The sequence below is a fragment of the Papio anubis genome, chromosome 6, assembly GCF_008728515.1.
Source record: "Papio anubis isolate 15944 chromosome 6, Panubis1.0, whole genome shotgun sequence".
Classification (NCBI taxonomy): Eukaryota; Metazoa; Chordata; class Mammalia; order Primates; family Cercopithecidae; genus Papio; species Papio anubis.
The window spans coordinates 124807730-124951908 of record NC_044981.1 but is presented as its reverse complement, the minus strand read 5'-3'; the positions used below and the strand labels follow the sequence as shown (position 1 = coordinate 124951908).

Here is a 144179-nt window from a genome sequence, read left to right as displayed (position 1 = left end):
GACTGACTGCCAGAAGTCCTCCATACACTGGAACTGGGCCCTGGACCCTGGAATCTATGGATGTTGGGAAACAGGAACCCTAATAGCAAATTAGCTAAACACAAATCATCATTGCTGTGGTTCCTTCCAGACATCTGAAGAACATCTTGCATCGAGGCCTCATTTCAGTGAATTAAGCATATCTTAAGAAACTTGAGTCGTGCTATGGAATAGTTGCAAATTAATGTTTCCAATTCAGGGTGCATCTATAGATATGTACTTTGAGCTCAATTTTTTTAAAACTAGAAGCAGATGACCTCTGGTACACTTTATTTTTTATTTTTTATTATTTTGTTTTACTTTTCCATAAGTTATTGGGGTACAGTGGATATTTAGTTACATGAGTAAGTTCTTTAGTGGTGATTTGTGAGATTTTGGTGCACCCGTTACCCGAGCAGTAAACACTGCACCATATTTTATCCCTCGCCTGCCTCCCACTCTTCCCCTCAAGTCCCCAAAGTCCATTGTAACATTCTTATGTCTTTGCATCCTCATAGCTTAGCTCCCACATATCAGTGAGAACATATAATATTTGGTTTTCCATTCTTGAGTTACTTCACTTAGAATAATAGTCTCTAATCTCACCCAGGTCACTGCAAATGCTGTTAATTCATTCCTTTTTATAGTTGAGTAGTATTCTATTATACATATATACCACAGTTTCTTTTTCCACTCATTGACTGATGGGCATTTGGGTTGGTTCCACGATTTTGCAATTGTGAATTGTACTGCCATAAACGTGTGTGCAAGTATTTTTTTTTTTGAATGATGACTTATTTTCCTCTGGGTAGAGACCCAGTAGTGGGATTGCTGGATCAAATGGTAGTTCTACTTTTAGTTCTTAAATTTTATTTAAGAACTTAAATTATTCATGAGGAATTTCCACACTGTTTTCCATAATGGTTGTACTAGTTTACATTCCCACCAGCAGTGTAGAAGTGTTCCCTGATCACTGCATCCACACCAACATCTACTGTTTTTTTATTTTTTGATTATGGCCATTCTTGCAGGAGTAAGGTGCTATCGCATTGTGGTTTTGATTTGCATTTCCCTGATCATTAGTGATGTTGAGCATGTTTTCATATGTTTCTGGGCCATTTGTATTTCTTCTTTGGAGAATTGTCTGTTCATGTCCTTAGCCCATTTTTTGATAGGGTTGTTTGTTTGTTTTTTCTTGCTGATTTGTTTGACTGTTGTAATTTCTGGATATTAGTCCTTTGTCAGAGGTATAGATTGTGATGATTTTCTCCCACTCTGTGGGTTATCTGTTTAATCTGCTGATTGCTCCTTTTGCAGTGCAAAAGCTCTTTACTTTAATTAGGTCCCAGCTATTTATCTTTGCTTTTATTGTATTTGCTTTTACGTTCTTGGTCATGAAATCTGTGCCTAAGCCAATGTCTAGAAGGGTTTTTCCAATGTTATATTCTAGAATTTTTACAGTTTTAGGTCTTAGGTTTAAGCTCTTAATCCATCTCAAGTTGATTTTTGTATAAGGTGAGAGATGAGGATCCAGTTTCATTCTTCTACATGTGGGTAGCCAATTATCCCAGCACCATTTGTTGAAAAGGGTGTCCTTTCCCCACTTTATGTTTTTGTTTGCTTTGTCAAAGATCAGTTGGCTGTAAGTATTTGGGTTTATTTCTGGGTTCTCTATTCTGTTCCATTGGTCTATGTGCCTATTTTTATACCAGTGCCACACTATTTTGGTGACTATGGCTTTATAGTATAGTTTGAGATTAGGTAGTGTGATGCCTTCAGGTTTGTTCTTTTTGCTTAGTCTTGCTTTGGCTATGCGGGCTTTTTTTTTTTTTTTTTTTTTTTTGGTTCCATATGAATTTTAAAACTCTTTTTTTCTAACTGTGAAGAATAATGGTGGTATTTTGATGGGGATTGCATTGAATTTGTAGATTGATTTTGGCACTATGGTCATTTTCACAACATTGATTCTACTCATCCATGAGCGTGGGATGTGTTTCCATTTGCTGATGTTGTCTATGATTTCTTTCAGCAGTGTTTTGTAGTATTCCTTGTAGAGGTCTTTCAACTCCTTTGTTAGGTATATTCATGAGTATTTATTTTTGGCAGTTATTGTAAAAGGGGTTGAGTTTTTTATTTGATTCCCCACTTGGTAGCTATTGGTGTATAGAAGAGCTACTGATTTGTGTACATTAATCTTTTATCTGGAAACTTTGATGAATTATTTTATCAGTTCTAGGAGCTCTCTGGAGGAGTCCTTACGGTTTTCAAGGTAAATGATCATATCATCAGCAAACAAAGACAGTTTGACTTCCTTTTTACCATTTGGATGCCCTTTATTTCTTTCTCTTGTCTGATTGTTCTGGCTGGGACTTCCAGTACTATGTTGAAGAAGAGTAGTGAGAGTGAGCATCCTTTTCTTGTTCCAGATCTCAGAGAAGATGCTTTCAACTTTTCCCCATTCAGTATTATGTTGGCTGTGGGTTTGTCATAGATGGCTTTTATTACATTAAGATATGTCCCATGTATGCCGATTTTGTTGAGGGTTTTAATCATAAAGGGAGGCTGGATTTTGTTGAATGCTTTCTCTGCACCTACTGAGATGATCATGTGATTTTTGTTTTGAATTCTGTTTATGTGGTGTATCACATTTATTGACCTGTGTGTGTTAAACCATCCCTGAATCCTTCGTATGAAACCCACTTGATCATGGTGGATTATCTTTTTGATACGTTGTTGGATTCTGTTAGCTAGTATTTTGTTAAGGATTTTCACATCTATTTCTATTTTAGCATCTATTTTAACATCTATTAGCATCTATGTTCATCAAGGATATCAGTCTGTAGTTTTCTTTTTTGGTTGTGTCCTTTCCTGGTTTTGGTATTAGGGTGACATGGGTTCATAGAATTAATTGAGGGGAGTTCCTTCTTTCTCTGTCTTGTGGAATCATTTCAAAAGGATTAGTACTCGTTATTTGAATGTCTGGAATGTCTGGTAGAATTCTGCAATGAATCTTTCTGGTCGTGGACTTTTTATTGTTGGTGATTTTTTAATTACCATTGCAATCTCACTGCTTATTATTGGTCTGTTCAGGATATCTAATGCTTCCTGACTTAAGCTAAGGGATTGTATTTTCCCAGGAATTTATGCATCTCTTTTAGGTTTTCTAGCTTATGTGCATAAAGGTGTTCATAGTAGCCTTGAATGATCTTTTGTATTTCAGTGGTGTCAGTTGTAATATCTCCTGTTTCATTTCTTAGTGAGGTTATTTGGATTTTCTCTCTTCTTTTCTTGGTTAATCTTGCTCATGGTCTATCAATATTACATATCTTTTCAAAGAGCCCGTTTTTGTTTCATTTATCTTTTATATATTTTTGTTTGTTTGTTTCTATTTCATTTAGTTTTGCTCTGATCTTGGTTACTTCCTTTTTTATACTGGGTTTGGATTTGGTTTGTTCTTGTTTCTGTAGTTCCTTGAGGTGTGACCTTAGATTGTCTGTTTGTGCTCTTTCTTACTCTTTGATGTAGGTGTTTATGGCTATGAATGTTCCTCTTAGCACCGCCTTAGCTGTATCCCAGAGTTTTGATAGGTTGTGTCATTATTGTCATTCAGTTAAAAGAATTTTTTAATTTCCATCTTGATTTCATTTTTGACCCAATGTTCATTCAGGAGCAGGTTATTCAATTTCCATGTATTTACATGGTTTTGAAAGTTCCTTTTGGAGTTGACTTCTAGTCTTATTCCACTGTGGTCTGAGAGAGTGTTTGATATAATTTCAATTTTTTAAAATTTATTGAGGCTCATTTTATGGCCTGTCATATGGTCTATCTTGGAGAAAATTCCATGCACTGTTGAATACAATGTGTATTCTGTGGTTGTTGGATGAAATGTTCTGTATACATCTGCTAAGCCCATTTGTTCCGAGGTATAGTTGAAATCCAGTGTTTCTTTGTTGATTTTCTGTCTTAATGAGTTGTCTAGTGCTGTCAGTGGAGTATTGAAGTCCCCAGTGTTACTTTGTTACTGTCTATCTCATTTCTTAAGTCTATTAGTAATTGTTTTATGAATTCGGGATCTCCAGTGTTAGGTGCATATATGTTCAGGATTGTGATAGTTTCCTGGACAATGACTTTTACCACTTTATAATGCCCCTCTTTTTCTCTTTTAACCATTGTTGCCTTAAAGTTTTTATTGTCTGATATCAGAATAGATACCCCTGCTCGCTTTTGCACGAAATGCCTTTTCCCACCCCTTTACTTTAAGTTTATGTGAGTACTTATGTGTTAGGTGAGTCTCCTGAAGGAAGCAGATAGTTGGTTGGTGAGTTCTCATTCATTCTGCGGTTATGTATCTTTTAAGTGGAGCATTTAAGCCACTTGCATTCAATGTTAGTATTGAAATGTGAGGTACCATTACATTCATCATGCTCTTTGTTGCCTGTGTACTTTGTTGTTTTTTAGTTTTGCTTTTTAACTTGTGTTTTTGTTTTATAGGTTCTGTGCAATTTATACTTTAAAATGGTTCTGTTTTGATGTGTTTCCAGGATTTGTTTCAATATTTAGAGCTCCTTTTAGCAGTTCTTGTAGTGGTGGCTTAGTAATGGTGAATTCTCTAAGAATTTGTTTGTCTGAAAAAGACTGTATCTTTCCTTCATATATAATGCTTAGTTTCACTAGATACAAAATTCTTGGCTGATAATTGTTTTGTTTGAGGAGGCTGAAGATAGGGTCCCAATCCCTTCTAGCTTGTAGAGTTTCTGCTGAGAAATATGCTGTTAATCTGATAGGTTTTCCTTTATAGGTTACCTAGTGCTTCTGTTTCATAGCTCCTAAGATTCTTTCCTTCGTCTTAACTTTGGATAACCTGATGAAAATGTGCCTAGGTGAAGATCTTTTTGTGATGAATTTCCCAGGTGTTTGTTGTGCTTCCTGTATTTACAGGTCTAGGTCTCTAGCAAGGCTGGGGAAGTTTTCCTCAATTATTCCCCCAAATATGTTTTCCAAGCTTTTAGCACTGTGTTCTTCCTCAGGAACACTGATTATTCTTATGTTTGGTCATTTAACATAATGCCAGACTTCTTAGAGGCTTTGTTCATATTTTCTTATTCTTTTTTCTTTCTCTTTGTTGGGTTGGGTTAATTTGAAGACCTTGTCTTCAAGCTTTGAAATTCTTTCTTTCTACTTGTTCAATTCTACTGCTGAGACTTTCCAGAGCATTTTGCATTTCTAAAAGTGTATCCACAGTTTCCTGAAGTTTTCATTGTTTTTTTATTTAAGCTGTCTATTTCCTTGAATATTTCTCCCTTCACTTCTTGTATCATTTTTTGGATTTCCTTGCACTGGACTTTGCCTTTCTCTGGTCTCTTCCTGAGTAGCTTAATAACTAGCCTCCTGGGTTCTTTTTCAGGTAAATCAGGGATTTCTTCTTTGTTCGGATCCATTGTTGGTGAATTAGTGTGATTTCTGGGGAGTGTTGACAAGCCTTGTTTTCTCATATTACCAGGGTTGGTTTTCTGGTTCCTTCTTGTTTGGGTAGGCTCTGTCAGAGGGAAGGTCTAGGGCTGAAGGCTGTTGTTCAGATTTTTTTGTCCCACAGGGTGCTCCCTTGATGTAGTACTCTCCCACTTTTTCTGTGGATGTGGCTTCCTGTGAACTGAGCTGCAATGATTGTTGTCTGTCTTCTGGGTCTAACCACTCAGGGAGTCTACCCAGCTCTGAGCTGGTACTGAGGGTTGTCTGCACAGAGTCCTGTGATGTGAACTGTATGTAGGTCTCTCAGCCATATCCATGCCTGTTCTGGTAGAGGTGGTGAAAGGTGCAATGGACTCCATAAGGGTCCTTATGAACTCAATTTTCTGAGCTATACATGTGCAAATAAACTTCATTGAAGACCAATGCTTTATGATAATTACATTAAAAGGCATCTTTTTTTTCTACCTGTTTACTCCTATACTAGTTTAACCATGAATAAAAAAAAAAAAAAAGGGAGCATATATAATAAATAATGTATTTGGCTAGAGCATGGAGTAAGTGAAAACTAATGGTGGAAAGTTAGGTTGGGATCATCATATTGTGGATGGAAAAATGATTTAGTGGAGAAGTTTATAAATTTGGCAGGCAATAAAAGGATTTTCAAATTAGACTCTTATAAAATTATAATACTAAGTCACGATTATGGTACAAAATTCAAATTGTACATTCTTATCAATCCTTCCAAAAGTTTTCTATGCAATCACGGTTTTTTGAACAGAGGCTTGGGGTGTTCAGAATTGGTATCTCAGGAAGGTTGCTTTAGAGATTATATGAAGGCTGAATTCCAATGGAAAAGAAAGGATGGCAATTAAAGTCAGAGATCTTGCAGTACAATCATTGACAGGACTTGGTGACTGATAAGTGGGAAGTGCCAGAGAGATGATCAGAGTCAGGATGTAAGTCTACGTGAGTGGGAGGAGGATGTTGTCATTGGCTGAAATATGGAACCCAGGAAGAGGGAAGTTTGTAGATTTGTTTTGGAGTTGTGGTGAGTTTGGGGTTACTGGCATTTGGAAATATACACAAGGCCAACATGGAGCTCAGAAAGAGGCTAATGATAGAGGTGCAGGTTTGTAGTTCATTCACTTGGAGATCACAGTTGAAGTATCTGGGATAGGTGAGGTAACTGAGTTGCATAGTGTTAGAATAGACAAGTTCCCAGAAAACAGTTAAGAAATTGAGTGGAAGAAGAGGAGTCAGTGAAAGTGACAGGAATGATCAGAAGTGTGAGAGAAGAACCATGTCATTGTATTGTCTCAGAAACCAGTAACAGAAAATTTCAAGGAAGGTTTATCAAACAGCACAGAAATGGCAAGGCCACCGGGTTTGGTAACAAAGGAGTCACTGGGAAACACTGAACAATTTCAGTGGAGCATTGAGCTAGAAGCCAGATGGGCTGGAAAGAGCATTACAAGTGCAGATTTCAAGGGGGTTTGAATAGAAGATAGATAGATTTATTTATTCATTCACTTATTCACTCATGCATTTATTTATCCAACAGGTAAATTGAATAAATAAAGTCTCTGCATAAGGCAATTTGCTAGACATTGGGGATAGGTGCCAGCCCTCATGGAACTTACATTCTAGTGGGGACAAAAAATGAGTTAACAGAAAATTAAGGAATTATGTTGTGATAACTACAATTAAGAAAGTAATTATGTAAATGAGCAAGCAGGCACAGGGATAGAGGTGGAGGGGGAAATTTCTGTAGACAGGATGATCAAGGAAAAGTTAGGAAAGGAGATTTATTTTACCTTAATAGGAAAGAAAGAGCCTATTTGTAGGCAAGAAAGAAAAGACAAAGTAGAAGAAGAAACAAAAGCTGGAAGACAGGCGCAATACTTACGGAGTGAAGCACAGGAGAAATGGGAGCCTGCTGGATCCTGGCCACGGGGGTTGCAGTGGACCTTGGAGAGGTTCATGGACATTTCTTCCTTGAAACAAGATTGAAGAAAGAGAGGAGGCATACAGACCTTCCTCTGGAAAAGAAGTGGAGGAAAGAGATAGAAGGGTCCCACATGAGGAGGAGTTCATCTCAGTAAGGTAGACCATGAGATCATTCACCAAGCCAGAGATTGTCCTTTGGTCTGGTGACATCTTTGAGTGACTGCTGCAGGCCAGGAGCTGTGCTAGGCACCAAGCGTGCAAAGTCAAGTAACACAGAAACCCATTTTCAAAGAGTACATAATGGCTTTAAAGAAGAAAGACTTGCAAACAAATTCTTACAACTAAGTACAATAAGTGCTCTAATAGAAATATCCACTGGGTGAACTGGAGTACAGAGGAAGGAGTGATCAGGACTACCTAAGGAGGAGGGAGAGAAGGTGGCTCAGAAGAGGTTTCTTGTAACTTGTGTACTGGATTGCAAAGATTTCAAGTATGTAAAGAGTAACCTGGGTGGGAACACTCTGGCCAGAGGGAGCACCATGTCCAGAGGCAGCCAGTAGCACAGTGAGTTAGAGGAAGGGCAAGTTTAAACCGCTAGTGTGTAAGGTTCAAGGAGAGAATGGGGTAGGAGAAGGAGGTGGCATGCCTGGGCAAAAAAAAAAAAAAAAATGGAGAGGTGAGTGAGGGCCAGGCTACTGTTTTCTGTATAAGGAGGCTGGATTTTCCTCCTACAGGAATGGAAGTCATTGATGAGTTTAAAACAAAGATTTCACATCTGAGGCCATGTGGAGGAAGAATTGGAAGAATTCCTGATGAGAAGCAAGAAAAGCAGTGACAGTTTGAGTTTGGGAAACAACTATTGGATAGAGAAAAGGAAACTGAAAAGAGAGGGCCTTAATAGATACAATTAATGAGATTCGGCTTCCATCTGAATATAAGGATGAGGAAGGAGGAGTCCAGAGAACTACCAGGTTCCTGGCATGGGGAAATCAAGGATGGAGTGCCCATCCCTGAGATAGAAAACAAATGTAGAGGGGGATCCGGGTGGGGAGTTAGGATAAAAAAGTTTGAAATCTAAAAGTGGTTAAGAGGAATGAAATAAACAATCAATCATAAGTGGTTATCAAATGGTAGGAGGGTCAAGTTGAAGTTAGCCACATGAATCAGTAGTAACATCACCAGGCGGTGACCTAAGCTTCCCAGAAGAGCTTAGGAGTGAAGCTGAGAAAACAGGTTCATCTTTCCTCTAGAGCAAAGTGTGGGAATGTGAGAGTGGTAGAAGGTCAAGCAGAAAGAGAACTATCAGGCACCAATGACGGTGCAGTTCAATGTGACTCATCTTGAGCTCTGTGCCAGGATAGATGAGGGGCTGGAGGAAAGCGTAGTAAAGAGTTCCGGGACAGTGAAGGGAACAGGTGTTTCTGAGGTCAAACAGAAGCTCAGTGGGAGACATAGGGATAAGTGGCTATGGTCAGGGTAGAGAATTTCAACAGGTAGGATGCCAGAGGGAGAGCACTTTCAGTTGACTTTGAGTTGTAAGATGTGGCTGTGCTCCAAGGGGGCTACTTGCACTGATATGGCTCGGGTAGTGTCTGAAGTTAGATTTGAGAATTTGATCAGAGAGGACGGTAAGCATGGATGAGGAAGTCACTGTGACTCATGCAGGGGAGGGTAGAGGGCACCATCTGAGGAAGATGGAGATGCATCCTGAAAGCCCTTCCTGCGGTCTATGAGGATGGGTGCCATCTGCCTCCTGCCAGCCTCTCTTCCTGCGGCCCTGGCCCAGCCTCCCCACTCCAGCCCAGCGGGCCTTCTTTCAGTTCCTTGAATGCCCTGGACTTTATTTCACCCCAGGGCCCTCACAAATGCAATTTCCTCTTCTCAGAATTTCTAACACCCTTCGGCTTCTGCTCAACCTTCTTCCACTCCAATCAGATCTCATTTTGAATATCACTTCCCCAAGAAGACTTTCCCCAAATCCTCGGGCCTTAAGTCTGTGTTAGAACTCTCTGTCAAACTTCCCCCTATTACCTAGTACTTCTTAGCATTTGCCACAATTGTAACTCAGTATTTTGTAATGATTTGCTTATGGCCAATCTCAGTGGATAAGCTTTTTGAGGGCAGACACCCTGCCTGCCTTGTCTATCAATACAACTCAGTACCTAATAGAGGACCCACTGACGCATTTTTACCTACCCTTGGTCTGTGAGGATTACAAGTGGCACAATGCAATGTATGCAGTATTTTGATATAAAATATTGAACTAATATTCCAGAAATACATTAAAAATATTAAATTTATTTTGATATTTAAAATGAATTTAAAATATTAGATTAAATGTGTAAGTAAATGTGAAAGTAAATGGTTCGCTGGACGGTGAAACAGTTAATCTCCCAAATTAAGACTCTACAGCATATACATTTATAGGCTGCTGCTATATATTTTTCTGTGTGGGTGAACTCAGAAAGAGAACTATCAGGCACCAATGACGGTGTAGCTCAATGTGACTGAGCTTGAGCTCTGTGCCAGGATAGATGAGGAGCTGGAGGAAAGCCTAGTAAAGAGTTCCAGGACAGTGAGGGAAACAGAAGGTGTTTCTGAGGTCAAACAGAAGTTCAGTGGGAGACATAGTCTCTCCCAGAGTACCTCGCTGCCAGATCAATCTTCTTTAAACACCATTTTTATCACAGGACTCATGCTTAAAATTTTCAGAGGCTCCATTTCCCTTCCCTACCACAACTGAAGTCCTTCCACAGACTTGCAGTGGCCTCTAGAATGCGTCTGGGCCCCGGCTCGCTTCTGCTCATGGAAGCCTAGTTCTTTCATGCTTCCACTAACCTGTCGGCCTCATTTTCCCACCTCCATGACTTGGCCCACATTGCCTCCCTTTCTTGGAAGGCCCTCACCTTTCTCCAGAACACATTGGGCATTGTCCCTGTCATTTAAGACCGGCCTCAACTATCAGTTTCTCCATGGAGCTTCAGCCTCTGGCCCTTTCTTGTCTATTGTTTTAGGCTCCTTTGAATTCCTATAGCCCCAGAGAACCACAACATAGCTCTCAATGTATACTGTCCTGGGTTGTTCAGTATAGATTCTTGGGAGTTATACATGTCTCATAGTAGATAATAAATTCCTCATCAAACCAAGGGGAACCTAAATAACATAGTTCACACTTGCCTTCCCCAGACTATGATGCTGGTCAGGTTATCTGTTTACTGAATATCCAAACACCTTGAGAAATCATTTTGCCTTAAGGATTTCTTTTCAAATTCAATAGATTTTATCTCTATTTATTTATTTTATTTTCATTAATTTACTTTTTTTGAGACAGAGTCTGGCTCTTTCTCCCAGGCTGCAGTGCAGTGGCACGATCTCGGCTCACTGCAACCTCTGCCTCCCAGGTTCAAGCAATTCTCCTGCCTCAGCTTCCCCAGTAGCTAGGATTACAGGCGCCCACCACCATGCCTGGCTAATTTTTATATTTTTAGTGGAGATGGGGTTTTGCCACGTTGGACAGGCTGGTCTCGAACTCCCGACCCCAAGTGATCCACCCGCCTCTGCCTCCCCAAATGCTGGGATTACAGATGTGAGCCACCAGGCCCGGCTGAAATTTAACGTATTTTGGAAAATATATTTTAGCATTGCTTTTCTTGTTTTTCCCCTAGTCTCCTGTGAGTATATAGTTAACGGGATGTGTTTGGATGAATTACAAACAATCCCTTTCTAGAATACAAAATCAACATTTACTACCATAAGGATCTGTCCCAAGTCAGTTATTTAAGGTCATATGATATTTACAAGTGAGGCTGGACTGGGGATAGGAATTCCTGGTATTCTGTGTATTTTTATAATTGACTGCAGTGACTCTCATAACATACGAAGACATTATTACAAAGTATGTTTAAGGCAATTCAGGACTTTTTTTGTGTGACTCTTATTTAAATAACTATTTCCAGTGATTTTCTTGGCTGTGTATCCCACAGAAATTAAGCAAGCTCAGTCTTTGAATCGCTGAAGGCACATTTCTTATAAAATGAAAACAGTTTTCATTAAAAAAAAAAACTCACCTCTACGTACTAAATCCATAAAAACGAAAACAGAAAGAAAATCTACATAACAAATGCCAGTTAGTTATGTATGTGTGGTTAAGGGCTCACTATCATTATATTCATAAAATTATTAATTATGTGCAGGGCTAGAATCCAAGACATATCTATAACTCCTTAGGAATTAATGTAGAGGTTCATAGCCACTAATCAGCTGAAAAAAAGTCCTTGGAAAATTTAGAGAATGTAAGATTATTTTGCTTAACCAAGAGACATGACACTGGATGGTGGTCAAAGCTTATGAACACAGTTTGTATATGAAGATCGGCAGTTCATATATCATTCTTTATCCTTTGAGAAAAGGTAACATAACATTTCTAGGTTCAGTGTCCCTTTTGCAAGTAAAACAACAACAACAACAACAAAAAACGTGGTGGAGGCAATTCTGGAATATCCAGGAAATCTGATCTCACAAATGAGGAAGCTCCCAAATATGGGCATAGAGTGAGACCAATTTTCCAGTGCAAATCCTCTGAGGCATATGCAGTTGGGAATACCCTTATTGAAAATTCCTTTTCCAAATCCAGTTTTGGAAGATCTGTTTAATTACTAGATAAAACAGAAAAAAAATTCTAAAACTCTTTTAGATTACTGATGGGAAAAAACAACAGTCATGATGTGGGGAATCACCCAAAGTTTTCTATAGACTCATAGGATCCAAGTAATCAGAGGCACTAATTTCAGGAGCCCTGGTTCAAGTGACATTTCCTTCTGATCCATAACGGGCACCTTTCTGTTTCATATTGTCTGTGCATAGTTCACATATGAGGCCAGGGTCATCACCCACACAGAAAAAAGACAAAAATATGTGTGCCACCCCGACCCGCTTCTGAAAATGAATCTACATCAAAATGCAGGATACAGTCTGAACTTGTACAGTATGCTGTGTGACTAGACCAGAGCTCCAGCTTGAGAGGTTAGTAAATGTGAAATACAAAGGCAAAATCTGTTATTTCCATTTGCACATGAATCATATTTGCTATCTGTCATAACCTAGTGACATAAAAGTATTGCAAATCCCCAGAGCCCCATTTGCTCCCTGGAAGGAAACCCCTGATCCCCCCGTCCCCAAGTCTGGCCAAGCTAATTTTATCCAGAGGACTAGAGAGCCTGGGGTAAAGACTCTCAGCCTGGAGACTAAGAACAAGGATGCAGCAGCCAGATTGTGCTGCCACTTAAAGAAAGCATGACTTTGGGCGTGTTACTTACCCTCTCTTGGTCTCAGTTGCCTCATCTATTAAATGGGTTTAATAATAGTGCTTACTTTACAAAGTGATCATGGGAGTAAACTAGACCTACATATTTTCTGCTTAGAAAACACTAGACCATTGCCAAGCAGAGGATATTAATAAATGTTATATAACTGTCAGCTATATTCATTGTTCTGATTACTTTAATGCCAACCGTGTCCTTGTGTCTTGCCAACAGTCCTCCTGAGGGTTTCTGCTGCCTGCCCTATAAAGGCATCTTCATAAGAACTCTGTGCTGACCTCACCTGCACTTTATAGAACTGAACTTAGTTCTGAATTCCTCAAAGAATTTTCCTTAAAATTGTATGATTGTTGACAACTGCAGTGTAGCGATCAGCAAATTCTCTCTCAGGTCATCTTTGAGTGGGTTGACTCTGAGGTCCAGCCAGGTTCTGAGGGACTCTTGTCCTCACAGCCTGTTTCAGTCAGTGATGCTAAGATTGTAGGTCTAACCTTGCAATTCATCTCTGTCAGGCATCACAAACACTTTCCCTGCATTAACTAATTTCTTTTTCTTGTCACAATCACCCTGTTTTTAGCCTCACTTTGGACATGAGGAAATTAAGGTACTAAGACATTAAAAACTTTGCCGTGTCATCCTGCTGGAAGTGACAAAGGCTGTCACAGGCAAATCTGACCCCACATTCTAGATGAGGCGCTCCCTCATCGTAGTCACCTGCCTGCCACCTGTTATAGTTGGTGGTGACTTCACAAAATCTCAGAACCTGGGCTATCCTCTTTGGGAAGCTCTTCAACCCTTTGGGATCAAGGCCACTGAATTTTCTAGACTGGGATCAGGGAACTATAGCCCATGAATTAACTTTTCTACATTTTCAATGGTTGAAAAAACTTAAAAAATACTTTGTGCCATATGAAAATTATGTGAAACTCAATTTTCAGTGTCCACAAATAAAGTTCTCTTGGAACACAGCCACACTCATTTATCCATGTATTATCTATGACTGCCTTCAAACTTCAATGGCAGAGTTGAAGAAATGTGACAGAGATCATATGGCCCACAAAGCTGGAAATATTTACTATCTGGCCAACCCTGCTGTAGATTCTTGCTACCCCACATGTGGTGCAGATACCACCACCAGCAGCAGCAGCTGGGACTTTACAAGCAAAGTAGTACCTCTAAAGATTACTGGGAGGAATAGAGATATTGACTATACTGAACTCATCACAGTACCAGCCACAGAGCAAGCAAATAAATGGAAACTAAATGGTAGCTCATAAAATTGTGAACCCTGGACATTTGGGACGCGTGACTTCCTTAGTAAGAAGTTCCATGGAAAGTGAGGAAACTGGAGAAACATTTTCATTATATTTGATCAAAAGTGAAGACCAATAATGTGTAAAGCTGTCATCGAATAAGTAAGGAGCTTCCTGCCTACTCCTCATCCTCCTAATTTCCCCCAACTATGCCCTGCACCCAGCCACTGCACATGCCACCTGCAGCTTCAGCCCCACCCGAGGCTCTGCAATAACCATGTCCTTAGTCATTGCTCAGGTGAGTTGGCATCATGTCAACCCCACTCAGAGACCTGCTTTCACCACATGCCCTACATTCTGAAACTGGGTGTCTGCCCTATGCCTCATTTATTCACTCAACAAACACTTAATTGCCTCCCATGTGCCAAGCAGAGGGCCTCCTCTTGGAAACAATATAGCAATAAGCAAAACAGAATCAAAACAGACACAGTTCCTAGAAACAAGTCTTCCCCTTACACCCCAGTAGTCAGTTTTTTTGTCCAAGTGTCTGCCTTCCTAAAACCCTAAATATTCCACTTCCTCCAAGAATAAGTTCCAGGTTTGCTCTCCCAGTTCTTGTAGAAATGAGGTCCTTTGACATCTAGTCCAGCCACCATCTCCTGCCAGCTCTGTAACTATGCGTGTCTCCACATACTTCTGTTCCCGGCCTCCAGGCCTTTTCCCCCATTCAACCATCGATGTGATTCTGACCTTCCAAATACCTTTCCCACCCACCCAGTTCTGCTTCCCATGCCCTAGGCCCTCCATTCCTACTTGTAGCATGCTCTCTGACAGAGCATCCTTTTGGGTACTTTAGTGACAAAGCCTCACTCTTTACAAGACAGACCTCACCAGCCTGTGTGGGAACAATCCCATGCTGACTGCATCGATGGAAACTATAAAAGGAATCCTGGCTTTGTTCATTCACCTTTTTTGATCATGGGGTAGTCCTTATGTTTGGTGACTCATATTGAAATGCCTTGAGTGTTCTCTTCCCTGGGCAATCAGTTTCCCCTGATTCATTGGCCACATGCTTTTCCCTTGGGGAATAAGTAATTTGCTGGCCATTTTTCCTACTTGCTGATGTGTTTCTCAGAGGTTGAATAGGTTACCTGGGAAAGGCCAAATGGAAGTGTGACATAAATAAGTTTTCTGCCAAATGAAGGCATTAAAAAATTAAGACCATTAAACAGATTACTCCTTGGATATTGATAGGATGGCATTTTCTGTTCACATAAAAATGAAAACCTTATCCTCCTGCAAATGCAACCGAAAAGATAGTTGAATTTCCTAGGATATTCAGACTGATTTTCAAGATAGACCAGGAACTATAGCCCTCAGTCATGGTGCAATTTTATTAACAAAAACAAGGTATACGCTAATAATACCTAGCATGACAATGCTTCTGTTCCAGATGAAGGAGCATGCTCTGACATGCAGTCAAATCATATTTCAATTTATTTTACAGTTGGTTTTATTTAGCTTCTTCAAAATCAGCTAAATTAAGCATTGTGGTTAATAGCAGAGACTTTGAAGACAAGCAAATTTCCAGCTGCAGTTTTACCAGTTTCTAGAGCTGTGACATTAACCCTCAGTTATTTTGTCTGTACCATGGGATAATGATACCTACTTCAGAAAATTAAATATGATAAAGCAAATAAAACAGCTCAATACCTACTATACAGTGAGTGTGCCATAAGGTGTATTACATATACGGATATGGGGTGCTGAGTGTCAGGAGACAATAAATCCAGACTCCGTGTGATTGACAACTGAGCAATCTTATCAACCCCCCCGTTATCCTATGGAGGGAGATCCTCTACCTTCAAAACAAAAATAAAGTAGCTTTGAAAGCTATAATGTATCTTTAATATTTTCTTCATCCTCTCCAGAGTTGTCAAGAGAGATGTGAAATGTGACTCTTATACAGTCACCTCTTTCTGGATCCTGATACTTCCCTTGATCAGCAGGGCAGCCATACCCTGAATGTCTCCTATCCAAGGATGGCCACAGTTACCCCTGGTGGGACTTCTGGTTGTCTCAATTCACCTTTCACAGAGGTGAGCTGGACACAGTGAGTGCGACATAAGTAGAAAAAGAGTTCCTATTTCAAGGGTAGAGCCAAGTGTGAGTCACAACCATGGAAATTTGAGATTATTGAAAGACCGATTTATCTTATTAGATTAGTCACACATAGTCCAGGATATGGCGATAAGTGTGTATTTGTCATGCTTTAATTTTTTAAGTGTGTGTTATGACCAGGCACTGACTATTATCTTCATTTAATCTTTATAATAAGTCTTTGCAGGAAGTACCATTATTATCCTCTCTTCATATTTAAACACTCTATGACATCCATACATAGAAACTTCAAAATACTACTGAGGGACACAAAAAGTTAAATAGAAAGGCATATCATAATCTTCAGTAAAAAGGTCCAATATCATAAATATGTAAAGTCATCCTAAATTAATTCATAAGTTTAATGCACTACCCCTCACAAAATAGTAATTAATTTTGTTGGGAGTTGGGGGAAGACTAGATTAATGGATACTAAAGTTCATATGAAGAAACAAGTAACATTAGCCAGGCAAATTCTAGAAAAAAGTTAGAAGATAATCTATTAGATAGTAAAGCATGTTACAAAATTCCAATTTAAACAATGCTTTCTTTGCCTAAGAACAGACAAAAAATTAATGGAACAGACTAGAAAGTCAATACATCAAAATATACACAGAAGGGTTGGGTGCAGTGGCTCACACCTGTAATCCCAGCACTTTGGGAGGCTGAGGCAGGAGGATCACTTGAGGTCAGGAGTTCAAGACCAACCTGACAACATGGCAAAACCCTGTCTCTACTAAAAATACAAAAATTAGCAAGCTGTGGTGGCAGGCACCTGTAGTACTAGCTACTTGGGAGGCCGAGGCAAAAGAATCACTTGAACGCGAGAGGCAGAGAGGTTGCAGTCAGCCCAGATCCCACCACTGCACGCCAGCCTAGGTGACAGAGTGAGACTGTCTCAAAAACAAACAAACAAACAAACAAAACACACACGGAAATTTAGTATATGCTAAATTCAGTTGGCAATGAATGTATTATTTAGTAAATGGTATTGTAACAACTGGGTGGCCATCTGGAGAAATAAAATAAAATTAGGTCTCTACTTACAGCTTAAAATAAAATAAATTCCAGATGGAACAAATATTTAAATATGAAAAACAAAGCCATAATTTTTTTTAATTGTTAGACTTTATTTATTTTTTAAATTTCAGAGTGGGAAAGATCTTTCTAAATATGACTTTAAAAACCCAGAAGCCATAAAACAACTCTTAAAAAACTCTGCTTGGTCCTTTGGAAAGACATGCAAGATGAAAAATAAAATAAAATAAAACTCTGCTTGGAAAACTATCCCATATACAAAGTTAAAAGACAAACTTTGCATATACAAATGAAAATACATGTATATTTGCAATTCGTACAACAGACTAAGGATTAATCCCTATACATAAATAGTTCTTAAACTTTGGTAAGAAGGCCAATACCCAAGGAAAAATGCATAAAAGACTTGAGCAGTTACAGAAAGGGAAATAAAAATAGTTATTTAAGGCTGGGAATAGTGGTGCATTCCTGTAATCCCAGCACTTTGGGAGGCCCAGGTGGGAGGATTTCTTGAGGCCAGAAGTTCAAGACCAGCTTGGTCAACATAGCAAGACCCCGTCTCTACAAAAAAAATTTAAAAAGTTAGTCGGGCATGGTGGCACACACCTGTACTCCCAGTCGCTCTGGAGGCTGAGGCAGGAGAATTGTTTGAGTCCAGGAGTTCAAGGCTGCAGTGAGCTGTGATCATGCCACTGCACTCCAGCCTGCATGAAATAGTGAGACCACATTTGAAAAAAAGAAAAAGTTATGACCCACGACATTGCAGCATTGGCTCCTCTAGAAAGAGACTGGAAACTGCCTAAATGTCCATCAATAGTTAAATAATGGTACAGTCATATCATGGAATGCTGTGCAGCCATTAAAAAAAATAATAATGTAGACTGCCCGTGTTGATATGGACATCTCCAAGATCTTTTAAGTTAAAAACTATGTAAGCCTGAGAAAAGAACCTTCCAGAAGTTGAGAAACTTGCCTAAAATAACACTGCTATAAGGAGGGTAGTTGGTACTAGGACTCAGCTCTGTCTCAGTGCAGACCCCTGCTTATATCGGGATCTGGGCACTGCTGTCGTTATACTGTGAGAAAGTCACATTGCTGGTAAGATGGGGAGGGCCACTGGATGCCCTGTTTTTGTGACTCCGTGGATCCATTGTTTCTTTGGGCAGTTTTTCAAGGAGTAGGGGACACAGCATGGAATGAAGTATTGACTATAAGACTGACCTATTGAACAATTGTTTCTTGAGCATTTTATTAATGCTTTTCCCTTAACATGTGTCAGAGACATCCAGGACAAGCAGGGAGGTAGAGTGTCCTTGATCCTCTTAGGATCACTGGAGCCAACTTGAAGCTGAGGGATCTAGCATTGGTGATATGGTTTGGCTCTGTCCCCACCCAAATCTCAACTTGAATTGTAGCTCCCATAATTCTCACATTTTGCAGGAGGGACCCAGTGGGAGATAACTGAATCATGGGGGCTGTTCCCCTGTACTGTTGTCGTGGTAGTGAATAAGTCTCATGAGATCTGATGATTTTATAAGGGGTTTCCTCTTTCCCTTGGCTTTTATTCTCTTTTTGCTGGCTGCGATGTAAGACATCCCTTTGCTCTTCCTTCATCTTCCACCATGATTGTGAGACCTCCCCAGTCATGTGGAACTGTGAGTTAGTAAAACCTTTTTCCTTTATAAATTACCCAGTCTTGGGTATGTCTTTATTAGCAACATGAGAACAGACTAATGCAATTGGGAAACATGAAAGTTTGTTCCCTCTGTCCTCTGCTCCTTGGAAAACATTTTGTACCTTGAAGAAAGCTAGATATTTATGGCAAAACCTTTTCCATTCTGAAGGGAAAAGCACTCAGCAAACTGAGCATTGACAGTAGTTGAAGGGCATGTGGCAACATCCCAAGTCAGTTCACAAAAGGAAATGAAGGCAGAGTTCTTATCTAGTTAAAACAGCTTGGGGAAAGAAAATGGGCAAGGGTTATTACCTAACTTGGCATTGGGCCCAGAAAAGAAAGGTTGGCATTTCTTTTCTTACAAAAACTGTCAGGAAACCTCAAATTATAATCCTTGCTTTAGAGTTATAGGGAATTTTTCTTTCCTGAATCCCAGGGTACTTGACATATATGAATTATTTGGCCCTTGGAATGCTTCCTTAAAAAGCAATTACTGCATTAATTTTTGTATGGGTGGGGAAGTTAAATAAGATTAAGGTTTGAAGAATTTACAAAACAATGTAAAGGCCCAACCTCTGGCATCTTTTCTGGAACTCCTGACTTTAAGTGATTCGTCCACTTAGCCTCCCAAAGTACTGAGATTACAGGCAGGAGTCCAGCGCCCCAGTAAATCTCTGTCATCTTGTCTTTTCTTTTTTTTTTTTTTTTTTTTTTTTTTTTTGGAGACGAAATTTCAATCTTGTTGCCCGGGCTGGAGTACAATGGTGCCATCTCAGCTCACTGCAACCTCCACCTCTCTGGTTCAAGTGATTCTCCTGCCTCAGCCTCCCTAGTAGTTGGGATTACAGGTGCACGCCACCATGCCCAGCTAATTTTTGTATTTTTAGACATAGGGTTTCACTATGTTGGCCAGGCTGACCTCAGGCAATCCACTCACCTCAGCCTTCTACAGAGCTGGGATTACAGGAATGAGCCCCGTGCCTGGCCAAATCTCTGGTTATCTTTTCTAACCTTTAAATTTGCCTTCCCTTGGTTTAGTGTTTACTGCTGTTATGAAGTGAGAGAAACCCTACTTGGCAAAAGCACATTGGTATTTCCTAGAGAGGCTCTGGGTTGTTTTTTTTTTTTTTAAGTTGTTGTTTGTTTGTTTTTACTTTCATCTATTTTAAAGTTTCCATGGTAGCATGGTAGAATGTGGTCTATTGAGCAGTCAGAAAGCCTGGGTTTGATTTCTGGTCTGCACTAACCGGCTATGTGTTCCTGTCATTCCGATTTACCTCACTGGGGCCCAGTTTCTTCATGAGGAGAAACTCAATGAGGAAATTTGTGTTAAATCAGATTAATTATCAAGAATTACAGTATTATATAAAGCCAGTGGAAGCAAGACTGTTTTGGTTGAATTTGAAGAGGAACCATGGAGGCACATCCTTTCTTGCCCATCCATCTGCATGGCTTGAGAATAACCTTCATATCCTCTCCAAGGAACTCTAGGATTCCTATGTAGAAAGTAGCTTGAAAATCATCAGTCTTGATGGTTTCTAAGATCTCAAACTCTACCATTCAATAGTTCTATACCTGTAAAAATAAGTAAATGTGTAAAGGAATTCTTGAACTCCCTTGCAAAAAAACCCTTTACCCCCAAGATATGGAAAGCAACCATAAAGTGCCTTATTGTAGCTTTTAGTTTTATTAATTCCAAGCAAACCTTAGAATAAAAAGACTTCTCCTGTCAATAAAGTCAGCAAATAACAACTAACATTTATTGAGTGCTTACTATGTGCCAGTCACTGTTCTAAGCACATCCCATGTATTAACTTATTTAATCCTCCTAATAACCCTAAGTCCTATTATTATCTCCAATTTTTCAAATTCAAAACCAAAGCAGAGAAGCAAGTAATTTGCCCAAGGTTGTTTAAGTAGTAAGTGGCAGAAGAAGCTTTGAACCCAGCAGTGTGATTCAGACCCTATACTCAGATTCCTATATTAAATGTTATCCACTGTAATATCAAATCATATACAATTTTCTTGATGGAATCATAGAAAGATAAAATAGTGGAATTGGAATGACTTAGGGACCAATGAATCCAGATCCTTCATTTTATAAATGAACAAAATGAGGCCAATTTAAGGAGGGAAAAAAAATAATCTCTTAATCTCTTGGCTCAGCAGAAAGTTCCACCGTTTTTTCTAAAGTTTCTCAAAATGATTTCTATAAGACTTTGTACCTTAAAGACATAAAAACAAACAAACAAACAAACAAACAAACAAAAAAACAGTTATTGGCCAGGCACATTGGCTCATGCCTATAATTCCAGCACTTCAGGAGGCCGAGGAAAGAGGATTTCTTGAGGCCAGGAGCTCAAGACCAGCTTGAGCAACAAAGCAAGACCCCAACTCTACAATAAATTACAAATTAGCTGAGTATGGTGGCGCAAGCCTGCAGTCCCAGCTACTTGGGAGGCTGAAGCAGAAGGGTCGGTGAAGGCTACAGTAAGCCATGATCACACCACCATACTCCAGCCTGGGTGACAGAGTGAGACCTTGTCTCTAAAAATAAATAATAAAAATTTTAAGAATTTGAAAATTAAAAAAAAAAAAACAGGTATCAACTCAGACAAACAGAAGCTTTAAGGCTTAGAGTAAATGATCATTAGTTTAGAAAGTTATTAATGTTTTGTTGTGGCGAATTTTTTATTTAAATTATCCAATTTAGCACTAGAAAGGCACTTTGAAAACAGCAGCATCCAGAGTTCTGCATTGTTCGCTCAGTTATCACAAAGTAAACGGCTGTAGCAAGGGAATAAGACGTAGCAGGCTGTGCGATTCTGAACAATTATAGTTAAAATGCCTAAGGCCAAGAATTTTTCAGCCACCCAAGAAGTACAATAATTTTCTCGAAGTTCAAAGCCAGGGATGTATATATGAATTAAGTTATTTCATAAAAAAAATCTTTTTCAAAAATCTCAAATCCCATACTTGCTCGAGTTAGGATGTTTGACACCACTGAGAACCAACCAAACAATGACTGTTTGGTTCAACCAGAGAACCTAAGAACCAACCATGAAAGCCTCAAGAATCAAGGCATTTCTTACAGGTTTATTTCACACCTGAATTGTAACAAGTTGAGTGTTCCCAGGGGTACTTCTTAAGATGCCATAAAAGTAACTTATTTCAAGAGAAAATCACATTTCGTTGTAGAGATGAAGCATAACGCTTCTCCAGTTGTTTTCTGTAGAGAGCTGAACATATCTCAAGATAGATTTGGTAGATTTATTTCAAGTATGAAAAATTCAGCAACCCTTTCCCAACCCTCTCCTCCTCCCTGCAAAGCATATACTAAAAATATGGCAACTGCAACATTTTCTCCTAATTTTCTAAATGCTCTCTAATAAAAACCAGAAATCAACAAGGCTAAATTCTAGGGATTTTATGAGAGCAGAACTAATTAAGAAAAATAAGAACATTCCCATTAACATAAAACAAAAGATTAACACTTTTGCATGTAAGTTCATTTACAAATAAATTTTAAAAAATTAAAGTGCATGAAAAAACATTTTAAAACGTCTAGACATTAATCTGGGAAAACAGCCAACTTACTGTAATCAAAAGAATAATAAATATTCTAAACAAAAATAAAATTCGAAACCCCCAAACCACTGAATGGACCCCTACTCTCAGCCAAGGGGATTTCAAAGAAACCTAAAAAAACTAGTTCAGGCCATGATGGGAAGGGAGGGTCGGACATGCCTCCTTATACTCTCCTCTCTTTGGAATTCAGGCACAACTGACCAGCATTAACATTAAAACAGAGATCTTAAGACTGACAAAACAGACTTTTTGTAGCAATAAGATAGCAATATGACAGGAGGCCCTGAAAGAAATCGAAGTATTTTACTTCCAAATATACTTATTTGATACATTTTGCAATGACCTGGCAAAGCTGTCTCTTGTGAGGAAACTCTCCATTCAGTAGATAATTATCTCTCCTTTCCAGGTCTTTTCCTGATCCAGGAGAGATTGAACTAAGAGTCTGGCACCTTTTAAGGTCTGATAGGAGATATTTACCACCTATTACTCTTTCTGAAGCCTGCTACCAGAAGACTTCATCTTCATAACAATAACCTTGGCCTCCACAACCCCCCCTCTTATCTTAACCCTAGGCATTTCTGTCTCAATTCTTTAGAAAGAAACTTAACTTTTTCAACCAACTGCCAACCAGAAAACCTTTGAATTCAACTATCACCTATAAGCCCAACACCCTCCTTGAAGTTGTCCCACCTTTCTGGACCAAACCAATGTATACGTTATATACATTGATGTCTGCCTATAAATTCTGCCCCCTAAACTGTGTAAAATCAAGTTGTAACCCAAACGCCTTGTTTGTATACATGTTCTCAGGACCTCCTGAGGCTATGTCATGGGTCATGGTCCTCACATTTGGCTCAGAATAAATCTCTTTAAATATTTTACAGAGATTGGCTTTTTTTTTTTTTTTTTTTTTTTGTCAACAGCATATAAACATCCATACTAAACATACCTGGCAGAGGGTCAGTGCATCTCTCCCTTGCTGATGGTTATTCATTCAAACATGAAAGGGAAAAATAACTGGTCTAGTCTTTCTCAGGAACACACACTCTTTTTAGAGTCAGACTATTTTCTTCTTCAATGAGTTAAGTTTTATTAGAGACACTTAGTAGTATATTTGGAAACTTAAAATGTAATAGCAGTACCTCTTCTTTTCTGATCTTCTGTTTATTCCCTTACCTACCTAAAAAGATAAATCACTAGGATTAACCCAACACTTAGGCTCAGTAAACTGCATTAACGTGTTTGGACTCTCAAAATACTATATTTCCTCTATTTTACAACATACTATTTTTTAACATTTTAGTATTTCTAATATAGTGATTAGTTTAAATTTTTACATAGAAAGCCTCAAATGCCAGAGAGTGAAGAGAGGTGGTTCTCATTGCCTGTGCATTTGCAAGCTTAAAAATGTCCAAAGGAAAGGTATCTTTTCATTCATCCACCCAATCGTTTCATTCATCTAACAAACTGTTATTCACTGAGTGCCTGTTTTGTACCACGTACATTTCTGGGCACAGGGAGTACAGAGTACAATGATAGGCAAACATCAGTGACAGACTCTCAAAGAGTCTCATTCTAGTAGGGAAAGGTAGATGATAAACAATTAAACCAATAAATAAAGAATTTTCCATTGTGATAAACGCTTCAAAGAAAACAAGACAGAAAGATCAGGAAGTGGGGTAAGTCAGGGAGGTTTCTCTGATTAAATAACATGTAAGCAGAAAGCTGAGTGCTGAGCAGTTGAGAGGGCAGTCCCTGTAGAGAAAACAGTAAGTGCAGGACCCTGAGGCGAGCTGGCCTGAGCTCAGCATAATCAGGGAACATGGAGACTCACCCTGTTGACTCATTTACATGGCTAGCTGAACAAGAAGTTCCATTTAACTTAAATTTGGATTTCTATCTCTTGTACAAAATATCTTTCAAAAGATACATTATGATGCTGGACTAAAGCTACAAGAGAAAAACGCAGAACTAAAGTCCATTGTTTCTAGTAAAGCAATGGCCCGTTTGGTCCCTATATAGAGATAAAGCTGTTTAAATGTGTCATGGAAGAATAGACCCAATCGCACGATGAAAGGCTTAAAGGGAGCCAAATTCCTTTCCAAAGCTGTTATTGAACAGAGCATCTTCAAGGACTATCTCTGTTTCCAGCAGACCTTCAAGAGAAGTTTAAAGGAATATGTAATGTTATGGTCAATTCTAAATTACGAAAAAGGCCAGAAGAGGCAGATTACTGCAAACAGCCTATCTGAGCACTGCAGTACACAATTGTCAAAGATCAAAATCAGCTCAGAGGAATCACAAAACTCCAAGAAGCCTTCAAATCAAACATGAATGGTGACAGTGAAGAAGAAAAAGAAATGTCATCGCATCAACAAACGTAGGCTAAGTGAGTAAAGGAAGAAACGTGTATACATTTCATACAATGAGGTTGTCCCCCTCCCAATCTTGTTATTAAATCCATAGTGTGTCTTATAAACATGGACTCTAAGAATCATAGAAATACCACAGCTCTTTCTCCAGCCTGCTAAAGTGCTTGGAATTTCCACCGTTAAGCTCTAGGAAGTTCTATAAGAACATTTTTTTCAAGAAATATAACACAGTAACACATCGCAATCTGTTTGAAAAACGAGCATGATTTATCTTACCAGCCAGTCCCGGAAAACAGGTCTCCGAAAGAATGGAAGCCTTTAAAATTTCTTTTTTATGGAGATGGCTCACAGCCAAAGGAGCAGGATTATAGAGACCCTAAACTAGATTGAAGGGATTGAGGGACAAATGAAGAGAAAGGGGAATGTCAAGGCAAATTTTCACAATGGCTTGCACTATTCCAAGTAACAAGAACTAATTTATCTCAGAAACACATGGCTTGTTGCTAAAACCAACACTGCATTCTAGCTAGTTCCTAGTAACACTCATTTCTGGGCTTTCTGTCATCCTATTTGGTCATTAATAGCAGCATTCGCAGAAACAGAAATGAAACTAAGAATTGAATATTTATATTTATGATGTAAAATAAAAATTACTTTGCCAAGTGTTTCAGCCAAGTGTTGACAGGAAATAAAACAGAATTCACAGGGATAGTGGATTTTCGGACAAGTTTGAGATGTCAGCATCCCATGCTTTCAGGCAAAGTGGAACAGAAGGAACTGTACTTGTCATTACACCAACTGCCTCCCTCCCAGCGGAGGGTCTTTGTTCCTGGCACTATGACTCATTGGGGTCACTAAGGACATCAGTTGTCCCTCCGCCATGGTGGGTCTTGGGTTTCTCCATTCGGTCCAGATAACACCTGTAAAGGATCTGAGGTCCCTAGATAAGAAGCAACATTCAGTAGAATTTGGCATTCGTAAGATGATGAAATCTATGACATCATTATCCCAGTTCTCACGCTTATAATCCACAGAGAGCTGCTCTTTATTCTCAGAACTAGCCTTTGTAGTGATCTTGAATGTGCAAACATCACTCTTTAGTAATGTTTGAAGCAGAATTTGAAAATCTGAACCATGATTCAAAGCTATCCTGTAATAACTAAGCTGCCATAGTTATCTAAGGGTGCTTCCCAATATGTTTTGTATGATCTGCCTTTCCAATAGAGTATAGTGCAGGGAAAAGGGGTGGAGGCAATTGTATAAAAGACACAAAAGGTCCAATTTTAGTTTGGCCCATGACTGCCATGCCCTGGAATTCTGTACACTCTCAGAAAGAGAGTGTCACTGATTATTAAAAATATATAATTTCTTCTTTTTTATTTATTTTTTTTTTTAGAGACATGGGTCTTACTGTGTTGCCCAGGATAGACTCAAACTCCTGGACTCAAAGGACCCTTTCCTCTCAGCCTCCCGAGTAGCTGGGACTGCAGGTGCATGCTAATTAAGAATCAACAACCAGGGCTCACATGTGTAATCCCAGCACTTTGGGAGGCTGAGGCGGGCAGATCACGAGGTCAGGAGATCGAGACCATCCTGGCTAACACGGTGAAACCACGTCTCTACTAAAAATACAAAAATGGGGCCATGCGGGTGGTGGCGTGATGCCCTGTAACCCCAGCTACGAGGGAGACTCGAGGCAGGAGGCGTGAACCCGGGAGGCGGAGCTTGCAGTGAGCCGAGATCGCTCTACTGCACTTCCAGCCTGGGCGACAGAGCAAGACTCCATCTCAATAAAAAGAATCAACAACCACTAAACTGTTGCTGATTCTTGATTAAGAAAGGCTTATGAACTATGTTTGAGCTCAGCAGGGTCGCCTCTCACTTGTCACAGGTAGTGCTCTCTTTCATCAGGTTCTTCCTGCTCCCCAATTTCCATCTTGGCAAGCACATCTGTTTTACTGCATAGTACAGGGATACAGGCTGCAAGCACAGTCTCACAGAAACCGTTTAATTACAAGAGGTCATGTGTGCTCATTTTACACAGTTCATGACCCATAAACCCCGCATTGGTGTCAAAATGGCACGTAACTTAGGAACTCTCCAAAAATATTTCACATAATCAGAATTCGTTTTTCATCTAATAAGGAGACATATTTTTTCTCCTAAGTGTCTACTAGATTTTAATAATTATTCTCTTCTTTAAAGAGTTCTGTCCATCTTGACAAGGCCTATAGCTCAAATTAAAGTCTCCTTCAAGGCTTTTCGGCATTCTATATCTCTTTGGTTTCAACTTATTCAACAAATCTCCCCAAATTGTATTTCCCCTTTTTTCCATAAGAAGTCATTCCATCTATACTCTCTCTTTCTCTTCTATTCTTTCCTTTTGTTTCGCCAAGAAAATTGTCATTGGTCTTATCAATGCGTTACATAATAGAAGGGGGAAAGCCAAGGGTACAGCCCAACACAGCGCTGATTTAGAAGGTGGAAAGGACAGTAAAGACTGCCTGGTGGTGGGAGTGGCAATTCACAAGCCCAGTAGTAGAATCATGGAAAGTGGAGTTTGAACAAAATCGAGGGCTACAGACCACTCCTGCCTTTGACTGCTATCACCTTGTCACAAATCCTGGCAGGCAAGATGACAAAGCATTTACATCAGGACAGTTGGCAGTGGCAGGTATGGACATGGCCCCTCGGGCTTGCCACTCCTCCTTACTGTACTCCCAGCTCATCACACCAGAGAGCAAGACATGAGCCAGACAGGGGCAGTGGAAGCTGCAGGAGGAATTGAAGCCATGGAGCCAGACAGAGATGAGAGGGAGCAGGCCAACTCTGTTTACAAAGGAGCACCAGCGGGACAGTGGTGTGAGGACTAACATTCCAGGCAGGGTCTTTCAGATACACGATCTTCTGTCAGCTCAAATGAAGCCCAGGAGGTTTCCTGAAGGTGGAACCAAGACCCTTCTACCTCTGAAGCTGCATTCTGTTTTGGGAGGCTGGGAGACAGGGCACCAAAAGAGTCCCTGTCTCACAGGATCTTTCCTGAGAGGAATGGTCTAGTAAGACTGGTCACTAGGGTCTTTGGAGTAACACAGGCTTAATGCCACAAGTGACTCTGCCCCTTTTGGTTGTGGAAACTGCGCAAATGTCTCAAGCTTTTTAAGCTTCATATAAAAAGCATATATAAGCATATAGCAAGTAGTTGATCAATGTCATTTTAGACCCTGTCATTTCTGCTAGCCCTGAATTCCAGCAAGGTCCATTTACAATGGATAGCTGACTATCCATTGTTTGAATGTTGATAGCACATTTGTGAACAAGAAGAGAGGACAAATAACGAGAGGTTTGGAACTGGAAGAAATTCCAGCCATCGGTTTTAAGACCAGAACCAGTCTTCGGAGAGGCCACTAGTGACACCCTGCTCTAAACTTCTATTTTTTTTTTTTTTTTTTTTAGACAGATTCTCGCTGGGTCGCCCAGGCTGGAGTGCAGTGGCACGATCTTGGCTCACTGCAAGCTCTGCCTCCCGGGTTTACGCCATTCTCCTGCCTCAGCCTCCCGAGTAGTTGGGACTACAGGCGCCTGTCAACACGCCCGGCTATTTTTTTTCTATTTTTTAGTAGAGACGTGGTTTCACCGTGTTAGCCAGGATAGTCTCTATCTCCCGACTTCGTGATCTGCTCGCCTCGGCCTCCCAAAGTGTTGGGATTACAGGCGTGAGCCACGGCGCCCGGCCTGCTCTAAACTTCTTTTTGCCAAAACAGTGCCATCCTCCACCCAGCTCGCATCCCCATCTCTGCAGGTACTTACGGGCGAGAGAAGGATACTTAAAAACCTGTGATATATGGCCTGACGAGTATTCTTAAATGTAATTAAAGGGACCACAGTACAGAATATTTCCAACTGGTTCTACTTTAGCCAATCTAGTAAATGATCCAAAGGGTCCCGTGCTTAGAGGGCAGTAAGACAGTAAAAGTACCCTAAGCCTCCTCCCTGCACAGGACCTGCACCCCCATTGCCCAGGGGACTGCACTCATCTCCACATGACTCACTCTCCCTATGCAACGCATGGGGGTGGGGAGGGGAGCGCCAGTATTATCAGCCATCAGCACCCTGGGGTGAACTGATAATCAGGACAACTAAAAACACACCTAATAAAGCCTTGGAGACACATGGCAAGCACGGTGATGGACTAGAAGCGATTTCTAAGCTGAAATGCTGCTTGAATGCAATGTCAGCTGGATGCTTGGTGAGCAGAAATAGAGAAGGGGAAATGGAGCAAGGGTGGCATAGGGGTGAATATTGTTCTGATTCCTAAGTTTACCTAAGATTGGGGCCACGGGGTCGGGTGTTCCCTGGGACCTACGTCTCATGCAGCCTGGGGTCCAGAGCTGGCAGGAACAATGGAGATGGGGACCAAAGGCTGTCACTGCTGCTTTTTCTCAAAATTCCCGCCCGGGTCCTGTCTGGGGCTCCCGCCTACGCGCTCATCACGTGCACAGCCCAAACTTTTCAGAGCCAGCCCGAGGCCTGCGGGCCCGGACGCCAGGGTGGTTTTTAGGGTTTTCTTTTTTTCTTATTTCCCTTCTTCTTCTCCACAGTTGATGATTTTCTGCAGAAAAACAACTGCGAAAAAGAACCTATTTCATTTCCAGTTCCCATCACCGCGATTTCCACATGGATGTGACGTGACCCCAGCTTCCGAAATGCCCAGGTGACTCACGCGGGGACACCCCGGGGCGGGGCGAGGGAGTTTCTCCCTGCTCCCGCGGGGACTGGGCGGGGCGAGGCAGCTGGGCGGGGCAGGGAAAGGGGGTGGGTCGGGGCCCGGAGGCCGGGTCGGGCGGAGGCCGCGAAAGCCCCTCGCCCCCTGCGCCCTCTGGCGGCCGGCGGGACGCAATTCGCAGCCCTACCCAGAGAGTCACGTGACTTTGGAAAGTACCGTGGAAATCCCCGGCCTACGACCCGCATACAACTGAAACGGGGAAAAGCAGACTGCGCAGTCTGCAGTCTTCGTGGCGGGCCAAGCGAGCTTGGAGCCCGCGGGGGCGGAGCGGCGATAGCGGCCGCCAAGAGAGATCACACCCCCGGCCGACCCTGCCAGCGAGCGAGCCCGACCCCGGGCGTCCATGGAGCGTCGCCTCCGCCCGGTCCCGGCCCCGACCTCCGCCTGCTGGGCGCTCCTGCTTTGACCCGGACTTGGGACTTTGCGAAAGGATCGCGGGGCCCGGAGAGGTAACCACTGCGCCTCCCAGTGCCGTCTGCCTCGGGCTCACCGCAGCCAAGGGCTGCGGGTGCATGTTGGGCAGCGACCCCCGGGCTGGCACCGTCTACCTGGCGTTGGTTTTGCAGCGCTCCTGGAGTGGGAGTTTGTTGGACGTTTGTTTCTGTCTGGGTTTTGAAGTGCTGGGAGTTGAGGTCACCGCTCCAGAGGTTGGAGTGACAGCCCTGGATACCTCCAGCCAGCTGTTCCTTTCGGATAATGCACGGAACTTAAGCTGCAGCTGACTGGTGAAGAGGCGCCCCTCGGGCCCTCTGATCGGGTGGTCGTTGATGCTTTGCTCCTTTCGTGTCTTTTTGGGAGCCGAGCGTTGCATGCTCCTGGCCACGTAGACCTTGCAGAAGCGCTGCGGCTTTTTCCCAAATTGTGCAGGGCCAGCCCGACGGGGAGTAGGGTACTGCAGTGGCTGCCAGCCCGGCGGAGGTGGGGGGCTTCAGTCCCAGAGACAGCTTCCCAGACGCTCAGGGCTCCGTGCACAGGGCTGGGGTCCTGGCGCGGGGTCTAGCTTTTCCAGCTGCAGCAGTGTAAGAGAAGTATGCATGTAGACGTGGGTCGCTGGCGCCTGCTCCAGCCCCTACCCCACGGTTAGACTGTCTTTGTCAGCCGGAGTCGTCCCACATCCTGCCACCTGGCCTCTCAGGAAAGCAGTGGCATTAAGTAAGGAAGGAGCTTAACTCTTTTTGAACCCGCTTTGTTTTCAGTTCTCCTCGCCTCAGATCTTCTTGCCTTGGAAAGCCAGTCTGGTCAAGTGTCTCAGGGCAGCATTTTGGCGGAACCATTGTTAATTAAAGGGGCTTCTGGACCCGCAACCTTAATGTACTGGATTATTGAGCAGCCAATGAATGCCTCATTCTCATTGTTTAAGGTGCTGCTTTGATTTTTTTTTTTTTTCAATTCTTAGTACTATTTTTGATAGGCACATCCCCAAATTTGGATGAGGTATTTGTTGATAAATAATTCATCAATTTCCACAACGCAGACAAAAATATCTGCCCAGAGTGGAAAAACAAAACAAGGGGGAGAAGAGTTTGAGCAATGGAGAAGTTCTGTAGAATCCTAGTGACAAAAGTTGAGAAATTACCTTTAAATAAGACAGTGAGGTAACAAATGTTAAGAAAAAAAAAAAAGTTAAGGGTAATATTGCATTGTTTGCCACTTTATAATGTATCTGAAACATTTATTCTTTAATCTTAAGTGTAGAGAGATCCAAGAACTGGAAACTTGGACAGTGGGTTTTGATTTCTAAGGAGGCAGTTTTACAGGCTGTGCAAGGCTAAACCTACCAATGAGATCACACTGGGGTATCCAATATTGACATTTGCATGTCTTGCCTATGGTTTACAGCTTTCACTATTTTAGATCTTTGGTGAAAAATCTTTAGATTCAGAAGAGAAAAAAGGGTCAGACAAGCAAAAAGAGATAACACCTTATTTGTTTAAAATCTTCCTATTGCCCATCTCTTTCCATCTGATTGTGGCAGGCACTGTAGCCACAGATTTGGTGTTGTGGGATTGCAAGGGGCAGGTATTGAAAGACCTGGCTCCTAGGCAAAACTTTGCCCCTGAATGGCTGTGGGATCTGAGCAGTACCTGTAACTCCATTGCCTTAGCTGCAGACTAAGTTGGTAGTGTGATTTCAAGGAAGGGAATAAGGTCATCTTTGACTTTTAGTCCCATCATCAAGCATGGTGATTGGCCTTCAGTAGTGGTCAGGTAGTGCTTGTTGGGTGGATGAGTGGGTGGGTGGGTGGATGGATGGATGGATGGATGGATGATATCGTGAGAGAGACTTTTGCTGTGCCACAAAGGAAAGGTGTATGTGTTATTTTTGTCCTGCTATGGTTTTGCCCAATTCCACCTGTAGAGGACGTCTGACATCAAAAGAGAGCACCATCTGATCCAGAGAATGACTCCCACTATGCCTTTCCCAGCAATCAGATTAAGAATCCTAATCTAAAACTATCACCAGAAAACTCCTCAGGAGAAACCATGGGTCATCTAGTCCAACCTCTCCCCTTTGAGTGGGCCACAAGAATTTAGACCACCTTATTAGTGGTGTTAAGAGAGTGTAGACCCATGCAGGAGTAGCTACCCTAAAATCTAGATTTCTTCTCCTCCCTCTTCCATAGGTTTAACATTTTTATTAACTGGAGAGTTGCCCTGGCAAATAGGATGCTGCAGGAATGGAATTAACAATCACTGCGAAATTTCCTAGGGAATGTCTTTGTGCTCTGAAAACTTCTTCATCTTCTTGGAAATTAGGAATTGTGACCAGACACCCTACTAAGGGCTAGTGAATCAGAGCTGGCTTTTTACACTGTTCCATACTGGAGAGATCCCACATCATGTTAATTTGCATCATCCTGCACTGTTGGCATGGGTTGTAGATGCTGGTCTTTGCCGCCTTTCCTCCTTCATTTGCCAGAGTGGCTTCCTGGTGGAAACTTCTTTCCTTGTCTGCTTCTAGACTTTCATTCCTTCTACTAGTTGATTATGCTTAAAGATTTCAGGGTGAAAAGCCAGGCAGACATGCCCCTGTGTTGGTATCTGGAGGGTGATGATAAAATTTCATTGGCAGTTGAGTTAAAATGATTGAGCTCCAATATCTGTTCTTAGAAGTATAGAATTTATTGTTCTATTATTATTTTGTGGTTTTTCATTTTTTGTTTTTGTAGAGATCTAGGTCTCACTATGTTGCCCAGCCTAATCTCAAATTCATGAGCTCAAGTGATCCTCCCACCTAGACCTCCCAAAGTGCCAGGATTAAAGGCGTGAGCCACCATGCCTAGCCTATTGTTAGTCTGTTTCTTATTCTGATATGAAGTCCGATTGGGAGGTTCTGAAGGAATGCTGACTGCTCTTAAAATTACAAAGTATCTTGGTGGAAATGGGCTTTTTTATTGATTAGAAAACATTCGGTTTTAACTCTTTATAAACATTAGAATAAACTTTATGAATACACACTTTATAAATACTTCTCTTTGGGGATACAGAGGAAACACCAGCCAGCAGCCTAAGTGATAGCATAAAATTGCAAGATTTTTCATAAAGTATTTTACTGTCCTTCCAGCATAGGGAGGGAGTGACAACTCAAGATTTGGCCCAAGAGTAGGATTGCCTGGTGGTGGTCTGAGGGGAGGAGCTACAGACTTGTCAGGGCTATGTTGAGCCCTTAACTGGCATCCGGTACTCCCCAAATCCAGCGCTGTTCAGCGTGGCCTCAGAATGAAACGGGAGCTTAAGTTGGTTTTGAGGAGCAGTACCTGTTGCTGACAGACAGGGTTGGCTCCCTGACAAAAGTTACTGAAAACACGGGTTATTCCCCTCCTCCTCAGTACCCACTCTCTGCCTTCCTTCTCCTGTTTAGGCTAATCTTTTAAAGTGATGTAACTTAAAACAGTCCAGTGTGAGTTAATCTCTGGGGCCAGCTAGTATCCCGGGAGTAGAGGTGCTAAGATCTTTTGCCTACAGATCAGGGTAATGACAAGATCAAACACTGGGGTTTCCTGCAGGCAGCTATATAGGAGTCGTATTAAAGTTAGGCTAATGGAATGGCTTTTTTTTCCTTTCCTTTTCAGGTGTTGGAGAGCACAATGGCTGAACAAGTCCTTCCTCAGGCTTTGTATTTGAGCAATATGCGGAAAGCTGTGAAGATACGGGAGAGAACTCCAGAAGATATTTTTAAACCTACTAATGGGATCATTCATCATTTTAAAACCATGCACCGATACACACTGGAAATGTTCAGAACTTGCCAGTTTTGTCCTCAGTTTCGGGAGATCATCCACAAAGCCCTCATCGACAAAAACATCCAGGCTTCCCTGGAAAGCCAGAAGAAACTCAACTGGTGTCGAGAAGTCAGGAAGCTTGTGGCGCTGAAAACGAACGGTAAGACTTGATCTGTTGTGCTTCTTTTGCCTGGGTGATAGCTTCCGCCTGCTGGGTCCCCATTCAAGCTTTAATAGCACAAGTCCAAGCTCAAATCAGTCTTGAGATTTAGTATTGAGACCTTAGTATAGAATCTCTATTCGGGGCATGTGATAATAGCAGACTTGTTTTGTGAATCTATTTATTAAGGATATTTTCTGATTGCGTATATTGCAGAGCACATTGAGGCTTGGAGAATGCATTTGTAAACACCATACCCCGATTAGGCAATTTGTTTCTCATTCTTGCAAATGTTTAATCATCTGTAAAATACCCTTCACTGGCCCGTAATGGAAATGTTAAAAGCCTTTAAGTTCAAAAGGAAAGCATGGTGTGAAAACTGGTAGTACATTTGTTTCCCACTGTCATTAGAAAATGCTTGTGATGTTCTTACACTTCTTGAATTGGTAGCATTTTATGGGTTAACCAGTGAATGGCTGTTGAAGACATGAAGAACTTCGTTTGTCTCCTCCTCCTCTCTGACCTAGGTTCTATTGCCTATGCCCTACAAGGTGAAATAGATAGCTGAAATTTTTAGCATGAATTTTAGACTTTACCTTCAATATTTTTAGGGGTTCTTAGTCACTGAATTCCTTCCTGTCTGTGCTGTTCTGCCAATGGCCTTTACCACTAGTAGCTATTTCCTATTCCAAGCTTTACTGTTTTGTTTTTTAATCATTTCCCTTGGGTAAGAATATGTGCATTAACAGGAATGTCAGAGCATACTGTTCCATGCAGGCACAAAATTCTACTCTATGGATGTGGATAATTATGACAATAAGCAAGTAGACTGTACAAGATCAATTAAATGCTCATAGTCTACATAAGAGCAGGAATCTCAGGTCCTTATATCTGTGACAGTCCGAAACCATCCTAATAGAAATAATATGTCCAAGGGAAGAAAATCCTTGTTGACAATGATTACGATAAGAACACTAACTTAATTAACTTCATTGGTACATTAACTTTGGCTTTTTTTGACTTGGGTAACTTAGAGTGATTAGTGGACATGGGTTTTTAAATTTTGATTCTGGGGACTCTTGTACATTACCCCAACATCTTGCCTAGACTTATGAAACACTGATTCTTAGAAACATACATAGAAAGAAAACTAGGGATAGCTACTGTCTGCATTGTTCTTGGCATTAAATTAAGTGATACATAGAGGTAGGTAATTATGTGAAGTCATCATCACGGGGTTTATGTGCCTGACAATTTGTGGTTTTAATCCTCTCCCATTTGTTACCAAAAAGAGATGGAGTCAACTCTGGGGGAGTTAGAAACAAAGATTCTGCTGAATTAAAAATGTGGTAGAAAGGGGAAAACTTTATTAAGAGAATTAACTGACTTTTTGTTTTATTTCCTTAAGAAAGGAAATGCTCTATTTCCACTAGAAAAAAAAAAAAGGAATATAAATAGGAAACACTTATTTTGCAAACATGTCATTTAAATCAACAAGGAGCCACACTAGAAATAAAACTACAAAAGCAGGTGTATTTGTGTAACATTTTCTGGGAAATCATTTTTGGACTCAGAATCCTTTTGTTTCTTCACTTTCAAGAAAACTCCTTAAGATTCTAAAAAACGAAGAAAAGATATTTAGGGAGGGGAGGAAAACAAGTGACTTTTTAAATTTGATTTTGATTAGCACCTTTTAAAAAAAATTAATCATTCCCTTGATAGGAGGGTTCTTCAAAGGCAATATCTGTTTGGGGAGGGGGTGATTCACAAGTTTGCATTTGAGGATATGAGACTGTGGTGAATGAGGAAGGGAGTAGGTGGCATAAAATTGAAACTTCATGTGAAAAATTCCAGCGTCTATTGGCTGCAGCGATTTCACTTGTATAATGAGTAGCCCTATTCCAGCTCACCCTGACCACACCCACTTGGAAAGTCCAGGGTGCACTTCGCAGTTTAAATGTCTACACACCAGAACAAAAAGTACAATAGCTGTTGCTCAATTGCTAGTCAAATAACTTAGCACTGGGGAATTCCAGATGTTACTTAGGGAATTTTATACTGGTGCATCTCAATAAAGAACTGAAAGTAAGCACAAGAAGAAAAAAAGCCTTATCTTTGCTCTAGATTTTGCAAAGGGGAAATTTCAACAGAATGCAATCATTGCTACACGTCTGCCAAGACACAAGGCTTGGGTGATCTTTTTTGTTCATTTGTTTGAATACTTAGCTAGTTTTTCTAAATGTATAAATTGAAGGAATACTGGCTGTGGATATATATTTGAGGTTTTTTGGTTTCTTTACAGTTTGACTATAATTACAATTTGATAAAATTTCAAATAACTTTATTGCCCTACTTATAGAGTAATATAAGAAACAGTTTAACTTTTCTTTATAAAAATTATTTTGCACTTGCCAAAGGAGATTAAGGAGTTAACGTTTTTTGTTTTAAACATTCCCCCCAAAGATTTATTGTTTGGGGGTTGAAAAAAAATGCAGCCCATTGAATTGTGAGTTTTAAACTGGAAATGTCACAAATTAATGGCATACAATTAAACTTGTTTTTTGTTTTTTTCTCAAAATGTCAGCCTTAAACACTGAATTATTTTCAAATTTAGACACCCAGGTGCTTTTTAACTTTTGTACTTTACAGTTACTAACAAGCAGCTTTGCATAAGGCATTTTTGAGAGCTGGACTAGCAGGCCATAGGTAATTCAGTGTTGTCAACGCCACTTTACACACCAGGAGAGGAAACTCCCAGGGCCCAAAGGCTAAAGTGGAATGGTCAAGTCATTTGCCATTGAGTCACAGCCAGACCATCCCTGTCTAGCAAGCCATGCCTGCTTCCTGGTTTGTGCGTGCAGCCTTGTGTGCGCTTCCTTAGAATTAGAGAGCAGCCATGCCAGTGCCTTCACCGGCAGATCAGGGGATGGTAGGAAGGAATGGGGCTTTAGAGACCGTCACTCACTGCCCTCATTTCACAAACAGGAAAAATGCCCAGAGAGCTCAAGGAATTTCCCCCAGGTCACCTGAACTAGGTAGGAGCAGAGTTAAGCTAGAACCAAGGTCCCCTGGCTCCTTTGCAGTTGGTGTCATTCATTAAAAAGAAGAATAAAAAGAACTGTTTTTTCCTTAAAGCTGTCATCATCTTATGAAATATCAGTTTGCCCTTGACTAGGAAATTAAACCAAATTAAACCATTCAGTCCACTAGAATAGCAGTAGGGCTGGTTTATTCTGAAACCTTTGCTGGGCCTTCCATGCAGATAACTTGACTCCTTCTCTTTTCCTTTCTGTCCTCAGGTGATGGCAATTGCCTCATGCATGCCACTTCTCAGTACATGTGGGGCGTTCAGGACACAGACCTGGTACTGAGGAAGGCGCTGTTCAGCACGCTCAAGGAAACAGACACACGCAACTTTAAATTCCGCTGGCAACTGGAGTCTCTCAAATCTCAGGAATTTGTTGAAACGGGGCTTTGCTATGATACTCGGGTATGTTTTTCCTCCTAATTGTCTACTGACAGAGCTCTATGGTGGGCATAGGGTACCCCTGGACGAGTCCCTGCCCTCTGGTAGCATCTGATGGACTAGGTCATATGAATTTGTCTAAGCGAAGCATACTCAATGGAAAACACCAGAAACCTCCAGTGGGGCTCACCCAAGGCTTTTGCCCTGTTTTTGGTTAGCAGATTCCCAGCTGTGCATCTGTTCCCTGTAGCAGCAAGTCTTTTGATCATGGCCTTTTACACTGGTGTTTTGTTGTTTTTCGGTTTGATTGCCCTTAGCTTTGCTGAGCCAGCCAATAAGATTAAGACACGTGCCTCACCATCCTCAGTCACAAGTTTGGAATTTTTGTGAACATTTGGATAAGGGGCTGCAATGTGATACCTCATCAGGGATTTTTTTTTTTAAAGCAGGTGCTGTCCCGTCCTCCCCAACTTTTGAGTTTGCCTTGTAGTGGAAAAAAGTAAAGGAAGAAAATGGAAATGGGGAAAAAAAGGGTGGTCATTTGAATGATGGTTTCATGAAAGGGGAAAAATAAGCTGAGTTATATAAATGAATAATTGTAGAGTGATGTCAGAATGACTTTTTAGTACAGGGAGTACAGGGTACATTCAAGCTTTTTTTTTCCTTTCTTTCACCCCCCTCCCCTTAGAACTGGAATGATGAATGGGACAACCTTATCAAAATGGCTTCCACAGACACACCCATGGCCCGAAGTGGACTTCAGTACAACTCACTGGAAGAAATACACATATTTGTCCTTTGCAACATCCTCAGAAGGCCAATCATTGTCATTTCAGGTGAGATGCCTATAGATCACATATCTGTACTTAAATGCTTTCAGCTTTATGGCTTGGCTCGTCGAGAAAACCACACTGCCAAAGTTCAGGTAACAGAGTGAAATGGAATTTGATGAAAGTCACCTAAGGGCCTCATTTTTCTTTCTCTTTCTTTGAACAGACAAAATGCTAAGAAGTTTGGAATCAGGTTCCAATTTCGCCCCTTTGAAAGTGGGTGGAATTTACTTGCCTCTCCATTGGCCTGCCCAGGAATGCTACAGATACCCCATTGTTCTCGGCTATGACAGCCATCATTTTGTACCCTTGGTGACCCTGAAGGACAGTGGGCCTGGTGAGAAAACTGCATTAATTCAGATTTGTAACTAGACACTGAAACATCAAGGGTTTTTTTGCTTCTTATTGAAACAATCTTATTTAAGTATATTATTTTTATTTAAATACATTGTTCTGTGACTTGCTTGGTTAGTAAGAGTAATGCAATAGCAGTAACTCATAATACCCTCATATCTTTTTGAATATGACTTGGAAAGTACTTTCATACATGATAAATTAAGGCACACAGTGCCTATTATGGAGCAAGTAAATGCCTGTCAGGTTAGCTTTTTTATTTCTTTTTGAAACAGGGTATCCCTCTGTTGTCCAAGCTGGAGTACAGTGGCACAATCATGGCTCACTGCAGCCTCAACCCCTTGGGGACAGGCAGTCTCCCGCTTTGGCCTCTCAAAGTTACAGGCATGAGCCACTGTGCCTGGCCTATTAGCTGTTATTTTAATAGCTTCATGTGGAATAAGCACTGTGCTTTGGATATACTATTTTATGGCATTTTTATCCTCTTAGCATTCTTGTGAGATGTAGGCCTTGGTAGCCTTATTTTACAGATTAGACAGTTAAAGCTTAGAGAGGTCAACTGACCTGCCTAATGTCACACAACTTGACAAAAGCCAGGATTCAAACTCAGGTCAGTCTGATTCTAAAGCCTGGGACTTCAACCAATAAGATCCACCCCCTCCAGGCTGGTTAATATTCTGTGAGTTTCCTGAAAACAGTGCATTTTTATATGAGATTGTAGCGTATTTTGTTTTCCCTTTTGGGTTTAACTGTGGCTGAGAATAGTTTTCTATTCTGTAAATTATATATTTTACACACTTTCAAAATGAGATCTACTTACCTATGGCCTTGTTTAGTAGAATACGGTTTTACTTATGTGTTATTTTTTTTCCCTCAGAAATCCGAGCTGTTCCACTTGTTAACAGAGACCGAGGAAGATTTGAAGACTTGAAAGTTCACTTTTTGACAGATCCTGAAAATGAGATGAAGGAGAAGCTCTTAAAAGAGTACTTAATGGTGATAGAAATCCCTGTCCAAGGCTGGGACCATGGCACAACTCATCTCATCAATGCCGCAAAGTAAGCAGTTTATGTTCAGCTCTCTCCTGTGTCATCTGTAACTGTCTTTAACCTCAGCCACCTGAGTTGCTGCCACCCTGAAGCTCAACAGTAGAGTGATTTGTGGCCAGTTTCTGCCAGTGGGAAACAAATTCAGAGCCTTGTGCATGGTTAGAGAGGATTCTGTAAGGCCGTACTAACTTGGGTTTCAAATCGAAATAAGTCATTTATCCATATCTGGATCCCAAAAGCCAGAACTGCAGAATTATGGGTTTTCAAAGTGCATTTACATCAAGGATAGTTGTTGTTTTTTGTTTTTGTATTTTAATTACTCTGGTACGTATTAAAAAGACTAGCAAGTGAAAACACTTGGAAACGAAAAACTTTCTCTCTTGGCTTCTTGGTAAGAACAGGCACATCAGACATAGCTGGGGCTGTAGAATTGTTCCTGTTGCAGCTCATGATTCTGCCACATGGAATGGGAGGAAAGCCCCAGAATGCCCATTTTGCAGGTATCTGGTCTTTAAACGTTGGCTTTATGTTAAAGAGATGCCTGTTTCTGAGCACTTGAGATGCACAAGAGATGACAAGGAGGCCGTAAGAGAATCTGTCGCTCAACGTGGACATTAGCAAATTACAGAGTCAACAGTAAATAGACAAGTGCCTTTGAGTGTGTCTGCATCTTAGTTACTCATGGCTGCTAATGCTGGTGGAGACCAGACACAAGTTTAAAGTTAGTAATAGCAAAATACCCAACCTGAGGTTCCAAAGTAGTTTGTGCTATAAAGTAGACTAGTCCCAAACGAATGGCCTGAGTGATGTTTTACTCAAAACTTGATCTCTGAGAAATTAAAGAGTCAGCTGATTTTTTTTTTTTTTTTAGGCCTTGTTTTAAAACTATCTATAATTTTTGGATGGACCAAGATTGATTAAATGAAACTGTGATTTTAAAAATAAGGAAGTCTTAGCAAACTAACTGACATCATTCTTGACTCTAGAACGTGTTGGGAAATGTGTCAGATCATGTTACGTGAAAAGTGTGAGCTCTTCATCACAGGCCTGCATTTCAGTTAATGGTTCTGCAATTCTTGCCATAATCCATATTCTAAAACTTTGTTCTGTAGGCTAATGATGTAAAATCTTGTGTGTGATTTTGTGTAGTCTCATACATATTTTTTCTTTTTGGTCTTCAGGTTGGATGAAGCTAACTTACCAAAAGAAATCAATCTGGTAGATGATTACTTTGAGCTTGTTCAGCATGAGTACAAGAAATGGCAGGAAAACAGCGAGCAGGGGAGGAGAGAGATGCATGCCCAGAATCCCATGGAATCTTCCCTGCCCCAGCTTTCTCTCATGGATGTAAAATGTGAAACGCCCAACTGCCCCTTCTTCATGTCTGTGAACACCCAGCCTTTATGCCATGAGTGCTCAGAGAGGCGGCAAAAGAATCAAAACAAACTCCCAAAGCTGAACTCCAAGCCGGGCCCCGAGGGGCTCCCTGGCATGGCGCTCGGGGCCTCTCGGGGAGAAGCCTATGAGCCCTTGGCGTGGAACCCCGAGGAGCCCACTGGGGGGCCTCATTCTGCTCCACCGACAGCACCCAGCCCTTTTCTGTTCAGTGAGACCACTGCCATGAAGTGCAGAAGCCCCGGCTGCCCCTTCACACTGAATGTGCAGCACAACGGATTTTGTGAACGTTGCCACAACGCCCGGCAACTTCACGCCAGCCACGCCGCAGACCACACAAGGCACTTGGATCCCGGGAAGTGCCAAGCCTGCCTCCAGGATGTCACCAGGACATTTAATGGGATCTGCAGTACTTGCTTCAAAAGGACTACAGCAGAGGCCTCCTCCAGCCTCAGCACCAGCCTCCCTCCCTCCTGTCACCAGCGTTCCAAGTCAGATCCCTCACAGCTCGTCCGGAGTCCCTCCCCGCATTCTTGCCACAGAGCTGGAAATGACGCCCCCGCTGGCTGCCTGTCTCAAGCTGCACGGACTCCGGGGGACAGGACGGGGACCAGCAAGTGCAGAAAAGCTGGCTGCATGTATTTTGGGACTCCAGAAAACAAGGGCTTTTGCACACTGTGTTTCATCGAGTACAGAGAAAACAAACGTGAGTGAAATGGTTGACTTCCTAACATAGCAGCTACTGTCCAGAAGAGGTTTTGTTCCTGATCTTTAAGGAAAAAATCCCGTGTGGGCAGTCAGGCAGAGTGGTCAGGACCTACCGTGCTTTTCTACTGGCTTGTGCATGGGACAGCCACGGTGGCCCTGCCAGCTGCCCATGGAGGCAAAAGGCACTGTGTGGTTGTAGCAGCTCCTCATATCACATTCCAAAAACCAGAGTGCCCTGTAGACAGAGCTCATGGGATTTGCTTTTACTAGACCATTCAGGTCTGGCGTATCTAAGACAGTCTTAAACTAGACTTCTTTTGCAACTTAGATATAATAGAACAATCTTAAAATCTGAAGAGTAGTAACTGGAGAGAAGGAAGTCTCTCTTGACACTGTAAGGAAACAGATGTGGTTTTGGAAATCTCTCATTTGAAAGAAGGGTGACCAGGTAATGCCTGCTCTTTGCCCTGTTCCTGTGACCAATCAGTGCTTCAAGTTCAAAATGAGAGATTGGTAAAGCCAAAGATGTTTCCATAATAGTGTTGTTATTATTTCTTTTGCTGAATTTATATACTTAAATATGTACATATATATATTTCTATATATTTAAGGCTGGCCTAATCTGTATTTGGAACCCATTTATTTCTCTAATGTCAGCATCTCTGTATCTGTGGGGTGACCCCTATGTGGTACTAACTAGCATCCACTCTCGTGTAGATTTGGTCGCTGCCTCAGGGAAAGCCAGTCCCACAGCCTCCAGGTTCCAGAACACCATTCCGTGCCTGGGGAGGGAGTGCGGCACCCTTGGAAGCACCATGTTTGAAGGATACTGCCAGAAGTGTTTCATTGAAGCTCAGAATCAGAGATTTCATGAGGCCAAAAGGACAGAAGAGCAACTGGTGAGACATTTTGAGGAGTTTTCCCTCCCTCCCGTGTGTCCGGTGCTTTTTGCTGGAGCGTTGGCTTCCGACAGTGACAAGCAGGCTTTCGTCTCTGCCAGGTTCTGTCCCCTCATGATAAAGGATTAGTTCAGAACCTGAAGGGGAATGTCCATGTCACTGTGGCTCCCCAGGTCCGAAATGCTGCCACCGATTTTCATGCTCCAAGAATACTTTCGAATTTATTTTAACATCAAAGAAACACAGCCATTGCATAAAACTTCTTCCAGCCCCCAGAAAGCCAGACAGTGATCAGAGGCTTCTTTGATTTGTAAGAGAAGCACAGACATCTAAAAAGCAGCTCTTCTTAAATAATCGTTTATCACAAGGAGCCAACAGACAGAGCTTCCCAGGGGCCTGCGCTTAATGGTACATCAGAAAAGCCAGCTTTGACAGATACAGGTGTGTCGCCTGTTGTTCACATAATGGTAGAGAAGCTATCTAAGAACAGTGGTTATTGGTCCCAACAGAAGAGAGCCAGGGAAAGTTTGCAGGCCAACTTAGGCTTGACGGTTTTCCTCAGCCTCCCTGGGGGTCAAGTCAGCTTTCCTTGAGATTGGAAGGAAACATCCTTCAAGAGCTCTGGCTCACAGACTGCGGTGCTCTCCTGTTCCCTTGCTCAGGCAGGTAAAGCTCTTTGTAGACTCCACACTATCCAATGAGATTTCACTGTGCTGTCCCTAAGAAATGTGAGCCACAGTTTCCTGACTTTTTAATGATCTGTCTGTTCTTTCCACTCAGAGATCGAGCCAGCGCAGAGATGTGCCTCGAACCACACAGAGCACCTCAAGGCCCAAGTGCGCCCGGGCCTCCTGCAAGAACATCCTGGCCTGCCGCAGCGAGGAACTCTGCATGGAGTGCCAGCATCCCAACCCGAGGATGGGCCCCGGGGCCCACCGGGGTGAGCCTGCCCCCGAAGACCCCCCCAAGCAGCGCTGCCGGGCCCCCGCCTGTGATCACTTTGGCAATGCCAAGTGCAACGGCTACTGCAACGAGTGCTTTCAGTTCAAGCAGATGTATGGCTAACCGGAAACAGGCGGGTCACCTCCTGCAAGAAGTGGGGCCTCGAGCTGTCAGTCATCATGGTGCTATCCTCTGAACCCTCAGCTGCCACTGCAACAGCGGGCTCAAGGGTGTCCGAGCAGGAGAGGAAAGATAAGCTCTTTGTGGTGCCCACGATGCTCAGGTTTGGTAACCAGGGAGTGCTCCCAGGTGGCCTTAGAAAGCAAAGCTTGTAACTGGCAAGGGATGATGTCAGATTCAGCCCAAGGTTCCTCCTCTCCTACCAGGCAAGAGGCCAGGAACTTCTTTGGACTTGGAAGGTGTGCGGGGACTGGCCGAGGCGCCTGCACCCTGCCCATCAGGACTGCTTCATCATCTTGGCTGAGAAGGGAAAAGACACGCAGTCGGGTGGGTTGGAGAAGCCAGAGCCATTCCACCTCCCCTCCCCTAGCATCTCTCAGAGATGTGAAGCCAGATCCTCATGGCAGTGAGGCCCTCTGCAAGAAGCTCAAGGAAGCTCAGGGAAAATGGATGTATTCAGAGAGTGTTTGTAGTTCATGGTTTTTCCCTACCTGCCCGGGTGCTTTCCTGAGGACCCGGCAGAAATGCAGAACCATCATGGACTGTGATTCTGAGGCTGCTGAGACTGAACATGTTCACGTTGACAGAAAAACAAGCTGCTCTTTACAATATGCACCTTTTAAAAGAATATTTTAGCGGGAAGACGTGTAACTCTTTGGGTTATTACTGTCTTTACTTCTAAAGAAGTAAGCTTGAACTGAGGAGTAAAAGTGTGTACATGTATAGTATACCCTTACATTATGTATGAGGGATTTTTTTTTTTTAAATTATATTGAAATGCTGCCCTAGAAGTATAATAGGAAGGCTAAATAATAATAACCTGTTTTCTGGTTGTTGTTGGGGCATGAGCTTGTATATACACTGCTTGCATAAACTCAACCAGCTGCCTTTTTAAAGGGAGCTCTAGTCCTGTTTGTGTAATTCACTTTATTTATTTTATTACAAACTTCGAGATTATTTAAGTGAAGATATTTCTTCAGCTCTGGGGGAAACGCTGCAGTGTCCTCTTGAGAGAACATATTTGCTTTGAGTCAGGTTGTGGGCAAGTTCCTGACCACAGCGGGTAAATTGGCCTCTTTGGTACACTTTGCTTGCCTCCCCGGGAAAGAAGGAATTGCATCCAAGGTATATATATTCATCAAAGTTTCGTGCTTCTCCTTGTGAAACTCCAGCTATGTAGTAAAAAACCATCCTCTGTATTCTGTTAATGCCTCTGAGTGTCCTACCTCCTTGGAGATGAGATAGGGAAGGAGCAGGGATGAGATTGGGGATGGTCACAGGGAAAGATATGGTCTTTTGTGATGGTTTTATTTTCTGTGTTAACACTGTGTCCTGGGGGGCTGGGAAGTCCCTTGCATCCCATGGTACCCTGGTATTGGGACAGCAAAAGCCAGTAACCATGAGTATGAGGAAATCTCTTTCTGTTGCTAGCTTACAGTTTCTCTGTGTGCTTTGTGGTTGCTGTCATATTTGCTCTAGAAGAAAAAAAAAAAAAAAAGGAGGGGAAATGTATTTTCCCCTGAGATAAAGGCTGTCATTTTGGGGGTCTGTGCTTATGACCTGAAAATATATGTGATCTATAACTCTACACAGCCTTTACTCATATTATTAGACATGCTTTCCCCTTAGAGCTGCCTAAGTTTTTTCCCAGACAAATCTTTATAATTTCTTTCCAAAGATATCAAATAAACTTCAGTGTTTTCATCTTATTCTCCTAAAGTTGATACCTTAATATTTTGTGTTGATCATTATCTCCATTCTTAATGTGAAAAAATTGAATTATTTATACTTATTATAAAAAGTATTTGAAATTTGCACATTTAATTGTCCCTAATAGAAAGCCACCTATTCTTTGTTGGATTTCTTCAAGTATTTCTAAATAAATGTAACTTTTCACAAGAGTCAACATTAAAAAATAAATTATTTAAGAACAGATTGTGATGTTTTCAATTGATGAATGCTGAAAGAAGAAGAAAGGCTCGGATATTAAGACTGTGCTTCCTAAGCAGCTTTATTTTGAGGCGCACCTGAGCAATGCACACATCTCTCATCCATGGTAGCAAGGCAGCTTTTCATAAATAATAACTGTATGAGGTCCAGGCCCGGTCCTCAAGCACAAGGCCCCGCTTGACAATGAGGACACTTTTCCTCTGATGGGAAGAGGAAAGGGATGCTAGGACCCTGTGGCCCTTCTAAGTTTCCTGTCCTAAACTTTCATAAAGTGAAGAAAGAGAAAACAACAGGGAGGAGGAGGGAAGACAGGAAAGAGAGAAGAAGGCAGGGAGGAAGGAAGACTGATGTAAGATCTCCTGGGTCAGACAAAGCAGAGGAGGCAGCATGGCTGTGCTGGCTGCCACAACTAGGAAATTAAAAAATAACACATTCCTCCATGCGCAAGCCTTCATCCCCACCTCCCATCCAGTACAAATGGACTCACAGACGACTGATTCCGCAGGACTGTGCAGCTCCCAGAATCTATTTTTTTAAGCTCCTCAGGTGATTCGGATGATCAGTCAGATTTTAGAATCACACTTTAAAAATATATTTATAATCATTTTTTTAAATTTTAACTTTTAAAGTAGAAAACTTTAATTAAAAAGTAACAAGTACTATAAAGAGCCACTCTAGATGTGTGGTATTATTTCTGAGGACTCGGTTCTGTTCCATTGGTCTATATCTCTGTTTTGGTACCAATACCATGCTGTTTTGGTTACTGTAGCCTTGTAGTATAGTTTGAAGTCAGGTAGTGTGATGCCTCCAGCTTTGTTCTTTTGACTTAGGATTGTCTTGGAGATGCGGGCTCTTTTTTGGTTCCATATGAACTTTAAAGCGGTTTTTTCCAATTCTGTGAAGAAACTCATTGGTAGCTTGCTGGGGATGGCATTGAATCTATAAATTACCTTGGGCAGTATGGCCATTTTCACGATATTGATTCTTCCTATCCATGAGCATGGTATGTTCTTCCATTTGTTTGTGTCCTCTTTTATTTCACTGAGCAGTGGTTTGTAGTTCTCCTTGAAGAGGTCCTTTACATCCCTTGTAAGTTGGATTCGTAGGTATTTTATTCTCTTTGAAGCAATTGTGAATGGAAGTTCATTCATGATTTGGCTCTCTGTTTGTCTGTTACTGGTGTATAAGAATGCTTGTGGTTTTTCCACATTAATTTTGTATCCTGAGACTTTGCTGAAGTTGCTTATCAGCTTAAGGAGATTTTGGGCTGAGACAACGGGGTTTTCTAAATATACAATCATGTCATCTGCAAAGAGGAAGGATTATAAATCATGCTGCTATAAAGACACATGCACACGTATGTTTATTGCGGCACTATTCACAATAGCAAAGACTTGGAATCAACCCAAATGTCCATCAGTGACAGACTGGATTAAGAAAATGTGGCACATATACACCATGGAATACTATGCAGCCATAAAAAAGGATGAGTTTGTGTCCTTTGTAGGGACATGGATGCAGCTGGAAACCATCATTCTTAGCAAACTATCACAAGAACAGAAAACCAAACACCACATGTTCTCACTCATAGGTGGGAACTGAACAATGAGATCACTTGGACTCGGGAAGGGGAACATCACACACCAGGGCCTATCATGGGGTGGGGGGGGAGGGATTGCATTGGGAGTCATACCCGACGTAAATGACTAGTTGATGGGTGCTGACGAGTTGATGGGTGCAGCACAGCAACATGGCACAAGTATACATATGTAACAAACCTGCACATTATGCACATGTACCCTAGAACTTAAAGTATAATAATAATAATAAATAAATTTTTTTAAAAAAGAGCCACTCTATAGCCATCCTCCAGTTTCAATAATTACCAACATTCTGCCCAATTTGTTTCATCTATCACATCCTCTTTTTTGTTTTTCCTGGACTCCTTGAAAGCAAATCCCAGATATTGTGTCTTCATACCCATAAATATTTCAGTGTGCATCTCCAATTCATCAGAATATGTCCTTTTAACATAACCACCATTATCAGAGCCAGCTAAATTATTTTCTTCTTTAATATCCAAATTCCAAGTATGTATTCTAATTTCTCAGTTTATCTACCATACAAGACAAAGTCTTACTGCTTTCATTTATTAAGGCTCTTTTTGTTTTTCTTTTTTTAATGTTTGGCAATATTTATTAGGACATATACCTACCTTATGATCCAAAAATTCCAATCCTAGGTATACACTCAGTGGTATACACTCTACTCCTAGCTATACACCCATAAAACAGAAATACATACATATGTTCACCAAAAAATGGTAGTAAAATGTTCATCTCAGCAATATTCATAACAGCTCCAAACTTCAAATGATCCAAATGTTCATTAACAGGAGAAAAGAGAAATACATTGTGATGTATATTCATACAATGGATTATTAGATAGCAGTAAGAGTGAACAGGCACCTTAGTTCCAGTTACTCAGGAGGCTGAGGTGGGAGGACTGCTGAAGGCTGCAATGAGTTATATGGCTCTTTTTTATTTATTTATTTGTTTATTTATTTATTTATTTTTGAGGCAGAGTCTTTTTTAAATTTTTTTTTTATTATACTTTAAGTTCTGGGATACATGTGTAGAACGTGCAGGTTTGTTACATAAGTATACACGTGCCATGGTGGTTTGCTGCATCCATCAACCTGTCATCTACATTAGGTATTTCTCCTAATGCTATCCCTCTTCTACCTCTCAAGCCCCAATAGGCCCCAGTGTGTGATGTTCCCCTCCCTGTGTCCATGTATTCTCATTGTTCAACTCCCACTTATAAGTGAGAACATGCAGTGTTTGGTTTTCTGTTCCTGTGTTAGTTTGCTGAGAATGATGGTTTCCAGCTTCGTCCATGTCTTTGGAAAGGACATGAACTCATCTTTTTTATGGTGACATAGTATTCCATGGTATGTATGTGCCACATTTTCTTTATCCAGTCTATCATTGATGGGCATTTGGGTTGGTTCCAAGCCTTTGCTATTGTGAATAGTGCTGCAATAAACATACATCATACGTGTGCATGTGTCTTTATAGTAGAATGATTTATAATCCTTTGTGTATATACCCAGTAATGGGATTACTGGGTCAAGTCATATTTCTGGTTCTAGATCCTTGAGGAATCACCACACTGTCTTCCACAATGATTGAACTAATTTACACTCCTACCAACAGTGTAAAATTGTTCCTATTTCTCCACATCCTCTCCAGCATGTGTTGTTTCCTGGTTTTTTTGTTTGTTTTTTGGTTTTTTTGAGACGGAGTCTCACTCTGTCACCCAGGCTGGAATGCAGTGGTGTGATCTCAGCTCACTGCAACCTCCACCTTCCAGGGTTCAGGCAATTCTCCTGCTTCAGCCTCCCGAGTAGCTGGCACTACAGGCACCCGCCACCACGCCTGGCTAACTTTTGTATTTTTAGTAGAGACGGGGTTTCACCATATTGGCCGGCTGATCTTGAACTCTTGAGCTTGTGATCCACCAGCCTGGGCCTCCCAAAGTGCTGGGAATACAAGCGTGAACCACCATGCCTGGTGTTTCCTGACATTTTAATGATCGCCATTGTAACTGGCATGAAATGGTATCTCATTGTGGTTTTGATTTGCATTTCTCTAGTGACCAGTGATGATGAGCTCTTTCTCATATGTTTGTTGGCCGCATAAATGTCTTCTTTTGAGAAATGTCTGTTCATATCCTTTGCCCACTTTTTGATGGGGTTGTTTTTTTCTTGTAAATTTAAGTTCCTTGTAGATTCTGGATATTAGCCCCTTGTCAGATGAGTAGATTGCAAAAATTTTCTCCCATTCTGTAGGTTGCCTGTTCACTCTGATGGTAGTTTCTTTTGCTGTGCAGAAACTTTAATTTAGTTAGATCCCACTTGTGAATTTTGGCTTTTGTTGCCATTGCTTTTGGTGTTTTAGTCACAAAGTCTTTGCCCATGCCTATGTCCTCAATGGTATTGCCTAGGTTTTCTTCTAGGGTTTTTATGGTTTTAGGTCTTACAGTTAAGTCTTTAATCCATCTTGAGTTAATTTTTGTATAAGGTGTAAGGAAGGGGTTCAGCTTCAGCATATGGATGCCAGTTTTACCAGCACCATTTATTAAATAGGGAATCCTTTCCCCATTGCTTGTTTTTGTCAGGTTTGTCAAAGATCAGATGGTTGTAGATGTGCAGTGTTATTTCTGAGACCTCTGTTCTGCTCCATTGGTCTATATATCTGTTTTGGTACCAGTACCACGCTGTTTTGGTTACTGCAGCCTTGTAGTACAGTTTGAAGTCAGGTAGCATGATGACTCCAGCTTTTCTGTTTTTGCTTAGGATTACCTTGGCTATATGGGCTAGTTTTTGGTTCCATGTGAAATTTAAAGTAGTTTTTTCTAATTCTGTGAAGAAAGTCAATGGTAGTTTAATGGGGATAGCACTGAATCTATAAATTACTTTGGGCAGTATGGCCATTTTCACAATATTGATTCTTTCTATCCATGAGCATGAAATGTTTTTCCATTTGTTTGTGTCCTCTCTGATTTCCTTGTGCAGTGGTTTGTAGTTCTCCTTGAAGAGATCCTTCACATCCCTTGTAAGTTGTATTCCTAGGTATTTTATTCTCTTTATAGCAACTGTGAATAGGAGTTCACTTATGATTTGGCTCTCTGTTTGTCTATTATTAGTGTATAGGAATGCTTGTGATTTTTACACATTGATTTTGTATCCTGAGACTTTGCTGAAGTTGCTTATCAGCTTAAGGAGATTTTGGGCTAAGAAGATGGGGTTTTCTAAATATACAATCATGTCATCTGCAAACAGAGACAATTTGACTTCTTCTCTTCCCATTTGAATACCCTTTATTTCTTTCTCTTGCTTGTTTGCCCTGGCCAGAACTTCCAATACTATGGTGAATAGGAGTGGTGACAGAGGGCATCCTTGTCTTCTGCCTGTTTTCAAAGGAAATGCTTCCAGCTTTTGCCTATTCAGTATGATATTGGCTGTGGATTTGTTATAAATAGCTCTTATTATTTTGAGACATGTTCCATCAATACCTAGTTTATTGAGAGTTTTTAGCATGAAGGGATGTTTGAATTTTATTGAAGGACTTTTCTGCATCTATTGAGATAATCATGTTGTTTTTGTCTTTGGTTCTGTTTATGTGGTGGATTACATGTATTGATTTGCATATGTTGAACCAGCCTTGCATTCCAGGGATGAAGCCAACTTGATCGTGGTGGGTAAGCTTTTTGATGTGCTGCTGGATTCAGTTTGCCAGTATTTTCTGGAGGGTTTTCACATCGATGTTCATCAGGGATATTGGCCTGAAATTTTCTTTTTTCGTTGTGTCTCTGCCAGGTTTTGGTATCAGGATGATGCTGGCCTTAAAATAAGTTAGGAAGAAGTCCCTGTTTTTCTATTGTTTGGAATAGTTTCAGAAGGAATGGTACCTGCTCCTCATTGTACCTTCGGTAGAATTCGGTGGTGAATCTGCCTGGTCCTGGGCTTTTTTTGGTTGGTAGGCTATTAATTACTGCCTCAATTTCAGAACTTATTATTGGTCTATTCAGGGATTCCAATTTTCCTGGTTTAGTCTTGGGTGGGTGTATGTGTCCAAGAATTTACCCATTTATTCTAGATTTCCAAGTTTATTTGGGTAGAGGTGTTTATAGTATTCTCTGATGGTAGTTTGTATTTCTGTGGGATCTGTGGTAATATCCCCTTTATCATGTTTTATTGTGTCTATTTGATTCTTCTCTCTTTTCTTCTTTATCAGTCTGGCTAGCAGTCTATCTATTTTGTTAATCTTTTCAAAAATTAGCTCCTGGATTTATCCATTTTTTGAAAGGTTTCTCGTGTCTCTATTTCCTTCAGTTCTCTTCTAATCTTAGTTATTTCTTGTCTTCTGCTAGCTTTTGAATTTGTTTGCTCTTGCTTCTCTAGCTCTTTTAATTGTGATGTTAGGGTGTCAATTTTAGGTCTTTTCTGCTTTCTCCTGTGAGCATTTAGTGCTGTAAATTTCCCTCTAAACACTGCTTTAGCTGTGTCCTAGAGATTCTGGTACATTGTGTCTTTGTTATCATGGGTTTCAAAGAACTTATTTGTTTCTACCTTAATTTTGTTATTTACCAAGTAGTCACTCAGTAGCAGGTTGTTCAATTTCCATATAGTTGTGTGGTTGTGAGTGAGTTTCTTAATCCTAAATTCTAATTTGATTGCACTGTTGTCTGAGAGACTGTTTGCTATGATTTCTGTTCTTTTGCATTTGCTGAGGAGTGTTTTACTTCAAATTATGTGGTCAATTTTAGAATAAGTGCAATGTGGTTCTGAGAAGAATGTATATTCTGTTGATTTGGGGTGGAGAGTTCTGTAGATGTCTATTAGGTCTGCTTGGTGCAGAGCTGAGTTCAGGTTTTGAATATCCTTGTTAATTTTCTGTCTCATTGATCTGTCTAATATTGACAGTGGGCTGTTAAGTCTCCCACTATTATTGTGGAGGAGTCTAAGTCTCTTTGTAGGTCTCTAAGAACTTGCTTTATGAATCTGGGTGCTCCTGTATTGGGTACATATATATTTAGGGTAGCAAGCTCTTGTTTCATTAATCCCCTTACCATCGTGTAATGCCCTTCTTTGTTTTTGTTTTGTTTTGTTTTGTTTTTTGTTTTGCTTTCCATTTGCTTGGTAAATCTTCCTCCATCCCTTTATTTTGAGCCTACGTGTGCCTTTGCATGTGAGATGGGTCTCCTGAATCCAGCACACCAATGGGTCTTGACCCTTTATCCAATTTGCCAGTCTGTGTCTTTTAATTGGAGCATTTAGCCCATTTACATTTAACATTAATATTGTTATGTGTGAATTTGATCCTGTCATTATGATCCTAGCTGGTTATTGTGCCTGTTAGTTGATGCAGTTTCTTGATAGTGTTGATGGACTTTACAATTTGGTATGTTTTTGCATTGGCTGGTCCTGGTTTTTGCTTTCTATATTTAGTGCTTCCTTCAGGAGCTCTTGTAAGGCAGGCCTGGTGGTGACAAAATCTCTCAGCATTTGCTTGTCTGTAAAAGGTTTTATTTCTCCTTTGCTTATGAAGCTTAGTTTAGCTGCATATGAAATTCTGGGTTGAAAATACTTTTCTTTAAGAATGTTGAATATTGGCCCCCACTCTCTTCTGGCTTGTAGGGTTTCTTCAGAGAGATCCACTGTTAGTCTGATGGGCTTCTTTTTGTAGGTAACCTGACCTTTCTCTCTTGCTGCCCTTAACATTTTTTCCTTCATTTCAACTTGGTGAATCTGAAGATTACGTGTCTTGTGGTTGCTCTTCTCGAGGAGTATCTTTGTGGTGTTCTCTGAATTTCCTAAATTTCAGTGTTGGCCTGTCTTGCTAGCTTGGGGAAATTCTCCTGGATAATATCCTGAAGAGTGTTTTCCAACTTGGTTCCATTCTCCCCATCACTTTCAGGTACACCATTCAAACGTTGGTTTGGTCTATTCACATAGTCCCGTATTTCTTGGAGGCTTTGTTCACTCCATTTCATTCTTTTTTCTCTAATCTTATCTTCATGCTTTATTTCCTTAAGTTAATCTTCAATCTCTGATATCCTTTCTTCTGTTTGATTGATTCAGCTATTGATACTTGTGTATGCTTCACAAAGTTCTCATGCTGTGTTTTTCAGCTCCATCAGATCATTTAGGTTCCTTTCTAAACTGGTTATTCTAGTTAGCAATTTCTCTAGCCTTGTTTCAAGCATCTTAGCTTCCTTGCTTTGGGTTAGAACATGTTCCTTTAGCTCGGAGCAGTTTATTACCCACCTTCTGAAGCCTACTTATGTCAATTCATCAAACTCATTCTCCATCCAGTTTTGTTCTCTTGCTGACAAGGACTTGTGATCCTTTGGAGGAGAAGAGGTGTTCTGGTTTTTGGAATTTTCAAACTTTTTGTGCGATTTTTCCTCATCTTCGTGGATTTATCTATCTTTCCCCTTTGATGTTGGTGACCTTTGGATGGGGTTTTTGTGTGGATGTCCTTTTAGTTGATATTGATGCTATTCCTTCAGTTTGCTAGTTTTCCTTCTAACAGTCAGGACCCTCTGCTGCAGGTCTGCTGGAGTTTGCTGGAGGTCCACTGCCAACTCTGTTTGCCTGGGCATCACCAGCAAAGGCTGTGGAACAGCAAAGATTGCTACCTGTTCCTTCCTCTGGAAGCTTCATCCCAGAGAGGCACCCACCAGATGCCAGCCAAAGTTCTTCTGTATTGGGTGTCTGTCAACCCCTGCTGGGAGGTGTCTCCCAGTCAGAAGGCATGGGGATCAGGGACCCACTTGAGGAGGCAGTCTGTCTCTTAGCAGAGCTCAAATGCTGTGCTGTGAGATCTGCTGCTGTCTTCAGAGCCTGCAGGCAGGAATGTTTAAGTCTGCTGAAGCTGTGCCCATAGCCGCCCCTTCCCCCAGGTGTTCTGTCCCAGGGAAATGGGAGTTTTATCTATCAGCCCCTGACTGGGGCTGCTGCCTTTCTTTCAGAGATGCCTTGCCCAGAGAGGAGGAATCTAGAGAGGCAGTCTGGCTATAGTGGGTTTGCTGAGCTGTAGTGGGTTCCACCCAGTTTGAACTTCCTGGTGGCTTTGTTTGCACCGTGAGGGGAAAACTGCCTACTCAAGCCTCAGTAATGGCAGACATCTCTCCCCCCACCAAGCTCGAGCATCCCAGGTTGACTTCAGACTGCTGGGCTAGCAATGAAAATTTCAAGCCAGTGGATCTTAGCTTGCTGAGCTCCATGGTATTGGGATCTGCTGAGCTAGACCACTTGATTCCTTGGCTTCGTCCCCCTTTCCAGGGGAGCAAATGGTTCTGTCTCACTGGCATTCCAGGCACCACTGGAGTATTAAAAAAAAAACAACAAAAAAAAAAACTCCTGCAGCTAGCTCACTGTCTGCCCAAATGGCCGCCCAGTTTTGTGCCCAGGGCCCTGGTGGTATAGGCACCCAAGGGAATCTCCTGGTCTGTGGGTTGCGAAGACCATGGAAAAGTGTAGTATCTGGGCCAGAGTGCACCCTTCCTCATGGCACAGTCCTTCACGGCTTCCTTTGGCTAGGAAGTTCCCCAACCCCTTGTACTTCCTGGGTGAGGTGACACCCCACCCTCCATGGGGCTGCACCCACTGTCTAACCAGTCCCAGTGAGATGAGTTGGTTACCTCAGTTGGAAATGCAGAAATCACCCACCTTCTGTGCTGATCTCGCTGGGAGCTGCAGACCAGAGCTGTTCCTATTTGGCTTCTTGCCAGCCACTGAGACAGAGTCTTGCTCCATCGCCCAGACTGGAGTGTAGTAGCACAATCTTGGCTCTCTGAGGTCTCTGCCACCTGGATTCAAGCAATTCTCATGCCTCAACCTCCCAAGTAGCTGGGACTACAGGCATGTGCCAGCATGCCTGGCTAATTTTTGTATTTTTAGTAGAGATGGGGTTTCACCATGTTGGCCAGGCTGGTCTCGAACTTCTGACCTCAGGTAACCTGCCTGCCTCAGCCTCCCAAAGTGCTGGGATTACAGGCATGAGCCACATACCCAGCCAAGGCTCTTTTTTTTTTTTTCTGGAATATTCTCTTTTAATTTTTCATGCCATTCATTTGTTAGAGCAATGGGGTCATCTGTTTCATACAGTATCCCACATTCTGGATTGGCTGGTTGCTTTCTTGTGGTGTCATTTAACTTGTTCTTTTGTACTTCTTACTAGATTCTGGTTCCTTGAGGCAAGAATCATTCGCAGGTGGTGCTGTGTGTTTCCTACTGCATTCCATCCTGGATGAGCCATATGAATGCTGGCCCAGAGGAATCAAAGTCTCAGAGTGAACCTCCTCTTGTCTCCATTTTATCTGCCATCTCACACCCGGCATTAGAAATTACAATTCATCAATCAGCATGATGAACATTAGCATTTGACCATAAGTCATGAGGATTTCTAAAATAGGAAGTGACTTATAATTAGCAAATTATCTCTGACTCAGAAGATTGGCACATAGGGAAACAGAGCAGGTTTTGAGGTCATTGAAGGAGCCAGTTAGAGCAGGGCTCCCATCTGGACATGGACAGATCTCTGGGGCTGAGTGTCCTATAAAGCACAAGTACAAATTTATGCTGTGGTGTGTACATTCACTTTCTTCTGAACTGGAACCCATGGCTTTCTTCAGAGTCTCAAAGAAATAAATAACTTTCCGAAAAGACAAAGAGCCTAGGGATTAGAAGCCTGAAAAATAAAGCTTGGAAGGAGCTGGTTTTGCTTCAGCTTGCCCAGATATTCACTCCCAATGCTGCAGGAAGCCTCCCATATACCACATGGGGGGAGGGAAGGGGACCTCATATCATCCGAAACTGAACTCATTACATTTCATGCCCCACCCTCTTCTTCCCATGCTCGGGGAGGAAGGGGCATTATCATTTTCCCAGGTTGGGGTGCAATGGTGCGATATTGGCTGACTACAACCTCTGCCTCCCAGGTTCAAGTGATTCTCCTGCCTCTGCCTCCCATGTAGCTGGGATTACAGGCGTGTGCCACCACATCCAGCTAATTTTGTATTTTTAATAGAGAAATGGTTTCACCATGTTGGTCAGGCTAGTCTGAACCCCTGACCTCAAGTGATCCACCCTCCTCAGCCTCCCAAAGTGCTGGGATTACAGGCGTTAGCCACCGTACCCGGCCTCATATCCAAACTTTTAAGTGTATCACCAAAATGTCTCTCTCAAATCCATCCCTCTCCCTCCCATTCTGCTGCTCTAGCTTGGGCTGGAAACTCCTTCATCCCTTTTTCCAACCCACTTTTTGCTGTATCTTTATTAGTGACCTACGCCTGTAAATCATGGGCCTGGACATGCTTTTCCTCTAATTAAGACTTCTTGGTGGCTTTGTATTGCTCCCAAAGCCCAAAGCAGGGTGCATGCCGCCAGGAGGTGCAGGAACAAAATAGAACACCTCTGAGTTTATTTTTTCATCTTAAAAATTATGATATAAACCACATGTTGCTAATATTTGGTATATAAGTTGACAGCGTCTATGGGTCACTGTCACTGTATGCTTTACTTAGCTCAGAGAAGGGTCCCAGAGGCACCTTCACTCATTCATTCATTCATTCATTCATTCATTCAGAAATGATGCAGATGTGCCACCTACAAACTCTATTATCTGCACACTTAAACTTGCAAACCAAATTTTCTAGTCAGCTTAAAAATTACCCAAATGAAGGGTTTCAAGAGATTTTGAACCCATTTGTTGAGAATTTCAACTTATCTTTATAACTTCCCGACTAACTGACATCAGAGAAGATAGGAATTTACTAGCTGAGTTTCAACAAAAACTTCTTCATACTTGATAACTGACAATGAAATGTGATTCACCATGAAATAGCAGATACACCCAGTGATTTTTTTTCTACATATCTTCTATTTTTTTTCTATTTTTTATATTTTCTTGAGGTGTCTTTTTCAGCCCTGACAGTCATTATCGTCAAGGATTACAATAAAAAGAACTTAGAATAATTTTGGAATGGCTTTCTCACAAAGTGATAGACATTTTTTTTTGATAAAGCATATTAACTAATCTTTTACTATTTCTTATTGAGGTTAAAATATACTTTTACCATTAATAAAAATAATTATTTTAAAATATTACCTACTTCATCTGTATCTCATTGTTTTAAAATTCCTCTATTTGGTGATTTTTAAAGTTTTAAATAATAGTACATTATAATTGATTTGAAATAACTCATATTTTGTAAAATTATGCTCAAAAAATGTTTTTAAAGATGGTATGAGATCAAAAGGATTTGGGACTGGGCGTGGTGGTTCATGCCTATAATCCCAGCACTTTGGGAGGCGGAGGTGGGCAGATCATTTGAGGCCAAGAGTTAAAAACCAGCCTGGCCATCATGAAGAAACCCTGTCTCTACTAAAAATACAAAAATTAGCCAGGTTTGGTGATGGGCACCTGTAATTCCAGCTACTCAGGAGGCTGAGGCAGGAGAAGGCAGAGGCTGCAGTGAGCCAAAATGTCACTGCTGCACTCTGGGTGACAGAGACTCCACCTCAAAACAACAAACAAAAAAAGGATTTGGAGTCCAATTCCCAATATGATATGCAATGCTTTTTAGAATAAACCGAGTTAAGTATTCATTCTCGCCTTCACACACACACATATACATATTATGGCTTCCTAGTCTCTCTAGAATGGGACACCTTTCTGGTCCTAGGACTCCTTTACAGTCTTAAAAATTATTCAAGACTCTAGAGAGCTTTTGTTTATATGTGTTTTTATTTGTTTATATTTACCATTTTAGAAATTAAAACTGAGAAAAATGTCACAGCCAGAATTCACAAGCAAGCACTCTTAGCTTCCAGAATGTTGACATCACGACATGACATGGAGCCTCTGGAAAACTCCACTGTATACTCCCTATCCCCTTTTTGCCATCCTCTCTTCTCTCCCTTCATCAGAACCTGGTAGAGTTTGTGCCTTCTGCCCTGCATTCTCCCAGATATCATGGAAAGAACATGACATTTTGTATAAGAAATATTTCGGTTCAAATGCCAGCTCCATTACCCATGAGTTATTCAGCCTTGAGCAAGTTGCCTCATGTCTCTGAGTCGCAGTTTCCTCATCTGTAAAATGCTCATTAAACGCTTTCAAACATATATCAGGGAATTTTCCCCCTTACCCCACCAGATAATGCTCTTTTTATCGATAACCCAGCTAAGGGTTCTCAATCCTGGGGATCACCCAGGAGGGCTTTTAAGTGATGCCAATGCACAGAGATTCCCAGCTTTAATTGGTCTGTGATGGCTGTCTTGGGTATTTCCTTTTTTTTAATTCCAGTGAATCTAACATGCAGCCAGGGTTTGGAATTGCTAGTAGCCAAAAGAGTACTGTTTTCAAAGAGCAATTGAGGGAAAGTGAATAAAATTACAGTGTGTACCTGGGGCATTACAAGAGGGCAGGCACCTTCTTCTGCAGGTGACCAGCTTGTCATGTGCACATGCACTAGGTGGCATTTATTACCATTGTGAATCCATTTTAGTATAGAAGTGCCATAAAAACTTAGTGTCCCAGAGAAAATATCATATTAGCCAAGATCAGAGATATGCTGCTCCCGATACTGATTATTTTCATAAGATCCACTGATTATCAAAAAGGTACAAACACTGTATTCTCCAGTCAGTGACACCCCTCCTTAGAGGCACACTCCATAGCAATGCTTATTATCAGGGTGCCTGATAAGCCTGGAGTCAGACTGAGGGGAGCTAGGGACTGTCTGTGTGATTGAAGCATCCTTCTGCATATTGGGCTATATCCATCTCCATGTCCCCATAGAGTGAGTCTTCTCTCCTTACTCAGCAACAGTCCTTCAGGATACTGTCTCCACATACATGGCTTGATGAGTCCCGCCAATGTCTCTGCCTTTGAAACTCTGCCTGTTCTCTGTGTCACCACCCCCACCTTCTGATTGGCCCACTTTCTTCTAATCCTGGTCAACACTTTCAATTTTAAGCCATAGTCTGTCTCTTCTGGCGACTCCATACCTATCTGAACTGGTTTATTATTTAACTCCCAGAGAAAAATCTATTTCCAAGGTATTACCTCCAGTTACTATCCAAAACCTTGAGTTAGAAGTCAGTAATCTGGGAAATCCTTAGAGTTTGTTGGAGTAAGATTTGGCATGTAGAGTTTCAATTATTATTGGAATACTTTATTATAGTAAGAAGGACATCCAGCTGTTGTCAGACTACACAAGAATCAAAACAAGAGGAGATACGATTTACAGCCTGAAGAAGCACAGCAAACAAGCAGGAATTTCCTATGTTGGGGTCCGTGTGTTTCCTAAACAAAGGAATGAACACACAAGACAACACAAGACAAGACAAACATGGCGGCTGCCCTCTTTCCTTTGTTTAGGAAACACGCGGACCCCAACATGTTTTAAAGGCAGAGGGTGAGTGGATGGGACAGTGCAAGAGAGATTTATTCTACTTCTTTCTTTAGTCATTTCATATTAGGAATCCAAGCTTTTTTATTTTTTGAGATAGGGTCTTGTTCTTGTTGCCCAGGCTGGAGTACAGGCGCTTGATCATGACTCACTGCAACCTCCACCTCCTGGGTTCAAGCTTTTTGCCTGCCTCAGCCTCCCTAGTAGCTGAGATTACAGGCACCTGCCACCATGCCCAGCTAATTTTTGTATTTTTAGTAGAGGTGAGGTTTCACCACGTTGGCCAGGTTGGTCTCGAACTCCTGACCTCAAATGATCGGCCCACCTTGGCCTTGGTGCTGGGATTACAGGAATGAGCCACCGTGCCCAGCCATCATGTTTCTTAATATTAGGATGTAGAGGACTACATGCTCGCAAACGAGGCGTTCCCGATAAGTCCTGCTCTTGCAAATGAAGCAGGGCGTTCCCAATAAGTCCTGCTCTTGCAAACGAAGCAGGGCGTTGGGGGCTTGTTTATGTGTAAACATCTTGAAAATCCAGAAAGTCAGGGAAAGGTCAGAAAAACAACAATGTGTCTTGTGACTTGGCAACATTCCACAAACGACTGTATAAAATAAAGCAGAGTGCACCATTCGAGGCTGCCGCCATGTTTGTCTTGTCTTGTGTTGTCTTGTGTGTTCATTCCTTTGTTTAGGAAACACGCGGACCCCAACAAAAACACACTTATCTTATGAATGTTCTATTATCTTCCCAGTCCTATGATTCAGTGAACCTCTGCTCTGATTTTAGGGACCTGGACTTCATTCAAAGACTTGCCGGTGAAATCCTTCAGACCCTGGCTGTTCCATGTCTCTTCACACCAACAGTTTCATGAAGGTGAGATTAATTAACATATTGGTTGAATACTGAACTAGCTTACTGAATATGCTTCTCTGGGAATTCCAGTTTTATAGATTTTCCAGTAGAATAATGAGTCAGAAAATAGGAAGTAGCTAGTACTCAACACTTTTCATGATCATCTTTAGAAAACATAAACTTTTAAGTGACTTAAGTTTAGAAAACTGAAAAGTCTGCAGGTAGTTTTATCCATTCTTGAGGGTTTAAAGACATCAACAAGTTTGTGACTCTTAAAGTAGATACTTTAAGAACAGTTAACACAGGTATTAAAAAGGAACAGTCTTTTTTTTTTTTTTTTTTTTTGGCAGTGAAAAAAACAAAACAAAACAAAACAAAACAGGAGTAGTTTCAAAGAATAGAGAGGAAATTGTTGACACAGAGGCCTCTGACTCCACAAGAGGCTCGACCCCATTGACCCAGCACAAGCTATACATGTCCTCAGAGGCAGCAAAATCATTTGTGGGTCTGTGAAAACTGTACTATAATTATTTAACCACCGAGTTTAGAAACATATTGCTTAAACCAACTTTAAGCTTCTTTTGTTATCTATGTAGGATTTTGTATTTTTAAGAAAAGAACAGCTTGATATTTCACGTCTGAACAAAACACACGAATGTCTCTTCCAATCTAAAAGTATATGAAAGAAAATACCTGATTGTCAGAGAATTTGTTAACAGATGTTATAATAATATAGCATGCATATATTCCAAGCCATCAGTAAAAGTTAGATTATTAATTATTTAATGTAAATGAAAATGAAATGAAATGTGCAGAGAAAATTTTAATGAAAAAATTTTAATTGGCTGGGCGCGGTGGCTCAAGCCTGTAATCCCAGCACTTTGGGAGGCCGAGGCGGGTGGATCACGAGGTCAGGAGATCGAGACCATCCTGGCTAACATGGTGAAACCCCGTCTCTACTAAAAATACAAAAAACTAGCCGGGCGTGGTGGCGGGCGCCTGTAGTCCCAGCTACTCGGAGGCTGAGGCAGGAGAATGGCGTAAACCCGGGGGGCGGAGCTTGCGGTGAGCCGAGATCCCGCCACTGCACTCCAGCCTGGGTGACACAGCGCGAGACTCCGTCTCAAAAAAAAAAAAAAAAAATTTTAATTAACCAAAAAAAGAGAAGAAGGGTAGAGAGTATTCATTTGGAACCTTTTGAATCTGTCTAGTACACCATTGCCCATGCACCAGATTACTCCTCACCTGGTGCACCCCAAAAGCTCCATAACTAGTCCTGTTACTTTCAGTCATAGGCCCTCCAAACCACCCGCCAAAATGCAGCCAGTGGGATCTTTCTAAATATCCGTCTAATCATGTTCTCCTCCTGGGGCCATGGAACACCCTAGATCTGAAGGATTTCAGGGACAAAGACTTGAATGAAGTCCAGGTCTCTAAACTCTGGGCAGAATTCCACTGACCATAAGACTTATTTTTAATGGCCCTCAATAGATTTCCAAAGTCCAAGTTCCTTAATGTGGCTCACAAGGCCTTTTGGTGATATGTGGGCCAATGGCTCTCTGCCTCTATTCATACCCACAGAGAATCCAGGAATGCCCTGAGTCCTCCATCCAGAGCCTGATTCTGCCATTCCCACCACTGCACCACCTTTATTCCTTAGCCAAGCCCTATGCATCCTTCATGACTCAACTCTAGAGTCCTTTAATCCAAGAAGCAGGTGGTCTCACACTCTCCAATTTGATTTAACTGCTTTTCCTAGGTACTTCCTTGAAACCTGTGTGCTTTCTGTCATGATTTTATAATTATTGGTTAATGTTTATCATACATGTGAATTTCTTAAAGTAGAGGAACTTGATTTTTCTGTGTCTCAAATGCTTAACCATATGTCTGACACAGTATGGACTTTCTCTAAAAGTGAATGTTGAGACAATGTTTGAGATGTAAGATGTTTTTTAGGGATCAGAATTTCATCTTTTGCCCAGTGTCTGCCCTCTGTACCTCCAACCATGGGATCAAAAAAAGTTTAAATATGAGTAGTTTCTCTTGTGGTGATCACCACTAATATACCTCATTAGAAGGCATGTCACCATTGAATCAAACATTAATGAAGCATGTCAGTCTGAATTTGCATGATGTACAAATATTTTTGTGATTTTTTAGAAGTCCAACTTTGTTATAAAGAGGAGGTGTTCGCATAGGATTTTTTCATCAAGGTAGTGCTTTAATTGCTAATAGCTAGTTGATCCATACAAAACAACTCTAGAATTAAAGAGTGACATTTTGAAGATTTCCTTTTTTCCCTCGCTCAGGATATTCGGTTCTTCATTTGCTCCAAAATATCTCATCCTCCTCCCACCCAAATTTATTTTTTAGGTTCCCTTTTAACAACATTTACTGAGTGCCTCTTATATTGCAAGCATTGAAGATGCAAAAGTAAATAGGACACATCCATGCCTTGAAGAGCTCCCATCCAGAGAAACAAAAGTAAATGTAGCCGGGCGCAGTGGCTCATGCCTGTAATATTAACAGTTTGGGAGGCCAAGGCAGGAGGATCACGTGAAATTAGGAGTTTGAGACCAGCCTGACCAACATGATAAAACCCAGTCTCTACTAAAAATACAAAAAAATTACCCAGGTGTGGTGGTGCAGGCCTGTAATCCCAGCTACTCAGGAGGCTGAGGCACCAGAATCTCTTGAACTCAAGAGGCGGAGGCTGCGGTGAGCTGAGACTGTTGACACTGCACTCCTAGCCTGGGCAACACAGCCAGACTCTGTCTCAAAAAAAAAATAATAAAATAAATGTAAAAATGACAAAATCATGGGGAAAATATGATAATCAGTTGAAACTAGACTGGGGGAAAACTATACCATGTTAGAAATTCTAAGCGGGAAAGGATTTTTCATAGGAAATGAGATGCTAAGATAACTGATAGACTTTTGCTGGGCAAGAGCAGCTCAGGATAAATTGCTGATGATTTTCAAAAGTAAGAAAATTCAGGAATTACATTTGACGACATTTTCTTCCTGCCTACATCCACTACCTACAGCTGTCACCAGAAGATAATGGTTTCTCCTTCTCCTTTGCTTTCCAAATCTCTGGTGATTTTTTCTTGGAGGTGATGTTTTCTTGGGGGTGAGCTCTAAACAAGAACTTTGCTAGAAACACAGGTCAGGCAATGCTGTTTCCAAGTTTTCAGCCCCAACAGAGAAAGGGAAGCTGAGAAGTGCTCTTGAAGGTGGTGGCACCTAACACTGCTATGTACTATGTATATTGGGGTGGGTGACTTCTCTACTCTGAAGTAGCCAAGCCGACTTTCAGTCTGCAGAAAGGCTATAGGATGTGTATTCCAAAATAGCTAGAAGACATTTGAAATGCTCCTAGCACAAATAAATGATAACTACATGAGGTCACAGATATCTTAATTATTCTGACTGGATCACTACACATTGTATGCATGTATCAAAATATCACATGTAGCACAGATATATGTACAATTATGTTTCAATATAAAAATTAAATTCTTTTAAAAAAGAGATCCCACACAGAGCTTTCCCTTTGATAGGTCTATGCCTAGCTAAGAAACATATTCTCACATTGCTCAAAGGTCCTTTACATCTACTGATTTTTTTTTTTTTTTTTTTTTTTTTGAGACAGAGTCCCACTCTGTTGCCCAGGCTGGAGTGTGGTGGCGTGATCTCAGCTCACTGCAACCTCTGCCTCCTGGGTTCAAGCAATTCTGCCTCAGCCTCCCAAGTAGCTGAGATTACAGGCATGTGCCACTTGGCTGGCTCATTTTTTTTTTTTTTTTGTATTTTGGGTACAGACAGGGTTTCACCATGTTGGCCAGTGTGGTCTCGAACTCCTGACCTCAAGTGATCTGTCTGCCTTGGCCTCCCGAAGTGCTGGGATTATAGGCATGAGCCACCATGCTTGGCCCTACATCTACTGATTTTTATCCTTCTAACTACATAGTATGTAATATTTATGTGTTTGGAGTAATTATTTGGGGGTTAAAGTGTCATCCTAGGAGGTCTAACACATTAATCCTTCATACCAAAGACTTGGCTGCTTCCTGAAATGAATTATAAGGTCTGTTCAAAGTGAAGGTTAGCCACCCCACCCCCCAGGGTAAAGAACACTAAAATGAGAGATAAGGTCTGAGTTCACATCCTAAAGAGGCCATTTATTAAACATAAATACGTCATTAGGCTTCTTAAAGACAGTTTCCTCTTTAGTGAAACAGAAATTTAACAAGCCTCCCCCCCATCTCAAAGAGTTATTTTAAGATTCAAAACTAGAATGGGAAAATATATATAAAGATATTTTCGTAAATCATAAATGTAGTAAAGGTCAGAACCTAAGAAGGCTTACCTGGAAAGTTTGCAGGATATTGGTGAGGGAGACATGAGGATAGGAAAAGAAGCCAGAATTACTGGGGACTAACCTGTCTGTAGAACTGGGACCTGAGATGGATAGCTAGATTTTCAAGTTATGGTGTCAAAAGGGATATAGTAAGCTTGACATGCTATCAGTATCTAAGAGGTCCAATCTGGAGCAAAACAGACTGTCCAGCCAATGGTGAATTTCGGAATCAGGCATTTGGCAGGGTTTAATGAGATCTAGCTGTTTGGATTGACATCTCAACAGCAGATCAAAGTCCAGACAGTAATATCCCCCACATAGTAGCTTGGCATGGCATAGGCAATCAATATATTTTTATTGACTTGACCTACTGATAAACAGAATAAATGAACACATATCTGGCAATAAGATATCATGTTGTCAAGACCCAGAGAAGCTGAGTGCAGTTCGTGACCTGGCTCCAGGCCCAGATAGGGATTTCAGTGTTAATCAAGGCAAGCTGCCTAGTAACATGGACAGAGCAAGCTCAGTGAAGGCCAGGAGGAAGAGAAAGGATACAGCTCAAGGGGCTCAAAGATGTTGGAGCTCACCCCAGACGCAATGGCCTTGGATCCAGCACAAATTCAAGATTGTACCTATGAGTAGGGTTACAGCACCTGATGTACTTCAAGGCTTGGTCAGGCTAGTTGCATCAGGACCAGGATGGAGCTAAGAATGAAGGTGGCAGGTGCCCAAAGCTTAACAGGAAGTGAAAATATGTATTGACATATTATTTACTGAGTTTTTAAACATTAACCACTCACCTAAAAAATTAAATGTTTTATTTGGGATGCAAAGGGAGCTTAATTTGAATTTGTTTTATTAATCAGCTTAATAGGTACTAAAATTTCTGTTTTTAAAGAATATTTAAGGCATGGAAAGTTCTAATGAAGTAATCAAAGAGTTAGTAAATAGTATATGCTACTATGGTCAGAATTCTGTGTGTGCATATTACGTGTATACAGATATAGATAAAGAGGAAATTGGACATATCTTGCAGAGACTAACAAAAAGTTCTAGAAGGAAATATATCAAAATATATTTAACAATACTTTCTGGATGGTAATGCCTATAAATTACTTCTGTTTTGTTCTTTGTAATATTGGGTGTTTTTATAATTCCTGACGATGAGTTTACATTACTTTTGTAATGTTTTTAAAAAGATTTTTTGAAAACCTATCTCTTACAGTATCTCTACAATTCATAGAGAAAGAATGAATACTCCACAGCTCAGTCTATGAATTCAGTATGACCTCGCTACCAAAATTAGACAAGAATGGAATGAGAAAGGAAAATTACAAGCCAAACTCAGCCATCAATGTATATATACAGGCCCAAATCAGCCATCAGTTTTTTTTTTTCCAACATAAAAGAAACAAACTCTTGGAAAACCAAATCTAACTGTATTTAGAAAGATAATACACTAAGAGCTAGCTGTCTTCATCCTACAAGAACAATTTATCATAAATAATAGTTTCGTACTGGCAAAAGAACTGACAAATTTTCAGTGGAATAGAATGGAGAGGCCAGTTAAGAGGGTGTAGATGACATCTCAACAGTCTTGACTTGGATTTCCTTGCTCACCAGTGAGACTATCACTTCATATGACACACTAATACATGGAAATTTGTCACATGATGGGGGTGACATAGCTGAACAGTAGAGAAAGGAAGGAATCTTTAAAAAGTACAGTTGGAAAACTGATTATAAATATAGACAAAATTGAATTTGGATTTCTAGCTCCTAGTATGCTTAAAAATCAATTATAGACAGAGTAAGGAATTTATATGTCAAAAACAAAACTTTATGAGAGGAATATATATGGGTGAATATTTTTCTGACTTGAGGATAGAAAAGAATTCCTTTAACAAGACCAAATATGGTATCCTAAAAGAACATATTGACAAATTTGTTAAACAACTGTACTATACTCCAGGTCCTCCCTCCAAAATCCTAAACCCAAATCTCATCACGTTTTTCAGTGAAATAAAAATACTTTCTGTTTCCAGCAAACATCCTCCATAAAAGGCTTTGAAGTTGTTAATTAGCAAAAAATTCAGTACAGTATCTATTTTTAAAAAGCAGCATTAAATTATAAGAACTATTTTTCTATTTACCCTAGTTCCTTGAATGACCATGTGGAAGAATCAAATGCACAAAAGTTAAAGCCCGCAATTTTCTTCTTGAAGTAAATGTTAGCATTTTTAAGAAACAACTGAGACCAATTTTCTTTTTTTTTGAGACGGAGTCTGGCTCTGTCGGCCGGGCTGGAGTGCAGTGGCCGGATCTCAGCTCACTGCAAGCTCCGCCTCCCGGGTTTACGCCATTCTCCTGCCTCAGCCTCCCGAGTAGCTGGGACTACAGGCGCCCGCCACCTTGCCCGGCTAGTTTTTTGTATTTTTTAGTAGAGACGGGGTTTCACCGTGTTAGCCAGGATGGTCTCGATTTTCTGACCTCGTGATCCGCCCGTCTTGGCCTCCCAAAGTGCTAGGATTACAGGCTTGAGCCACCGCGCCCGGCCTTTCTTTTTTAACAGTAAGAACAACTTGTAACTAGAAGACAGAATCTCTATTCAAGTATTTTACATAGTGCTTCTGTGAATTGCATATAGTGGATAGCATCATATTGATTTATAATGTCAAAATCCAGTGCAGAGGTTTCACAGAGGAAGTAGAAAGAGATAAGATGACTACTCACCACTGCTCTGGGCACCAAGGCCCAACCTCTCCTCCTCAGAGGGCAGCTGTCCAGGTACCTTTAGTCCCAGCTCACATCTGAGGCTTCTTATTCCTGGGTGACAGAGCAGCTTTTGGGCACTTTCTAGAATGCTTTATCATGTGCTAGAGAATGATAATGGTGAATTTCTCAGAGATTTGTGCTTGGAGGATTCCCTCATTCTCTGCTGGGAGAGACAACCACCCCCCAGTAGTTGGCTTTAAAATTTGTTTTTATCTGTCTGTCTGTCTGTCTGTCTGTCTATCTATCTATCTATCTATCTATCTATCTATCTATCTATCTATAGATATTTTCACCATGTAGCCCAGGCTGGTCTTGAACTCATGAGTTCAAGAAATTGGCCCACCTCAGTCTCCCAAAGTGTTGGCATGAGCCACCACACCTGGCCCCAGGTAGTACTTTTTACACTTGTATTGTCCAAGTTTTAGCATGAAGTGTTGCTTTTTCTCTGGTGGTCTAGAAGAGTTCACCCTGCCTGGTAGTGTGAATTTCACCTACTAGAAGTGTGTCTCCAGCAGACATCATCCTGAGAATGTCAGCGGGGGACTCAAAAATGAAGGGACATCTCCTTGTCAGTGGGGATCTCATAGTCATCAGTGCCACTAGCGGTTAACAGGAGTACCTCTGGATGTGCATGCTGTTTTAGGCAGGTCTTTTCAGGTTTTGAAAATGCACAAAGCGAGTGAGGGGACTGGAAATTGAATTAATTCTTAGATCTTTATCTCAGAAATGTAAGCCCAGAGCAAGAAAATCAGCACAGTGCTCTGGAGTCCTGTCTGGTCTCCGGGTTTCTGGGTGGCACCTCCCAGAAGGTGCAGGTACCACAGATACCCCTGCAAGACTCAGTGGAAAAACTCTCACCACTATTCTTATGCCCAAGGGGCCACGCTGTGAGTGTCTCCAGCTCCTCAATCACACAGGTCTTCTCATCCCATGCCTAGATAAGGCAGTTACATTGAAACTATTGCATCACCTTGCTGCAGTCATGTATGATTAACTAGATATGCTGGAAAGAGAGAGGAAGGAGGCTGGTTACGGAGTTTAAGGAGTGTCATTTATGGTAAAACACATTTTTCCTATAGTAAAATCAATCATGGGTGGTGGTAATTGCTACAGCATGCTTTAGTACTGGTTTGATTTCTCCATTTCTAGATAGTGTTTCCCATTAAGTTTTTTTTTCTTTTTTTTTTTTTTTAAATCAGCCTCAAAGAAACCTTAAAATAAAGTTTTGACTGAGGGCGGGTGAAGGGGACATGGAGTATGACAGTCACTTTTGTTCCAGTGTTAATTTTCAAAAACTCCGGATGTCTAATATTGAAAGCCAGTCCAGAGCGCTCAGTGTTAAAGAACTCGCTCCCTACCCGCCCCCCCGCCACCCCGCCACCCCAACTGCGGGGCTGAATCACACGAGGAAGGAAAGTCTGGCTCACTGCTTTATTAATTCACTACTGTGATTTCTTTCTCTGTTACTAAAGGGGACTGGGTGGGGGGTGGTAAATTGAGTGGGCAGCCAGGAAATGTGATATTTTTCTTGGTTCCTTGTGATTGGAGGAAATTCTGTCTTCTCCTTTTGGTTCAAAAGTTTCAGCAACATAACCTTTTTTTGTTTTGTTTTGTTTCTCTGTGAAGTAATTTGACTTTTCAGTGGAAGCTACCCCAAGCCCACCTCTGTGGGGTTGTAAAACCCACTCGCTTTTATATAATTTCATTAAATGAAGTCATCCAGATGGTGCGCCCATACAAAACCCTGACCTTCAAAGGTCTCTGCCTGTCTCTAGGTCCTTGGGTAATTTGAAGTGTCACTTCTTGGCCATGTCTGCTCAGACCTGTCACCTTAAATCTCCTCTTTAAACTTTATCTTACTTTTCTCCTTTATCTCCTTTGGAAGGGAGGTGAACATTAATAGGAATGATCTTCAATGCCGATTCTCTGAAGACCCACAGTAATTCTTAGTAATCAAACCTGATGTGATGGACAAAATACACGCTATGTGTAAATGTCCCATGCAAAATGTAAGAAAATTTAGATGATGTACAGCAGTTATTTTTAGTCCTTCGAATAAAACATACTCCTCACATGCATACTCCTCACATTTGAGAGCAATATTATAAATAATGCAGCATTCATTTAATATAACGTCAGTATATTTCATTTCAAAAGACCAATTGTAATTTCTATTTCTGTTTATTTTTAAAGAACTCTTCACTATTGTAATAATATTTTAATAATAATAACAATGACCCATATACATTACATACTTAATATATGACAGTACATAAGCTAGGGTTTATAAAAATATATATGATCAAATTTCATCCTAACAATACATTATGAGTTAAGTATTACCCCCATTTGACAAACAAGGAAACTGGGTCTCAGAAATGTGCACAATCATGTTTAAAAACCCTAATTCTCTATCTCAAAAACCCATCGTATGCTGTCTCTAAGAGAAATGTGTAGACTGCTCAAACTGGTTCTAATAAAGTTTTCCCTCATTTTCAATGTTTCTATTCTGTAACAAAAAACTGTAAATAAATAATACAAAAAGCATATTTATAACCTAAGTATAAGGTCTAAGAATAATAATAAAATGGATACTTGCATACCCACCCTTGAGCTTAAGAAATCAGACATTAGCAACACCTTTGAAGCCTCATGTACCTTTCCCCCAATCTATTCATCTTCCCCAATCCAGAGACATGATTTAGTGCGTGTGAGTGAGCCACCTCCCCAATTAGAAAGTAGGCTTCTTGAGGAAAAAACTGGGTTTATCATGCCTTCATTTTTCTTTTTAGCTTTACCACATAGGCATTTATCCCTGAACACTGTACTATTTGATTTTGCTTGGTTTTGAACTTTATATGATTATTCTTTTGTAACTTGCTCTTTTCATTCAGTACCACCTATGTTGATGAGTATAGTGTATAGTTCTTAATCTTCACTGCTATACAGTATTCAACTGTATGAATATACCACACTTTTTTTTTTATTATACTTTAAGTTCTAGGGTACATGTGCACAATGTGCAGGTTTGTTACATATGTATACATGTGCCATGTTGGTGTGCTGTACCCATTAACTTGTCATTTACCTATGTCTGAGTGTTCTCATTGTTCAATTCCATTTACCCATTATCCCATTTGCCTGAATCTGTGTTGCTTCAGGTTTTTACTGTTACAAATCAAATAGATATTCTTGTCCAAGTCTCCTGGTAAACACATGCTAAAATTTATTTTGGATATATATCCAGGAGTAAAATTGGCAGATTGAAGGGTGTGTGAAGTTCAGTCTTACATAACCATGTCAATTACTTTTTTGTATTTTGAAAAAAAAAAATTTTCCATCGTTTTTCTACTGTTCTGTTTGCCACTCATTTTCTTGTTAATTTGTAGGCTGCCTTTATATACTTTTATTACTTTTTTTGTTAGACATACAGTTGCAAATATCTTCTCCAAATTTTCAGCTGACTTTTCAGAGAAAGTCTTAAGTTTAACATTGTCAAATTTTAATTTTTTTCCTTTATGAGTAAAAACCTTATTTACGAAATCTTTTCATTTCCAAAGGTGTTATTCATCTAAAATGGTTTTTTGTGGTTTGCATATTTAAATGTTTAATATCTCTGAAATTGATTTGGGGATATGGTAAGAATACGCAGGAATTTGATTTTATTTTTTCCATGAATTCAGGGGAGCCACAGTCTGAAACCACACCATGTGGGCTCTATAATTAAAATATTACAATCTTCTCCATAACATTCTTGCTCCTCTCTTGAAAAAGGTTTATATATGTATCTTATGTTTCTAATTGCTTTTGTGACTATTGTCTTTTTTTTTTCAATTTGGTTTCCTTTTCTAACTTTTTTGCTTTTGTGACTGCTGCCTTTAAAAAAAAAATGGGGGAGGGGGTTCTTTTCCTTTCCTTTTTTTTTTAAAGAGGTAGAGTCTCGCCATGTTGATCAGGTCAAATCTCTGACCTCCAGCCATCCTTTTGCCTCAGTCTCCCAAGTAGCTGAGATTATAGGCTGGTTTCTTTTTTCAACTTGTTTGCTGTTATATAAAAATGCAATTGACTTTTACATAAATATTTGCATTTTAATATCTACGGATTCTTTTGGGTTCTTCATAAACACAATTGTGTCATCTGAAGGGTGACTTTGAAGATGTGTGCATGTGTGTGTGTTTAAAAATACATTAAAGACTCAAAAGGTATTCATTATTCTGCTATTTTGCCACTTAAAAAAAATCAATTTTATTTTATATATTTATTTCATTTCTCTGTCAATATATATAAATTTCAGTCTGTTTTCTCAGTTAAGTAATATTTATTCATTCAGAAAACTTAGAGAATAGACATAAGAAGAAAATCACAATGCCCATAATCCTATCACACAATTAATTAGAATTCAACAATATAGTTTTAAATGACTTACCATGTGCTCTAAATGCACTACTTATTTCCTATTTTCAAAGATTTTGCTTTCTGGTGAATAACTACCATAAATGTTTTGATATTATACTCATTTGGGCTTTTTTCTAGAAGTGAATACATATTTTTAACACAAACAGGTCATATTGTACATGCAGTTATGCAACCTAATATTTTTCACAAACTATGTAGGTAACCATTTTTTGACATTACTGAAAATTCTTCTGCCACATTATTTTTGATGAATGCATTGTATATTTCATTGTATGTATTATAATTAATCAGTTTTATTGCATATGTACTGTATTCAATATTTTGTTATTATAAATAGTTAATGACTTTCTATCATCCTATGATGATTCCCTCAGAATAAGTTTCTGGAAGTCAAATGCAAAATTTTACATTTTTTAAATAGCATTGCCAAATTATCTTCCAGAGATTTTGTTCCAATATAGACTCTCACCAACTGTGTAACAGATCCATTCTGTAGTCATTTTCTCTTTTTCTCTCTGTCTCTCTCTCACACAAACACACACACACACACACCCCAGGACTCTAAACTTGAATCATTAAATGGAACCCAAAACTTCCTAAAAGTTTCACTAAAACTACCTAGGAAAACTTTGCAAAATTACCCACCCTAGAAATGGCTGTGCTAGCTCCCACTGAGGTTTTTTTTTTTTTTTTAAGTTTATTTATTTTCTGGGTACTTCTCAACAAGATGACTAGTGTATAATACTTTATTTTCCTTTCTTTATAGGGTAGAGATAAGCTATTTCTTTTAATTGTACTATGTCTGATCGAATCCCTTCATGTATGTACTGCTTTGTTTCTAAATATAAGCATGACAGGTTCAGAGCTGTCCGTGGTCACGTAGGGGTTTTTGGAAATAATTTTAGCTTCGGGCATACCCCTGAACGTGGGCAGCGCCTACACATTGTCATCTCAGCCCCCTCTTACCCTTTTGGGAAGTCCTGATACCCTCATGAGGAGGTTTTTTTTCTGCTTCATTCTCAAACCAACGTGGGGTTTCCTTATGTCCTTGGCCCAACTTGAACTTACACAAGTGTAATGGGCAGCGTTATATTGAGAATGCATGTGGTAGAATATTGGTTCTCACATCTGGCTACAAATTTATTTACTTAGGGAATTAAAAAAAAAAAAATCCATGTCTGAGCCTTGCCCCTGAGATTCAGATTTAATTTGCCTAAGTCATCACCTCTGATCGTTGATGGGTGTCTGAATGTGGATTCCACGGTCTACCACTCCAGATGATCAAAATGACCCTCCAAAGAAGGAGGCTGGATAAAGGCAGGAACTGAGTGGAAGAGAGGAGACTCATGAAGCAGTAGTGAAAGTCTCTCTCCTTTTGTGGTTTTAAAGTAGAAGAAGGTTAAATCGTGTCAGTTTATGAAAAGTAGAGGGTGTGAGAATTTCATCATTTCATCACCATCTTTGGTACTTCCAATTCTGCTCAGTAATCTGCTTAACCAATCATGAGTATTTTCAATAGAAGGTGTAATTTCATGGTTTATTACCTGTCCTTTTCCTCTTTAAAGGAAAGAGGGAAGGAGTAGAGGGGGAGAGGAGAGAGCGGGACAACACAACAAAATGAGAAGGACAAAAAGGAGGGAAAGGAGAGAAAGTGCGAGAGAAGCCAGGCGAGGGAACAGGCAAGCACACAAGGAGGAAGAGCAGTGCCATTGCAGAGAGGTGCCCTGTGAGGGGCAGGTAGGGATGCCAGTTGGACTCTTGTTGAGTGAGAAATTGATGAGATAGAAAGAGGTCAAAGCAGAGGAAGGCAGACAGAAGAGGAAGAAGAGGTACACAGAACACCAATATCCGGGGCTCACCTCCAACAGAAAAATGAAGCAAAGTGTAGGAAATCAAGAATACAGCCTTCCCATTTGCTCAGATGCTCCTACTCCGACGGCGCAAGTGGGTCTTGAAAGATGGGGTAATTCAATCCCAACTCTCAACAAGATGGCAACTACTGAAGACATCATAGGCAGACATGCTATAACTCTCCTCAGTGATCTATTTATCTACTATTCGGTTCCTTCCTCGGTTCTTTTCTTCATCAATAAAAGCTGTGCATACCTAAATAGAAAATAAACATCAGTTATTTATCTCCTTTCAGACGACATTCACGTATATTTTATGTATCTGTCGTAGAACATCCATCTACCTTAACTGAAATGGTGAAGGGGAAGGCGTATGATTAGGGGCGGGGTTGAGATCAGAAAATCTTGCTTCTACCAGTTGGCATCTTTCTTAATCCTTCTATAGAAATTAAGAATGTTTTTATTGGCATATACCAAAAAATTCATGTTTTCAGTGGTAATGTTCACAAGAAGTCTTGAGGTAGTCCCTTCCCGGGTCCTTTAGAGGGCTGCATAACCTCTAAGTATTGTTTTTTGTCCTTGTGATTTTGCTTCATGGTTGTAAGATTTTGTCCTCAATTCAGCATCTCAAGCTGGAATCAAAGGCAAGGGAAAGGTTCTGTCCTTTTAATCAGAAAGCAAAATAACTTTCCCAAAAGTCCTCCTGCAAATCTACTTAATGCCTCATTTAGCAGAAATGGGTGAAATGGCCATCCTCAGCTCCAAGGGAGGGTGGGAAAGAGACTGCATGACTGTTCTGCTTGCCTCCTGGGAGGAGGGAGAGGAGGAAGGGCCTGAGGATGGCTTGGAGGAAGTCAAACCACAGTGACTTGCAAACCCTCATCCCAGTTTTGGCTGAGGTCCCTTTCTGTGCTCGTCTGTGCTCCTCTCCACTTTATGACTTCAAGCACAATTTCCAAAGTATAATCCATTTATAGAAACACAAACCCAGGGAATTTCTATCATCTAAAATAAAGCCAACACATCCATACATATTTATATTATTCTTTCTTACAATACCATACTATGTTTTTCCAGAGGTATTACTTAGCTAATAGGGTTTCTAGGTTCCTTGTCTCTGCCTTATCATCTATTACTTTAAAACTTCTAGTTTCAAGTATAATGTAGCCATATCTGCTGTTGTGGCACCTATAAATTAATTGTTTGGGGATTATTCATTGCTTTCACCAGTTGAACTATGTAGCTTCAAATTCATAACTTTTTCAGAGTCTCCTCCCCAACCCAGTCATCTTATTCTTTTGTTTTGTTGGAGACAAAGTCTTGCTCTGTCACCTAGGCTGGAGTGCAGTAGAGCTATCATCGCTCACTACAGCCTCAAACTTCTGGGCTCAGGGGATCCTCCTGTCTCACACTCTTGAGTAGCTGGTACTATAGGCATGCATCACCACACCCAGCTAATTTTTACCTACTTATTTTGTAGACAGGATCTGTGTTGCCCAGGCTGCTCTTGAACTGCCGGCCTTAAGCAATCCTCCCATCTCAGCCTTGGAAAGTGCTAGGATTACACATGTGAGCTACCACACCCGGCCAATCGTCTTTTTAGTAACAGGATATTTTCTATTCCCATTTTATTTTCCTATAAGTAAACAAAGGCTTAGTTGTTTTCATTCTTAAAAAGTGCTGTTTACAGGCACTCAATGCTTATTGCCCACTCACAAGTCTCCCATGACCCTCATGGGGGGCTGTGAGCCCCTCACTGTGTTCTCCTGATTTCCTACCTCCATTGTTCAGACACTTATATTAGAGACTCCACTGTGAACCCCACAGGGCAAGCATGCTGCACTCACCTCTTAATCCCCAATGCCCAGCACAGCCTCCACATTAGAGGGCAACCTCTGTGTAGGCACTGGACAATGCTGATTGAACCAAAATGAAGTTAAAGGATGTGAAATGCCCTGTCTGGCCATATGACTTTCAGCTGGCTGCAGCTGAAACACTCAGATCAGGTGCCATCTGCAGTGCGAATCCCCCTCTACGCTTCAGACAGCCACAGTCTCTCACCAGGCTGTTCTGCAGGGAAAAAAAACAAAAAAAAACAAAAAAAAAAAAACAAAAAAACACCCTCCTCCCTTCAAGCCAAGCAGAAAAACAAGCAGATTTAGGAAATGAATGATAGTGAAGATTGACGGCTAAAGCTTCATTCCTTTTTGGCATCTTCACCATTTGTTAGTGCTGGGGAAACACCTTCATGCTACAAAGCAAGTCCATTGGCAGGAGGACAGTCAGGGAACGTGTTAGGGAAACAACAGGATCCCGGGGCCAAATTGTCTTCATCCTGCCCCTTGAGCTCTTCTTCTCTGGTGGCCATGCTTTTCATTTTAATTCATTTCCTGTTTAGAGATTCTTCCTGGGCAGGCCCTGAGGGTGTACTGATGAATTTATCCAACAGGCACGATTGCTTCCTTTTTTGTCTGTCTACCATATCCTCCATCATGTTTAACTCTCTTAATTAAGCTCTTTGAAATCAAATTGAACTACAAAAGCAGTCTTGCGTTTATCAGTATAATTGAAAATATTACCTCTTGCTAAAAGACTTGATTAATCCCATCCAAGTTTATGATCACCCCTCTGTGTATCTCTTTAGCATTTATATTCCCAATGCCCCCCTTCAACTTGCCAGTGTGAGTGAGTGACCTCCCCAATTAAAAGGTAGGCTTCTTGAGAAAAGGAATGTATTGTGTTCTGTACTTATAAAAAATCATTCTGCTTCACAATATTGTTCCCCCACTAACGTGCTCACACTTGCACTGATATATCCAAGCAGTGGTCTTGCACTGGATTTTAAATGTCTCTGCCATAGACCCATCTTGACCTAGAAAGACATTCTTGGTTCAGTATCAGGTCACTTGTAGTCTTAGTGCTGAACTCATATAATGGTCCACATACTGTAAGTACTAACTGCCTGTGAGAATATAAAAAGATATGTGTATATATCAGGTTGGATGATGAAATACATTAGTTTCTTGTTTTTGAATTTTAGATTCAGCAGGTACATGTGGAGGTTTGTTATTGGATATATTGTGTGATGCTGAGATTTGGGCTTTTAATGATCCTGTCACCCAAGTAGCCAAAATAGTACCCAATGGGTAATTTTTAAACCCTTGCCCCCTCCCACTCTCCCTGCTTTTAGAGTCCCCAGTGTCTGTTGTTCCCATCTTTGCACCCATGTGTACCCAATGTTTAACTCTCACTTTTAGGTGAGAACATGTGGTATTTGATTTTCTGTTTCTGCATTAATTTGCCTGGGATAATGGCCTCTAGCTGCATCCATGTTGCTGCAAAGGACATTTCATTCTTTTTTTGTGGCTGTGTAGTATTCCATGATGTATATGTACCACATTTTCTTCATCCAATCCACTGTTTATAAACACATGTGTTAATTCCATGTCTTTGATGTTGTGAATAGTGCTGTGATAAACATACAAGTGCAGTTGTCTCTTTGGTAGAACAGTTTATTTTCCTTTGGGTATATAGCCAGTAATGGGATTGTTGGGTCAAATGGTAATTCTATTTTTGGTTCTCTGAGAAATCTCCAAACTGCCTTCCATGGGGGCTGAACTAATTTGCCTTCCCAACAACATTGTATAAGCATTCCCTTTTCTCTGCAACCTCACCAACATCTGTTATTTTTTGACTTCTTAGTAATAGCCATTCTGACTGGTATGAGATGGCATCTCATGTGATTTTGATTTGCATCTTTCTGATTATTAGTGATGTTGAGCATTTTTTCATGTTTCTTGGTTACTTGTATTTCTTCATTCAAGACGTGTCTGTTCATGTCCTTTGCCCACTTTTTAATGGGGTTATTTGTTTTTTTTTTGTTGATTTATTTATGTTCCTTAGATTCTGGATATTAGCCCTTTATCAGATGCATAGTGTGCATATATTTTATCTCATTCTGTAGATTGTCTGTTTACTCTGTTCATGGTTTCTTTTGCTGTGCAGAAATTCTTTAGTTTAATTAAGTCCTATTTGTCTATTTTTTTGTTGTGTTGTATTGGGGTCTTCATCACAAATCCTTTGCCTAGGCCAGTGTCTGGAAGAGTATTACCTAAGTTTGCTTCTAGGATTTTTATAGTGTGAGGTCTTGCATTTAAGTCTTTAATCCATCTTGAGTTAATTTTTGTATATAGTGTGAGGTAGGGGTCCAGTTTCATTCTTCTGCATATGGTTAGCCAATTGTCCAACCACCATTTATTGGATAGGGTATTCTTTAGCTGTGCAGCTTTATTTCAAGAGTCTCTGTTCTATTCCATTGGTCTATAGGTCTATTTTTGTACCAGTACCATAATTTTTTGGTTACTGTGGCCTCGTAGCATAGTTTAAAGTTGGGTAATGTGATGCCTCCAGCTTCACTCTTTTTGCTTAGGATTATCCTGGCTATTTGGGCTCCTTTTTGGTTACATATGAATTTAGGAATAAGTTTTTCTGATTCTGTGAAAAATGATGTTGGTAATTTGATGGAAATAACATTGAATATGTAGATTACTTTATCCTAACAATATTGACTCTTACAAACCATGAGCATGGAATGCTTTTTTATTTGTTTGTGTCATCTATGATTTCTTTCAGCAGTAATGGACTCTTTCAGCGTTCTCTTTGTAGAGATGTTTCACCTCCTTGGTTAGATGTATTCTTAGCTCTGTGTGTGTGTGTGTATGTGTGTGTGTGTCTATTGTAAATGGGACTGCATTCTTGATTCCATTCTCAGTTTGAACATTATTGGCATAGAGAAATGCTACTGATTTTTGTATGTTGATTTTGTATCCTGAGACTTTGCTGAAGTCATTTATCATGTCTAAAAGTCCTTTGGCAGAATCTTCAGGGTTTTCAAGGTATGGAAACTTATTGTCAGTGAAGAGAGATAACTTAACTTCCTCTTTTTTTATTTGGATGTCTTTTCTTTTCTTTCTCTTCTCTGCTTACTCTGGGTAGGACTTCCAAAATGCATCTGAGTGTGTACTCTACTGGGTATTGGAGATGACCACAGAGAAAAGGAAAGCTTTTTTGAGATTTAGTGTAACAACTGGATCCCTTTTCCCTTAGTATATATTTCTCTTCTTTGTTCTTGATGTGTTCCCTGGCACTAACATGGTGCTTATGAATTCATTGAACTGAATGACTTCTACGTGACGATGCGACAGCCAATGGAGGTCCTCTTTCTCTAAAGTAGCAGTTCCCATTTCACCAGTCTAGCTTCTTTACTGAGGTTCTGTGGGCAGTTCCAGTGGTTCTCTAAGTAAATATATATAGTCCGAGAAAACTGTACTTAATGATTAGAGAAGCCAGAATTGGACGGGAAGTTTAAGCAGTCATTGTGCTGGGGGTTTTATACACAGGAACAGGTTGGGCAAGAGATAGGATGAAAGAGAAGGACTCTTTTATGATAAGAGGTTCCCAAGGCAATTTTTTTTTTTTTTTTTTTTTTGAGACAGAGTTTCACTCTGTCACACAGGCTGGAGTGCAGTGTCATGATCTCGGCTCACTACAACCTCTGCCTCCAAGGTTCAAGGGATTCTCATGCCTCAGCCTCCTCTGTAGCTGGGATTGCAAGTATGTGCCATCATGTCCAGGAAATTTTGGTGTTTTTTAGTAGACACAGGGGTTCACCATGTTGACCAGGCTGGTCTCAAACTCCTGGCCTAAAGTGATCCACACACCTCGGCCTCCCAAAGTGACTGGATTACAGGCATGAGCCATCATGCCCAGCCACAGATTTTTTTTTTTTTTTTTTTTTGAGACGGAGTCTCGCTCTGTCACCCAGGCTGGAGTGCAGTGGCCGGATCTCAGCTCACTGCAAGCTCCGCCTCCCGGGTTCACGCCATTCTCCGGCCTCAGCCTCCCGAGTAGCTGGGACTACAGGCGCCCGCCACCTCGCCCGGCTAGTTTTTTTTTGTATTTCTTAATAGAGACGGGGTTTCACCCTGTTAGCCAGGATGGTCTCGATCTCCTGACCTCGTGATCCGCCCGTCTCGGCCTCCCAAAGTGCTGGGATTACAGGCTTGAGCCACCGCGCCCGGCCCAGCCACAGATATTTTTAAGTGGATACATTCAACACCTTTTTTCAGCCCCCTAGTTTCTTGCCAGCCTCTATTATAGAGTCTAGAATACCTAAAAGCAGCCGTGTAACACAGTGAGATGTAAAGGAAAGTTTGTGAGAGGGTGTATTAGTCCATTTTCACACTGCTAATAAACACATATCCAAGACTGGGTAATTTATAAAGGAAAGAGGTTTAATTGACTCACAGTTCAACATGGCTGGAGGGGCCTCAGAAAACTTATAATCATGATAGAAGGCAAACACGTCCCTCTTCACATGGTGGCAGGAAGAAGTGCTGAGCAAAAGGGGGAAAAATCCCTTATAAAATCATCAAATCTTGTGAGAACTCACTCACTATCACAAGAACAGCATGAGGGTAATTGCCCCCATGATTCAATCACCTCCCACTGGGTCCCTCCCATGACATGTGGGGATTATGGGAACTACAATTCAAGATGAGATTTGGGTGGAGACACAGCCAAACCATATCAGTGGGTCTCTCTTTCCAGATAAAATAAATAGAAGGAGGCAGGTGCCATTCTCTTCCCCTTCTTTCTGTGTAGAGTATAGCTGTGATGAATGGACCAACCATTTTTTCCGTCATGAACCAACAAGCACGAGGACAGAAGCGTAGCCCACTAAGAATTATAGAACTCAACGTGAGAGAAAGCAAGTGTCTCTGATGATGTTGTTGGACTGGATTCCCTACCTCCAGGTACTTGTTAGGTAACGTACTTTAATGCATCTTTGTTATTGAAACGTCTCATTCACAACATTTTGAGGGTCCACACTAGTGTTTTGTGGTCTCTTCTTGAATTACTTAATTGCATACATTGTAGCTTATTGGATAAGTCAAGCCCTGAATTTCTGTTATACAGTGTGAGTCTCAGTATTCTAGTATAGCTTCAAATAGCTATTTAATTTCAAAATTAATTTTGCCCGGAAATGGATTTGGATTTTTAGAGTGAAAGGTTAGACTTTACAAACCCATTCCAAAAAGGATCTTTGTTTCAGTTTGAAAGAGAGCATAGTGTTGTAGAAAGATTATGGTTTTGGGAGTCAGACTCAAGACACACCTAACTGCAATCTCACCTCTGTCACTTAGTACATAATTAAATTAGGTATGATATTTAATCCTCTAAGCCTCTACTTCCTCAAGTTTAAAATGATGAAAGTACCAATCTTGAAAAGAAGTATGAGGATTAAAAATAATGTACATTGGCTGGGCGCAAAGGCTTACGCTATAATCCCAGCACTTTGGGAGGCCAAGCCAGATGGATTACTTGAGGTCAGGAGTTCAAGACCAGGCTGGCCAACATAACGAAACCCTGTTTCTACTAAAAATACAAAAATTAGCCAGGCATGGTGGCATACACCTGTAATCCCAGCTACTTAGGAGGCTGAGGCAGGAGAATCCCTTGAACCTGGGAGGTGGAGGTTGCAGTGAGCCGAGGTCATACCACTGCACTCCAGTCTTGGCAACAGAGCAAGACTCCATCTAAAATAAATACATAAATAAATAAATAAATAAATAAATAAAAAATATATATAGACATGAAATGTTCTGGTACACAAGGAACATTCAATAAATCAATGTAGACACAGATCTTACATTTTTCACAAAAATTAACTCAAAATGGATCATCAACCTAAATGCGAAACACAAAACTATAAAACTCCTAGAAGAAACATAAGAGGAAATCTAAGTGACCTTCAAGTGGGCAATTACTTTTCAGACACAACACCAACAGCATGACCTTTAAAAGAAAACATTGATAAGTTAGATGTTATAAAAATTAAAAACTCCTGCTCTGTGAAAGATACTATGAAGAAAAGGAAAACAAAATCCACAGATTGAGAGAAAATCTTTGTAAAACACATATCTGATAAAGGATCAGTGTCCAAAATATACAAAGAATTCTTAAAACTACAATAAGAAAATAAACAATCCAAATTTCTAAATGGGCAAAATGTCTGGACACCTCACCAAAGAAGATATACAGATGACAAAAAAGAAACATATAAAAGGATGCTCAATATCTTATGTCATCAAGGAATTGCAAATTAAAACCACACTGAGATACCACTACACACCTATTAGAATGGCCAAAATCTAGAACACTGACAATATCAAATGCTGGCAATGATGTGGAGCAACAGAACCCTCATTCATTGCTAATGAGAATGCAGAATGGCAAAGCTCCTTTGGAAGAGAGTGTGCAGTTTCTCAGAAAACTAAACATAGTCTTATCATACAGTCTAGCAATTGCACTTCTTGATACTTACCCAAATAAGCTGAAATTTTATTTCCACACAAAACCTGCACACAAATGTTTATAGAAGTTGTATTCATCATAACTGCCAAAATTTTGAGGCAACCAAGATGCCCTTTAATAGTGAATGGATAAACAAAATGTGGTATATCCATATAATGGAATATTATTAATGCTAAGACTAAATGAACTACCAACTCACAAAGACTTGGAAGAAGCTCAAGTGCATATTACTAAGTGAAAGAAGCCAATTTGAAAAGACTACATGCTATGTGATTCCAATTAAATGACATTCTAGAAAAGGCAGAACTATGGAGACAGTAAAAAGATTAGTAGTTGCCAAGGATTTGAGGGGAAGAAGGGAGGCAAGAATGTGAGAAGCTCAAAGGATTTTAGGGATAAGAAACTACTTTTTTTGATACTATAATGGTGGACACGTGACATTATACATTTGTCACAACCCATAGAATCTACAACACAAACAGTGAACCCTAATGTAAACTATGGACTTCAGTTAATAATAATATATCAGTATTGGTTCATCAATTGTAGTATATATACCACAGTAATGCAAGATGTCAGTGATAGAAAAACTGAGGGGTGGATGTGGTGTCATATGAGAACTTGCTATGCAATTTTTCTGTAAACCTAAAACTGCACTGAAAATTAAAGTCTATTAATTTAAAATGTTAATGTGCATGAAGCATCTGGTACACAAGTAACCATCAATGAATAATAGCTGTAATTATTTAATCTCTGTCTTCCCGGGGAGTGTGTCCATCACACAGTAACTTCTGTAGTCAGCTAAGGGGGCCCATTACGTCAGGGTTTCTCATTCTTGGCATTATTGACATTTTGGGCCAGATATTTTTTGGTTGTTCTGAGCATTGTAGGATGTTTAGCTGTATCTCTGATTTCTCCAGACTAGAAAATGCCCACTCCACATCCCCACCCACTCCCATCTCCAATCTGTGACAACCAAAAACGTCTCCAGACATTGTCGAATGCACCTAGGAGGAGCAAAACCATCCCCCATGAGAATCACAGCATGATGTGCTTTTGAAGAAAAGCAAAAGGGCCCCAAAGATCTTAAAATCTGTACCTCTGTCACATTAGACCAGAGTTTCTAAACTCAAAATGGGAAATGCATGCCACTAAAAGTAAGTTATGTCTGCTGAGGATTCTTCATTATGTGATTTTGTCCTTGGGCCTTGAGACCAAAATAGCCTGGGCATATATCCTGGTTTGGCATTATTTGAAAGCCGGAAATCTGAACAATCGCTGCTTTTCTTCCCTTTTCTTTTCTTTGTTTTCTTTTCTTTTCTCTTTCTTTCTTCCTTTTTCTTTCTCTTTCTTTGTGTCTGTCGTCTCTGCTTTTCAAAGTTTCTGTTCAAACTGATCCAAATAAAACTAAAACCATATGGCCAGAGTGGGGGTATGATGCCCATCTATTTTCCCTCATTCCTTTCAAAATAAGCACAGAAGTCAAGCATGGCAAAATCCTTTGCTAGAAGATCATCTTTAGCCTGGTTGTTTTGTTTTGTGTTGTTTGAATAATTGCTTAGGACATTTTGATACTTCATGGCATTTTCCTCCCAAGAAAAAAGTTTTCAGATTAGTAATATTTCTCTTCACTAATCTCAGTCTTAGCCACTAAACCACAATCAAAGGGTCTAGAATAAAGAAAAAGACCCTGTTATTCGTTATTTTTTAAGCTAAAAGGGGATTTTGTGTATATGCCTTAATTGGGCTGGATACCCTACGACTGACTATCTTATTGAAGTTTGAAAGCTGGGAGTTTCCAGAATATGTGCTAAACTTTATTTGCCTGTGTGTGTTTTTATTAGGTACCAGCCAAAATATTTTATTTATTTGTTTATTTATGTAAAGAATGAGGGATTTCTGCTTAGGCCTCCGTCCAGGGGAATTCATGGTTCAATAAAGACTAACAGCCCCAACAAAGCTACAGCTTTCACCAGTTGGTTTCTCCCTGGGTTCTTTATCAAAAGACAACAGATCTTCTGAAAATGAACTTCCAGTGGATCATTCCTTTTTTTATCAAAACATCTTAGCAGACCTAAAAGATAGCCTAGCTGGTTTGTGAGACAGAAAAAGAGGATAGGCTAAGGGTAAAAAGGAACATGTGTGATGTGGGGCCTAGTGGGACTTATCCTCAGAAAAGACCTGGATTTCTGTGCTGTCATGCAGGCCCGCCCCTGACACTACAGAGCTTCCCTGGGGCTTGAAGAGCATTGCTTGTTGAGTGGATGTCTAAGTTTATGGGTTATATACTAGGCCAGCACTGGGCAGCAAATTCCAAGCAACAAAGGCAACCGTGTGTTTGTCAATAGATTTATATTCTTTGTGTGTTTGTGAAACACTGGACTCTAAAGTACAGGGACTAGATGATTCTGACACTAAAAAAATATATATACCATCAGTAACCTAAATCACCAGAGGCCTCCTGCTCAGAGATGTCTATGAAGGTGGCAAACGCCCAATGCCGGCAGAGCTTCAGATTCACCTGGAGAGCCTTTTGATGCTACAGACATCCAACTTCTCCAGTTACTCTTCATTAGATCTCTAGAGGGTAAGGGCTCAAGCATCAAAATCAGTGTGAGATTGGAAGCCATTGTTACACAGGCTACTTGAAAGTGGTAGTTACAGAAGGCTACCCAACTGTGTGTTCCATTTGGACACCTGTGAGTGACAGAAGTACTTGTCATGTGCTGTCCTTGGTGGGACACCACGCAGACAACAAACGGGACCTTTCTTCCCTAGTTCTCTTCGGATGGCCAATTGCCCAAACTTTCCAACTCATTCATCTTGTTACTCTCTATAAAACTCTGAGCACAGTCAGCCTCCCATTTGTGCTCAATCAATTAACCAATTAAGGCAGTAGATACTAATACCTTATTTCATTCTCCAGGTCTCTAGCTCAGCCTTCTCCTTCAGAAACTAAATAAATATTCAAAGTAGTAACACATGTTTGAGATTTCTGAGGGATCTCAAGTAACCTATAGGGAAAAGTGTTAGCATAATGACTCATATGAAAGCTGGGGGCCAGTCTGAAGGTGACCTTTTCAAGAGCAGTTGAGGACATTCAGGAATTATAAGGTCCTTCTATGTAAAGAAACATTTTATGTGAAGAAAGGTTTAAAATTGCATGTAAAAGACCCACTTACTACTGGATTAGAGAAATGACACATTAAGCAAGGCACCCTTGGCCTAGTCTAGGAAAAAATTAAAGGTGCCATCTCTAGGGCTGACAGCAGAGCCAGAGGCGTAGCTTCTTAAAATGTGTAACCCTCAACCCCGCTGCAATGCACTCTGGCCTCTTGGGTTCATAACTCATCCCCATGGACAATTGGTTGATGCTATCATGTAGGACACATGGGGTTCTAGGATTCACTACTGGGCAAACTCTACCTCTGGCAGAGTCCAGTCAATAGGGCCCATGCAAATGAGCATCTGAGGGGGCTCAATTGCAAAATTTAATCGCAAAAATCATCTCAAAGGTCAAACCGTAGTCAAATGGGTAAGTTGTGGCTCTGCCACTAAATAACTCTAGGTGACTTTGAATGAATAAATTCATTCATTCATTCATTCATTCATGTACTTATAAAGTAACTGTTATGTGCCAGAAGTGTGTCAATCACTGGGGATATAGCAGTAATCAAAACATACAGCCCCATGCCCATGCCTGGCAGGGAAAGAGATGTTAAACAAAGCACCGAAATACATGTACAAATACAACTTATGATAAGAATTGAGAAGGAATGGTGTAACACGGGGGTCCCTCCTTTAGACTGAAGGGTCAGGGAGGACCTCTTGAAGTAATTAAACTGAAACTTAAAGGATGATCAGGAATTGGACAAAATGGTGGGGGAAGAGGGCTTCAGACGTTAATAACAGCAAGACTGTCAGCTGGTGTTCGAGGGAAAGAGTGTTTAGAGAAGTGGGCATGGGAGTTACAAATATGGTACTTGCCCCATAATGATGAAAATGATGGCCCAAGGGATGCAAACCAGGCATGAAGGGAAATGAAAGAGGGAGGTACTGAAAAAGAAAAAAGCAAGTGAGTATATTGGTGGTCTGACCAAGGCTGCTGAGATTGGAGAACGGTTTCAGCGAGGGACCTCAAGCCTGTGCACTAAAGGAGAGGCTTTCTCAATGGAGAAGTTCTTATTTGAAGTAGCAGTAGTGGTGGTGTCCAGCGGGTGGCCGCGGGAGTGGATGGCGGAGATGGAGTGCAGAAAACATATATTGGCAGTGAGTGGGTCCCAGGAAAGAGCCCATTCAGTGGGCTCTTTGCTGAATGTGCCCCTGGATATTCATATTTCTTAGAAGAATGAAGACTGGTCCAGGTGCTAAATGATTTTCGAAGGAGTGGTTGGAAGTCACAAGGAGGCGGGGAAGACAATGTCCTCTCTCCCCTAGGGAAGTCCACTCAGAATTTTGCTAGAGGCAGTGGTAATATTCAACTTTCTTCACTCTTGCAACGTGAGAATAAACACACTGGGGAACTTAAAAAATTATAAGCCACCCATGAGATTCTGAATTCTGGCCTGGTGACCTTGGCTCAGGTTTGGGAACTTTCTTTGAAAGTGTCCCTCTGAGTCATCTGTGAATTATATAAATGATTTTCGAAGGGTGGTTGGAAGTGGGGCGGGGAAGACATGCCTCCTTAGGGAAGTCCACCAGAATTTTGAGGGCAGTGGTTTTCAACCCACCTTGCACGTGAGAATCACCTGGGGAACTTAAAAAATTATAAGCCACCCATGAGATTCTGAATTTGGCCTGGGTTGGCCAGGTTTGGGAATTTTTTGAAAGGTCCCCAGTGATTCTGATGGGCAGCTTGGGAACCACTGCTCAAGGGAAGCATATGTCATTTGAGATGATCTCCAACTTACACCACTAGAATATAAGCCTCGTTTTTCTGTTTTGTTCACAGAAATTACCTGAGTGCCCAGACTAGCTGACATAGCGTAGGCATTCAACAAATTGTGTTTGCATTTTACTCTGATTATAAAGCAGATCAGAGAACCATGCCCCAAGGACATGATAAAGTCAAAATTGTCACTGAATGTCTTATTCAACTACTTAATTCTTTGGTCAATCCTGGCCATAGAAATGTGGGTGACCCTGTAGTTCCAAGCATAATTCTAAAAGATTAAGTAAGATCCATTTATATATAATGAACCCCCTTCAGAATGTTCCACACATGTACATACACGTGGCCTCAACCTCACAAGGGGTCTGCCTTCAGGGAATTAATTCATTAGACCCCCAGGGATATCATGGCCCCTTTTCTTCTCGGTTCCCATTGCACCTTGACTCGGTTTTGCCCCTCAGCAATCACAGAGTGTGTAGATTTTCTGTTTAAAAATCTCCCTACGATGCCCCTGTTTACAAGAAATTCCCTGAAGACAGAGAGTCTTCTATGTTCCTTCTAATTCCAGCACTTATTGATAATGACAGTGATAATGATGATGAGTCCCTGGCTTTGAACCAATATTTTATCACTTAATGAATACATTTGAATACTGTCTGGGACACACTGGGGATTTTCCTCTGCTGTATTTCCCTTCCAATAGAGAAAGAACCAGGATTAGACCACAGAGTCCAATCAGAAATGTCCTTGGTGGCTGGTGGTGGGGTCACTTAGATATTGATATTTCCCTGGGATGAAGGCAAGAAGGAAGGGTCGAAAGGAAGCTTGGGGGACTCTGGCCCATGAAGACTGGCTGATGGGCTCAGGTTATCGCCCTTTTCCCAACCTGCTTCAGGGAGGTCAGGGAACAAAAGCACCGTGATGACTTTTGAAAGAAGGAGAGGTCTTACCGGGTCAGAGGGGTACATAGCTGCAAACTTTTCCACTATGTGGCCTCCTAGAAATAACTGCAGTATGGGAATTTAAAAACTCAGTCCTCAGCCTTTTTCTTAACCAGCTGAGTGACACTGGGCAAGCCACTTAACCACTCAAGGGTTTAGTCTTTTCGTCCATAAAAGAAATGACTAAAAGTTGTTGCTCTAATCACAGTGCCACAGTGCAAATCAAAACCAGGTAATACATGTAAAATCTCTTCACAGTAAAACCCTTTCCATGCTCTGTGAAGTAATATAGATAGCAAAGCACTGTTCCCGTCGTGTTCTGGTCACTTAGGTGTCCTGGAGTTTGCTGCATCAGCTTTTTGGGCAGGGCCCTTGTGAGCAGCCCCCAGGTCTAGCATAGAGCGGAAGTGAGCATTGTGGAGTGGGTTTGCTGCTTATGCTGCCTGTCATTTTAGCTGTAAATGGTGCTTTTGTCTCTCTTGAAATCAGATAAGAGCCTAAGGGAAACAAGAACTTTCCAAGATACTGTCATCCACCAGCTGTAAGGTAATAATCAGAGGTTCCTTGAAAATGTTGATTTTCCTGCTGGACATCTACTAGAATACTCCTGCCTGTGAATGCCCAGGACAGATCTGAGAGGGGCCCTGAAGGGTTGTGCATCATCCACAGTGGCCTTTGCCTGTCCTATCCTTTGCAACTATTTCTCCACACCCGCTTTTGCACAAGACTGTAGCCTCTGTTTCTCTTCATTCATCATGATAAAATCCAAATTGCCCAATAGCTGCTACCGTGTAAGAACAGCTCTTCCTTCTTCAGAGAACCTTTCCTGGACCACCTAGCTTTGGAGCTAGCTGAATTTTGACCTACCCCCTCCTACTCAAATCCTGTAAAGCATTTCATGTTCCTTCCCTAAGTTAGAAAGCTTCCTTAGAGTTTTCTCATGCCTGGCATTCTGGAGCAAAGCTATGTTAATGATGCTGTAGTAATTTTCCCAGAATCTGGATCTAAAGAGGCCCAGATTCTTTCTTTATGGAGTGGGTGCTAGGATGGGGTATTTCGTATTTTCAGACTTCCTTCCATTGTCAGTAGAAAAAAAGACATTTCCTTCTGTCCTTGCTGCTGTCATCATTTAGATGGCTCTGGGCCTTCTATACCAAGTTACCACAGTTTTGTTATAGAATCGACTTTGATGACTGATCAAGTCTTCAACCTTGTTTTAGACAAGGCTGTGACTAGGATGAGGTTAGTGAAGCACTTGCCATAAGCACAATATTTAAGGAGCTGGCCAAAAACTCAGTAACTAAGATAAATAGTATTTTAATGTGTCTTTTAAAAATAGACACTAATGCAAAAAAAAAAAAAATCCATGATGAGCAAAATATGATAATTTTAAATAAACCTGAGGTCAATAATATTGAGTTTTCCTTTTGCTGCAGGCTGCAATGTAACCTGGCATAGCACTGGCCTGGGATATCTATCTATTTCTGATAGGTTTCCTTCATCAGGGTCTTTTCTGATTTACCCAGACTGCTTCATTGTCTGTGTGGATCACGTACCTCCAGTGGGAGTTTCCCTAAGCCACAGCACCCTCGAAAGTCTTCAATGTGCTCTTCTCCTTCCTTTACCTGTACTCCATACTCCATCCTCATGTGCCTAACAGCAGCAACCAACATTTCTCACCCACATGCCAGGCTCTGAGCTGAGATCTTCACATTCATCGTCAGGTAACCTCACAATTTGCACAGGTACCAATTCAACAGGTCCTGGTATTATCCTGGTTTTATGTTTTATAGCTGAGAAAGCTTCAGAGCGATGCTATCACAGCCACAGGAGGCACAGCTAGTGCACAGCAGAGCCACCCTCACCCACCCCTCTGTATTGCTCCTCACAATTTCAGTTCTCAGTCTTTTCTTTCTCCTCGCCATTCACAAATCCCGTCAGTATTCCCTTTCCAGGAACTGTCGACGTTTCTCTTTAAGAGCTTTCTGTTGGATTAGAAGCTCCACTAAAACTCATCTTGCTCAAAGGCAAAGCTAGATGAAGGAACCTCAAAGAGAAAGCATTGCTCCAAAGAAATTAATTCCCTCACTTTGCCAAGTAGGAAACGGAGTCCTGGAAGGGCGATATGATTTGCCAGCCTTCCCTGTTGGTGACACGGCAGGAGCACCTGCTCTGCCACTCTGCCTTTCCCTTCCCTTTCCACCAGATTCCAGTTCCTCTCCCTACAGTAGTGGAACCTCCAAACTGTCCTGCCCACTGGAAGTCTTCCTCTCAGGCCTCCGGCTGTGTGCTTTGTCCCCAAAACTGCTCCCATTTCCACCCCTTCGAGCCCACTTCCTCCCTACTCCCCAGACACTGGCACTGATCTCTTCTTTTGTGCTAGGGGTTTTGCTGATACCTGTAGGTGGCACTCTGAAAAACATCAACAAAACTGGCCCTGACCCGGAATAAAGTGGTTAAGCTGGAGGGAAAAGGGGGATGGGGTCCAGCTTCAGAGAGAAAATTACCTCCAAACTTTAGACTGCTGGTTGGCTTCCAAGTACAGTTTTGGGTGCCAATCACCATCACTAAACCAAGCCCACCTCTTAAGGGAAGCGGTAATAGTCCAAACACCTCTTTATCCTGACCTGCCAGGACCGGTTCCCCTCCCCCATGCCAGCTGTAGTTACAGCCCTCTGAGTAAACAAAGGGGTTGGACTTATAAGACTTCATTTATAGGCACCTAAATTCCCTTTCACTTACTCCCAGAAGCTCATTAATAGATCAGTTGGTCAACATCTTGGAATGTGTCTTGCAAAAGGATAGGATAGATGAAAGGAAAGTTTCCATGAGAGGAGAGGAATTTAGGGCGAAAGAGTAGCCTGAAATGGCCCAAGCTCTCATTAGAGATTGGCAGGCTCAGTTGTTGCATTGCTACACATGGTTCCTAAATTCCACCAGCAGAGAAAGGTAGTCACAGGGTTACCCAAAAAGACTGGCTGCTGGTCATGTTACTGCTTATTCTGGCAAATGATTAATAAGTTGGGAAGAAAAAAAAACCCAAAAGATTTGTTATAAAACATTCTGTAGAAACTTGGGGCAGAGACTGCACCCAAAAAAAATCAGTGATTTCAAGTTAATGGTAATCAGGTAAAGGAGATATTTTGAAATATGTGATAGAAAGCTGCTACCGCTGATGACAGAGTTTGACATCACTGCTCCAAGGCAGCAAACAGGAGATCAGTAGGAATTCTTTACCTTCCTTCCACTTTTCAAATGGAGGCGAAGAATTAGCTTCTAGGAATCCTTTAGCAATTCACAGCAAGAAAGAGCTTTTCTCCTTGTCCTGGTCCAAATTAGCTACAGGCTGGAGTTACTGAGAGGAACGGCACATTGAAGTTCCACAGAAAAAGTTGTTTTCAAGGAGAATAGAAAAAAATGGAAACCGAATTGGGCAGACCATGTGCCTCCCTAAATCCAACATTAAATCCACGATGTATAATCTGCCTGCCTTCTCACATTACACTGCGCTGGGTGGCCAAACATACCAAGGGGGTCCTGCTGAACTGGAAGTGGGTCGTCATCTTAGCCTCCGTGAAAAGCACATCTTTGAAAACTCATCTTTCCTTATGGGACTACTACATTTTAAAAGGATTTTTTTCTTCTAAATGCAATACATTGATTTTTACTTTTTAAACAAAAATGTTCATTATTGAATTCTTTTAGTTGATTCTATTTTTGCAGTTTGTGTAATTGATACTCTAGGTGATATGGAGATTCCTGTGGCTGCCTGGCTCCAGGCAGTGGCTCCCAGAAGCTAGCGAGCAGAGCACACTGCCCAGAGCTGGGATATCAATACCCTTTGTGAAGACCACAAAATAGGCAATTTGAAAAGTAGAGAGAAACCCGGAGAGGAAAAAAGGTCCCTTGCCATTTGACTACTTTCAGCATTTTAATTAAAATGTATTTTTGTCAATGCAATGGTTGTTTCAGACATTTTAAGAAAACATATTGACTCCAAATTGGACGCCGGCGTAAATTAAGTCACTAAACTTTTGAAAACTTGTGCCATGCTGCAGATGGACTTTAAAAGTCATTGGGGGGTGGGGGGAATGGGGGTTTCTAAATATAATAAACTTCCCAAAAAGGCAATCTCAAACCTAACTGAAGTCATACTATTTTTGAAAGTGGAAATCCCCCTTTTCACCACACAACCCCGTGGTCGAGCCATCTAAGAATTCAACTTCTCTGCCAGCGATAGGACAAAGCTCATCCTCTGCCGAATGCCACAGTCACTCCTCTTCCTTCCTGCCACCCACAGGGTCAGCAACAAGCACTATCAGTTAAACGTGACACCTGGTGTCTGCGGGCTGCCTCCGGTGGGAGCCAAATCCCACGTGCTGGTGTGGTTCCCACTTAAATAGATGTTTTCCTTTGAATCGTTCCTTTTCAACCTTCATCTCAGTTCTGTGCTAGTTTCTGGACTTTTGCCAGCACTTCTTGATAAAACAGCTTGTATTTGCTTTGAAAAACAAAAAAGGTTTGCATTTTGGAAAATACACTTCATACATGTCTCTAACCTTTACCATGGCCTGAAGGGAAAATGTAGCAGTTTCTTTCTGTAAATTTTATATATAGGAAAGATAATGGTCACTTTATAAAGAAAGCCAGACTTGTCCACATCCTTACACTCTTCCTCAAAGTTCATTTCCACATTGAATTTGGGTCGGGCTGTGTTTAGAGTGCCAATGAGCCTGCCTGGGCCACTTCTGCATTCTTGATGTTTGCAGCATTCACTGCAGAAACTGGCATCAGGACAGGCCTCTGCCACCCACAGCAAAGCTCCTCCCACCTCCCTCCACTGTGCAACCCCAAAGTGACAGAGGCTGAGGATTCCCAGCAAAGCAAACTGCTTCTGTCATCTGCTTTCAGGCAATTTTGAGACATCGTTCCTTGACTTATTTCCACTGCTAAGCCCTGACACAATATAATATTTCAAAAGCCCCTAAGTGCCAAGAGAATACTCAAAATCACGTTTTACAAAACCAAAGACAGAGGCCTCCCACTGCTTATTAATGCCCATCATGATAATTCCTTACTTTGTCATAGTCTATTTTTGTTGTTGTTGTTGTTAGTTTGTGTTGTTAATTTGTTCAGCCAAGGATCAAGCGATGGAGTGCAAGTGAGGCCACCCAGCGAGGGGGAGAAGGCACAGTCTCTCAATCTACAGTGTACTTCTAAGCATTCACTTTTTTTTCTGATTATATAGGTAATTCACGTTTATATCAGAAATTTTGGGAAAATTTGCAGAACATTAAGAAGAAAAAATTATTGCTTTACATCATCTACCCAAAATTGCACTTCAATATTTTGGGAAATATTATTCTAGCATTTTTTTCTATACCTTTAAATATTCATCATCACCCCCCAGCTCCCCGCCCGACTCCTCCATTTGGGATCATACTAGACATATTGTTCTATAACATGGCTTTTTTCAGTTCGTGTAGTGTAATTAGTTTTTTATCATTTAATTTTATCCATCTTTTTTTCATTTGTTGTTATAAAAACCCAGAATAATAGCCAGAGCACATGTTTTTAGCCCCATTTCACAGATTAAGAAAATGATCACACCTGTAATCTCAGCACTTTGGAAGGCCAAGGCAGGCAGATCACGAGGTCAAGAGATGGAGATTATCCTGGCCAACATGGTGAAACCCCATCTCTACCAAAAATACAAAAATTAGCTGGGCATGGTGGTGCCTGCCTATAGTTCCAGCTACTCGGGAGACTGTGACAGGAGAATTGCTTGAACCCAGGACGCAGAGGTTGCAGTGACCCGAGATTGCGCCACTGCACTCCAGCCTGGTGACAGACCATGACTCCGTCTCAAAAAAAAAAAAAAAGGGAAGAAAAGGGAAATGAGACACAGAAGTGCCTATACTAAAGTCATAGTGTGATTAAGCTTAAGTCTCCCAACTGCCAATAAGGTGCTCTTTGCATCAAATTAAAGGGGCAGAAAAGCACAATGTAGGGGTCTTCAATATTCCTTTGCAAGAATAAGAGGCATTAGTGACAGGTCATTGACATAGTGACTCCTTAGAGAAGAAAAAAATAACATTTTACTATTATAGCAATAATGGCACTGATTTACAAATGAGAGAAAATACAATGTTTTCAGGAATTTAAAAATATTTGGGAAATGTTGGTGAATATATGAAATTTCCATTCGTTGCTGGTGGAAGTGTAAATTGATACAACCACTTTAGAAAACTGGTAAAGCATAATGAACATCTTAACACACAGCATTACCATTCCTTGGTGTATAACACACAGCACTACCTAACACACAGTATTTCCAGTCCTTGGTATAAACCTAAGAGCAGAGCAAGGTTCAACAAACCATGGTGTACAGGTCAAATCTCATCTTTGTAAATAGCACTTTATTGAAACACAGCTACATCCATTTGTTTATGTCTTCTCTAGAGCTACTTTGGCACTACAATGGCATAATTGCGACAGACAGAAACCATATGACCTGCAAATCCTAAAGGATTTACTATTTGGCCTTTTACAGCAGAAGTGTGCCACTCTGCGTGGGAGGATAAATGCATATATTCACAAAGCAGTATGTTATAAGAATGTTTGTAACAGTTTTACACACAATTGCCAAAAACTGAAACCCACCCAAATGTCTGCCAACAGTAGAACAAATAAATCTTGGTATAGTTACACAATGGAATACTATAAATTGATGACAAAGAACAAACTATTGCTTTTATTTATTTATTTTTTTTTTGAGATGGAGTTTCACTCTAGTCGCACAGGCTGGAGTGTAGTGGCGCGATCTCAGCTCACTACAACTTCCATCTCCCCAGTTTAAGCGATCCCAAAGTGCTGTGATTATAGGTGTGAGCTACCGTGCCCAGCTTTTTTTTTTTTTTGAGAGGGAGTCTCACTCTGTCACCCAGGCTGGAATGCAGTGGCACAATCTTGGCTCACTGCAACCTCCGCCTCCTGGGTTCAAGCGATTCTCCTGCCTCAGCCTCCTGAGTAGCTGGGATTACAGGCACCCACCACTACGACCATCTAATTTTTTATATTTTTAGTAGAGACGGGGTTTCACCACGTTGGCCAGGCTGGTCTCGAACTCCTGACCTTGTGATTCAGCCGCCTCAGCCTCCCAAAGTGCTGGGATTACAGGTGTGAGCCACTGCGCCCAGCCAAACTATTGCTATCTACAAGAGTGATACATTTCACAAAGATAATGTTGTACAAAGAGTACCTACAAAATGATTCTATTTATATAAAGTCTAAAGAACAGTCAAAAATTAACATATGGTGATCCAAATTAGAATATTGGCTACCTTGGGGTGGTTATTGACTGAAAGGAGGCATGAGAGAGAGGCTTCTGGAGTGCTGGCAGTGTTAATCTGGGTGGTAAATAGGGCATGTTTCTTTTGAAATCCACCAAACTCTATACTAAAAAGTACGTTATACCTCAAAAGAAATTTAGAAAACTTGTGAAGTATGAGAAATGGTCAGAAGAGATGGTAAAGGAGTACAGGAAAATCTATCGTAATGTTGTCAAGTATAATGATTACCACTATATGATTATAGAGGTCTCTGATTCGACAGAGTAATGTAATAGCATTTTTGTTAGCAAAATTAATGCCACAATATTAATGCAATAACAGAAGTTCACACTAACAAGAGATAAGTCTGTTGCCCTCATAAGGGTTCCTCACTGAACAATATGAAGGACCTAAAGGAGTTGGCAAAATCTTTAGGCTCTGAAGCTGCCAGCAGATTCTGAGGCAGAAAAGTAAAAAAAAAAAAAAAAAAAGCTCCAAGGAGACAAGAGAGGGGACCAGATAAGGAGATTCAGTGATTCCACTCAAGCTGCTCTTGTTGCAGGTGGACTCTGTATGGATTGATGACCAATTTCATGGAAAAAAAATAAGGAAGTAGTTTGCCAAAAGTCTCTGGACTCTATGAGCATGCCTGATTGACCAAAAGTAAGACTCTTTTTGATAACTGACAGATCAACACACCCTCCTAGATGTTACAGACACAGATCCCATTAACTGAATAAATAAATGAAGAAAATATGCAGAAAGGAAACTGTTAACCTTGGAAAGGAAGTCTCCATCCACTCTTCTTTCATTGACATCTTTCTATTTATATTCAACCACTTTGTTATATTTACTTATTTATGTTTATACCGGCTGTTTCCTCTACCTGGAACCTTATTCCCCTGTACATCCTCAGACGCACTCCCTATTTCCTTCAAGTCTTAGCTCAGATTTCACTTTCTCAGTCCAGACCTATATAGACTCCCCATCTGAAGTTGCTGCCCACACTCTCATATCAATATTACAGGTGTTCCCTGGCCTGCTGTATTTTTTCCATTGTACATATCACTTCCTTACACTCTATGCACTGTACTTACTTATTATGGCTATTGTCTGTCTCTCCCACAATAAACTGTGAACTCCACAGGGGCAGAGATTTATTATACAGAGGTAAGCCTGTATCCCTGGCACAAGGTAGGCGTGCAGTAAATATTTGTTTCATGAATAAGTGAATGAAGATGGTAGTCAACCATCCTTTCTGGCACTAATATTTAGAATTACTTGATCCACAGAGTCTTTCCAAAAAGATGGCAATAATTTGTACTACCAACTACCAATATATAAGCCTGCTTATTTTCCCGTATTCTCATTCGCATCACATATTATCAGTCTTTTTCATTGCGCACTATTTGTTGGGTGCAAATATACCTCATTGGTTTTTAAATTTCATATGTTTATTAATCATTTGCACATTCACTTCTAGGAATTGCCTGTTTATGTCATTTGGCCATTTTTATTTTGGATTGTCTTTTGTTTATCTTGAGGGGCTCTTTTATAAACTGCCAATACTTTGTCTATCAGATGTAGTCTAAATATTTTATTCCACTGTCTTTTAAATATTTGACTGGAAGCATTCAGACATGTTTCTGTTCAAAGAAATGTAAGAATATGAATTTTCCCTTTTATTATTCAGAAGACATAAAAGATGTTTCTTTGTGATGCTCAAGGGTTAAGCCTCCTAATCAAATTGCAGCAGTACTTAGTAGCAAGTTGTGTACAAAATCTTACCTTTCAGGAACAAGGAAAAAGAAAGATAATTGCTAGGCTAGGTTTAAATAATTTGACTTATAGCACAATTCTTTATAAGTCAATGATAAGTAACAAAGTTTATTTTTCTTTTTCTTTGTTTTTAGTAAAACAAAAAACCCAATTGGTCCCCAGGGTAATCAAGCCATGATTCTGATTCTGTGAGCAAAGAATAATGATTTCATGGCTGGGCGCGGTGGCTCACGTCTGTAATCCCAGCACTTTGGGAGGCCGAGGCAGGCAGATCACGAGGTCAGGACATCGAGACCATCCTGGCTAACACGGTGAAACCCCGTCTCTACTAAAAATTACAAAAAAACTAGCCAGGCAAGGTGGCGGGCGCCTGTAGTCCCAGCTACTCGGGAGGCTAAGGCAGGAGAATGGCGTGAACCCGGGAGGCGGAGCTTGCAGTGAGCCCAGATCTCGCCACTGCACTCCAGCCTGGGCGACAGAGTGAGACTCCATTTCAAAAAAAAAGGAATAATGATTTCATAAAATTATACATTCCATTTATATAACAATTTATAGTTTTCCAAGTACTTTCATAAATATTATCATATTTGATCCTCAAAAACAAAACCATTTTTCAGGAAGGTAAACCAGAAGTTCATAAAAGCTAACTCTGGTGACTAGGATTCCATGTTGATTGTGTGACAGAGCCAGGCCCCCTGCCTTCTGTGGAGGATTTCTATTACTTAACTACATTAGTTAGACTTTCAATAAACAAAAAAGTTAAAGTAAGAAAATGACATTAGAGTATTAAGTTGAACAGGTTAGGCCTTAAAATGTATTTCTTCTTTTTGTTCTAATAAAAATGTTAAGTTCGTATCTATCTCCTCCTGTCTTAGAAAAACAGATGGACGTCTATCTTCCTGTTGTTTATTCTTGCCCCAGGTCACTGCTGACAATCCGTAGAATACAAGTCAGCGGGGTCAAGAGAAAGGCTTCTGGCAAATATTTCTCTGTGATTTTAGTGTCTGTGATCTGTATGTGGGCTACAGTACAAAATTTTAAGGTAGGGATCATTTATATAATCTGAAGCACTTTGGGCTCACCTATCTTTATCAACCAAGCCTTATTCCAGATCCGCCCATGTGTTCCTGACTCAGCTGGCCCCTGCCATTCTTAATTAATCCCGTTCAGGCCTGGTATATTTAATCTTTTATGCCACCTGTTTCCAAATACTCTTGTCAAGTCCTGGCTGGGTTACTGCTCCATTCAGGCCTTTCTATTTTAGCTTCTCAATTCTGGATTGCTGTGTTTCAGAGTTTGGTTTCACTGAGTCATGAACTGGGCAGCACCTCCAACTTCCCTCTTATTTCAAATAATTCTGGCCTTGGGCATTTCCTTGCTATTTAGCCTGAGGCATGAGAAGACCTTGGTCTGCCAAACAAGAGAGCTGGCCAGCAAGGCTGAGTATCAACTTCAGTCTGGAAACCAACTTGCATCAGCATTGCTTCCTTCCAATGAGCAGAGAGCCTCAGGCAGTCTGGGGAAAAGGTTCAGAGAACTGTGGTGTTTTTCTCGTGCCAGATGTGATGATGGGACTTGGCTTGAGACCACATGTGGAGCTTATTCACTCAAACTTGTTATAGAATACTCATTTTTCTACCAGTAATGCCCTGCCAACTAAAGAAAAATAAACACATGCAGAGGTAGTCTTCAGGTGCCTACAGTTACTTTCTATTAAAACAGGCTGCTTCTTGCATAACCTGTTTTCCTTCTGGAGAAAGTTTTTTAAGCCATATATTTCTTTTCTTAATTTTATTTTTATTTTTATTTTTAAATAGAGATGGGGTCTAGTTATATTGCCCAAACTGGTCTCAAACTCCTGGCCTCAAGTGATCCTCCCCTCTAGACCTCCCAAAGAGCTGGGATTACAAGCATAAGCCACTGCCTCTGTTCATAACCCATATATTTCTGAATTGTAGCTCAACTCGATACAACCACAGCAGAAATGTTGGGAGGGTAGCAAGAATGTTGAAAATAATATTGTAGTCTAAACACCAACTTCATAGCTTATAGCATTACAGCTTTCTTCAAACTAGATCACTGTCATCTGTAAACAGTAAACAAGACTGTTTACTCGGAACTTATTGTCAAAAGCAGGAGCCATATCTGTTTAATTTTTTTCACCTAATATTTGCCTAGGACTTAGAGATATTATGTGATGACATTATTCAAATATTCAGTCCTAGGACCTTAGACTTTGTCAATTTGATGAACAGACTTCTTATATTAGGCAAAAAGAAAAAAAAAATTAAATTTATACTTTTTTCTCTCCGTACAAAATAATTCCCTCCCAATGTCCTTTTTCTCTCAGCTTGATTGAGGTGCGATTGACAAATAAAAATTGCATATGTTTACAGTGTACATGATGTTTTGATATATGTATACATTGTGAAATGATTATCACGATCAAGCTAATTAACATATCCATCACCTTACATAGTTAACTTTTTGTGTATATGTGACAAGCATATATAAGATCTACACTCTAAGCAAACGTCAAGTATACATTACATTATTATAACCTATAGCTGTCATGCTGCATAGTAGATCCCCAGAATTTATTCATCCTGCCAGAGATTTTGTAGCCTTTGAACAATACCTCCCCCTTCCACCCACCCCCTAGCAACCACCATTCTACTCTCTGAGTTTGACATTTTTTAGATAAATACATGAAATTATACAGTATTTGTCTTTCTGTGCCTGGCCTATTTCTTTCAGCATAATGTCCTCCACGTTCATCCATGTTACCACAAACAACAGGATTTCCTTTGTTTGAGGGGCTAAATAATATTCCTCTGCGTGTGTGTGTGTGTGTGTGTGTGTATGTGCGTGTGTCACATTTTCTTTATCTATTCATTCACCAATGGATGCTTACATTAATGCCATATCTTGGTTATTGTGAATAATGATGCAATGAATATGGGAGAGCAAATACCTCTTCAACATACTGATTTCATTTCCTCTGGATATGTACCCAGAAGTGGGATTGCTGGATCACATGATACTTCTATATTTAATTTTTCTAGGAACCTCCATAATAGCTATACCAATTTATGATTTATGTTTCCATCAACAGTGTACCAGAGCTCTTTTTCTCCACATCCTCACCAACACTTGTTACATTTTGTCTTTTTGATAATGGTCATTTTAACATGTGTAAGGTGAGATCTCCTTGGGATTTTGGTTTGCATTTCCCTGATGATTAGTAATGTTGAGCTTTTTTTTATTACATATGTTGGACATTTATATGTCTTCTTTTGAGAAATGTCTATAAAGTCCTTTGCCTATGTTTTAATTGGGTTATTTATGTTCTTATTATTTAGTTGATTGAGTTCATTTTATATTTTAGATATTAACCCAAAACCATATAAATCGTTTGCAAATATTTTCTCCCATTTCTGTGGGTTGTCTCTTCTCTCTGTTGATTATGTTCTTCATTGTGCAGAAGCTTTTTAGTCTGGTGCAATTTCATTTGTCTGTTTTTGCTTTTGTTGCCTATACTTTTGGGGTCATATTCAAATAATCATTGCCCAGCCCACCAATGTCAAGAAGCTTTTTTCCTGTGTTTTATTCTAGTAGTTTTACAATTTCAGCTCTCATGTTTAAGTCTTTAATCCATTTTGAGATAAATGCCTAATTTTATTCTTCTTTATGTGGATATCTAGTTTTCCCAACACCATTTATTGAAGAGACTGTCGTTTGCCTATTGTGTGTTTTTGGACCTTTGTTGAAGATCATTGACCATAAATGTGTGGATTTGTTTCTGGGCCCTATTCTGTTCCACTAACCTATATGCCTGTTTTTGTGCCAATAATATACTCTTTCAATTACTGAGGTAATGTGATGCCTCCAGATTTGTTCTTTTTGCTCAAGATTGTTTTGGCTATTTGTGGTCTTTTGTGGTTCCATATGAATTTTAGGATTGTTTTTTCTATTTCTGTGATAAACATCATTGGAATTTTAATAGAGATTACATTGAATCTATAGATCACTTTGGGTAGTATGGACATTTTAACAATATTCATTCTTTCAATCCATGAACACAGGATACCTCCAATTTTTTTCTTCAATTTCTTTCATAGATGTTTTATAGTTTTCTTTTTTTTTTTTTTTTTTTTGAGACTGAGTCTGGCTCTGTCGCCCAGGCTGGAGTGCAGTGGCCGGATCTCAGCTCACTGCAAGCTCCGCCTCCCGGGTTTACGCCATTCTCCTGCCTCAGCCTCCCGAGATGCTGGGACCACAGGCGCCCGCCACTTCGCCCGGCTAGTTTTTTGTATTTTTTAGTAGAGATGGGGTTTCACCGTGTTAGCCAGGATAGTCTCGATCTCCTGACCTCATGATCCGCCCGTCTCGGCCTCCCAAAGTGCTGGGATTACAGGCTTGAGCCACCGCGCCCGGCCTATAGTTTTCAATGTACAAATCTTTTATCTCTTTGGTTAAATTCATTCCTAAATATTTTTATGATATTGTAAATGGGATTGTTTTCTAGATTTTTTTGGATGTTCATTGTTAGTAGCAGAAATGCTACTAATATTTGTATGTTGATTTTGTGTCCTACAACATTACCAAATTTATTTATTGTAACAGTTTTGGGGTTTTTTTTTTTTTTTTGGTGTAGTCATTGAGGTTTTCTTTTTTTTATTATTATACTTTAAGTTCTAGGGTACATGTGCACAACGTGCAGGTTTGTTACATATGTATACATGTGCCTTGTTGGTGTGCTGCACCCATTAATTCACCATTTACATTAGGTATATCTCCTAATGCTATCCCTCCCTCCCCACAATAGGACCCGGTGTGTGATGCTCCCCTTCCTGTGTCCAAGTGATCTCATTGTTCAATTCCCACCTATGAGTGAGAACATGTGGTGTTTGGTTTTCTGTTCTTGCGATAGTTTGCTGAGAATGATGGTTTCCAGCTGCATCCATGTCCCTACAAAGGACACAAACTCATCCTTTTTTATGGCTGCATAGTATTCCATGGTATATGTGTGCCACATTTTCTTAATCCAGTCTGTCACTGATGGTCATTTGGGTTGATTCCAAGTCTTTGCTATTGTGAATAGTGCCACAATAAACATATGTGTGCATGTGTCTTTATAGCAGCATGACTTATAATCCTTTGGGTATATCCCCAGTAATGAGATGGCTGGGTCAAATGGTATTTCTAGTTCTAGATCCTTGAGGAATTGCCACACTGTCTTCCACAATGGTTGAACTAGTTTACAGTCCCACCAATAGTGCAAAAGTGTTCCTATTTCTCCACATCCTCTCCAGCACCTGTTGTTTCCTGATTTTTTAATAATTGCCATTCTAACTGGTGTGAGATGGTATCTCATTGTGGTTTTGATTTGCATTTCTCTGGTGGCGAGTGATGATGAGCATTTTTTCATGTGTCTGTTGGCTGTATGAATGTCTTCTTTTGAGAAGTGTCTGTTCATATCCTTTGCCCACTTTTGGATGGGGTTGTTTGTTTTTTTCTTGTAAATTTGATTGAGTTCTTTATAGGTTCTGGATATTAGCCCTTTGTCAAATGAGTAGATTGCAAAAATTTTCTCCCATTCTGTAGGTTGCCTGTTCACTCTGATGGTAGTTTCTTTTGCTGTGCAGAAACTCTTTAGTTTAATTAGATCCCATTTGTCAATTTTGGTTTTTGTTGCTGTTGCTTTTGATGTTTTAGACATGAAGTCCTTGCCCATGCCTATGTCCTGAATGGTATTACCTAGGTTTTCTTCTAGGGTTTTTATGGTTTTCGGTCTAACATTTAAGTCTCTAATCCATCTTGAATTAATTTTCATATAAGGAGTAAGGAAAGGATCCAGTTTCAGCTTTCTACTTATGGCTAGCTGATTTTCCCAGCACCATTTATTAAATGGGGAATCCTTTCCCCATTTCTTGTTTTTGTCAGGTTTGTCAAAGATCAGATGGCTGTAGATGTGTGGTATTATTTCTGAGGGCTCTGTTCTGTTCCATTGGTCTATATCTCTGTTTTGGTACCAATACCATGCTGTTTTGGTTACTGTAGCCTTGTAGTATAGTTTGAAGTCAGGTAGTGTGATGCCTCCAGCTTTGTTCTTTTGGCTTAGGATTGTCTTGGCAATGCGGGGTCTTTTTGGTTCCATATGAACTATAAAGCAGTTTTTTCCAATTCTGTGAAGAAAGTCATTGGTAGCTTGATGGCAATGGCATTGAATCTATAGTCATTAAGGTTTTCTACATGTAAGATCATGTAATCTGTTTTCTATATATAAGATCATGTGATCATGTGATTTTGCTTTTTCCTTTATTATTTGAAGTTTTATATTTCTTTTTCTTGCCTAATAGCTCTGGCTAGGACTTCTAATGCTACCTTGAATAGAAGTATTGAGAGTGAGTATCCTTATCTTATTCCTAATCTTAGAGGAAAAGCTTTCAAATTTTCATCAATGAGTGTGATGTTATCTGTGGGCTTGTCATGTATGGCATTTATTATGTTGAAGTACATTCCTTCAATACTTACATTGTTGAGAGTTTTAATCTTGAAAGGATGTTGAATTTGGTCAAATGTGGGTTTTTTGCATCTATAGAGATGACTATATTATTTTTATTATTCAATCTGTTAATGTGGTGTATCACATAACAGATACACCACATTGTGATTTGTGTATGTTGACCCATCCTTGTATCTCAGGAATAAATCACACTTGATCATGGTGTATGATCTTTTAATATGCGATTGAATATGGCTTGCTAGTATTTTATTGAGGATTTTTACATCATTGTTCATCTTGGCTTACAATTTTTTTTCTTGTGATGTCTTTTTCCAGATTTAGTATCAGGGTAATGTTGACTTTGTAAAGTAAGTTTGAAGGTGTTCCCTCCTCTTTAAATTTTTGGTAGAGTTTGAGAAGGATTGGCATTAATTCTTCTTTAAGAAGAATTCTTTGATAGAATTCCCCAGTGAAGACATCAGATCCTGGATTTTTCTTCACTAACAGATTTTTCAAATACAGATTCAATCTCCTTACTTGTTTTTTGCCTGTAAAGATTTTCTATTTCTTCATCATTTAGTATTGGTAAATTGTATGTTTCTAGGAATATATCCATTTTTTCTAGATTACCCAATCATTCGCATATAATTTATTTTTATTTATTTATTTTTGAGATGGAGTCTCACTCTGTCACCCAGGCTGGAGTACAGTGGCACAGTCTCGGCTCACTGCAAGCTCCACCTCCCAGGTTCACGCCATTCTCCTGCCTCAGCCTTCCGAGTAGCTGGGACTACAGGCGTGCGCCATCACGCCCGGCTAATTTTTTGTATTTTTAGTAGAGACAGGGTTTCACTGTGTTAGCCAGGATGGTCTCGATCTCCTGACCTCATGATCCACCCACCTCAGCCTCCGAAAGTGCTGGAATTACAGGTGTGAGCCACCATGCCCAGCCAGGCATATAATTGTTAATAGTAATCTTTTATGATTCTATGTATTTCTGTGATATCATTGTAATATCTCCTTTTTATGTAAAATTTTATTTACTTGAATTTTCTTTCTCTCTTCAGTTAATTTACCTAGTTTCTTCATTTTGTTTATTATTTCCAAAAACCAACTCTTAGTATCATTGCATTTTTCTTTTGGTTTTCTAGCCTCTATTTCACTTACTTCTGCTCTGGTCTTTATTATTTCCTTCTTTCTGCTGACTTTGGACTTAGTTTGTTCTCCTTTTTCTAGTTCCTTGAAGTGTAAGTTTAGATTATTTATTTGAGATCTTTTTTTTTCCTTTATGTAGGCATTTATTACTATAAACTTCTCTCTCCATCTGTTTCTGTTTCATCCTATAAGTTTAGGTATGTTGTGTTTTCATTTTCATTTGTCTCAAGATTTTTAAAAATATTTTCTTGGACCCATTTATTGCTCAGGAGTATGTTGTTCAATTTTCATACATTTGTGGATTTTCCAATTTTCCTCCTATAATTGAGTTCTAGTTTCATACTATTGCAGTTAGAAAATATATTTGATAAGATTTTAATTTTCCTAGATTTGTTTTGTGGCCTAACATGTAATTTATCCTAGAGTTCCATGTGCACTTGAAAAGAACATGTATTCTACTGCTGTTGGGTGGAATGTTCTGTATATGTATATTAGGTCTAGTTGGCCTATAGCATTGTTCAAGTCTGCTGTTTTCTTTTTGATTTTCTGTCTGGATGATCTATCCATTGTTGAAAGTCAGGTGCTGAAGTCCCGTACTATTACTTTGTTGTTGTCTATTTTTCCTTTCAGTTCTTTTAGTACTTGCTTAATATATGAATATTTAGGTGCTCCAATGTTGGGTGCATATATATGTACAATTGTTACATCCTCTTGATGAATCGGTCTCTTTATTATTATATAGTAACCTTCTTTGACTCTTGTGACAGTTTTCGACTTAAAGTATATTTTATCTCATGTAAGTATAGACACTCTTGCTCTTTTTTGGTAACCATTTTCATGCAATATTTTTTTCCCATCTCCTTACTTTCAGCCTGTGTGTGTTTTTAAGGCTAAAGTGAGTCTCTTGTATGCAGCACATAAGGTCTTTTGTTAATCCATCAGCCATTTTATGACTTTATATTTGAGAATTTGACCCATTTACATTTAAAGTGATTATTGATAGGGAAGAACTTATTACTGCCATGTTGTTTTCTCACTGTTTTGTAGTTCCTTTCTTCCATTCTTCCTCTATTGCCCTCTTTTATAATGTAATGATTTTTGATGGTAGTATGCTTTGCTTCCTTTCTCTTTATCTTTTGTGTATCTATTACAGCTTTTGGGTGGGTGCTTACCATGAGGCTTACATAAAGCATCTTGTAGTTATAATAGTCTATTTTAAGCAGAAAACAACTCAACTTCAGTTGCATATGGGAATTCATTGCCACTGGACCTGCTTTATAAGAAATGCTAAAGGGAGCTCTGCAAGTTGAAATGAAAAGATGCTAACTAACAACATGAAAACAAACGAAAAGATTCTAACTAACAACATGAAAACATATGAAAGTATAAAGCTCACTATAAAATTAAGTAGTCAAATTTAGAAAAGCTCTACACTTTACCTTTCCTTCCCCATATTTTATGTTATTGATGTCACAATTTACCTCTATTGTGTATCATGTATCATTAACAAATTATTATAGATATAGTTATTTTTAATACTCTTGTCTTTTAACTTTTATATTGGAGTTAAAAGTTATTTATGCGCGTACTTTACAATATCAGAGTATCCTGAATTTGACTATATTCTTATTTTACAGTGAGTTTTATACTTTCATATGTTTTCACATTGTTAGCATTTTTTGCTGTTTGTTTCAACTTGAAGAACTCCCTATAGCGTTTTTTGTTTGTTTGTTTGTTTGTTTTTTGAGACAGAATCTTGCTCTGTCACCCAGGATGGAGTGCAGTGGCACAATCTCAGCTCACTGCAAGCTCTGCCTCCCAGGTTCATGTCATTCTCCTGCCTCAGCCTTCCAGGTAGCTGGGACTACAGGTGCCCACCACCTTGCCTGACTAATTTTTTTGTATTTTTAGTAGAGACGAGGTTTCACCATGTCAGCCAGGATGGTCTCAATCTCCTGACCTCGTGATCCACCCACCTCGGCCTCCCAAAGTGCTGGGATTACAGGCGTGAGCCACCACACCCGGCCCCCTATAGCATTTTTTATAAGGCAGGATATAGCTAATATCCCCAGGTGGTCTCCTTGCCTCCTCCATCCCACCTTGCCCCCCTAAACTCTAGCATCCACTATATGAGGCTGACCCCTTGTTTCCTGCTATAGGATATGTAAAGTGAAGACAAAGAATTCAAGAGGTTATCTGCAATTCCTGATCCTACCTGAAACTAACTCTGCTTCAAACTCTGTAATAAGTTTTCTAGTATTTGCTTAGTACTTCCTAGTTTTGCATAGTGCAATAGCCTGTTCAATCATCCACAGAAATTGGGTAAATGCCCTTTTACTTTTTCTTTCTTCGTCTAAATGGACTATAGAACGTGAAGCTGTTGGCTTTGTGTGCTCACCAAAGAGTCATCAGTTTTACAACTGAGACATTTTAGTGGTTTAGGGGGACTCCTCCCACATCTTCTCTAAACCCTATTTTAGAAAAGGCAACTATAGGGGAATTCTGGTTATAGCACCTCCTCCACACACATGCTTCCCCCTGTACCCCTCTTCAGGAAGCTGCCCATGTACTAGATCTAAAAACCTCAGACAAGTCTGAGAAAATCCTGATCCAACATGCTGCCCAGGTTTCAAAGGGTTCTTATAAATCAGATTATGGAAGAAATTTCCAGACACTTTTTGGACTGTTTGGGCATAAACAAAATCACTAATAAATATTAGATCATCCTATAGTGTCTTCACTTTCCCAGTTGTACCTATCCTGCACTTAAAAGGAATGACCCAGGGTTTCTGGACCCAGTCAAGATACTCCTAAGACAACGTGAGAAGCCAGAATCCCTTGGCAGACTTTTCGTTGAAGAGAGTTCAGAAACCAAGGAAATGACAAGTCCTAATGAGTTGTCAGGAGAAAATGGACCATAATATGAATACCAAAATAAGTGATATAGTTCTACATGGAGAATTCTTGCATACATTCGTATTCAGGAGATTTGGGGAATGGAGTGTTCTGTTTAATTATTAGTTAGAATATAGTTTATTCGTTAGATTATTGGTTTGGCTACAGTTACAATGAGACTCAAAATAACTGTGGCTTTAAAAACACACACTTTATTTTCCTGTAATACAAAAACGCAGGTTGGCAATTCAGGCTGGTAAATTAGCCCCACAATCTTGAGGGTCTTCTTTATGTTGCTCTCTCATCCTCAACAACTGGTTTCCATCTGAAAGTCTGTAATGGCTGGCTTAACTCCTATTACCCTACCAGTTTCCCAGCCAACAAAGGGAGCACAACAAAGGGGATGAGATGGCACATCCCTTAGCTTTAGAGCACAGCCAACAGTGTCACACAGTACCTTTATTCAGAGTCCACTGGCCAGAACTGAGTCCATAGCTATATCTATCTGCAAAGAGTGCTGCAAAATAGAAGCTTTAGCTGGGCAACCATAAATTCTCTTATGAGAAGAAGAGATTGGGTCCGGGAGGGCAATTATTAGTTCTTCCACAGTCTACTTTCTAAGCATTAGAATATAATATCTAGAATTAATATAGAAAGTGGTTCTGTAATTAACTATCAATCCCTTCTCACTAAAGAATTGGCAAAAAGCATAGTCTGGAGTAACTCCACTTTTATTATTATGATTGCATATTTTTTTTTCTTAATCTTCCTCTGTGGCCCATGTTTTACATGCCACATTGGTCTACGAAAGTATCATCATTTCTTTACAAACATTTTACATACTTTTATACTAACTTCACATATTTCTTAGTCTCTGGGCCTAAAGTTTCTAAATATTCTAATTTAAGGGAAGACTTTTCATCAGACATTTCTATAGGTATTGATAATTTTGATGTGTATGGAAGAGACCAAACAATGTGTAAACTTTAAGGAGGCAATTTGGAGAAGCAGAAATCTTGTCAAGTTTAGATCAGATTTTTCTTTATATCAAATCCCAGCTCAACTTTTTACTAATTACTTGATCTTAGACAAGTTAATTTACTTTTCTAAGCCACATATTTATTGGTTTTAAATGTGGGTGGGCTAAAATATATCCTTGCAAGTTTATTATAAGGATTAAACGATTCATTCCATAACAAATGTCTAGCAGAGTGCCTGCTACATAGCAGATGCTTAGTAAATGGCTATCTTCTTTATACACTTGCTAGCTTCTTTATACACTTCACAAAATTCCTGCCACACTCCATCCAGAAGTGATCTTCCTCTCTCTCTGCTCTGTGTTGTGAAAAGTTGAAGACAGCCCTGATGTTCCGGTGAGTCAAGCACCATTTTAAAGTGGTGTGCTGCCTGAAGAATTCTTTCCCAGAGTGCAGAAATCATTTGCTCTATGAAATCTTCGTCATCCCTTGCAGTTCCTCCTCTAATGGTCCAGGAGAGTTGGAGTTTACTATTTAATTTTTTGCTGTTTAATTTGTTTTATAAAGTAATATTTTGCTAGTTAGTTGTTTCATCCCAACCACGTATGCCATATGTGCTTAAGGTCAGATAATCTTTGTTTATGAATTTATATCATTTGTAAACCTGAGAAGAATTTCAGACAGCGTATAAAGTTATGTCTAGTACAGTAAACTTTTTTAAAAATAGAAGATAAAATTAGAAAGATGAAACAAATGGAAAACAAAGAATAGGACATAAATGGTAGTGGGACAGTGGTGAAATGAGTACCCAAATACACACATCCTCAGAGACTGTAGATGCCTCCCTTTGTCATCAGATTAGAAACTGGGTGTCACAGTGTATTTTGCTAGGGTTATTGTAACAAAAGATCACAAATTTGTTGTCTCACAGTTCTGGAGGCCAGAAGTACAAGCTCAAGATGTTGGCAGGGTTGGTTCCTTCTGAGGCCTGTGAGGGAAGGATCTGTTCCAGGCCTCTCCCCTTTGGCTTGTGGATGACCACCTTTATGTTCACATGGTGTTCTGCCTGAACGTGTCTGTGTCCAAATTACCAGTTGTATCAGGTTAGGGCCCATCCCAATGACCTCACTTTAACTTCATTACTTCTGTAATGTCTGCATCTCCAAATAAGGTCACACCCGAAGGTACTGGAGGTTAGGACTTCAACATACATATTATGGGGAGACGCAATTCCACCCATTGCTTTCAACAGAGCAAACTCAGAGCTCATGTTTTTGTTCATTTTGTGTTTTATGGGTTTTTTTTGTTTTTCAAAATCTTGTTTCAGGACTTGACAGGGCTTTAGCAAGATCATTTAAATATTAATTACTGTATAAAGCACTAGAGAGGGGCCCCGCTCATGCAGGCTTTGGGATCACAAGGATTCTGCTAGAAGGCAGCTTGCTGCCCCTTGGACTAATTACACGCTAAGAGCCACTGGAAGTGGAGGCTTTTTCAGTTCTCCTATTTTACATCTCTTTAGTCCTCTATAATTAACATAAACCATACCGTCTTCCATAATGTTTTCTAGCACTCTCTGGAGTTCACAATTGCTTTTGTATGCTGGTAGTTTCATTGTAGGTTTGTTGAGTGCTTAACCAAAATATCTATAGAATCTGGGTAAATATCCTTTCACATCACTGACAGAAATGTCAGCCAAGAATCTGCTGGAAACCTATGAGAAAGAAAACAATTTTTACCTTTCTAAATTTGTAATACAAACAACAATACAAAACAATCTCATCTTTATGGCAGTAATGTCTGAACATTTCTTAAGAAAGCAAGAAGGTGTGGAATCAAAATTTTAGAGACAGAAGATGCAAATGCCATCTGCTTCTCAGGGTAGAGAATTGAAGCCAGAAAGATGAAGTCTTCTGGCTCCCAAACCAACATTCCTTTTATTAGGCTTTTTTTGTTAAAAGAATCAAATAGTACTGCTTCAAACACCACCTAGAGACTGCACATGAGGATTTAGTACAGGTGCCCTTTACTTGAACCCCCTAAAGTCAAGTGTGTTTCTGAATTCAAGAATTCTTTGGGCCGGGCGCAGTGGCTCACGCCTCTAATCCCAGCACTTTGGGTGGCTGAGGCAGGTGGATCACGAGGTCAAGAGATTGAGACTATCCTGGCTAATATGGTGAAGCCCCGTCTCTACAGAAAAAATACAAAAAATTAGCCGGGCATGGTGGCACGCGCCTATCATCCCGGTTACTCAAGAGGCTGAGTCAGGAGAATCGCTTGAACCCAGGGGGCGGAGGTTGCAGTGAACAGAGATCACGCCACTGCACTCCAGCCTGAGCGATAGAGTGAAACTCCACCTCAAAAAAAAAAAAAAAAAAAGAATTCTTTGGATTTTAGAAAGACAGTTCAGCACAGTGTACCTACTATACATCCATTAACATTCCCAGTAGGGTCAGGGAAAGCTACTTCTAATCAAACACACTAATATTTCTGCAGCAAAGTGTGTGAATGTCCACATTATGTGCAATAAATAAGGATCATTTATAGTGTGATGTCACTTCATGGATCAGATTTTGCCACCAAAATGAGTTCTGAAAGCCTAGCAGTTTTCAGTTTTCACTACTCTTTAGATTTCAGGATTAAGGATAAAAGATTGTTCACTCTCCTTAACCTACAAGTGGGATTCTCAAGCTGCATTTTGCAGAACTACTTAGAGTGCCCCAGCCCAGCAGCACTGAATCAGATTCTTTGGGGTGTGGCCTGGGAATTGGAATTTTTGACAAACAACCCAGCTGATACTGATGCAGACGCTGGGGAAATACTTCGAGAAACACCGCCTAGGGCATAGTGCTACGGCATGGGAAACAGATGGGAACCTCAGCTGGGCTATTTTTATCACGTGCCTCTCCCCAAACCTCCCTTTGACATCACTTTGACCCTGCAGTCAGGTTTCACAGAATTTTTCTGTGACATTTTGATGGAGGTAGGTGTCCAAAGGATAGGAATATACAAAGATCAAAGGGACAGGAGTGAAAAACAAAGCAGAAAAAGGCAGACAGAATTACTATTCTAAACTCAAGCTACAGTCTGGTCATCAGATTATGTCACATGTATTCATTCACTATCTACTGAGTATGGGTTATCGGTCAGACACTGGTGCAGGTAGTTGGACAATCACAAAATAATTCTAGACCAAGTAATTTTTCCCTTTTGGTAATTCTTGTTTCTCTCTACACCACTTGCTGTTTTGGGTTTGGTTTTGTTTTTTGAGGAGTGGGCATCAGCCACTGAAGCACACTGAGTCCTTCCAGGCGGTAGCTCCATCTGCTGGAATAGAAGGAAACTAATCAGTGCCCCACTGTTTGATATAGATGAGTTTTCGCATGTACTAAATCACAATTCACTATTTGACCAGGTCACTTGTGCTAATGGAAGTTGTTTGTTAGCTATAGGTAAGCGGAGGAGAGAATTACTTACGTAACCCCATCAGAGAGCATTAGACTAATCTACATCGTTGAGAAGGCTTTAGTGTTAAATAGGTTAACACCCAGTGAAATTTCCCTAATATAGCCTGTGCTGGATGGAGATGCACTGACCTTCCTTGCAACAGCCTTTCCCTGAATTTGGGCTCCTGAGAAAAGCTTTGAACATGGCTAGCCCTGCCTTTTCATCTTGGCAGTAGGTAATGAGCTAGGCATGGGAGCTCAGAATACCACCAAAAGCCCTTTAGGGGCTATCCAGGCTTAGCATTCTGCCTGAATGTCCTAAACTTGCTTTGTTGACCTTTATTTACCCTCTCCTCTATCTCCTCTAGCCCTATTCATTTTCTCTACGGTACCCATTTCCCCCTAAATTCACCTTTGGTTTTACTCACCAAAGCTTGTACTCACACCCCTCTTCATCTGGGCGTCTGTTTCTCTAGGTTACTTTTTGCATGGGTTTGCAATATGGAGATCTGGTTATCTCTGCGGAGGTTTCTATGTTGATGTCTCTGTTTGGAGGTCTCTCGGTAGTAGGTGTGCATCTCTGTGGGAGGAAGTAGCGGTGATAAGGTAGTGTTTATGTTTAGATATATCAGTGCTCACATGTGGGAACATAACATGCTATTTTCAGCCTGGCTGGCTTCTATGGAAAATGGAGGATTTGGATAAGTGGAGGGGAGGAAAGAGGCTGAGAAGGAAGGAGGGAACATTTGTAGAGATGGAAATGAGTGTGACCAATAAGGGATCTATGGAAAAAAAAAACAGACTAGAGAAGCCCCCTCCCCATTGTCAACCCACAAGAGCAGAGACTTTGTTGTCTGGAGTCTCCTCGGAGGCTGGAAGGGGGCCTGATACACAGCAAGCACTCGATATGTGTTGAATGAATGAATGTTATCATTGCAATGGTTACTGTTACATAAAAGTGCATCCTACAGGCTTCTAGAGCTTTGTAAGTTATAGGGTGTGTAGGAATATTTGTGGTGTCAGAAGTAGGTTGGAAAAGGAGAGAAGAGTCAAAGCCGGCCTTGAAAGTCAGACTGAGGAGCTTGAGGCGGAAGGAGCTATTGCAGTAATTGAGGTTGCAGGGGGCAGGGCACTCTGTAAGACTCCTCAAAAATGTTGCATCGGCAGTCAGTTCCTTACTAACCGGGTGCTGTGGGACAAGCTTCCCTTCTCACACACCTGGATTCTTCTCTTCTGCCTGTCTCAGAAATGTCTGGGCTCCACAGAGCTCAGAACAGAGGCACCTTCTCTTCTCTGTGTATTTTCTCCTGCAGGCCAATGGTTCTAAACAGTGTATATGCAGATAATCCCATATTTTTACCACTAGCCAGATTCCTCATCAAGATTCTTGTATTCGACTCTCTAATTGACGATTGGATCATCTTTTTTTTTTACATGGCCAAAATAGAGCTCTTGATTGTATGTCCCATTTCTCTTTCTTAACACCTGTTTCTACTACTCTGGTCCTCCTAACTCTGTTATTGGCACTGCCATTCACCCAGTTGCTTAAGCTAGAAACATCTTTCTGGCTCCTCCCTTCTCCTCGCTTTCCTCTACAGCTCTCAGCTGAAACATAGGCCCCACCTATCCCCTTGTATCCATCTCTCCTCGCTCCTTTGGTCCAAGCGCCATCATCTCCTGCTTCGACTACTGCAATAGGTGCCTATTTAGTATCCCAGGTTTATCTCATACACCCTTTTGCCACAATAAAGCCAGAGGAATATTTAAAAGTTTTAACTTAGATCAGCCACTCGCTGCTCAGCTTTCACTGTATTTAGCTTTGCCACTGCATGTGAATAAAACTCCAAACTGCTGGCCGTGGTGCATGGAGCTCTCCATGTTCTAGGCCAGGCCCCTCCTCCCTATCCTTATCCTCCCCAACATTCCTGCCCCTACTTTTCTTCAGCCCCTGCCTGTCTTGAAGTCTCTCAAGTATGCCAGCTCCTTCCTGCTCAGAGGCCTTGGCACTCTCCCCTCAGGCCTTTTCAGGGTTGAATCCTCCTCATCCCTATGTCTCAGCTTAAAGGTCACCTTCCTCCAGATGCCTTCATGACTTACTCTACCTAAAGCAGGCCCAGCCACCTGTTACTCCCTCTCACAAGACTCTGTTGTTTACTTCACAGGATTCTTCACAGTTTGTAATCGTTTCATTTGTTGACTTGGTTTTCCCCACTAGGTTGTAAGTTTTATAAGAGTGAGGACCTTATCTTCTGTAGTGGTGAATCTCAAGCTTCTAGAAGAGTTCCTGGCACAGACTAGACACCCAGTAAACATTTACTGAACAGGTGAATGAGCCTCCATAAGCCTCATTTTCTTATTCTATGACCTAAGGATAAAAATACAACCTGCCCAATAGAGTGGTTATGAGGATTAAATGAGAAAATAGAACTTAATAAATGTTAGCCATTATTATGAGTAGTATTGTATTTCTAATACCATATACTTATTCTTACTAATATTAATACTATTCTGCCACATTACTACTAATACTATGGTAATAGTTTTTAGTAGTTAATTCCACTACCTTGTACTGGTTGTTGAAAAGAAAAATACTACTACTGTAGTAGTTCTATTATTCTTTTCAACAACTATTATATGGTGGTTAAAATTAACTATGATTTACAAGTAAGTAAACAAAGATCAGAAATATAAATAGTCTACTCATGATCACTTACCTAGCATACATTACAGCTTAAATTTTAAGAGTAAAGAGTTGCAAATAAATACAGATCTTAAGCCTGAGTGATTGGAGGGAAGGTGTTACTGATGGCATAAATAGGGTTTTTGAACAGAGGTGGCTCTAAAAAAATGAACTCATGTTGTGCTGAGTGAATAGCTGGATATTCCTGGGAAGATGTCTCACAGACTATCGGAGATACAGAACTTTTACTCACATAAGAGGTGAGCGGTTGGAGATTTGAGCATCAGATGAATATAATATCGCAGTTGTGATCATAATACCATACCTGGAACACACACACACACACACACACACACACACACACACACACACTCCTTGGGATTAAAAGAGTTGCTGCTCTTTGCTCCTCACATGGGTCTCTCCCTCTCTCTAATCTCTCACCTTCTTATTCACCCAATCCCCCAGCTGACATTTCCTTCCATCTTTTCCATCCTAGACCTTCCCCTGCAACATCCCATGTGCATTTTGGAGGCTCACTATGCAGTCCTTAAGAATGGAATTAACTTCAGGACCTTCAAGCAAGTCTTTATCAGCTCATGTAAAATCAGGTTCAGGTGTCATGAACTTTTCAGAATAGGACAAATAAACAAAGTATCACAAAAACTCTTTCTCTTACATTTCTATCTCTAAAAATAGGTAAAATTTATATAGCATTGATATGCCAGGCGCTAAGTATTATATATATGTTAACTAATTTTTCTTAAAACAGCCCCATGAGGTAGGTGGTATTGTTTTCTCTATATTATGGTGGAAATTGAGACACAAAATAGCTAAGAAATATGTCTAATGTTACAAAATTGTTATGCTATGATTGGTTTGAAAACAACTGCAGTAGACTGGGTATGGTGGCTCACGCCTATAATCTTGGCACGTTTGGAGGCCAAGGCACGTGGATCACTTGAGGCCAGGAGTTCAAGTCGCCAGATTGACCATCCTGGCCAACATGGCGAAACCCCGACTCTACTAAAAATACAGAAATCAACTGGGAGTGGTGATGTGAGCCTGTATTCCCAGCTACTCAGGAGGTTGAGGCATAAGAATTGCTTGGACCCAGGAGGCCGAGGTTGCAGTTAGCTGAGACCTCTGCACTCCAGCCTGGGCAACAGAGCGAGACTTCATCCCCCACCGCCAAAAAAAAAAAAAAAAAAGAGAGAGAGTGAGAGAGAAAAGAAAAGAAAAAGAAAAGCAACTGGAGTAGACTTGGAGGAAAGAGAGAGGAAATCTATAAGGAGGTTGCAGTTAGAGAAAAGAACATTTATAACTAAGATCCCAAAGAAAAATAACCACCTGGGATCTGCAACTCTTAGATCACCTCAAAATATAAAATATTAAAAATGAGAATGTCATGTCACCTCTAAAGTTCAGTGACATTTGGTGAAAAGAATAGTAGCCAAAACTTTTTAGACTGGTCACGAGACGTACACAGCTCTGCCAACAACCAGGTAAGAGATTTTAGGCAAGTTCCTCTCTAATCTCTGGGGCTCAGTTTCCTCCTTTGTACTAGAAAGGGGCTTGACTAGTTAACTTCTGAGGGCTTTTATACTTGAATTACTATATCGGTTTATTAGGCTGCTTAGCTGTGTACATCACGAACCTGCAAACATATTCTTCTTTAAGCACGAGTTTCTTCATGTTACTTCCCGACCCCAAAACACTTTTTGATGCTTTCTCTTGACTTTGTGCTCCCATCCCCTAAATGGCTGTGACAATCTTGATATTAGAAATAGCCATCTTGTGGGGAAAAACCTCAGGCTTCCCATTTGTTTTCTAGTATTAACTAGCAGAAGAATTTACTGGTAATCCACTTAAAGAGATGAAGCCTTATTAAAACCAAAAACAAGTGGCTCATGGGAAAGCTTTTGTGCACTTGAGCATAACTCCTCATTTGTGTCAGCCGAAGGTTGTCCTGACTTACACTGTCATGCATTTTAACCAAATTAAGGTATCACATCATCATTACAAGTTTCACAATTTGTATCCCGGAGTTGTCTTATTCTTTTTTCTTTTACCAAAAAATTGAGTTTAAGGAAAAACTTTAACCTGAAAAGTGAGCAGGCTCACTTAGCACAATGTCAGCTGACCTACTTGTTTTAGTTTAAATGAAACTAACTTTTGCTCTTAATTCTCCCTTCTTCTTTCCTCTCCCCTACTCTCACCTACTTCCTGGAAAATATAATTCAGGTCAGAGTTCTTAGATGCAATGTGAGATGGTTTCTATCTTCCCAGGTGATTTAGCACCTGGGCTTGCATGTTGCTATAGCTGCAATGTTTAGACATGGGTTTGCAAGTGAGCAAAGTCTAAAAACAGAGTCTTGTTGACAATATATATGCCACAGAATTTTTGAATTGCTTAGTTACCAATGAGCTTGGTTATAAGTAGAAACCACTTATTTTTTTTTTTTAAACCACCATTTGCAAATGAGATCTACTGAAAGGCAAATAAAGCCTCATTTAAAAGTGTGGCTATTATCAGTAATAACAGTTATGATGATTTATGCTGCTTGGTACATTTCGACATAGGCTTTATATGCATTTTTAATAATAATTCTCAAAACCATGGAGGAGGGGGACAGGCATTCATTCATTCACTCATTCATTCAATCAATTGTCCTAGTTCATGAGAAGGACAAGTGGCCAGACTGCTTTTTGAGACAATGAACAGATAGTTAGAGAAAAGGTCAGGTATTTGCAGGGCTAATTGCATCCTGGGACTCAGAAGGTCAAGAAGTGATACACCAGGAGCTCAGGAATTGCAACCATAATTTATGCAAATGATTCACACTAGAGTTAAGAGTATGAGTTACAAAAACCCGACAGCTGGACAGGAAGACGCTATTTTAGAGTCAAGCCAACAGGTGGGCGTCACCTGGGATTCATCACTGCAGTCTTGCTAGAGCAGCATATTCCCACCTTGTCAAGAAGAAGGACCCACATTTCACATCAAAATGTCTTGTGGACTCCCCACATGCTAATTGTCATCTTCTTTATATCTGTTAATTGAGAAATATATAACAATAAAAATCTGTTCATTAAAAATATATAACGATAAAAATCAACTAGGAATCAGCAGAGATTTAACATAAATTTATATTTCACTAATTCTACCAGCGCTATGCCAGTTTTCAATTTATTACCTCTTTGTTCCAGATTTCTTCAGCAGCTGCTCTACAAACATGCACTAAACTCTTTAAGCATTTCTCCTTTACAGTGAGCACAGCGTTAAGCTTTGTCAGCAGATGCCACTGGAGCAGCATTGCAAAGAAAGCAAGTTTCTCTTCCTGATTCTGGTGTGCTACTTTTCTTCTTCTTGCTCCAGCTGCATTATCCATCAGTGGTGCTATGTATAAGACCATCCCGCTGTGTGCCCTGCCCCTACCATCTGCCCAGAGGCACAGTCCCTCACTGACTATTTGGCCTGATCCTGAGCCTGTGGCCACTTCACAGCCCTGCAACACAGGCACTGTGTGCTCCAGGCCTCATGTCCCCAGCAGTGGCCTGACTATGCACTTAGCCACAGCCTCAGTGTGCCTGTGCTCCAAGAGATTGCATCCTATTTGCCCAGCAGCTATGGAACAGCTCTGGTCCTGGAAAATAGGAGGCTTCTCTGACATCTGGTGGACTGCAAATACACCTTCTCCAACAAGGCCTGAACCCCAGCCTTAGGCAGAGAACCCTCTTTCCAAGTTGTCCTTCCTTGGGTACTCTCCCTCAATCCTCAGATACCCTTGAAAGTTCTCTTTACATTGTTATAGGTACTCTTCTATCACCGCTGAATAATTTTTTTATATTAAACTTCTCTTGATTTACATTACCATGTGGTTTCTGTCTCTTGCTTGAACTCAGACTGATAGAAGTTCATTTGGAAAAATAGCAACACTTATGTGTATGAGATATTCAATCTACAGATAACATTTGTATAAGAAAGCATTCTGAAATCCCTTGCTACTGATACCTGCAACCTTCTAGTGTCCATAGTCACCAAGTCAGGAAACCCTGGACTAAAAATGGACAGATTGGCAAGAAGAAAGACAGAATCCTTGACATGAAAATGAAGCTATTTGGGGGATGAGGTGAACAGTGTGGGATGTGGGGAGCTTTGATTGCTAGGGAATAGTGTTGGTGTTCAGTGGTCAGCCCTGCCTCCTCTTCATCCAGAATCTATGAAAGTCACAAAGATAAAGTCTGTCTTGGATTGAAGAGATGGGGAAGAGTAGACGGGGGCTATATGCAGTCAGAATTGGCTCAGACACCAGACTGGGATGGAGCCTATGGATGGATATAGGCTCCATCCCAGCCTGTGGAGACTATGGATATAGCCTATGGATATAGGCTCCATCCCATTCCAGTGTCTGAGCCAATTCTGACTGCATATAGCCCCAGTCTATATGTGCTCTGAATTATAGGGGGAGGGGAGGCAACAGCAAACCCAATAGTGAAGATCAGAGAACAGCTGGGAGATGAAGGGCAGAGCTAATGTCAGCATTTATTAAACACCTGTTTGACAGACGAGTATATAAGGCAGGGGGATATTAGGATAACTGCTCAAGAGCATCCAGTTTACAAGTGGAATGTGCATGCTTAGAAAACAGGTCACCAGCCGGGCGCGGTGGCTCAAGCCTGTAATCCCAGCACTTTGGGAGGCCGAGACGGGCGGATCACGAGGTCAGGAGATCGAGACCATCCCAACATGGGCTAACATGGTGAAACCCCGTCTCCACTAAAAAATACAAAAAAAAAAAAACTAGCCGGGCGAGGTGGCAGGCGCCTGTAGTCCCAGCTACTCGGGAGGCTGAGGCAGGAGAATGGCGTGAACCCGGGAGGCGGAGCTTGCAGTGAGCTGAGATCCGGCCACTGCACTCCAGCCTGGGCGACAGAGCGAGACTCTGTCTCAAAAAAAAAAAAAAAAGAAAACAGGTCACCTGCTTCTTAAACAGGAATTCCTCTTTATCACACTGCTAATCTTCCCTGGGCTTACTATTAGGGGTAGGACAGAAGGTTTTTGTCATTTTCCACATTGCAGAACAGATTAAGGACTCACCTATTTATTGAAGATATTGATGAAATTAGGTTATTTTTGAAATCTCTGGATCTGGCTTCTGGAGGATTAGATTTGGGAGAACATTTTAAATTCCTCTTTGATTTTCCACCACATTGGGGCTTTTTAAGCCATTCCTTGGATCAATTTTGGTAATTTACAATTCTCCTCAAAAAATGTTTTTTCATCTAAGTAGTATTTAATTTCTAAGTATCTTCTATATCTGCAGCCAAACCAATTTTTTACACCAAATGATAATGTTACCCAGTTTTCTTCCCTTTCCCTTTCTTCTGTGGTCACAAAAGCCAGGGGTTTACCTAAGTCTTTCCGTAGAACCAGCTCTGTGTTTTTCAGCCAGTTCTATTCCATTGTTTTCCTTCTTTCTTTGTTTTCAATTTGATAGGAGGAGTGTTATGGGAGATCTCAGATGCAGAGATGTGTTCACTATACTGTCTTCTTTATGGCTCATATCACACTTACTCTGGACAAGACAGTCTATTTTAATTATTTTGTCTTTTCACTCTACCATCATCTTCACTCCCATTCCCTTTTCCTGAATATACTTCTTATAGTCCTTGGGTCTGTGTGTATCCTAGAAAAAAATGTCATATGTTTTAAAATTTATTTTACTCAACTGCTTGATTTTAACATCTACACACCTTGTATGCTTATGTTAGTTTCCTAATGCTGCTCTAATAACTTATTACAAACTTAGTGGCTTCAAAGAACAAAAAAAAAATTATCTAAAATGTAGCACATTTCTTTTATAACCTGTAAGTGGGAAGGTCTATTACCTAAAATCCAGAAGCCATAACAATGATTGTTACAGTGACTATACAAAAACCTACAAATCCTCTATGCCAACAGACACACACACAAACACACACACACACACACACACCTATAGGCAAAGCAAATAAATGAATGATAACCTAGGTTAGAAGTCATAAATATTTTGCTAAAATTCACAATTCCTATTACAAAGGGCTAATCTCTTACATAAAGAGCTCCTACAAATCAATAAGGCCATCAACCCTGTAGAAAAATGAGCAAAGAATATGAACAGATTGTTCACAGGAAAATAACTGCAAATGATTTTTAAACATGTGAAAAGATGATCAATGTTGACTTACAAAAGGAATGCAAATTAAAAATACTTGGAAATATTACTTTTCTCTCATTAGAAGGTCAAAAATCCAGAAGTTTGGTGACTATCTTGGCAAGACTGTGGGAAAACAAGCAGGAATGTAATAGTTACGAACCCTCTGGAGGGCAATGTGGCAAAATTACAAATAATCTATCAAAAATGTAAGACTGTATGTGCTTTAACCAGGCACTTCTAGAAATTTATCCTAAAGATAAACTAACACATACACAATGACATATGTACATTTTGTGATCTATTTAAAAGGGTAAGATTGAAAACAATGTAAATGTCCATCAATAAAGATTCTTAGTTATGCCTCCACCAAAAAAAAAAAATAAATTTTCTCTTACGGTCCTGGAGGTCAGAAGTCCAAAATCAGTCTCATTGGGCTAAAGTCAATGAGCCCTTTATTGACTTTAGGAATTGGTCCTTTCTGGAGGTTCTGAGGCCACCCACATTCCTTGGCTCATGGCTGATTGCTTGCTTCACGCCCACCTTTTACTTCCTTCATCACATGTTCCACTCCTGACTGTTGATCCTACTGCCTCCCTCTGATAAGGAGCCTTGTTATCACATTGGCTCACCTTAGGAACCCAGGATCACCACCCCCATCTCAAGATCGCTAACCTAAGGGCAGCTGCAAAGGTTGTGGACATGTGGATGTAGCCATTTTTGGAGCACTGTTATTCAGCCTACCACAATGCTCATCCAGTCCATCTCTTCTAACAGCAGTGCAGTGTTCTGCTGCGTATCTGCCCCATATTTTACTTATCCATGCCCTACAAATAAACAGCTGCTACCATGTACATCTCTTCAATAAATATCCTCTAACATGGTCCCCTGAGCATCTATGTGAGACTGGGGAAAGCTGACACAAATTCCCAAGCCCCATCATCTGGAAGGGTGTCAAGTACCTAGACTGCATAACAAAACAAATCCCGTGAAAAGACTGTTGCCAAGTTCACCCTTGTTTGGGGACTTGACAGCAATTTTCCCTTCAAAACCAAAATTCTACTCACTAGCCATGGGTGATACTGGGCAGAACTACTGCCAGCTTGTTGTGTGCACACACATGCCGTCTCTCCAGTTATTCCCAGGTTGCTCTCCGGATTGGCTGTATCATTTTACATTTTCACCTACGGTGCAAGAAGACTGTAATTTTCGTCAAAATCCTGCTAATATATGGTAATATCAGATTTTCTCATTATTTACAATGACAGGGATAAAATGGTTTCCCGTTTTCATTGAAGCACTATGTTTTTTTTTGCTTTTGTTTTTGTTTTTGGTGGTAGTTTTAAGGAGCAGAGAGTTTAATAGGCAAGAAAGAACAATGACGCTCCTGCATACAGGGACTGAGGCGGGGGGTTCCAAAGCCAAGAGAGGAAACCCTGTGTGCCTCGGAAAAGTGGCTGCTTGTATGAGGAGGCTGGAGGGGGTAGTGTCTGATTTGCATAGGGCTCAGGAAACTGGTTTGACCAGGCATGTCACTCACATAGCTGGTGGAAAAAGCTGGACCTCCCACCCTAGCCTCTTAATATGCAAATATAGGGCGCCATGATGTTCTACACAGGTGGAGATACATGGGAGCGGCCATGCTGCCAGGCACATGTGAGGCCAAGGGCAGGAAGAAGAGGGCAGGAATCGCCATGTTTGGGTGGATCCAGTTTCTAATGGCCTTCATTTGCATATCAAAGCTTGCGGCCAGCTCTAAGATCGGGGGGCTTTCCTGTGAAGCACTCTATTATGTGGTTGACCATCTATTGATGTGCTTGCTTGCTATCCATGCCGCTTCCTAGGAATCTGCTCCTCATTTTCTTCCAGAGTGTTTCACTTGCTGTGGTGATAGCTGATACTATTGTTCGTTTGAAGAAGTTCCTTGTATTTTCTTTTTTCTTTTGTTTTTTTTTTTTTTTTTTTTTCAGACGGAGTCTCGCTCTTTGGCCCAGGCCAGAGTGCAGTGGCGCAATCTCGGCTGGATGCAAGCTCCGCCTTCCGGGTTCCCGCCATTCTCCCGCCTCAGCCTCCCCAGTAGCTGGGACTACAGGTGCCCAATTAATGTTTTGTATCTTTTTAGTAGAGACGGGGTTTCACCGTGTTAGCCAGGATGGTCTCGATCTCCTAACCTCGTGATCTGCCCACCTCAGGCCTCCCAAAGTGCTGGGATTACAGGCATGAGCCACCGAGAAGTTCCTTGTATTTTCTAGATAATACTTGTTAGTTATCAATATTGTGAATATCTTAATATATTGTGTATGCCTTAACTTTTTTGAGAATCTTTTACTTAACAGACATATTTCATTTTGATGTATTCAAACTTACTAACTTTTACCTTTAATTTGTGTACTTGCTTTTAAATTCATTTTCACATTTATTTTTATTTATTTATTCTTCTTCTTGTTTGTTGCTTTTTTTCCTCTAGAATCTTCAGTTAAATGCCTAGTTGTTTTATGTTCATCTTTTAGTTTTTAAAATGTATTCAGTAAATGTGGGCTACTGAAAGGACACAAAGATAGATGTGTACCCGCCCCCCGCCACACACCCTTTTGTTCTGCTAATCTTTGCACATACCAGAGAGTTCGTAAGTTCTGGGAGTACCTGTTTTTCTGCACGTACCAGAGATTTTGTAAGTTCTGAGACAAGGTCACAAGACGTGTTTAAGTAAGATAAACTCTTGCTGCCATAAACCTGCTCTCCCGCCTCAAAGGTTGAACCGAAATATCAGAAATGGCGGGAACCAATCATAGTTAGCCAAATCGCCTTGTTCAAACACTAGCCAATCATATATCTGATTTGTATAATAACTCTATGCCCACTTTTCTTAGACTATATAACACTACTCGGAGCTCAGTGGGGGAGCTCTCCTGCCCGTCTCGTTTCGCGAGCGAGGGAGAGTTCCAGGTTCGAACCTGTAATAAAGATCCTTGCTGCTTAGCTTTGACTCTGGACTCTGGTGGTCTTCTTCGGGGAATAAACGGTCTGGGCATAACACTACATTAATATTATTGCTTTGGTGACAAATATTTTTGAACCTAATAAAATTTTATTTTAAAATTTAATATATTTAACTCCAAATCTTTGACCAAGGCATTTTTCTTTCCTTCTTTTTAAATTTTTTTTATTTTTAATTTTTATGGATACATAGTAGGTATATATGTTTATGGGGTACCTGAGATATTTTGATACAGGCAGACAATGTCTAATAATCACCTCCTGGTAAATGGAGCATCCATCACCTCAACCATTCATCATTCCTTTGTGTTACCAACATTTCAATTGTACTCCTTCAGTTATTCTAAAATGTACACGAATTATTGCTGACTGTAGCCACCCTGTTGTGTAATCAAATACTAGATTCCTATTCATTGTATCTATTCCTATTCATTGTATCTATTTTTGTACCCATTAACAAAAAATGTTTCTGCTTTGAACTGTTTTTCATCTATTTTGCAGATGATGTTTGCTTTTAAAAATAGATTTTATAACTGGGCTAAAATCAATATATTGCTAGAAATTACAGTCTGCATCATATAAAGAAGAAAAGTAGGGCCTTCATAGCAAGTAAAAAAACCAAAATACTCTCAAGTGCAAACCAAATCCACCCATTCTTTCCTACCTTAATTTTTCCTTTCTTTCTCACCCGAATTTTTCCTTTCTTTCTCACCCTAATTTTTCCTTTCTTTCTCACCCTAATTTTTCCTTTCTTTCTCATCCTAATTTTTCCTTTCTTTCTCTGTGCTGCTAAATGTTTAACATCTAGAATTGTTTGAGGTTTTTGGCTTTACTGTATTTTTTATGTATGTTTTATCGTTATTCTGTGAGAACACAAGGTCATTTAATATTAAAAAGCTATGAGCAGAGAGGAAACTCAAAAGTCATTTTCTTAATTTATTACTGTCATACATTTCTTAATTATTGCAATGAGGATGAAACCATTTATACTCAACTATACTTCAGCCAATGCCATAGATACAAATTGCAACTTAAGGGAGCAAAAGAAATACAGAGGCTTAACCACATCTTATTAATTTGTTCATTCAACAAATATTTATTAAGGCCTTATCACGTGCACCATTCTGACAACCAGGAATATAGCAGTTAACAAAGTAAACAAGATCCACATTCATCTCTCCACCAAAGCTTTTTAGGAAGAGAAGCTGCAACAAAGAAATAAACAAAAATAAAAGTAATTTTAGATATGGGTATATCCCAGAAAGAAGCTAAGATATGATGACCTGAGAGCCAAGAACTTACCCAAGAAGAAGCCAGCAATGTGGAGGTCATCTGGAGGAGCAAGAGTGGAGGCCACAGCAAATGCAATGACCTCAGCAAGGCCCTTCTCTTCATCCAAAATGCAACAAGAATCAGGGTTATTAGAGTCAATTGCTGGAAATGAAAGAGAAACTTTGTTTCTAAAATGGTTCCTCACGAAATTTCACAAATAAGAATTGACTGTAACACTGTGCAGTCAGGAGGGGAGTCATGATGGGAGAAGTAACCCAATTCTGGAAAAATAACAATGTTTATGGATTGCTTTTTAAAAAAAAATAGGTGCAAATATTCGTAAGGATTGATTTCTCAACCTGTAAGGACCATTTCACCTGAGAAAAGGTTGACATGGCCCAGTTCTCAACACACGAATTAAAATGTCACAGGGCAGGATTTTCTTCCACTCCCAAACTTTCCATCCAGCTAGAGGGCTTCCTTCTCACTCCTTTCCCCTCCAATTTCCAGCCCAGTTCATTCTAGGCTTTCGCAGTCCAGGAGCTTTCACTAGAAGTCTAGGCTTCTCTTCTATTTCTTACCCAAACCATTTATTCCCACTCAACCCAACATTCGCTTAATTTATATTATCACAGCTAGGCCATCAGCAAAGCAGCGGGTCCTCCAGAGACTAAGGTCACCCATTAGAAGACAGTGAGGAGTTATAAATGAGAACAAACTGTGTCCTTTACAACTGTATCTCCAATTGTGCTTTGGTATTTTATTATTTCCAATAACAGCCATCTCTCTTTGTGGTTAAGATTTCAGAAACTACATAACTAGCATGTATTATAGTAACTTAATGGTAGGAACAAATGTCTGTACAAATTTTGTTTACTGAAATGGTTCTGAGCTAATTCATTCTGCATTTCCTGGACTGACCTTATAAGTTACTTATTGCAATATATGGTTTGTTTCATGATGCTTCTTAATGTTTTATATTTTAAATGACTGCTAGTCTGAAGATAAATGGGATAGAAGCTCATATTTACAGTAGTCTCTAAAAACAGAAAATACCCAGATAAAACATTTAATAAGAAATGTGCAAATGTATATAAGGAAAATGTAAAAGTGCTCCTGAAGAATACAATTACAAAGCTGAATGAATATGAAGATATTTGTTCAATATCAAGGATAGAAAACTGAATCCTAAGAAGGTGTCAGTTCTTCCTAGGTGATCTTTCCCTTGCGATAAAAGACATACAGCATAACATTTACTATCTTAACCATTTTAAGTGGACAGTTCAGTGGGATCAAATAGGTTGTCAGTGTTGCCCAGTCATCACCACTCTCCATCTCCGGCCCTCTTTCATCTTGTAAAACCGAAACTCCATCCCCATTGAACAATAATTTCCTGTTCCCCTCCCCTAGCTCCTGGCAACCACCATTCTACATTGTGTCTCTGTGAATCTGCCCACTCTGGGCACCTCATGTAAGTGGAATCATACAGTATTTGTCTTTTTGCAACTGGTTTATTTCACTTAGCATAATGACCTCAACATTCATCCATGTTGTAACACATGTCATAATTTCCTTCCTCTTTCTCAATAGCTTTTAAATGTAGCATGACCCTAATAAAAACATACATATGTTAGGCTGATGTGGAAAAATAAACAACTAATAAAAAGTGCTCCAAAATGTTGGAGTCCCACCTCAGGTAGCTGTTATTTATCATGTACTCATTTATCCTCGCCTTACCGTATTCCAGATACTGCTTTACAAAATAGGCAGGTATTGCTTTCCACCTTTTTTTTTTTTTTTAGATGGAGTCTTGCTCTGTTGCCAGGCTGGAGTGCAGTGTCGCAATCTCGGCTCACTGCAACATCCGCCTCCTGTGTTCAAGCGCTTCTCCTGCCTCAGCCTTCTGAGTAGCTGGGACTACAGGTGCTCCTCATCACGCCCGACTAAATCCTGGACTCAATTTTTTTTTTTGTTTTTTTTGTTTTTTTTGTTTTGACACGGAGTCTCGCTCTGTCTCCCAGGCTGGAGTGCAGAGGTGCGATCTCGACTCACTGCAAGCTCCGCCTCCCGAGTTCACGCCATTCTCCTGCCTCAGCCTCCCGAGTAGCTGGGACTACAGGCGCCTGCCACCTCGCCCCGCTAATTTTTTGTATTTTTAGTAGAGACGGGTTTTTACCGTGTTAGCCAGGATGGTCTTGATCTCCTGACCTCATGATCCGCTCGCCTCGACCTCCCAAAGTGCTGGGATTATGGGCCTGAGCCACGGTGCCCGGCCGGTCTCAATCTCTTGACCTAATGATCCACGCATCTTGGCCTCCCAAAGCGCTGAGATTACAGGAGTGAGCCACCATGCCGGCCTCCACATTTTTTATGTAAAAAGAAACTGAGGCCAAGAGAATTATGTAAATTCCCAAGTTAATATCCTAAGTACTGCAAGTAATAAAATCAGGTTTGAAATCCAGGTATGTGTCATGCCTAAGTCCTCCACTCCTCCTCAATTCACAATTATACTATCTAAAGTTCCCCCTCACAGATCAAGAAAGATTTCTCTCTCTTGCCTGTCCAATATTCTTAGGTAACTATTACTGTGGAAATCAATCTGATTAACTAAATGCACTCTAGTGATAGTGGCTAACAAAGACTTACTAATAGCTATTATGATAGCTAAGGTTTATTGAGGTCTCATATACTAGGCGCTAAGCAAAAGCCTATATTTATGCAATATTTTGACCTTTAGCACATTTTTAGAAAGTAGGCATTATTATTACCTTCATTTTAAGAGGTCAGTTAGACTTAAAGAGCTGGATGTTCTCAGGTAAGTTAGGAAGGTGGTAGATGGTGGATGGAGCCAGGCAGCACACACAAGCCTTGTAGGTAGCCATAATACAACACTGCATCCCTCATTTGTACCTCCAAAGGCACTTGTAACTAAAGATTATAGTTTCAGAAAGCACAAGAAATAAATCTGTACTAGTGACCTTCTAGCCTCCAGCTGGGAGATATTATGATGAACAGAGAGGGGTCTTCTTAGTACTTCTTCGGGTATTTCAAATATGCATACTTCTGTTGGGCTAGTCTCAGTTTCCTTGAAATCAGACCTAAGTCATGTTCCTACAGTGAACCAAAATAAAACTTTCTTTCCTTTTAGGTCTCAAGAGATTCACTGTTAAATGTCTCCAAAGAAATCATCTCCACAATCCAAACAAGTTACCTCTCCATAGTACCTGGTTAGTAGGTAACTTCCAGAGCTAGCTATTCACCTTTTTCTACCTCAAACAATTTCTTCCAGCTCTAACTTTCTGAAGGTAGTTTTCCTTGCCAGTCAGGAAGGGGATGTTGAAATAATCCCAGGCAAGCATTTTGTCAAGAATTTTACATGATTCTTTAAGTTCATAAAATGTTCTGTTCCCGCCCCAAAGCAGGAAGGAGTTAAATCATTTGAGAAAGGATATTTAGTGGAATGGCTGCCAGACATGCATTTGTATTTTACTAGAATTCAACTATACTTACCCTGCAAAAAAAAAAAAAGGAGGTGGTGGGGGAATATTTATGTCCTTTTATGTGTGGTCTGGATTTGCATCCCCACTCAATTCTTATGTCGAATTGTAATCCCCAATATTGGAGGTGGGGGCCTGATTTGAGGTGACTGGATCATGGAGGTGGATTCCCCGCTTTGGTGCTGTTCTCATGAGAGTTCTCATGAGATCTAGTTGTTTAAAAGTATGTGGCACCTCTTCCCCACCTTCCTCCTGCTCCAGCCTTGTAAGACATGCCTGCTTCCCCTTCACCTCCACCATGACTGTAAATTTCTTGAGGCCTCCCCAGCCATGCTTCCTGTAGAGCCTGTGGAATTGTGAGCCAATTAAACCTTTTTTCTTTATAAATTATCCAGTCTCAGGTATTTCCTTATAGCAGTAGGAGAATAGGCTAAAATATATCCTCTATTTCTCTCCTGTCATTTCAAACTAAACTTGTTCTCCATCATCAAAGAAAGACAGAACTCTGAAATTCAAAGAGACAAAAAACATCAGTTTTTGCTGTTGTGCTTTGATAGGCCCAGCTATATTGCTAAGGGTAGTTTGATAGGCCCAGCTATATTGCTAAGGGTAGTTCTTGTAAGCAACTACTGTTACTTGAAGGGTCATTTTGACTATCTACTATTTTTGCCTTTTTGGTGTATTTAGGATAGGCCATTGGTTTTTTTTTTGTTTTTTTTTTTTTTGTTTTTTTTTTTTTTTTTGTATGTGTATTTTTATGGGAATATAGCCACAACCCACTTTGTTTATGTATCACCCATGGCTGCTTTCACACTACAACAACAGTATTAGTAGTTGGGACAGATACCATATTGCCCACAAAGCCAGAACTATTTCTGTTTTGCCCTTTACCAAAAAACTTTGCGAACCTCTGCTTTAGAACATCATTCCCTAAAAATCATGACCCTACACTAGTAGTTAAGAATTTTAATGGTGAAGTCAGAGCAAAAATTCCAACTAGAATCCAGTTCCATAACTTTGTTAGCTGTGCCCTTATTCAAGTTTCTTAACCTCTTCTAAATCTTTGGGGGTTTTTAAATCTGTAAAACATTATCTGTAACAATAGCACTTGCTTGTAAGGTTGTGAGAATTCAGTAACTGTAAGATTTAAAGCACAAACTGTGTAGTACTTGAAAAGAAGCAAGTCTTTAATAGGTATTAGTTATTATCAATATTATTATTGATATTATGGGTGTTTTTATTAAGATTTACAGGCATGTTGGCATAATTAAGAATCTGAGAATCTTTAGAATAGAAATTTTACTTTGTTCAATCCACCTTTGCCCAAATTTCTGTGACTGGAGAATACATTTTCAGTACTCCTCAGAACCTTCAAAGACACCACCCTCTCTTAAATCAAAAATAAGAAGAGTCTGTCTCCCTCCAGGCCACTGCTTCTCCTTCTTTCTCTGCCCCTCCCTTCCCTCTCGTGCCCCTCACATTTTTCCTTCTGTGATCTAACCTTTCTTGTGAAGTACTCAATGTTTCAAGCCTCAATGTTTTCTTGCCCCTCATTTCAAATAAATTGTACTTGTCTTGAGACAAGTTCTCAGTGGATCCAACTCATAGCTAATTGAAAGCCAGCCTGTATGATAGATGAGCTAGTCCTTGAAAACATATTTGTAACTGTGGATGTTACCTCTTAGCATTCTAATGGGGCCCTCTGGACACATTGCCTTACCCATGGCAATCATTCTAATCAATCTGGAAACTTTGGGTATCAGAGCAGTGAGTTAAGAAAAAGATGCTAGGGCAAGGGGCCATTTGACACTCTTCCAGTGCACAGTGAACATCTGTCTATAAATAAGACTAACCTAGAATAATTGCTAAAGGACTACCTGGGCATTTGTTGTGGCTAAGGCGGGGGGGAAGACACCTGGAAACAGATGTCCATCCCCACATGGATGGTAATGACACTATATCAGCCTTCCTGAATTGGATCCTAGCTTCATCATAATCTAATCTGTGCTTTTCCCCAGCATCATATTGTCCTCTTCAACTGGACACTCCATCCCCCCACTTACATTTCATTACATTTTAACAAATTATTTTTCCATGTCTGTGTACCTGTGCTAGGAAGTCACCTGCTTTAGAGCAAGAATCATGTTGTATGTATCTTAGTGCCCCATAGGGGCTGCTACATAACAGACACCAAAGAGGTCTTCATGGTAGGATGGCAGGTACGGAGGATGGAAGGGAGGGAAGGAGCAAGGGGCTTTTTGTTAGCTTTAGGACTTGCTCTTCAGTGAGTTTTCTTTTTCTTTTCTTTCTTTTTTTTTTTTTTAGACAGAGTCTTGCTCTGTTACCCAGGCTGGAGCTCAGTGGTAAGATCTCAGGTCACTGCAACCTCTGCGTCCCAGGTTCAAGCAATTCTTCTGCCTCAGCCTCCTGAGTAGCTGGGATTACAGGCGTGTGCCACCACACCCAGTTAATTTTTGTATTTTTAATAAAGACGAGGTTTTGCCATGTTGGCCAGGCTGGTCTCAAACTTCTGACCTCAAGTGATCCGCCCGTCTCAGCCTCCCAAAGTGCTAGGATTACAGGCATGAGCCACCACACCCAGCCAGTTGTTCTTTACTTGAGGCTTCCCTTGACTTGCTTTCATTTTATGGCTGAGTGGGAAGGAATTAGATGTGAGATGACACCTGACACAGATGGTATAAACAGGTAGCAGCTTAAAGTTCTCATGCTTGACCAAAAGCTGGCAAGGAGGCATGCCTAGAAGGGTCCCAGGATCTGCAATGTAGACCAACTATTGCTTCCCTCTGCAATCTTAGTGCTCTAGCTATAATAAAGGCACCTGATACAAGTTGGGTTTTCTTCTGGGAATTTGAACTTTTGGTGGTGATCCCAGTAATTGATAAATTTGGAACTGCAGGTCTGATGGTGGCATCTAGAGCAACTCCGGCACTGCAGATTCTGGAGCTCCCCTGCATCTGTGCTCCCCAGGGCTGCTTGTTGAGTTCTCCTATGATACTGCTGAGGCTAGGCGCAGTGGCTCACACCTGTAATCCCAGCACTTTGGGAGGCCAAGCTGGGTGAATTACATGAGGCCAGGAGTTCAACACCAGCCTGGCCAGCACGGCGAAACCCTGTCTCTACTAAAAATACAAAAATTAGCTGGGTGTGGTGGTGCATGCCTATAGTCCCTGCTACTCTGGAGGCTGAGACAGGAGAATCACTTGAACCCGGGAGGCGGCGGTTGCAGTGAGCTGAGATCACACCACTGCACTCCAGCCTGGGTGACAGATTGAGACTCCATCTCAAAAAAAAATTTGTTAAGACTGTTGAAGAGCCCTTCCTGTAAGTCCTTTTGAGCTTAAGTTAACCAGTTAACCAGAGTCTATTTCTATTGCTTTGCCCAAAGGACATTTAAATAAAGAGAATTTCAAAGCCAAGATCAAGATTTGGGGCTGGACAAAGATGTTCTTCTTCCTCTCTGTAATAGATGATCTTCACCTATTTAATTAAATTTAACATTCCTGATCACTCTTCATGGAGAAGCCACTATGACATGTTCAGTGAATACAGAGATGGATTAAATGGGACCTCTGAAGACTCTAGTGAGGAAGAGAAAAAGAAATTCACAATAAATCAAACTAGTGAGAAATAACATCAAAGTATGTGCAAAGTATTATGAGCCACACAGGAGGAAAAGAAAGAAATTAATATTTATTGGATATCTGCCTGATGTCAGGCACTCTACACATATAATCACACTATGTCTGTACTCAACACATTGAGGCACATAACATTATTCTCATTCTATAGATGAGGAAACCAAAACTCAGAAAGATTCAGCACCTCAAGTTAAGCGGTAGATCTCAAACTCAAATCTGTCAGACTCCAAAGCCCCTATCCCATCTGTTGCCTCTTGAAAAGGATAGTTTTAGCCACACCCAAGAAGTAGTTGGGCTCTTTCTCCACCTCAAATACTTAAAAACACGTGCACTTCTTCTATGTCTATGATAAGGGACCAAAGCATGGCGTGCTTGTCTAATGAATACAATATTTTATTGCAATCTTGCCCAACTCTGTAGCTGGCCCTGCTCTAGAATAACAATGGCAATGGCTACTCCTGCCTTTCCTGCCCCATAATGCTTTATTAGCATATGTTTTCCATGTCTATGCACCCTGTGCTAACTGGTTAGCTCCTTTGGAGCAAGGATCACATCCTGGGCAGCTGGAGCTTCTAGGTTTCAAAGGCATGGCCTGGGCCATGTTATTAATATCTTTCTTTCTATTCTATAAGTGAGGAAGTGAACTCTTTGCACCCATCTGCTAAAAATTCCCCTTGTGTTTTACTGCTAAATAGGCCTCACCTGGAGTGCTCAAAATAACAGTCTGAAAAAGAAACTATGGCTGGGCACAGCGGCTCATGCCTGTAATCCCAGTGCTTTGGGAGGCCGAGGTGGGAGAATCACTTGAACCCAGGAGTTCGAGACCAGCTTGGGCAACAAAATGTGGCCCCATCTTGAAAGAAAAGAAAAAGAAAGAAAAGAAAGAGAGAAAAAAGAGGAAGGAAGGAAGGAAGGAAGGAAGGAAGGAAGGAAGGAAGGAAGGAAGGAAGGAAGGAAGGAAGGAAGGAAGGAGGGAAGGAAGGAAGGAAGGAAGGAAGGGGAGAAAGAGAGAGAGAGAGAGAGAAGGAAGGAGAAAGAAACTACAATATGAAATAAAAGAACAGGACAGAAGTCTAATTAGCCCATTGGATCAGCAAACCAATATGAAATGTCTGCTTTGTGCAAAATTAGCTGGGCTTGGGGTGCACACTGTAATCTCAGCTACTCGGGAGGCTGAGGCATGAGAATCGCTTGAACCTGGGAGGTGGAGGTTGCAGTGAGCCGAGATTGCACCACTGCACTCCAGCCTGGATGACAGAACAAGACTCAGTCTCAAGAAAAAGTGCTTTTAGTGGCTGTAAAGTTTGTTTGAAGATCAGTGCTAGAAGATGATGATTGCGTACATTAAGCACCAGGATTGGACAAGGGAATGGGAAGGAGAAGGCAGAGAGTGAACTGGAGACGGGTGGTGACAGAGCAGTCTTGAAGGACTGGGGGCGGCCACCGTGGTGGAGAGGAGAACTTCCCTGGGGGGCACCAGCATGTGCCCAGAGGCAGCAGAGAGGCTGATGTGTTTGATATCATTGTCATACAGCTTAACCACAGGGAAATGATGAACAATAAGCCAAGGAAGGATGGTGGAGACTCATATGGGGGAAAAAAAACAGCTTAACCTGGCAATGACATCGTATTAACCTCCTTTGTAGTGATTCTGGGCTCAATATGGTGGCTCACTATGAACTTGAGTCTAACAACTCTGGGATTGAAACCCAGCTGCCCTTCTATTAACTGTGAGAAGTTGGACAGATTCTCTCTCTAAGCCTTGACTTCACCATCTATAAAAAGAAGAAAATGAAGAGTATTTCCTCAGAGAGCTGTTTTAAAATTTAAATAAGATAGTCCATGCAAAGGGCCTAGCATATACTAGGTACAAATAATTTTGTTATCATTTCTAATACTTAAACCTGATCCTACCATCCCCCTGATTAAAATTCTTAGTGTTCTCTTTTGCCCTCAATATAAGAATCCAAACTTGCTAAGGTTATCTGAAGCCCTCCTCAGCTTTGTTTTAGGGGTACCATCCACAATTTTGTTCTCCAAAATTAAAATGAAAGAATTAATAAAGGATTATCACCATGAACAAGTTAACTACCACAGAGAATGTTACACTAAAAGGTCTAGTGGCCTCCTTCCTCTAAGTTCAGCAGAAACCAAGAAAACCATCCCTGCACCCAACTGTCCCCCACCATCACTCTGCCATCCCAGCCCCACCATCACTCTGATGCCCCAGCCCCAGCCCATCCCACCATCACTCTGATGCCCCAGCACCAGCCTGTCCCACCATTACTCTGATGTCCCAGCCCCAGCCTGTCCCCATCATCACTCTGCTGTCCCAGCCTGTCCCCACCATCACTCTGATGCCCCAGCCCCAGCCTGTCTCACCATTACTCCGATGTCGCAGCCCCAGCCTGTCCCCACGATCACTCTGCTGTCCCAGCCTGTCCCCACCATCGCTCTAATGTCCCAGTCTCAGCTTGTCTCCCACCATCACTTTGATGTCCCAGCCTCATCCTGTCCCCACCACACTCTGATGTCCCAATCCAATATCCCTGCAGTGCAGCATGTGCCTTATATTGCTAGACACTTGACAACTTGTTTTAAAATGATGCAGAAGAGAATCAACACTTGCCAATTCTGTAATGACAATTGTTTTTGAGACAAAGTCAGTGCAGTAAATGAAACACAGACAGGGAAGTTAACACAAGATTGTGAAATATGTGGTTGGAATTGCTTCAGTCAAAATACAATTTGGTTTCTTTTTATTGCTTTCTTTTCTTTTCTCATATGGTATTTTACAATACTATTTAAGGGAGAAGTTTTTGCTGGGGATAGGAGACTTTGGAGGCACAGCCATTGTCATTAGTTTCGTCCTATTTCTCAATGCTGCCTCCTGATCTCCTCTCTCTCATGGAAGGGGGCTGACTGCTTCCCTCAAACGTGGCCAGAAGGCCTGGAACCTAGTATTTGCAATGGCCTGACTCTGAGTGCAACTTTCTGTGTGTGCTCAGACACAGGTGTTTGTGCCTCTGTGTGAACGTAGGGAGAGGGAGAAGGAGGGAGATGCATAGAACTCATCATTCCTCCTCCAGCAAACTGAATTCTCTCACTCATGACACCCAGACAATGGCAAGCAAGTGGAGCAGGAGAGAACACATTTCAGATATGTCGTAGGAGTTTGACCTAAAGGAATCAATAACTGATTAAATAACAGATAAAGGGAAAGGATATCCAGGAAAATGCCCATATTTCTAACTTTGGCAACTAAATAGATTGCTATGGCATTAACTGTGACAGGAGTTATGAGTTCAGTTCTTTAACTTTTATACTTGAAGACCCTAGGAGATAGTTAAATGAAGATGTTTAGTAGGCAGCTAGATATATGATCAGGAGGGGAGCAGGAGAAAGATCAGAGCTGGAGGTATAGATAAAACTGTCCTTAAAACTGTGGCTACAGACGAGCTTGCCCAGGTAGAGTAGATAGTGTTCAGAAAAGAGCAAAAAAAGACCCTTAGGAAATTGCATCATTTAGAGATAAGAAACCACAAAAGAACCGACAGAGGGTTAGAATGAAAACCAGAGACACTATTGTCTGAGTAACTAATGGAAGAATTTTTTTTAAAAAAAAGAGGACATAGTTAACTGAGTCAAATGTAAAAGAGGTCATAAATAGGATCCGTTCATTCAGCCAGTCACGCTTTCATTCATTGAACAGACATAGGTTGTCTACCATGTGCCAGAGACTGTTCTAGATGCTGGGGACAGAGGTAACTATGAAAGAATCTTGTTCTCGGTGAATTTAGTTTATTGAGTGAGACAGAAAATAGGCAATTACAATAGAAAATGTAATAAGTAAATTGAGGGTGTTATGAGCTGACATGGGAGTGTGACTGGGCCTTAAGGACAGCAGTTTCAGGGGGCAAAGAGGGCAGATACAAACTTGTGCAAATGTTGCATTCAAGGAACTTTGCTTTGAGCAAATAAGAGACCTAGGGTGATAAATACGATGGACAGGGAGGTGGGGAGAGGTGTTACTTTTAAAGACAGAAAGAACTTGGGTTTATCCAGGAAAGGATGGGAGTGAAGATCAGAGATAAAAAGGGATTCACTGAGCTGGGTGCAATGGCTCATGCCTGTAATCCCAGCACTTTGAGAGGCTGAGGTGGGTGGATCGCTGAGGTCAGGAGTTCGAGACCAGCCTGGCCAACATGGTGAAACCCCGTTTCTACTGAAAATACAAAAAATTATCTGGGGGTGGTGGGGGCCTGTAATCCCGTCTCAAAAAAAAGTTCGGGGGATTCACTGATCTTCAGTCTCCCCAGGAGGAGCAAGAAAAGAGAAAAGGGAATAGTGGAGTAGGGGGTGGAATGTGGAATTTAAAGGACAGATGGACAAGTTAGTCCTGGAGATAAGGAAAAGTTGTCTGTCATAGAGATGACCATCAAGAAGAAGATGATGGATGGAGGGAATAGGTGGATGGATGAATGGATAAATCGTGGATAAATTGATAGAGGGATAGATGGAGAGATGAATGGATGCAAGGATGGATGGAGGGAGGGATGGATGGAGGGAAGGATAGATGGAGGGATGGAAAAATGAAGGAATGGATTGAGGATGAATGGATAAATGGACAGAGAGATGGATGGATGCATAGATAGACAGATGGAAATGCAGGTAATCTTTGGAACCAGAATGATAGGAACTGTACAAGAAAGTATCATTTGCAAATTGAATTATTAGTCTCATCTTTCCCTCTACTCATACAACAAAACAAAACAAAAAAAACCAATGAGTAAAAGTATTCACTTGAATGAGCAACCTCAAAGGCCTTTCAGAGAATCTGGTAGACTTTGCTGGAAACACTTTAATCAGCAGCCTGCGACATGGGAACGGGGTTTGTGGGGCTCTGCTGGGAAGTGCTTGACAGCATGTGCCGCAGTCCTCCAGGGGAGGAGGCATTCTCATGTCAGCAGCCATGAGGCACAGTGATCTGTGAAAGGTCACCAGAGCCTGAGGAAGCAATACATCCATTTCCTCCCCACCGGCTTCCTCTGTGACCTAGCACTCAGCCCTCTGCCCCAGCTGCTTCGTCAAAACTTGTCCCTTGAAGGTCACTGCTGACATATTTATTGCTAATTCAAAGGGCCTTTCCTTTCAACTTGTTCTCATCATCTCCCATAACCTCTTCTTTACCAAAATCATTTCAGGGACACAGCTGACCTCTTTTTGAATCTCTCTCTCTCTTCCCCAAGCTTCCATGATACTGCATTACTGTGATTTTCCTCCTACTCATGAGTAAAGGGTAATTCCTAGAGGATGGAAAAATCAAATTGGTAGTACAGCTGACCCTTGAGCAACTTGGGGGTTAGAGGCACTAACCCACCACATAGGTGAAAAGTGGAGTATAACTTTTGACTCCCCCAAAACTTAATTATTAATTGCCTACTATAGTCTGGAAACCTTACCAATAACATACATAGTTGATTAACACATATTTTGTGTGTTATATGTGCTCTATACTACATTCTTACCATAAAGTAAGCTACAGAAAAGAAAATGTTATTAAGAAAATCATGCGGAAAGGATAATATATTCACTGTTCATTAAGTGGGAGTGGGTCATCATAAAGGTCTTCATTCTCATCTTCTGCACGTTGAGTAGACTGAGTGGAAGGAGGAAAAGGAGGTGTTGGTCTTGTTGTCTCAGGGGAGGCAGAAGTGGAAGAAAATCTGCATGTAAGTGGATTCACGCATTCCAACCCGTCTTGTTCAAAGGTCAACTATATAACTCAGTGAAGGATAAATTTGTTATTACACAGTTCTTACAATGGCCATAAGGTCCAGAAAAATCTGACCATCTCTCCTACTAATCTCCACTCACCCACTGACTCCACTCCAGCCATATTGCCTTTCTTGCTGTCCTGGAGATGCCCCAACCAGGTATACTCTTGCCTTTGCTAATTCTTCTGGCTGGTGCACTCTTCGCTTTGATATTCTCATAGCTGACTCTTTCCCCTCTGTAAAGTGTGTTTACTATTATTCACTACTTGAGAATATTGAATTCTGCTCTGAAAGATGAGAAAAACAATGGGGTGGATGAAATGTCTAAGATATGTTAAATATAGTATGTACCTTATAAGACATGTTAAAGAGAGATATAATGAATGAGATACAGGATTTGTAAACCATGAAATAATCAAGAGCATTATCTCTATAAAGAAAGGGATAGAAGAACCAATAGTAAGGTATGGGTCATACCACCTCCACGCTGACAGCTGTGTCATCCCAAGCTGCTTGCCTGTGTCCTTCCTCTGACTCCACATGTGTTCCGCCCAAGAGACTCAGAAAAAGCTCCCAGCTGCTCAACAGGCTAATAATATGAGCCACAGCTATTGACCAGGAGTGCTTCGTGCTGAGTCTCTCTAATAAAGCAAGTGTGTGTTGGCCATAGGCACCTCTGTCTGCTGAGCTCAAGTCTGGTCCTTATATCCTCACCATCAGTGGGGAAGGCTAGGGGAGTGAAGGGAACACAGGTGGGGGACAAAAAGAAATAGGAAGAGTATATTAACAATGTGTAACCCAGTATTCATATACTGTGGGTTGTACCTGCTTCTACCTCGTTGTCAGTATTTCATATGTTAACTTATAGCATTTCTTTCCTCTTGCTTCTCATCGTGTGTTTTAGGTTGATGTGATAATCTGCATGATTTGTACATCCTAATTTGGTCTGTGAGCCTCTGTTCCATGATAGAACAGCTTGCCTGGTACTTGGAGATTCCCATCACATCGAGGTAATTTCCCACGACAACCTCCTTCAAGTCTTTGCTTAAATGTCGTCTTTTCAATGAGGCTGATGTTGAATGCCCTGTTTAAAAATGGCAGTTTCCCACTGCCAGCCCTCTTAGCGTACTGTGTTATTTTTCCTTTTCCAAATTATTTTCCAACATATATAATTTACTTGTGTATTACAGTCATTGCTTATTGTCTGCTGATGTTGATGTTGGAGCTGATGTTGATTTTCCCATCTTTGTAAACTGTGAACACCTCAGCACCATACCATTTCTTTCACTGAGGCCTGGTGTGTGACACCACCACAACATATAATTTTGAGCGCCCACAGTGTTCCAGGCACTGTTCTGGGAATGTGGGCTATCCCTGAATAAAACTCCCAGAGCTTATCCTGAGATAAACTCCACAGGTTTGTCTGTTTTATTTGATGATAGCCTACATTTCTTGAACAGTGCCTGGAACACCGTAGGTGCTCAAAAATATTTGTTGCAGTGTTGTCACACACCAGGCCTGAGTGAAGGAAATGGCATAGTGATGAGGTGTTCACAGTATACAAAGATGGGAAAATCAACCTCAACTCCAATACCAAGCAACAACAGTGATGAAAAATTTACATTGCATAGCCCCAGGAAAGACCATGGGTAATTTCAGTAGAAAAGACAGGAATAAAAGGAAACCCTAATAACAATCTTTGGATATATGGCACAAATGTTTAATGTTTCTTGTCTCTCATTTCTAGCAGACTGTTATAAAAATAGTGGATTTTTAATTGGTGTTATCAGATTAATTTCTAATAAACATGCTTTTCTAAATTGAAGATTGCAAATTCCACTGCTTAGAGGGGCTAAGCAAATAATTAAGTGAAGAAAGAAGAGGGTAAAAGAATAGGGCATGATGTGGATACTGGTGAACTGGAGAATCCAGACCCTGTTCATGACAATAACTCCTCCTTGGCTTCAGCCAAAAGTCGAGACTCAGGAATGTAGGCCTGATGTTGCCACATCTTTTTGTTCAAGAATTTTCAGAAATCCAAATTCTTCCCCCCGCAAATTTTCCAATTTTTAAAACTTGAGCCAAACAAAATCCATTATTTTGGCCTTCCAGTTGATGACAGCTGGGTTGCATTCGAGGCCCCTGCCCTCTGTTGCCAGCTTCCTTTTCTAGCCTGCATCACTCTCCTTTCACAGCACAGGTCTTCCTCTCCTTTTAGCCGTCTTTAGCTGATTAGTCAGTTCAGGCTTCTATAACAAATGATTGCAGACTGGTGGCTTCAAAACAAACATTTATTTCTTGCAGTTCTAGAGGGTGGGAAGTCCAAGATCAACGTGCTGGCAGATCTGGTGTCAGGTGAGGGCCTGCGTCCTGGTTTGCAGATGGCAGTCTTCTCATTGTATCCTCATATGGCAGCAAGTTGAGGAGGGGGGTGGAGGGTGCTGCTAGCTCTTCTTAAGAGAACATTAATCCCATAATGAGGGCTCCAACCTCCTGACCTAATTACCTCGCAAATGCTCCCTCTCCAGATACCATTACATTAGGACTATGGTTTCAAAATATAAATTTTGTGGGTAACAAACATGCAGTCCATAATACAACCCCATTCTGGCAACACCCTTGTGCAGCCAGTGTTCCATTGAAGATTGCCGCTTTATGCAACAGAACCCATCTTATCACATCTCTCCAATCCTCGGTTCTTTAAATACACACAGATCAAGACCCATCACATCCTCATAATTTCTCAGACCACTCTTATCTACAGCAATACATCTTACAATTTTTATGACTTTTGGATTAAATCATCTATTGCCTTATGACATCAGACAACTTTTCTATGTATGTGTATTGTTTCCCCAAGTAGATGGTAAGATTTTCAAGGGTTAGTGGCCAGTACTAGAGCACATAGAGTTGTTGGTGTTAGAAAGACTGGGTTTTAATCTGGCTTTTGCTATCTATTAATGTAACATTGAGTTAGTGATTAAACTTCTCTCAGCCTCACTTTCTTTCTCTATAAAATGCAAATAATATTTCTCCATAGAGATGTTGCAAACTTTAAATGAAATGAATAGAACATGGACATCTCAATGAATAGGAAAAGTCCCTGGCAATTAACAACATAATTGTTTTTATTTATGTAAAGACTTTTACTGCTTTGCATCCCCTGTGGTGCTTTGTATAAGTTTTTGCGCAACAGAATATAATAAATATATGTTGTTTTCTGATTCACATAAGAGAACGTTATCTTTGCTACAATAAGGGCATTTTATGCCTGAATTTAATGTTTGGAAGTCTCCAACATAGATTTGAAGAGCATACATTTCTCTGATGATTCAATAACAATTTTGCCCATAAGCAGGACAGTAGGACGGAGAAAACTTTCAAAATTTCATTCATTCTTGTAATTAGAGTTTATCTAAAATACTGGTTCTCAAATGGAGGAAGAGGGCAGTTTGCTCCTCAGAGGACATTCAGCAATGTCCGGACACACTTTTGGATGTCACTACTAAAGGATGTGACTAGCACTGAGCAGATAGCGAGAGGCCAGGGATTCTGCTAAATATCCTACCATAAGAAGAACAGCTCCCTGCCCCCTAAAAAAAAGAATTATTTGGCCCAAGATGTCATTATCGCCAAGGCTGAAAAACCGATCACCACTCCTAAGATCTCTCCCATCCCAGAACTCCCTGCTAAGTCAAATTAATTAGACTGAGGAGAGAGCAAGTTGCTGATGGGTCTAAAGAGTAGCCCAAGTAAGTGGTGGCTGGTCAGTGCAGAGTCAAGCACTGGAAGCACTGAACTGGAGGCAGCCTTCTCATTTCCATCACAGGAAGCCATTGCTGTCAATGTGTGTCTGAATACCGTTTACTCCCTTCTTGAATAATTTCACTTATTTCCCTATACAACATAAACATGGAAACCAACATTAATGACCTCTTTGAAGGATATTGAATAAAATCAGTTTTGAATACAAGCTGGGAATTATGCTAATGCAAGACTTACTTAAAGGGACTAGCAAACTTTGTAAATGTAAATTCATTCTCATAGTTTCCCAAAGAGACAACTGCTTTCATAAGAAGGTCAAATGTCTGTCTTGCACTCACACATCGAGGCTGTGAATAAATGCGGTTATAGCACTGGTTTCCTCCCTCGGAAACTTCCTACATCAGCAGCTTGGTTCTTTTCTTTAGTTAAACATGATCTACTTGGAGGTGAAGTGTTTTCCTTTCTTCTTTTACTTTCTTTTTAAATAGCTTTCCCTCCCTCAATTCCTCCAGTCCATTTTTTCATCTTTTACTTCATTGCTTTCTTTCATACTTTATTCCTTCCTTTCTTTCCGGTTATAGGAACAAGAAGAAAAATTCTCAGTTATGGTTGCTTTCCAGGCCTCTATTAATACCTGGGCTTTGAAAAAAAGAGTTTTGGTTTTTTCTTTTTTCTATTCTCTTTTATAACATCATGCTGCCATCTTGTGGCAAATTTAAATATTCAACTAGTTAAAGAAATGCAGCGTTCAAAATCACTTAAACACCTGAAAATACACAACCATGCAGTTGGGGCCTCAGTTGACTAAGAGTGGATGCCATCTCACATTATGATTTAAATCCCAAGACCCAAAGCTGTATTTCTCCTTTCCCTGAGGGCTGTGATTTCTCCCAGGAAGGAGACACACTGTATTTCCAAACTGAGTATAGAAAAATCCGAGTATAGAACAAATTTGGTACATAGGCCTATGGCATGTTTGAGGTCCTGAGAAGGAACTTCTGAGGTTTTGAGTGTTTAGAATGATTTTCTCTCAAGTCACTGCTGCAGATTCAAGATCTGCTGTATTAACATGAGGGAACTGCCCAGGTCAGTCGTGGCATTGACGTCAACCTAGATGAGTAATGAAAAGTCAAATATTTTGGGAAAGACAGAACACAACACAAAAAAGTTAGGATGGTTATTTTTAAAGATCTAAATAGTATTTGCTCAATGAACAAAGCAAATGTCTACTCCATTCCTGTAGCAGGGGTGAGTAACCTCACAAAACACACAGTTGATATTTAGTAAAAGTTCTCAACCATCTGGATTCCTCAAATGATATTAGACCTCAAACCCAGCAGGTCCAAGATGGAATTCATTCATCCACTTTCTCATTACCAGCTCCCACACATCACCACACTCACAAGTGTGCACTCACACTCACACACACCCCCTATGTCAGGAAATGGCATTATCACCACCCAGTTCCTCAAAGCAAAACTCTAGGTGACCTCCCTGAAACCGCCCCCCACCCCCACCCCACAATCCAGCACCAAGTCCCTTTAAGTTTGCCTCTTAATCTCTTCCCTCCTGCCCCCTTCATCCCAGCCTCATTGCTGTAACCCTAGTCCAAGTCACCAACATCTCTGGCCTGGTTTAGAAGCCTCCTTTCCCACCCCGCTTCCCTATACACACTGACACATATGCGTGCGCACACACACACACACACACACACAACACAGTCTCCACACTACAGCCAGATGATCTCTTTAAAATACAGATCTGACCATGTTACTGTCTTTAAGTCCTTCGATGGCCTCCCTTGTCCTCAGATTAAAGTCCAAAATCCCTACCCTGGCCCTGAATCCCTGTCTGCCTCCCCAGCCCCTTTTGCCCCATCTATATTTACCTTCTTTTTGTTCTTTAAAGTAATCTCTATTTTCCCTGTTACAAGAAGGTAGACGTTATGGACATTGTGTTTGCTACATAGTTAATGCATTCACTTAACCTACCTCTACATGTGGCTTTGAGCA

The 144179-nt window shown here is 40.6% G+C and overlaps 1 protein-coding gene and 2 long non-coding RNA genes across 8 annotated transcripts; 2 read left to right on the top strand and 1 right to left on the bottom strand.

Moving 5' to 3' along the window:
* Positions 1-29643: 29643 nt before the first annotated feature.
* On the top strand, positions 29644-45760 carry TNFAIP3 (TNF alpha induced protein 3). 5 transcript variants are annotated; one of them, XM_003898115.5, is made up of 9 exons: positions 29644-30070; positions 33694-34003; positions 37303-37493; positions 38158-38305; positions 38466-38636; positions 39531-39711; positions 40884-41803; positions 42523-42704; positions 43485-45759. In XM_003898115.5, the coding sequence occupies exons 2-9, from the start codon at positions 33709-33711 to the stop codon at positions 43767-43769; spliced, it is 2373 nt and encodes a 790-aa protein (XP_003898164.1). In that variant the 5' UTR covers positions 29644-30070; positions 33694-33708; the 3' UTR covers positions 43770-45759. The 5 variants fall into 5 exon arrangements, with proteins under 5 accessions (XP_003898164.1, XP_031523258.1, XP_031523259.1 ...); XM_017958287.3 differs by lacking the exon at positions 29644-30070 and adding an exon at positions 30079-30981 and having other exon boundaries at positions 43485-45760; XM_031667397.1 differs by lacking the exon at positions 29644-30070 and adding an exon at positions 31904-33592.
* A 14617-nt stretch (positions 45761-60377) lies between these two features.
* On the top strand, positions 60378-115821 carry LOC116275354. The gene is made up of 3 exons (XR_004184398.1): positions 60378-60641; positions 80691-80842; positions 115503-115821. It is a non-coding gene; the product is annotated as an uncharacterized LOC116275354 (long non-coding RNA).
* LOC103883996 lies at positions 111213-127268 on the bottom strand. Of its 2 annotated transcripts, none has more exons than XR_002521745.2 (4): positions 125500-127268; positions 117933-118056; positions 112755-112906; positions 111213-112207 (listed from the first exon to the last, which is right to left on the bottom strand). It is a non-coding gene; the product is annotated as an uncharacterized LOC103883996 (long non-coding RNA). The 2 variants fall into 2 exon arrangements; XR_001902117.3 differs by lacking the exon at positions 125500-127268 and adding an exon at positions 118201-119759.
* Between the last annotated feature and the right edge of the window lie 16911 nt (positions 127269-144179).

Bases quoted from the DNA above. Each gene is read 5' to 3' on its own strand.
- TNFAIP3 (XM_017958287.3), top strand. From the start codon at position 30,931: ATGTACTGGATTATTGAGCAGCCAATGAATGCCTCATTCTCATTGTTT. The intron at 30,982-33,693 runs GTGCTGCTTTGA...TTTCCTTTTCAG, and splicing joins CCTCATTCTCATTGTTTAAG to GTGTTGGAGAGCACAATGGC. The intron at 39,712-40,883 runs GTAAGCAGTTTA...TTTGGTCTTCAG, and splicing joins CATCTCATCAATGCCGCAAA to GTTGGATGAAGCTAACTTAC.